The 112,622-nt window shown below is 41.4% G+C and overlaps 10 protein-coding genes across 23 annotated transcripts; 3 read left to right on the forward strand and 7 right to left on the reverse strand.

Moving 5' to 3' along the window:
* Positions 1–4,620: 4,620 nt before the first annotated feature.
* gpm6bb (glycoprotein M6Bb) lies at positions 4,621–26,949 on the forward strand. Of its 2 annotated transcripts, none has more exons than XM_037239199.1 (7): positions 4,621–4,772; positions 19,820–20,006; positions 20,397–20,553; positions 21,146–21,314; positions 21,392–21,465; positions 21,549–21,614; positions 24,554–26,949. In XM_037239199.1, exons 1-7 carry the CDS (start codon positions 4,769–4,771, stop codon positions 24,701–24,703), a joined length of 807 nt encoding a protein of 268 aa, XP_037095094.1. In that variant the 5' UTR covers positions 4,621–4,768; the 3' UTR covers positions 24,704–26,949. The 2 variants fall into 2 exon arrangements, with proteins under 2 accessions (XP_037095094.1, XP_037095095.1); XM_037239200.1 differs by lacking the exon at positions 24,554–26,949 and adding an exon at positions 22,362–24,118.
* A 41-nt stretch (positions 26,950–26,990) lies between these two features.
* ofd1 (OFD1 centriole and centriolar satellite protein) lies at positions 26,991–33,006 on the reverse strand. Of its 2 annotated transcripts, none has more exons than XM_037239182.1 (22): positions 32,723–33,006; positions 32,442–32,630; positions 32,293–32,361; positions 32,200–32,221; positions 31,958–32,065; positions 31,756–31,892; positions 31,507–31,680; positions 31,319–31,425; positions 31,128–31,247; positions 30,954–31,027; positions 30,787–30,878; positions 30,527–30,716; positions 30,328–30,458; positions 30,144–30,255; positions 29,445–30,074; positions 29,120–29,267; positions 28,935–29,026; positions 28,322–28,462; positions 28,095–28,255; positions 27,845–28,009; positions 27,361–27,425; positions 26,991–27,199 (listed from the first exon to the last, which is right to left on the reverse strand). In XM_037239182.1, exons 1-22 carry the CDS (start codon positions 32,813–32,815, stop codon positions 27,154–27,156), a joined length of 3,066 nt encoding a protein of 1,021 aa, XP_037095077.1. In that variant the 5' UTR covers positions 32,816–33,006; the 3' UTR covers positions 26,991–27,153. The 2 variants fall into 2 exon arrangements, with proteins under 2 accessions (XP_037095077.1, XP_037095076.1); XM_037239181.1 differs by having other exon boundaries at positions 29,120–29,270.
* Positions 33,007–33,185: 179 nt separating this feature from the next.
* On the forward strand, positions 33,186–34,372 carry trappc2 (trafficking protein particle complex 2). Of its 3 annotated transcripts, none has more exons than XM_037239205.1 (5): positions 33,186–33,280; positions 33,406–33,576; positions 33,654–33,798; positions 33,893–33,978; positions 34,051–34,372. In XM_037239205.1, exons 2-5 carry the CDS (start codon positions 33,484–33,486, stop codon positions 34,147–34,149), a joined length of 423 nt encoding a protein of 140 aa, XP_037095100.1. In that variant the 5' UTR covers positions 33,186–33,280; positions 33,406–33,483; the 3' UTR covers positions 34,150–34,372. The 3 variants fall into 3 exon arrangements, with proteins under 3 accessions (XP_037095100.1, XP_037095101.1, XP_037095102.1); XM_037239206.1 differs by having other exon boundaries at positions 33,411–33,576; XM_037239207.1 differs by having other exon boundaries at positions 33,214–33,280; positions 33,466–33,576.
* A 664-nt stretch (positions 34,373–35,036) lies between these two features.
* Positions 35,037–36,854, reverse strand: rab9a (RAB9A, member RAS oncogene family). 3 transcript variants are annotated; one of them, XM_037239201.1, is made up of 2 exons: positions 36,734–36,854; positions 35,037–36,309 (listed from the first exon to the last, which is right to left on the reverse strand). In XM_037239201.1, the coding sequence occupies exon 2, from the start codon at positions 36,269–36,271 to the stop codon at positions 35,663–35,665; it is 609 nt and encodes a 202-aa protein (XP_037095096.1). In that variant the 5' UTR covers positions 36,272–36,309; positions 36,734–36,854; the 3' UTR covers positions 35,037–35,662. The 3 variants fall into 3 exon arrangements, with proteins under 3 accessions (XP_037095096.1, XP_037095097.1, XP_037095098.1); XM_037239202.1 differs by having other exon boundaries at positions 35,037–36,312; positions 36,734–36,851; XM_037239203.1 differs by having other exon boundaries at positions 35,037–36,290; positions 36,734–36,850.
* A 722-nt stretch (positions 36,855–37,576) lies between these two features.
* egfl6 (EGF-like-domain, multiple 6) lies at positions 37,577–44,603 on the reverse strand. Of its 3 annotated transcripts, none has more exons than XM_037239197.1 (13): positions 44,278–44,603; positions 42,813–42,919; positions 42,071–42,163; positions 41,861–41,980; positions 41,664–41,783; positions 40,943–41,077; positions 40,747–40,869; positions 40,385–40,447; positions 39,738–39,980; positions 38,703–38,771; positions 38,523–38,618; positions 38,083–38,345; positions 37,577–38,004 (listed from the first exon to the last, which is right to left on the reverse strand). In XM_037239197.1, exons 1-13 carry the CDS (start codon positions 44,349–44,351, stop codon positions 37,897–37,899), a joined length of 1,614 nt encoding a protein of 537 aa, XP_037095092.1. In that variant the 5' UTR covers positions 44,352–44,603; the 3' UTR covers positions 37,577–37,896. The 3 variants fall into 3 exon arrangements, with proteins under 3 accessions (XP_037095092.1, XP_037095091.1, XP_037095093.1); XM_037239196.1 differs by having other exon boundaries at positions 38,703–38,774; positions 44,278–44,602; XM_037239198.1 differs by lacking the exon at positions 40,385–40,447 and having other exon boundaries at positions 38,703–38,774.
* LOC119115042 (rho GTPase-activating protein 6-like) lies at positions 42,868–107,570 on the forward strand. 4 transcript variants are annotated; one of them, XM_037239188.1, is made up of 16 exons: positions 42,868–42,948; positions 81,364–81,431; positions 85,094–85,191; positions 94,975–95,068; positions 101,808–101,967; positions 102,033–102,104; positions 103,043–103,305; positions 103,409–103,607; positions 103,726–103,781; positions 103,852–104,002; positions 104,075–104,223; positions 105,155–105,334; positions 105,672–105,769; positions 105,842–106,047; positions 106,277–106,354; positions 106,568–107,570. In XM_037239188.1, the coding sequence occupies exons 4-16, from the start codon at positions 95,033–95,035 to the stop codon at positions 107,056–107,058; spliced, it is 2,139 nt and encodes a 712-aa protein (XP_037095083.1). In that variant the 5' UTR covers positions 42,868–42,948; positions 81,364–81,431; positions 85,094–85,191; positions 94,975–95,032; the 3' UTR covers positions 107,059–107,570. The 4 variants fall into 4 exon arrangements, with proteins under 4 accessions (XP_037095083.1, XP_037095084.1, XP_037095081.1 ...); XM_037239189.1 differs by lacking the exon at positions 42,868–42,948 and adding an exon at positions 73,958–74,028; XM_037239186.1 differs by lacking the exons at positions 42,868–42,948; positions 81,364–81,431; positions 85,094–85,191 and having other exon boundaries at positions 94,802–95,068.
* On the reverse strand, positions 51,904–52,985 carry tmsb4x (thymosin beta 4 X-linked). The gene is made up of 3 exons (XM_037239208.1): positions 52,842–52,985; positions 52,354–52,464; positions 51,904–52,257 (listed from the first exon to the last, which is right to left on the reverse strand). Exons 1-3 carry the CDS (start codon positions 52,945–52,947, stop codon positions 52,232–52,234), a joined length of 243 nt encoding a protein of 80 aa, XP_037095103.1. The 5' UTR covers positions 52,948–52,985; the 3' UTR covers positions 51,904–52,231.
* On the reverse strand, positions 53,718–57,960 carry LOC119115039 (toll-like receptor 8). The gene is made up of 2 exons (XM_037239183.1): positions 57,800–57,960; positions 53,718–56,962 (listed from the first exon to the last, which is right to left on the reverse strand). The coding sequence occupies exons 1-2, from the start codon at positions 57,800–57,802 to the stop codon at positions 53,909–53,911; spliced, it is 3,057 nt and encodes a 1,018-aa protein (XP_037095078.1). The 5' UTR covers positions 57,803–57,960; the 3' UTR covers positions 53,718–53,908.
* tlr7 (toll-like receptor 7) lies at positions 58,269–62,493 on the reverse strand. The gene is made up of 2 exons (XM_037239180.1): positions 62,346–62,493; positions 58,269–61,568 (listed from the first exon to the last, which is right to left on the reverse strand). Exons 1-2 carry the CDS (start codon positions 62,358–62,360, stop codon positions 58,434–58,436), a joined length of 3,150 nt encoding a protein of 1,049 aa, XP_037095075.1. The 5' UTR covers positions 62,361–62,493; the 3' UTR covers positions 58,269–58,433.
* On the reverse strand, positions 63,182–88,419 carry frmpd4 (FERM and PDZ domain containing 4). Of its 3 annotated transcripts, none has more exons than XM_037239177.1 (16): positions 88,339–88,419; positions 75,259–75,375; positions 71,588–71,748; positions 71,334–71,436; positions 70,555–70,600; positions 69,935–70,039; positions 69,279–69,386; positions 68,850–69,101; positions 68,608–68,744; positions 68,318–68,444; positions 68,066–68,155; positions 67,776–67,958; positions 67,576–67,708; positions 66,414–67,361; positions 64,722–65,888; positions 63,182–64,605 (listed from the first exon to the last, which is right to left on the reverse strand). In XM_037239177.1, the coding sequence occupies exons 1-16, from the start codon at positions 88,380–88,382 to the stop codon at positions 63,461–63,463; spliced, it is 4,866 nt and encodes a 1,621-aa protein (XP_037095072.1). In that variant the 5' UTR covers positions 88,383–88,419; the 3' UTR covers positions 63,182–63,460. The 3 variants fall into 3 exon arrangements, with proteins under 3 accessions (XP_037095072.1, XP_037095073.1, XP_037095074.1); XM_037239178.1 differs by lacking the exon at positions 88,339–88,419 and adding an exon at positions 83,948–84,373; XM_037239179.1 differs by lacking the exons at positions 75,259–75,375; positions 88,339–88,419 and adding an exon at positions 74,914–75,173.
* Positions 107,571–112,622: the final 5,052 nt, after the last annotated feature.

Consider the following 112,622-nt stretch of genomic DNA (forward strand, 5'->3'; position numbering starts at 1 on the left):
ATTTCTATATTGCGAATTTCACTTATTGCGGGGTTAGTCTGAAAACAGCACATTTGTTCAATCTGGTGAGAAACAGCCCCACATGCCCTGAATTCAAAAACATTGATTTCACAGATGTATTCTCGATTCAATATAAAAATCATTCCGGACCAAAAAAAGCAAAGTATAACTAGATTTGAATGTCCACATCCAGTCTGCCTGTGTTATGTCCCGGCTGACGACTTGGATCTCTAATTCGCGAATCAATGTGTGTGATGAAGTGTCCCCTGGCTGATATCTTTCGGATGAAGCCTTTGGAGGGGAAGAAAAAGCACACTGAGTATTAAATAGAACACTATTTAATAACACACAGCCAAATACACCGCGACTTAATAATACATCAGACATCCAGTAATGTTCTACAGGGCAGTAACGAGATGCAGGGGGAGAAATTTGGGCCAAAATAGTCCATTGTGACGGATCCCAAATGAGCCCATAAAAGCGTCATCGGGCTATTGCTTAAACAATTGCATGTAGTAATGAATGGCGCTATTACCGAGCCAGCGGTAGGACAAACGGCCATTATGTCACAATATAACAGTGCAATTTCCCGCGAGGCCGAGCGGCTGCAGGCGGAGAGCAGAAATAGTGACGGCGACATAAAAAGGATATTGTTGCAAGAGTAGAGAATAAGGCTTATTCTGTGACATTTATTTATTGTAATGCACCAAAAAAGAGAATATAATGTATCTTATTTACTCTTAAAATGTGTTCATGTTCTGAACTTATGTCCCATGTGCAGTCTTCATGTATGACCCCAGCTAATGTGATTTACAAGTCGTGTTTCTTACAACCCCATTGGAGGGTCAGCAAAGCTTTAAATGAATAAAGTATGAGATGCTCTCTAATTAGTATCGACAGTGCGCGTTAGGCAGACACAGCGGTGACATCGTGTCGTCTGGGAGTCATCAAGAATTGAGGCACGGAACTTTTTTAAAAAACAAATTAGAAACTGTATTAAATTTGCTTATTTGATATTTGGATGAACGGACACATACTGTATATCTCAAGATTTTTGTTTTTACAATGATAGTAATGTTCATATTTGATTGACACTGTCAGAAAGGTATGTTTTAATATTAAATTCTCTTTATAGTAATGAAACCTCTGGTTTGACTTTCAGGAGCACTTAGACCTACTACGCTACTGTATTTGAAGATTGGTCGTTATGGTGGGGCTTCATGTAAAAACTTTGAGAACCACTGACTAATGCATAGATTGAGAACCATACAGACAATGCAGTTCATGCATTTTGTGTAAAAAAAAACATTTTTTGCCTTCCTTATATCAGTGACTTTATATTAACTATTGTCCTTTAGAAATAAAGTTTTGTGGACTGTCAAGACATTCTAAGAAAAATTAAAGCAATGACGTTGGCGCTTCTTTTCAGACAATTCTCCAATCAGCCGCATGCACAGAAAGTAAAAAAGTCCCCAAAAAGCACAAAGATGCATTGCCCACCGAGCACACGCCATCTTTTCTCAAGTCACAGGAGCCAACATCTGCTGGTGGGCGATACCATTCAAATAACATGAGTCGCCTGTCAGCCAATGACTTGATAATTTCCCTCAGGTAAACTCAAGCGCACTACTCCTTTAATCTGTCAGGGAACATACGTAACAGGAGTCCTCTGGAGAAATTTTCTTTCACGCAGCAGGGAAAAAAAATTGGCGCTTGTTAATTGAAAATGTTGATTTATGTTGACATGCGTGAGTTTGTGTGTGCACCATCTCCGCTTGAGTCTTCGAAACATGGAAAATTACAGGCAGTGAAAGTCGAAAATATTGTTGCTCTTCATATTACACCGAAGTCATACTTTGAATTTTACTTTCATCGTGTACAACTTGCAATCCCGAAGTTATTTATTATTCTTTTCAAGTTATTTTGCACATAAAATGACATTTTATTATATTATTTTTCAGTGACAAAATAATATGATAGTAAAAATATCAAAAATATTATTATTATAGCAAGAAATATTCAATAATGTAATTGTAGTTATTTAAATTTATTTTTAATGGTATGCTCAATAGATGTTTTTACAACACTAAAAAATAAATACAGTGAATAGTATATAAATGCACTGCAATTAATCTAGATATAATTATTTGATATACAAATAAAGTACAATTATTTACTTTGTATGCTTGATTAGATGCTCAGCTAGCACTCAAGCATTAAACAACTTGTTTCTGACTTCAGTTCAGTTGGTGCCGCATGAAGCCACTAGGTTGCAGCATAATACAAAGCATTGGCGCTACGGTCCTTTCCAATGTTATGTTGGATTTATAAGGGTCATTTGAAGGAAATGTCACTCCATCAGGTCGTATCTAATTCAGACAGGAGATTTAAAAAAACAAAAAACAAAAAAAAGCTAGACGAGGCAAATTTTCCCCTCATGCCATCAAAGAATCAGTGTTTTCCATCTCCAGTTTCATGGCTGCTGACTTGCTGTGTTTTTTAACAGTGGAAAACATTGCTCACGCCGCTCATGATGCATCCCTGTGTGGTGACCCACTTGTGCGCTGGCCTCACGAGGACGCGCATACTTGCTCCTTTGTTTTTGTGATGACTCGTCCAAATGTGACCCCTCCCAAAAACTCTCTCTCTTTGACCGCCACGGGGACACACAGGCCCGTGTTGAGTCAATTCGACTTTTATGACAACATTCTAATGCACAAAATCAAATATTGCTGGAAAACATTTTCCTTGAACTCATGTTCCGCTTCGAAGGTTCAAGCAGCCACTAAAAACAAGTGTTGCTTGGCCGTTGTGCCGATCACGTTGTGATGAAACATCCCGTGGAGCGTTGCCCACTTGGCCCCCAGTGAAAGGGCCGGATCGGCTCGGGGGCCGCCGGGTCCTCCTTGGTTACCGGAAGCCGGCGCACTGAAGTGATGGGGACCGCTTTCTGTGAGGCAAACAATCGTTCAGTCTGCTCCGAGCTCATGTCCAACATGACAAATATTCTTGTGAGTCAATAGCATTTGAGAAAAGAGGTCACTTGAGGATAGTTACTTTCTTGTTTTATATTTCATTGTATTGTGGTTGCTGTTATGGTTCATTACTATACTTGTCGACCTGTCTACATATTAGCAGGTGTAGTTTTCTTTTTTTTTTTTTTTAATTGCTATTTGTTCTCTCACTTCTCTATGTCCCCTCTCAAATGGAATATTGGAAGTTGTTCCTGCTGATTTTGCCCTTTTCAAAACCACAATTTAGCAGTTGTTGTTTTGCATTGCTCTCTTTCTTTGCCTGCTAAGTACCATATTGCATTGTTGGTATGAGAAGACTTTAAGTTGGAACAACTTTCAATTACAAATTATTGACATTTTTTGGCAACAATGTTAGTCAATAGAGCAAACAAGTTGTTTTCTCCAAAACAATTTGCTGAGTTGTTTTTTCCCCCTATCTTTAGATTAGGGATTGTCGGGAATAGTACAAGGCACTGCGGTTGTGTAAACTGATATTTCTTTGTTGTGAAATGTGGGAAAGCAAATATTCACAACAGCAGAACTTAAAATATTTACTTGAAACTCCCCAACTTAAAATTTGATTAGTTGGTTTGTAATTTTGAGTTCACCCAACATTTTTTTCCAGTGTCAATGGTTGTGGTTGCTGTTGTAGTCCTTTAATGCAGTTTACATGTTAAGTGATTTCCACTGATGAAAAACTGGAAACAAATTCTCAACTGCACTTAGATGTCACGTTATTGTGATCACCAAAAACACATGGACAACAAGCTTTCCTTTGACTTCACAAGGCTTAGGGGATGCAGTTAATAATGACTCATCATCTTGAGACCTTCTGTAGAACGTCAGCCACCACCCTCGAGGGCAGACTTAGCAATAGGCAAACAGACAATTGCTAAGGCCTCCAAGCATTTTATTCAAGTTTTCTTTGAGTGAAAGCAAGTCTTTATTCTTTAGTCTTACATCAAAGATACTCTTTCTTCACTCTTCTGGAGGGGAGAATAAGGAAACTACCAAAGGTTTCACAAATTTTTCTTTAATGATGACAAAAAATGTGCGAAAGCGACCACTGCAAAAGTCAGACGTTCTTGCCATGCAATAGCGCTACTATGTAAAATGTGTGAATAATCAGTGTTAGATAGCAAAGTATATTAAAATGTTCTTATCAATTGGAGTAAATGTGTGGAGTTGATGAGCTAGTCTATAATAATCGGGTCATTCGAAGTGGCTGGGTAGAGAGACGTTTGGGCTTCCTTGCTGAAGTTGCCCTCTGGAAAATGGAATGATGGATGTCTCATGATGCTACAAGTGTGTGTTTTTGGATGTTGTCAAAATGCTCCCCTCCTCATTGTCCATGCACCCTCAAAGCAAGCTCATATATTTTATTGTTTGCTTGCATTGTTCTTTGTATGCTTGTAGAAGTTCATATTAATTTTGTCACAGTATCTACTAATACGAATTAAAAAAAAAAAAACTTGTTTTGCGTGTGTGAAATGACTTCGGCATCTTATGGCATCAGTGAGTGAATCTTCAAGAAGATTTCAAAGGTTTTTTCATGGAAGTCTATTTCTTCTCTCTATCCTCATCCTAGACCCCTCCCACCCTTGTTGACGACGTCATCGGGGCTGTCTCCAAAGTGTTTGCGAGCGTCCAGTTAGGGCGCATCTCAGGATTCGCGAGAAGCGGTGCACCCAAAACAGCTCGACGGCTTGCATCTGACGGTTACGCCCTCGGACTCACGGGGAAGACCTTTAAACATGGGTGAGTGCATTTCACTTTTTATTCATCCACTCAAAATAACGCGCAGGCTTTGCTTTATGTGGCTGTGCAAACTTTTTTTTCCCGTGCGTAATAGTCCGTTCAAACTTTGAACCAAATTAAAAAAAAATGTAGTTGCGGTGTGTTTTGGAATATGTGTTGTCTCCGAAGTGGGATTGAGTCGAGGAAAGCGATTAGAGAGATTAAGTGTTGCCTGATCGCGCCTGTATGTGCCTTCACTCACTTGCGTTATTGTCTCACAATAGATGCACGCCTTTGCCTATCAGTGATTGATCAGCAAGCAGATTCAATCACTCAGTGCTTGATAGTCTTGCATTGTTCTAGTAAAATAGCTGGAAGTAAATCAAACAATCGCAGGGAATTGGTGCCTCCAGAACACTGTCACATGTTTTGAATGGTTTTAACAGAGTCGCCCCCCCCCCCACACACACACACACGCTCCCACCCAACACATCAGCACTTTGCTGTCCACTCAATATTTATGTCCAGTTTACTCAAAACAATAATGGGATAACACTGTTCAATGTTGTTGGTGTTTTTTTATTTTTTATAATAGGAAATAATTCCTCCACAATGCATTGACATTATGCTGGATATGCTCCCAAAAAATCCTATCAGCTCCAAATGGAATAGAATTTGCTTGGCCCCCACCCCTTAGCACAGTTAAGTAGAAATCAGTTGATGTTGTGTAATCCTAATAAGTGATAACCAAAAAAATCTCAAGATCTTCTTAAGTGTAATTCTTTTTTTGTGTCAGATTTTCCTGGAAAAGCAATGGAAATCAATTTCACTGCTGCTGTCATAAACTGCTGTTTTTCTTCTTAGCTGCCATTCAAGTATAAAAAGAAGTTAAAAGGAAAATGACAAAAAAATGATACATGTTCTGCTCCTAAAACAAGCACATAACTTTGTCTGGAAATGTGCAGATAATGGGAAACACCAAAGATGAGCTCACCAATAGCATCTGTGATGCAATAATGGTGGAGCAACACACGTAGACAGTTAATCCGACCATACTTACTGGCATACATTCTTTATGGCCTGGATTTTACTGCCTCTAGGGGTTCAAGGTGCACACACCAAGAAGAGCAGCACAATGACCAAGGAACTGAAACAAATAGTCAAAAAATGTTGTTTTGCCCACAATATTATTGTTATTTTTTTAATAATAACAAACTGTCTCAGTTTCAGGACATTTTACCACAAAATGGCCGCGGGCATGCAATCTCGTGACACCCCTCCCCGTATTTGTTATGAGGCGTTTGTGAGAATATGTATCAGTGCTCATTAATTCGCTGGGAGGCTCCCACAGTGGCGTCTTTGTGCTCCTAATTTGGAGGCGCTCCTTTGTGCGTCGCCTCCGTTCATGAACACCCAAGTTTGTTGAATCGCCCGAGAGTCTCGCAGCAACATGGCCTTTGAACGGAATCCTCTAACCCTCCTCTTTCTTCTTCATTCTCACACGGTAACCACCATCTTGTTTTGTGGTTAACACAGCGAGAGAACATCATGAGCTTAAAACTATAAATGCAAGACTTGGTTGCTTGGAGTTGAGATGTGAGGATGTTAAGTTTTCACCCGCAAGCCGTAAGGGCATTTCCTCGTGTGGTCACATGTTGCCACCATTTTGTCATATTACGACCCATTGCAAGCATATTTTGTTATTTGTTTATATGTGCCCTGTGATTGACTAGCCACCAGTCCACACACACTTAAAAATGCTTTTTTTTTTTTTTTTAACCCACTTGTTGAATAGCTGTGAATTTTGAGAAGACGGTTACTTTCACACAAAATTAGGTTCATTATTTTGACCCAGCAGATTGGATTGAAGATTGGATTTGGGCGGGCTGAAGCTGGTCGCCAATTTTGGGCAGTTTTGTGTACTGAAGTTGAAACAAATGTTGGAGGTGGCTTGATGAGTCAGTTGGCAACATTGACTTTGGACTCAGGGTCAGGGTTCAAATCCAGGTCAGGGGACATCTAGCATCTATGAACCAAGTTAATTACTGCTGGGGTTTTTTTCTAATGAGGAAAACCAAGGTGCCTATTTGAGGAGGGTGTCTATTTTTGGTTCTTGTTGACAAATCCAATGAGTCATTGTTCATCATAATGTCATGTTTGTATTTTTATATATATTATATTTAGTTTTATAAAGCTTTGTTTTGTGAAGATTCCCTTTTGTGTCACATTTAAGACCTAAATAATCAAACATAGCACACCAGACTCGTCGTAAAATTCACACTTTTCATCCTTTACGGAAACTTTTCCCGAATCGTAGACACGCTTTCGGTGAAGGTTGTCCAAATCGGGTCCAGATTTTAGGACACGACATTAAATATGAAGTGAGTGCTTCTCGGCTGACGTTCGGTAATGCCTGGGTGATGACAGATGTTTTCCAGATGCCTCTTGACAGCGCAGAGGCATGAACGTGGTGTCAGATGTTACAAAGTTCACTTTGAGATAACTCACACACGCACAAGCGCTTTGTTATGATTTTGTGTCTTCGAAGATGAGTCTCCTGTCTCAGATTTCCACATTCCTGTCTCATCTCTCTGGGTATGTCTGGAAAGTGTCACATCAGCACACACACGGTGGTGGATCGTGTGTGCCGTGACCCAGCATCCTGAATCGGAGCAGAGGAAAGTTTTTTGGGTTTTTTTTGCTGCACGGTTAGCAATTACAAAGGCAGCAAGGTGGACTAGTGGTTAGCACTTAAGACTTGAGACTTTGGCTTGTTAGGGTCTTGAATACCCTAGGCATAAATGTGAATATGAAAAGTTGTTTATCTCCCCTAACGTCCCCCTTGAGATGCGACAGCCAAATGATGCCTCAAATGCGCTAACCTCCGATGACCCATCAATCAACCCTAAACAACATTACGTATTCCGTTTGTTGTCATTAATTGCAGAAATGATGCTCAGTAATGAGGTAGCCGTCACACTTGCATCATTTCTGGGCTTGTTTCCATTTGCCAGCCAAAATACAGTTGACTGCATTCAATTTTCATACGTAATCTTTTTTTTTTTTCCTGCTTTCTCTCTCACCATTGTCACCTCCCATGAGAAATGAGAACAAATTACCAATATCAGCAAGAAAAACAATGACTAATCTCCCAAAATAAAAAAAACGTCATCATTAACATCCTCATTGACTAGCTGACGTTTCGACACATGATGACGTTTTCAACTCCAAAGTTTTGACTTTGTGTTCTTTCCTGCAGCAAGTGTGCCGCGCTGCTTGCATGTTAATGTTGTGGAAAGTTCTGACCTGTTAAAGACAAAGCAAGCCCATTGACTATTGTGACTTGTGAAGTGATCAGAGTAGAAGGTCCAGACTGGGGATGCCTGTGCTCAAGCATGTGCAGTGAGTGACCTTGACCCCGACTTGGAAGCCTGGTGACTGTGCGTTAGTGTTTTGTCCGGATTTGCCCACACGATCCTATACTGGGCCAGTGACACAATTCTCATCTTTTTGGCTCGAAACACCACCACAATGGATTTGAAGTGAAACGAACAAAATGTGCTTTTTAATTTCAGGCCTCTACTGCAGCTGTCTTCACTTCCTGCTTGCTCTTGAGGGCCTTTTGCTTCCATTTGTGTCTTCAGCAAGTGAAATGCATGCTGATTGACTTAGCCATTGCATAACTTCACACTTTTGCCATAAAAAAATGGATTGCTTTTGCTTTGTCCATCTGGCACATTCTGATCATTCTGAATTTTGATTGTTTGACTTTCAATGTTCCATCATTCAGAATTTACTCCTTCATTGATTTACAGCAGCATAAAACACAATCTAACCTTTATTTTGCCAAATAAACGTAACCTCCTGCCACGCACGTGCACGATAAGACTTTTAATTTGGTCTTTTTCGACACATCCGCCATATATTGGCAGCTTGCACGTCTGCTGTTTGCCAGTGGCGTCGAGGTCTGCATCGGTGTTTTTGTTCATAGTCAGATGATTGTTCTGGAAGGCCCATGGGGACACAATGGAAGCACGCGGCCAGTGAGCATTCATTCAACAGGCGTGCAAGCTCAACTTTTTTCAAGTATGCAAGGAAACATTAATACAGAAGTAATTATGTATTTTTTGCTGGTAGCCTGAAGTGTTGAGGCGAGTCGAGTGGTCGCCTAGACACTTTAAGTCTAGAGAGGTCGGTCAGGATCTGGGCCAGGGGATTAAAGCTGCAGGGGTGTTTGGGGGGGGTTAACCAGTGGGGGTTGAAGACCAAAGCTGATACCTTAAGTCTTTTAGAAAAGCAGGATAAAAGTGATCAATGATAGAATACAGTATCATGAAGTGAATTTTTTATTGGCATAACATTGATGTGACGCAAACAGTGCTTAATTCCATAGCGTGGCTGTGACAAGTCAAGGAATTTGCTAATTTGACATAGTGGCTGAGCCATGTAATTGCAACTGTGCTCTCAATCATATGATGCACTGTGGTCGAAACAAAGCGAAACATTATGTAAAACATTCTTCTCTATTATATCACCACACTTATTTACATGGTTGGCAGAGCTGCGATCTTAGCAAAAGTCACTTTATTAGGCACTCTTGCGTAATCTAATGCAGAGTTTATGTATTATCCAAACCTTGACACATAGTGACACCTTGACCTACGATCTTAATTCGTTCAGTGACCATGCTCGTAACTCAAAACGTGTATCTCAAATCATCTTTACACATTAAAATGAATTGTAATGTCATAAATCCGTTCCAGCCCCCCCCCTAAATTTTGATATTCAAAACAAAAAATCATCCAAGCAACAGCAGATACCTTAAATAATCTTTAGTTGGGTTACTCATAAATTTTGTTAACCCTGTACACATTAAATGCACAAGTGAGCCTTCAACAGCTGCATGTGAATCTTCCTTTCAGCACCACCAGTAGAAATGAGTTGTGTCGAAGAAGAATCCCTTCCAGCTAATTCTCCTGCAAGTTCATTTGCGTTTGTGTGTGAGAGAGAGCAGAATTCATTAGTGCGCTCCTCCTCGGTGGGACCCTGCAAGGATCGAGCTGTTGGCCGAGTGCCCGCTCGAGTGTATTCAAGTCGCCACAGATCGGCCTTTGTGCTCACCGCCGCTGCTAAACAACCGTAAGACAAAAGCATGTTGGGAGTGCCCCCCCCCTCCCCGGGTGCACCCAATGAAAATCGCACAGAGCTTTGTAGGAAAGCCCAGCGGCAGATTGTAGCTGGCGTGAATGTAAAATTAAAGCTCTGGTGTGTTTTGCATATCGAGATGTTGCAATGGTGCTGGCTTTGTCAAATTTAGGATGCAGTACAAATAAGGAGGATTAACTCAGTGTCTTACACAACATATTTTGTAGGCTTGTTGATGAAAATTTGCCCGAATAACTCACTCAGATTTTTTATTTATTTATTTATTTATATTTATTCAAATGTCCTTAGAAACAAAATTTGGTAGGCATATCAATCATGAGTAGACCCACAAAAAAAAAAATCCATGTCTAAAAACACATTGTAATTCTGTCATTTGACAGTCATAAAAAATGAATTTAGCCTATTCTAGCAATTCAATTCTCCAATCCAGTTTGCGTGTGGGCGGAGCATGGCGCCAAAGTTCGATGACATCCTGATGTTGTGCACTCAAGGCTGCCAAGTTAAAGGCCACTGCACACACCTGCTTTCTCTCTCACTTGTTTCCATGCGAGAGCTCTCATTGTCTGCTTACAATCCTCCGGAGGAAAGCACGATAGGCCCACAGGAAGCGTCTCTGCCAAGCTGTCCAAAGTCTGCAAAAGTTGAGCTTTTGTGCAGTGACAGATGCGGAGGAGGGAGTCAAAGCCGATTGCATGAACAGTTGCGTTTTTAGACTGCAAACGAATAATGCTGTATTTTTAAATATGACGCTGGAGTTATGCAAAAAGGGAACGTTTGGCAGTGCTCCCATCTGGTTTAGCTGACGAAGAGGAATGGCAGTAAACAACAGCTTTTTTTGGAAGGGGTGTTCTCAAATTTGTGACCTCCTAAACCACACACACAGACCCATCGCGGGATATGTGTGCACGTTATGAATGTCTCCAAAGTCCTCAATGTCTCCAAAGTCATTTGAATCGTTTGACTCCCTTTGTATGGGAAAATACATCGGCAACATCTGGAAAGTGTAGAGCTACTTTTTATGACTGTTCTTAACGTGGAGAATATGTGCGAGTGATTGAACACGATATGGACATGGAGGTCACGCCACTCAATCAATCTATCGGACTGCTTAGTTTTTGACTCAGAATTGATTTCATGATACGAGTGAATTGGAATTATAAGGAAAATACTATTTGGGGACATGTAGTGCTTTGTTTAAAATGATCAATTTTGGGGAAAAAGTGAATGTATCAAAAGTACTGGTGGTATCGGGGCTCGGTATCGGTGCCATCAAATGATAACATTGAACATTGCTCATAATGCGAAGACAAAATGGCATTATTTAAAGAGACTCATTGCAGTATTGTAATTTGAGGTACAGCTGTCACTGTTTATATTGCTCGTTCACTTTGGTGGCTTGCGCGCACAGTGAGAGTTGAAAGTCAGCATTACACGAGTGGATGGAGTCCCAAATGGCTTTCGCTTTGCACACTGGATGCTTTTGGATAGATGGCTGCTTGTCAGCGCTTAAAGCAATAAGGCCATGGATTGACCCACTCTCACAGGAGGTCAGTGAAGTGTACACAGCCAGAAGCGTCCGCTGGCCACTTGTTAGGATTCCCTTTGCCCTTGTCTGAGTCCGGCTCGATGTGTTAGCGTCATATTCAGGTTATGTTTTTTTTCCTACTCTGATCCAGAACCAGGATGCCGGCTTTGTGCACCTCAAGGCCAAGTAATTGAATTAAATAGGTCTGCTGAGCCACTTTGCTGTGACAGGTTGTGGGCAGTGGAGGCTTGTGGGGGCAGGGGGCTGTCCAGGAGGGTTTGAAACAGGGCCAAGTGTTGGGTCAGGGGTGAGAGGTTGGCGGCGTGAGGCTGAGGACAATAGCGGAAAGAGATCCCAAGAGGGAGGGCTCCCTCCGTTCATGGGAAACACCTCTTGACACCCCACACCCACTGTCGTTTCCATTATGTCGAGTGTGTGTGTGTATTTGTGTCTGTGTGTGTGTCAAGGCGAGCAGCTGGACTGTGAGAATGAGTTGAGGAAATGCTCATATGGAGTGAATGATGTTGCCTGGTTTCCTATGGCAACAACAATCAAAATTTTTGTCCCAGCATGTGTTTTAAAGAGGCAAAATATTTTTCAATAGTCCACAAAGAACAATTTCCTCTTGTGACATCAAATGCCCCCATCCCAGAATGAAAAATGGTCGATTCCAGTCATCCTATTTGTAATGTCTTTCGACATAAAACTGGGAAACTGCACTTATTGTTCTTTCCTCATAAGAAAAAAAATAATATATTTCAATTTTATTGTTCAAATCACAATGAAAGCGCTCCGCCGCGCATTAATAAAAAAAAAAAATGGTATGGTCATATTCTCAATGAGCCAAGTGGAATTCAATCTAGCAAACAGGTAGCAAACAAATATGATGATTCTACATTTTTTTATGTATATTGGAAGGATTAATTTTCTTTTATTTCCTCAGTTAGTTAATAGTTTTCGCCCATCATCATACTTAAACCTTGTCGTTGAAGCAGGAATTAGCCACGTCCGTCACACCAAGCTGTAGCTATCCACCAAACGCAAATACCACAATTCTTTTCCCACTCTTGCTAACAGTTTTGGCATGGATAAGCATATTGACATTACAAATGCGGTCCAATTCTCATACGTCTGCTCCAAAAGAGGCCCGCATCATCTGTGAGCGTGGACTCAGCATGTGTCTTGTAGAGTTTGGCAAGTTGTTTGTGGTCATAATCAGTTAGGGTTGAATGACGGTTCACGGCGCACAACCATGTAAGGCATAACAGATATCAACCCGCTATGTCAACACATTGTTCAACCATGAAGGGGGGAAAATATCTTTCGTTGCTTGCATGACTTTTCTCACAATGGCGGACTTTAGATCACTTAACTGAGCTGATCGGACAAGATGAATCACTCAAGGCTGCTGATTGGCCGCTGCTGCTGAGAGCTAAATATAAAGATGCTTATGGCAATGGCGTCGGTGCATGCAAGGGATTAACCGCACAGAATTGGATTTACAGGCGAGTAAACATATCGTGTAAAGGCAAACTTACAAAAAGGTTTTAACATTTTTAAATGTAAGTTAAAATAAATGTATTATTTATGATTTTTAATTAAAATGTGTACAAAAACATCTAGAAAACAATAATGAAATCTTACTATCAATTTAAATGAAATCAAAAGTATGTCACGTTAATATAGATCAATAAAGATATGTTAATTTTTTTATTGTTTTAATGATTGTCCTCTATAATTAGAGCAAAAAATATACACAAATGGAGCCCAAAACAAATGTGTTTATGAGAAACTTGTTTTCCCATTATGCTACTTTTTAGTGGTGTGCGTGCGTGCGAGTTTCTGGCATCACATTTTTCTGTAATGTAAGATCAATATGAACTGGAAACGAAGCAAGCTTATTATCCTCCATTATCCTAAGTGGAAAATGGAGGTATATATTTTCACTGTAACTTTTTTTTGTCAGCTTTTGAAAGATGAGCTCTCTGTAGCCTGGAAGCATCATTTCATATTTGCACATTTAAAAAAAGACAACTATTCAAGAAAAATGCAATGTTTTTCTTTTAAATGAGACGAAGAACATCCTTAAATTGTCAGTTTGAGTCTCTGCGACATCTTTCCAAGCGTGCCTACAGTAATACGAAGCATCTGTCTCACACTTTTCTTGCCACGTGCCGCCAGCCAAAACCACAGCGCCTGCGGATGAGCCACATATTCCGTTTTTTTTTCTTTTCTTTTTGGAAGAACGACTGAAGGAAAACATGACTGGAGAGCGTTCCCAGACCTAATAAGAAGCTAACACAAACATGCAATTAGAATAGTGCTGAGTCAGGCGCTGTTGTTGGCCATTGTTTGGTCAAAAGCCCGTTATAACAGCAGGAAAGGGTTTGAAATTTGAGGAGGAAACTGCTACTTAAGTGTTGCAAAATGTTCCTCTTATGGGTTGATATTCCTCTTTATGAGTACTTTGGTACCTCAAACACGTGCGCCTACGCGCGTGGCAACCTGATCAGCTAAAGTGAATTTAAAGATTTGATACATTACGCATCACTCAATCGTTGATTTAAAAAAAAAAAAAGCTTCACTAAAATGAGGCATTTAAAAAAAGTTAAATTATTACAACCCTGCCATGTCTACAGTAAAGTAACTAGAGTCTAGCCTCTGTGCTATGTGAGCTTCCGAAACAACACGAGTCCACTGATGATTTACTGTCATGCGCTGTAAGCGTAAAATGCGGTGCAAAAGGGCCTTTGAAGGCATCCGAGCGGAAAAAGATGCTTTTTTCCCCACCGAGCCCCAAAGAGGCACGAGTCTTCATATAAATCAACCCCTTGTGGTTTTCTTCTTTTTACTCTTATTTCCTCCCTCTCAGTCTGATAAAATGTCACTTTTTTGAGACAGCAAGCGAACCCCTTCAACTCAATCGACATCGGTTTGTTGCTCATCCGGAACTACTGGATAGATAACCCTCTGTTTTTGTTTCTGTTTTTCACATATCGAACTTGTCTGCCAGAAGTGGGTCAGTAAAATCGCTGTAATGAGTTTGTGGCCTGCGCTTTTTGTTTAAGCAATCAATGAGTTTGACTGGAGGCAGACAGTGAGTGTTGTTTAGAACTGTGTCACTTCACCACACGGTATTTACCAGTGGGCCACACCCTCCATGCTTCATAGTTTCGACGCTTTTGTAACGACTTGCCGAATGCCACCAAATCGGCTGCCTGAGAAGTGATCTTTTGTGGACCGACTGTGGAGCATTCACTGTCGTCGAGCTCGTTGTGTGAAAGTCCACAATGAGGGCCGTGTCTTGGTTTCACAATTTGGTCATCACCCTCATTCAGATGAGGTCCAGAGTGAGCCACTCTCACACTTGCTAGGATTACTTATAACAAACTTTGTCTGTGTATGCCTTGCTACATTCTAAATTTTCAAAAGTTACAAAATATTTTTTTTCTAAAGAAACCAATGGAAGTTGACATGTAATTTAGATCATAAAACCTTTATTAACTTTATTCACTGCCAGATAAATACATAAACAAATAACTAAAAAAAAAATAAAAAAAATAAATAAAAAGAATAAATAAATAAATAACTGAGGGTGAATGGGGAATGCAGCCATAAGATGCTCACTGAGCTCAAGTCACAGCATTGTTTTTTTTACCCCCCAAATGGTATGCTAATGCACAACAGCAAATATTTGTTTACGAAAAACAACTCTAGGCCATAAATATAAAACAATCCAATAGAAACCCATTGAGCACAGCGGTAATTGAGTGTATCGTAACCATGAAAACTTATGTATGGTATCCATGTAAACCGAGGACGTCGTGTAAATACCTTAAATAATCCCATTTGAAATGCTTTTTCCATGTTTGCAGGGGATGGAGCTGATTAATGCCGCTCCTAATACTTCATTTGTGTTCGGTTTTAACTTGTGGTGCAATTAGAATGGCTATTACAAAATAAAGATCCAATAAATGTCCTAATGTGATCATAAAAAGAGTTCCAACGAAGCATCTCGTCTTTACAAGCATGATGTCAGCTCGCCTGGTGTTCAACAGAGCCGCCCATGAAAAAAAAGAAGTCTCAAGATTAGTGCGGCCATTTGTTGTTGTGTTGTGGGATCCCTGCTAAGTTCGCTTCCCTGACCCCTGAGGCTCCCCCTTTTTCTCCCAAATCTGGTATCCGTGAGAAGACCCCAATCCAGCCCCCCCTTCACCCCACTCCCCACTGAAAAGCCTTTCTCTCATTAGCATGCCCCCGGGGGCCTCTCTACGCGTCGTTGCCAAGATCCTCTTTCCCCCTGTCGCCCCGGTCATCCCTTGCCATCGGCCCTCGCCCATCTGTATTTTTAACAAGCTGCTTTGTGTGCGCGCGCCGTCTAACCACCGCCACTTCTTTGTGCTCCTCTTCAACTTCTTCGCTGTTTTACCCAAAATATGACGATTCCAGTAGACACTCACCTCTTTGACCTCACATGGGAAACGCAAAGCTTCTTGACAACTCAAATTTGAGGTCCTACTTGGGGTTCACCCTCATCCATCAGGAATCTATCGGCATTGATATTCATGGTGCTACTTTGGTCTCTGAAAGAGTCTGGGAACAGCATACTTGCTTCACACGTTGAACAATTAAGTGATGGTCAAGTTAGGGCCAGAACAGTATTTGGACGAACATTGTAGGATTTTGGATGGCATTGAGGTTTAGACGATTGACTTTCGGGTTCAATTCCCACTATGGTGGGAATGTGAGTATAAATGGTTGTCTGTCTCATTGGTCCCTGGGATTGACTGGCGAGACCGGTCTCGGTTGAAAACTGCCTTTCACCCAAAGTCAGCTGGGATAGGTTCCAATTCTTCCAACCCTGAATAGAATAAGTTGTATTAAAATGAATGGATGGACCGATAGATGTCAGACAATATTGCAACTGGTCAGTTTATTAGGCACGCAAATATGTTTTATATTCAAATATTTATATTCCAAATATTAAAAAACAACGCCGGGTATGCTGCAGTGCAATGAACTGCGACCACAATAATAAACATATGTCACATTAAAATCTCCGACAGAACATTGCTACCATCGGTTTATTTGTAGATTTATCCGTTTTTATTGTGACGGTTCAACTGTGGATGGATGAGGAGCAGTCGGCGGGTATCATCGGACAACTGCTGCTTGCCGTCTCAGCAAAGTAAACACAGAGGCCACTTTTGATAAATTTCCCCCTCACTCCGATCGGCCTTGTCTCGGGAGGGAGGCCATTAGCGGCATCATGACTCTTTTAAGTGGAGCGAGGGTGGAAAATAAGACTCATAGATATGTTCGTGTTTTGGCAGCGCTGCCTTCAGAGTGCCAGCAAACAATGGTTAGCTGTAAACAGACACATCTGTTAGCAATGAGGGTTACACATCAGATAAAAGGCGGACGGGGCTTTTTTAGTGATACCGGCCTGCGGAGGCTCGACGATGATATACGACGTGTGAATCCAAATATGTTTCACATGACAGCCTAATAAAACGGAAAAATTAATATACAAATGAAATATTCAATACTGTAGGTTTTGAGCAAGCTTGTGGTAGTGATGTAGTAAATAAGAACGTTGTTCTCTCCAAACTTGTACTGTGGTCCTTGAATGTTATTTTGGATGTTAAATGAAAAATGTTTTCAGCTTTAAAATGGCGCAATGGGTGGAGATCCACTTTTCACAACTGACATCATGTTCTTTTTTTAAGTGTTAGGATATCCTTTGGCAGTCAGAACTTTGTGTCAGCCTCTGAGTCACACATATGGTGTTCCACAGGGTTCAATTTTGGGCCCCCTGCTGTTTTCAATGTGAACTAATGGTTAGCATGTTTGTTCTGTGTTCGAAGCTCAATCGTATGGGTTTTCTCCTCTCTGTTAAGAAATAAAATGAAGGACTCTAAATTGTGCCTCAGCAGGACCATAATTATGATTGACTGGTTACCAGTTCAGGGTGTACTCCACCAATCATTAAGTCAGGTTGGAGATACATACACACACACCCTAATGAAGACAATCACTATAGAAAATAGATGACTAGATTGTGTTATAATTCCGAGGGTGCCCTGTATTTACGCTTTCCAGCTGTTGGAAGGTTTTCAGCTTTGTGGTGATGACAGGCCGTGGTCATGTTGTGGTTGGTGGTGATAGATGGATGGATGTAGGGGGGGGGGGTTACGGGGGCGGGGTGGCGCCAGCTGCAGGATAGTTAATGCGCGATGTCTCGGTGATGACGTATAAAGCAAAGATGCTCTTCTGACCATCATCCATCTCAGGAGACACTTTTTTTTTTACAAGTAGTCTTGATGACCCTCGAGGCCAAGCGCTGCATTTTCGATTCTGGTTGGAACCCAGTGGTTGGCCGGAAAAAGCCTTGCCGCGGTTCTCATTGGAGCTCTGAATGAACTGGATGTGATGGAGAGACGCACACAGACACGTCTTTGTTTTCAAACTTCTTGGCCTCTGCCTCTGTTTTTTTTTTTTTTTTTTTCCTTTTCTCTCACACAATGACACTCACAAGTATCTCTCTCCTTGTGATGCAAGCGTGACAAATGAGAGCTTAACACAAACAAGTTGTCTGGCCCTCCCCCTCATCCTCCCGTCGCCTTCACAATCCTAACCGGAGCAGGAGAGCTGTGTGGCGGTGAGATCCGAACCATGTGAAAGTCATCAAAGGGAACAAAGTTGCCAACGTGATTTTTATTATGGCCGATGGGATTTGTTAGCTGTCAAACTCGATAAGAAATTTTATGTCAAAACATATAATGCATAGGCAGCATGTGACGTTTAGGACATTCAACCCCATCGTGTTGGAAATGTGAAGCTAATTTTCCCAAAGTAAATATAATTAAATAACAAAACAAAACGTTATTAACTCTACAATTCGAGATTCCCGTTGTTCTATTCCATAGAATACTGGTTGATAGAAGCTTTTAACCGCAACTGTAAGAAACATTCAAGACATTTGTCTGAACTTACGGGGCCCATTTTGTACAGCCAAAAGCTGTTTAGTGCGTTTTTTTCCATACATCCATATTATTAAAATATAACTTTGTCAAATCCACGCAGCTGCATAAGCCATCTGCAGTTGACTCTGGGGCAAAGAACGGTATTTGCTTACTGACTGCTTGTAAAGATGTTCTAAACAGAGAAGAGAAGCGCAGTCAGGGGCCCGACTGGCTGATGTTTTAAACATGTGTCACACACCGATCGTCGAGCAGGCAACATATGGAAAGACACATTTAATCTTACTTCATCACCCACTAATGAGCACTCGAAGAATTTGACCTAAAAAAGGCACATGTACCTAATTTTGTGACCAGGGGTCATGTGAGTCTGTTTGGGACAATCAGCAGGAATTTATTATAAATATAGACAATGATTGAGTCCATGTCATTCTGATTCACGCATCGCTTCCCCCTTTAAAAGGACTTGAATCACTTTGCAGCTGGACTCAATATCCTGTGCGGAGACACAGCACCTATATGTGTCCATCAGAAATATCAAAGTCAGGAAGTGTGCTAAAGTGGCTATCATGGCAAGTTGCATCAGGAGATGGATGACTCCACATATGCTCGTATTTCCATTTCCTGACAGGACTTAATTACTAACTGGCACGTTGAATGAATTTGAATTTCTTCTCAGAATTAAAGTTCTGACTCTTCCTTCCAAAGAAAATCCTCCACCTTGAGCTCTTGACCAAAGAAAGCAAATGTTTAGCCCTGCTTGTATTTCCTGTCAGATAGTTTGCTCCAGCAAAACAGAAAAGCCCGGAACGTTTTGTCCCACATCTATTCAGACCTTCGCCTGCGATTCCCAGCCCGGGACAAATATTTTAGCATCACCCCGAACTACACAAACAGTCCGGATGAGCGGTCGAGTTAAAGTGCCAGTGGTTGTAGATCTGTTTAAACCTACTCAGCCAGTCAGCTCCCGAGCAGCAAAGCCTGATGGAAAAAGCAAGAATAAAATCTGGGAATTAACAGCAGAAGGAAGCAGAAACATTCATGCCCAGATTCTAAAATTGTGGGGAGAAGAAGCAAACATTGTTGTGCGGCACATCAACCATGTCATCTTGAAGCATCTTTACCGCATTTGGATGCACGCACGCTTTCAAACATAAGCAGGACGTCCAAGACGACAACATCCTGTCACGCACACACACTCGCGGGAGAAGGAAAACACGTTGCGTGCGGTTGGTTGGTTTGCGGCTTCGTGCGACCACCCGAGAGGAAGGCGGCCCCGTGTGGGTCACTTCATCATCTGCCATCGATTTCCACGACACGCGTGTTTCTATGACAACCCGCACAAATGAATGAATCAGTTTTAAATCCCGTGTTTCAATCTTATTTGTTTTCAGGTTGCTTCGAGTGCTGCATCAAATGTTTAGGCGGTGTGCCGTACGCGTCGCTGGTGGCGACCATCTTGTGCTTCTCCGGCGTGGCCCTCTTCTGCGGCTGCGGTCACGTGGCACTCACGGGAACCGTCAGCATCCTGGAAAGTCACTTCTCCACGGTGGCCAGTGATCACGCCATGCTCACCGACGTGTAAGTGTGGCATCTCGATAAGATGGAATTTTAGAGAAAATGTGATTATGTTTGACCCCACAGTTTGTGATGTGATCTTTCTCTGCTGGTATCACAGGAGGCCAAATGTATGAAAAGCAAACCACTTTAATGACTTCATTGTGGTTATTTTTAGTCCACTGTGTTTTCCAAATGCTGGGCCAGAGCTGTCCTAATATGGACCTTGTTACAAAAGCGTCCATTAGCCTCGGTAATAAAGGAGGAATGACAGGAGCTGAGCATGTTTGGTGTATGCGTCGATTTAGAAGCCTCTGTTGACTTTCAAAGTTCCTCCGGAGACATCGTCATCAAGTGTCTCTCTACGCTTGGACTGAGAGTGAGCAGCCGCTCTGCGTTTTGGTCTGGTTTCAGAATACAGCTGATGCAGTACGTCATCTACGGCATCGCCTCTTTCTTCTTCCTGTACGGCATCATCCTGCTTGCTGAGGGCTTCTACACCACCGGCGCCGTCAAGGAGCTGCACAGCGAGTTCAAGACCACCCTCTGCGGGCGATGCATCAGCGGAATGGTATTTTTGTAAACAGCCCATCGGCATGTCACAGTTGATTGTTGGAAGTTATTAAGTGCGCGAAGGAAAGATGAATTGTGAGAAAGTCAAGCACACCACATAGTCGCTCCCAAAGGAGGGGCTTCCTCGCGTATTTTTGGAGATGCAAGAGAACAAAATGAAGCAAAATGCCGCAAAAGAGTTACAACCTTACACATTTATTTATGTATGTGTTATTTATTTTACATTCTTGTTTTGGTATTAATACACACACTTGTGAAAACATCAATTTGTTTTTGTAATACTACTAATCATTTTCAGAAAAAGAATAAAAGAAGAATGGAAATGTATTTGTTCTAATTCTTCTTTATTCTAGTTCTTAATAATAATCATAATAATTAATTCAATGAATTTGAATTAATTCTATTTTGTTAGAAAGAAAGAATTCTGACTTTTCTTCAAAAATCATGAAAAATATTTATAAAGTAATGATTAATTAATTTTAATACATTTTAAGAACTCAACAAAGTGCTGCACATATACAAATTGTAAATAAGTAAATAAATAGATGGATGTGATGGATACATTTCTGATACTGTCTGTGTGTCCTCAGTTTGTGTTCATCACCTACATTCTGGGCGTGGCTTGGCTGGGCGTATTCGGCTTCTCCGCCGTGCCCGTCTTCCTCTTTTACAACATGTGGTCCACGTGCGCCACCATGAAATCGGCCGCATCCAACCTCACCGACATCGACTCCATCTGCGTGGACGTCCGTCAGTACGGTAAGACATGGCGAACTTCTTGGCAGCTACGGGAGCAGACTTTTGTCAAAGTTTCAAAGTAACCCATGAGCTTTCAGGAATCATCCCATGGAGTGCAACACCGGGGAAGGCCTGTGGATCCACGCTAGGTGACATCTGCAACACCAGCGAGGTGAGACAAAATCCTCCACGTATGTGCCGTGGCCCTAATGTAGAGAAAACAGATGTGACACCATTTTTTTTTTTCTTTTTCAGTTCTACCTGTCATATCACTTGTACATCGTAGCCTGTGCTGGAGCTGGAGCCACTGTGATCGCTCTGGTAAGAAAGCCTTAACACAAAATATGTCAATGTTGTGATTCTCTCGCATTCCATTTTAGCAATCCATCTGCAAAGATGCTAGCACTGTGTTCTCATGAGAATTTAGTCGAAAATTGTACAAAAATGTCAACAATGACTATGAACCTAAACAAACGCTTTTAAAGTGCCGATAGGATTACAGGGTTAGTGTATGTTATAAAAAAAAAAAATACAAAAGCTCTATTGGGTATCAGCCCTCACCCCAAAACTGAATTCATCTTTTACATTAGTATAGTGGAACCTCTGAAGTTGCATTTTTTTTCATCTTACTTCAAATTGAGGAGGTGCGTTAAGAGAAAATACATAAAATAAGAAGGAAGACTTCATACGCATTGCCAATCAATATTAAAGTCTCTGTCACTTCATGAATCAATAAAAATCTATTGCACATGAAACATTAGTACAATTTGGACCTAAAGAAAATAAACAGTACTTTTTAAAGATTAAATAAAAATGGATCAAGAAGTTAAACACAACTGAACTGCACTTGGGCAGTGATTCTGTCTTGTTTGCATTCGTACTAAATTCTCATGAGGTCTGACTTCACTTTGCAATGTCTGAAAGGATGTATGTACAGCTTTTGTGTGTCTAGACACAAGTGTGATGTATTTGCATTGCGAGCTGACTTTTTTTTTTTTTTTTTTTAACAAAGCGGTCCGAGTACGCCCGCATGTTCTCTCACAACCTTCTCTTGTTCTCTTCCACCAGCTGATCTACATGATGGCTACCACTTATAACTATGCCGTTTTGAAGTTTAAGAGTCGAGAAGACTGCTGCACTAAGTTTTAATTTCATTTTTCTTGTTGTTGTTTTTAACAACAGCGCGGCACGGCGCTCGCCGCAAAACCAACTAAAAACAATAGACAGAAAACCTCTCGTAGAACAAAGTGTAAATTGTTGACTGTGCGCTTTTTTTTTTTTTTTTTTAGCGAGGACGCCTAATGACACTTGGAGTGTTTAGACTAGTTTGTCTCACGCACTTCTAGATAATGTCACATGACTTTCTCGCAGTACGCATGCCTAAAAAAACCACACCAGTGTTATTTATATTCTTCAATTCACATGCTCGCAGAGAAGACAGCATTTAGTCATCAGTATTCACTTGACGTCATTGGATCTGCTTAAATGCATCACATTAGACAAATGCAAATAATTGTCAAGTTTACATTTAAAGAAATTTCGAGGCCGCTTTTATTGGTCATAAACCCACTCATGACTTGTCAAGTCTTTCATATTTTACGTCAAGCCTATAACGAAGGCTCATATCTCGTTGAAGTTACGTTTTCATGATGTGTTAGAGCCACACTGAAAATAAAATAATTATTGAACATATGAGGAAACAATTTTTAATCATTTAGCATTGTAATATTACAACTTTATTTTCATTAATTAGTTCTTTTTTTCTTATAAATGACTTTTATTTTTTAATTTTTTGGTTATGTTATAACTTTATTCTTGTTCTTTTACTTTTTACTCTTCTCTTTTTTCACAGCTTCATGACAATGACTATTCTTGTAACATTGTATCAAATTTTTTTCAAAACGTTTATTTTCCTAGCACAAAATAGTCTGTAAAGTTTGACATTTTTTTGCTAAATCAAAAATAAAATAAAAAATAAAAAATCACACTTCTCTTAACCTTTCAACTTAATTCTCAAAAGTCTTTTGTTAGTTTCAGCGTGGCTCTAAAACTACTTCTCATTAGTATGATTATGATTTTCAAAAAAAAAAGCATAAATGTGTTATTTTTTTTACATTAGAGCAGATGCTGGTTTTGCCTTCACTATAAAATGTTGTCCTTCATTTCTTCTCGAAAGTGCCATTGAAGAGCCTTTTTTATCTTAACACTGAGCTTAAAAGTCTGTTTATAGTCACTTACAATTTTCATATATTTAATTACATCTTGTTTTTTCCTTTGAAGACTGTAGCCTTTACATTCTTTATAAAATAAACACATTTTGTTTAAAAAAAAATTACCTCGTTTATTTCTTAAGTCCTGATGAAAATGTGTTGAAACGACATAAATTTAGATTATTTGCGCACGCTCTGTACTAACCTCCAAAAGCTTGCATCCTCTGGCTTTCTTTTTCTACTCACCCACATGCTGTTAAGGTGTCATTTCTGTAGTATTTTAATAATTAATACGAATCACCATCAGACAATAATAGACCCTTTTGACGTCAAACCAATTTGAAACGTCACTATTATTCAAAGGCGGACATAATGAATGAAATGTAAAGTGAGATTAAGTGGTGAAAATCGGTGATATTTCCACATTTCTTTGGTCATTGTGTCAACCTATGAAATAAAATACAGATCAGAAAAGTGCTCGAAATCTTTCGTTTGAGATATCGCACATCATCAGGCCATCAGTAGTATTTAGCTGCAAATTAAGTTACAAAAAAAACTTTCAGAAAATTCCCTTGTAGCTTTAATCTTTCCCCCAGTTACCAATAATAATAATAATAAAAAATAAAAAAAACGATAAATCTCACTTTAGCTTTCATATTAGTTTAGGTCTCATCACATTGGCAAATACAAGAATCAAAACGCTCAGAAGTGATTCGACACCACAACTACAAAGGGTCTATTGCCTTCCCTATGTTGTTTGTGTAACGTATGTAGACCCCGACATACTCGTGGTTCCTTTTATAATCCCCCCCCCCCCCCCCCCCAAATAAATTAGGGCCGACATGCTGGGTGTTCGTGTTGTTTCTTTCTTTCATTTGCAGTTATAATGACTGTCAATAATTCATGACTTTTCGCTATTAGCTGTCTCTTCCTCTCACGAATAGCGGGTGTCCACTGCACTGTAGTTTAAGACTCCTTTTGACAAGCTTTTTGCTTTGCCTCTTCTCTTTGCCCTGCTCACCGGCCACCCACCTCACCCTTCTGTTCCAGATCCACTTCCTCATGATTCTCTCCGCAAACTGGGCCTACCTTAAGGACGCCAGTCAAATGCATGCCTACCAAGACATCAAAATGAAAGAGGAGCAGGAGCTGCAGGACATCACGTCACGCTCCAAGGAATGCCTTCATTCCTACACATAAGGCCATTGCACACACGCACACACACGTTCATGCAAAGGGCACACAAGGCCATTCTGAACCCGTCGGGCTACAATAACCACCTGTGCCGTACTAACAGACTAACACGCTGCAGCTTCTGCACTAACTCCACATGCAGTATTTTGCTTCTTTTACATGCCCGTTTGGTTGTCTTGATCGCCTTTGGCTGTCATTTTTTTTAACCACTATTTGCAAGGTGAATCCACATTATTATTACGGTTACACATATGGTAACCACAGTGTGACAAGAGGCAATACATTGACAAGTATTGAATTATTCCCAAGTTTATTAAGGCTGTAAAATCTGCTCATGACACGCACAAAAACATGACTGTGAATTTATTTCAACAGATTTAAAAATTGGATAAACGTGCATGAAGGCAGTCTTATGTGCTGCAGTATTAACTTCCTGGCCTATATTAACTCTACCTCAGGGGTCTGCTGGAGCTGGATGAACAATGAAAAAATGTAAAGCATGTACTGTACAACTATAATTTTGTATATGTGAATGCTCACTAAGCCACAACATTAGGTATACGTGTTAAATCCAATTCAAAGGGAGACCTTTACTATACTCCAGACTATTTAATGGTGCATCGCAATAAATAAGAATATCGTAGAAATTAATTTACTACATACGCAGTGAAATATTTCATGATTGAATGATATCATTTGAATGATAATAGTTTATAGCTAATGAACCCCCCCCCCCCCGCCTCTCCAATGAATATGTCAAGAAATTGGAAAGCCCCTCCTGAAAAGTATTTTTTGCATTTTTAATGAATCTGTAAAAATGTTTTTTTTTATGGTTTCACAATGTTTTCCACTTTGGCATGAAAAGGGCTTCAAATTCACACTTTTAGAGAACTGACGCTGACTCAAACCAAAAATATGCTTCCTAAAATGAGCTCACTTGAACAATTCCTTACAGGGTCTTTTCATCATAGAAAAAAAACATCAACAGTTTTTCATTATTTTTCTCATGCTGTTGCGCTTCCTCTAAAGCTCTCAGTTTGAAAAGCATTAATGTGATACAATTTAAAAACTATATTATAAAATAGCCGTTACAATAATGTTTGAAGGACATTGTTACATTCTGCGTGTTTCTATTATTGTCAAGCTGAGAACTTTTTTTTCATCTTTTGTGTCACTTTACAGCAAGCGTATCCTTGTAAAGGGTTTCACCGTCGCTTTCTCAAGACTTAATAGAACTTTTAGCTTGACCTAATGCTTGCCAAATAGTGAGTCCACCACTTTGCTAGCCATAAATGGAAGTAGCTCCTTGTTAACTGTATATATTACTTTTTACAATAAAATAAATGGGTGTGCCTTTTTGGAAGTGCTAGTAGCCTAGTTGATTGGAGGAAAACCTATGAGGTAGTTTAAATTTGACAAATTGTGAGTACTTGTGTATTAAGGATTTTTAATATTTTATAATAATACAGTAATCGTATTATGTTTGAATAGAATGTTCCATACAGTTCTTGTGTTGTTTCATATTACATAGTGTGGCTGTACCTAATATTGTGGACAGTGAGTAGAACTTCATAGCCTAAATTACACTCTGTATTATAGCATGCCAATATAAGCCATAACAACAATTACTGACTAACTACAAATAAGTATTTGAGCCCTCAAACTTACTGTTTTAGCTCATTATTTTGACCTGTAGTGACTCAACAGTGTGATCAAACCAGAAGTGTGCTTGGGCTGAACAAGTTTGGATTATCTAAAGAACTTGAAGGTGTAAACTGTGTAAAATTTTTAAAAACATTTTTTTCATCATTTTTCTATAATTGCATTGGAATTTGATGTGTTATAATTACTGTTGTGTAATCATTTTATTCTATTAGTTGCTGCGCTAACTTTTTTTGTTGCATGAAGATTGAATGCAGAGTTGAGACACGATGAGGTTTGCTGATTTTGTGAAAGTAGGCAGTGTTTGCCTGTTCTTGTTTTGTTTAATGATTCGCTCAGTAATTGTAGATGCTTTTAGGTTACTTTAGCTGACTGTATGTAAATCTTATTAGTAAACATTTTCTACAAATCTTTTCTATGAATGTTGAAGGGCTTACCCCCAGTGAATTGTAACTTTAAACAAGCTTCGACATTTTTGCAATGGCTATTAGCCAAAGTGTGACTTGCAAGTGTCTCCTTTTGAATCAACCAAAAACATGAAGAAGAAGAAAAAAAAAAGCTACCTATCAATCATTTGGAGGACAAACAAATCAACATCACGTTTTGCTGAAGAGATAAAACCCACACACAATTGGCCTGTTATTTTTTTTTTTAATGAAAATAAAAAAAAGTGAAAGCAAAATCTCTATTAATCTTTCACTTTACAACAAATACAAGGAATGTGTTGGTGTTCATGCATTTCTTCATCCACAATGTATCAAAAGTGTAAAAACATTCACCAGCAAATTAGCAGTTCACCAAAAATCCTCATCTTCATCCTTGTGCGAGTATGCTGCAATGCTGTGGAAACAAAGACGAGCTCATTAAGTGCGACTCTACTTGAGCGGGGATATAAAAAGTAAAATAGGAGATGAGAGAGCAGAAAATAAATGAAATGTCATTCGGGGATGGATTGTGGAGGCTTATGTATGTATTATTAAAATGGATCAGTGAAGCCATACCTATTATCTTTCTCCTCAGACAAACTCTTGACCTCTGGGCTCACGTGTTCTTCACCTCCAGAGCTCTGACAAAAAAAAAAAAAAATCAATAAAAGTCAAGATGACTACAGTGGATTTTTTTCTTTTAAAATAATTAAATAATAATAGACCTTATCCCCAAAAAGATTTTTTTTAATTTTTACTTCCACGTTAAAGCTAAAGCACAATACAAATTGCAATAGAACAATATTTATAGCCATATTTTTTATATCATCTATGAAAAATGACCAATATTACTTCCGCTCACTGAGTCACTTAGTTGTGAAACTCTTCTTTATGATTTGTCACTACACTGTCTGTCTCTATACTGCCCCCTGGTGGCAAAGGCACACACACCAGAAGGAGTGGTACAAATGTCAATTGACATTGAATCATGAAATCATAATGCACAAACGGTTTAATTGCTTCTATTTAATTTTGTTACCAGTGCATGGGTGGGATTTACCTTGTCTTGTTTCTTTTCTCTGGCTTCCAAAACCATCTTCATGTATTTCTCCAAGGGGTTTTCATTTGGGACTTCTGCTTCCTGCCTCTTGTCCCCATCTGCCTTGACTTCCTTCTCCTCCACCACCTCCTGTTGTTGTTGTTGTTGTTTTTGTTGTTGTAAGAGCTAAGCAAGCACACAAGAAACCAACAAAAGGGATGAGTGGTTTAGACAAAAACAAACAAAAGTAAAGGACTAGTCAGTTAGTTACAGTTTCTTTCTCTAGTCTTTCCACTTCCTGCTGTTCTCTCTCTCTGGCCTCCTCTTGCTCCCTTCGCCTCACTTCTTGCCTTTCTTTTCTTTCTCGTTCCCATCGCTGTTCCTTATCCTCTTTATCCTCAATCTCAGGGGCTGTTGAGATTTGGGAAGATTCTGGGGGAAAAAAAGAAAAGGTATTATAATACCTTACAGGACTTGTCAACTGTTCTTGTCACTCACCCACTCGGCCCCGTGAGTCAGTCGCGGCTACCGGGAGGTCCCTCGGGGACTGTGGGCGGGGGACGGTGGGGCCACCAGGGGCCTCGGAGGAAGAGAGAGGGACGGCAGTGTCCAAGAGAAGCTCTGGAATGTAGCCGGGTTCTAGAGGGAGACACGGACAAAGGGATCTTTTATGCTTTGCCCACCGCCCCTCCTAAACAGGGCCACAGAAGCAGCGAAGAATACATAATCGGAGGCCCTTCATCTTGGCCACTGTGTGAGGTTCTGGTCTCACACAGAAACTCATTAAAATGGTCTGCACATGAGCCAAAACCTCCAGACAAGACATGTCGCCTATTGCGGAAAGTCACAGAAAATCTACATTGCAAATATTTTTATTGCAAATCATATAAAATATTTTTTTAAAAGTATTAGTATATAACATATTTAATTTATTAAAGCAAGGAAAAGTGTGGATTTTTTTTTTAAATAATTAATTTTGTGGATATACTGTAAAATGAAACATGTCCAACTCCAAACTGCCAGCAGCAAATTAGTCAGAGTTCTTTTATGCTGTGTGCGTAAAATGTCAACAAAATTCGGAGTGGTAAGAAGAAGCACCACTTAAGGCTACCTGGTGAAATGCCAGTGAGATCCTCAATGTTTATCATCTCAGGCTGCGGGGAGGAATGTGAGCTGGAGGAGACGTGTTGTTGATTTGGAACACTGAAAGGAAAGTAGTAATTCACTGTCAGATGCATGCGTGTCACTGTTGTTGTTGGGGGAAAAAAAATAACAGCAAGCAGCGCCAGACGGTACCTGTGACGATTTCGGACCGTGCTCTGGAGCTGAGGGCTGCGAGGGGGGCTCAGCTCGGGGGAGAATTCACCTGAGCTGGACGCCTCGTCTTGGGGGGCCGAGGGGAGGCGGCTGTCCTGTGAGTCCTGGAGCAACGCCGCCGAAGCGACTTCTGGCAAAAGCGAAGAATTAAATAATGAAAGCTTTATGGGTAAGACGTACATTCGCTGGGCACACTACAGTATGGAATTTTTTAAATTTCATCTTTTTAAATTTTTTTAAAGCTTTTAAGAATTTCAATTTCACATAGTGTGTTGTGCTGAACATGACTATCGACTTTCTGTACCAGCTGCATCTGAAGGAAGCGTTCTCCTGGTGAGAAAGGACACATGTGAGAATGAGCGTTGCTCTTTAGGGGGGTCATCACGTCTCGTAGACTGAAGTTCAGCTGACGAAAGGCTGCTTATGCCGTAAGACTTGTTAAGCTGGTCTTGATAGAAGGTCACTCGGTGTTGAGGAGCTGGAAAGGCGTTTCCGGCATCAGAGGCTGCTGGGGAGGGGGTTCGTGCTTTTTTGGGGGAAAGTGGTCGAATGAAGCTCTTTGACAGGTGGGAGGTGTAAGGGTGAGAGAGGTCAGAATTTTGTGTCAGCTGAGGCGAGTCAGCCCGACTTGAAGGGGTTGAGGGGCGCCTTCGTGAGACGCTGGAGCGCGCTGCCCTCTGCTGGTACTTTCGGCATTTTGCCTCCAAGCTTTCAGACTCCTTCTCCAGCTCTCGCATGCGAGCGTTGCATTCGGCCAGCATCTCCAAGTCGGAGTTGGAGTCGGCGTGCGCGAGCTGGCCAACATCGCCGACGTAAGCCGCTCGGGACCACGGCGCCGCTCGGTCCACGTGGATGTCGGGGAGGGCCAGCTTGTCCATCACAGAGCGGTCCACCAGGGAAGGCTTGGGGTTGAGGAGCACTTCGTTTTCAAGAGCTGTGGAAAAAAGTATTTGACCCAGTTTTGTATTCTGAGCCAAAGCAAGCTTCCCGCGCTACCAGATACCTTGTTGGGTTTGGCGAAGCTGCATTTTGAGGTCGTCAACATGAGCGGTCGTCCACTGCAGCTTCTCCTCACATTCCATCAGCTGCACCTTCAGCTGACCGCATCGCTCCACCTACCGCAATCCAGCAGAGGGTTACTCCGTACATCGATACTCAGCGCACTGTGAGGCGAGAAGGTGAGTCACCTCCAACTGGAGCTGTTTCTGCAGCACGTGCTTCTGGTTGGCAAACTCCTCCTCATTCAGTTTGCGAGCGCTCTGAAGATTGCGCAGCTCCACCTGCAAGGCCAGCTCCTCGTCGGAGGGCTTGCCCAAATCTGAAAGCGGGGTGAACATCCGGCGCTCAACATAAACGAGGACACTATTGAAATATTCTGCCGCTCACCTGCATGGAGATGCCGGTTCTCCTCCTGGGCTTCCTCCAGTTGTTTCTTCAGTAGCTTCACTTGCCCCTGCAAGTGTGCGTTGTCTTCTTTCAAACTGGGGAAGTCGTTCATACTCTCCAGCCTTTCTCTCAGCAGTTCGTTCTGCTGACGGAGCAGATGAGTTTGCTGCTGCGCAGTGTCGAGCTCCCCCTTGAGGACCAGAGATTTTTTTTCAACGGACGTCATGCGACTCATTCGGTAACTCCGACATTTTTATCACCTGCAACTGTTTCATCTCTGAGCTAGCTTTATTGTACTCCTCCAATTTGGCTTTGATTGCAGCCGTATCTTGTTCAATGCGAATGCTTTCCTCTAAGAAAAAAAAAAAGAGGCATTAAACATGAGCTTAATGCTGAAGAACAACATTGGGTTGGTTTCAAGATTCACCTTTGTTTCGCTTCTCACTGGTTGTTAGTTGCTCTGTTCTCTTATTGTAATCCTCCTTTAGCTCCATCTTATAACTAAGGTCACATGCACAATACAATGTCAAATGGAAAGTTCTGGAGTTGGAATAAGCACACTTGAAACAAGTGGGATGACCCAAAAGACAACTTCAGATACCTGGAAAGTTCATTCTTCAGTTTTTGGTCATACATGTCTTCCATGGTCTTCACTGCTAGTTCTCGTCTCCTCAGCAGCTCTTCGCCAGCCTTAACCTTCTCTTGGTGTATTTGACAAGTCCTGCATTCAGAATTTTTGTCAATATCATCGTCAACAATCCATCTATTTATTTTCATGATTTCGAAACCTACTCCTCAAAAGACTCCATTCGCAATTTCAGTTCATTTTCTCTGTTACGCAGCGTGTCGATTTCCTTCAGCACCATTTGCCTCTGCATGTACACATTTTTTTCCTCGATCTGAGACGATAAAAAGTATCCACGACGGCATCGGTTAAAGTCAATCACACAAAAAAAACCTCAGTGCTGCTTGTTATTCACCTCCTGTTGTTTTTGAAGGCGCTCAATGGCGTGTTTCTCCCTGGTGCTCAACGCTTTCGTCTTCATCTCGTAGGTTCTCTCCAGTTCTTGTTTGAGCTTGTCAAACTCTTTCTGGAACTGCACTTTTTCCTCCATCTTGACCTTGGCGAGTTCAACCTCTTTAAAATGCTGCAACTACAGAGAATACCGACAGCATTAAAGCCGCATTGAAATAAGATATTTGAGGCTTGAGGAATTTGTTTCAGTTACCTTTGTTGTCATTTCAGTCTGCAACTGGGATTCTAACTCTCTCTTATAGGAAGCCAGCTTAGACTGAAATGAAAACCACCTTTCGCCGCTGTAATTCACATTCTCATATTCCTTGTCGATCATTTTCATCTTCTCAACTGGAACGTAATGTAAGGGCACATCATGCATGTGTATTGAAAATTGAAAAATGAAATAATCATACCCAGAGACTGTTCATAACTTGCTGAGCTTGTTGTCTGAGTGTCGGCATCGCGGCGAAGGCTCGTAGTCTGATGGTCAGTGATGTGAGACACAAGGTTGATTAAAAAGCCTGTTCGGAAAACAGGACATGTGTCACAAAGATAATTGACATTTACTGAAAGAAAATAATACATCTTTCAATATTGAAGATGAGTATGGGAACTATAAGAGGAAATATATTATTTTATGTACGATATAGCTCACCTGTATTATCGATGGTCTGAGACTGTAAGAAAAGAAGACACATTCAAACTGATGCGTAACATTTCAACAATTTCAGCTTTTACTGTTTATTACCAAGGATTTGTAAAGTGGTGAGTCAGGGCTGATTTGAAGATGCCGAAGGAGATCTCCTTTCTTGAGCACCTAAAACAATTCAACAAAAAATATTATTATACATAAAATAATAAGATTCCCTTTACGGGCTGTAAACACTTCAGTGTTACCTTCTCTTTGGACAGGCCACTCTCAGGGCAGAATACAGATAGTGAGTACTCATAGCCTGAGCTGTGAAGATAGTCAGCCACCATGTTGTTGCAAGCTGAGACCAAAAGTGAATCTGGTCGCAGTGATGGTCCTGCTCCACTTAACGGTGCTGGTTTTAATTCGTGGATGAGTTGGTTGCGCAGCTGAGTCTTATACACACACCGTAAAAATAAGAAAGAAGAATTAGGCAATTGAAAGGAAATCGTTTATTTGGCTACAGACTAAAATACTGATGACTTACCTTAAGTGTATCCAGTACTCCCTTATCCCTAAGCGTTTTATAAAGCCTCTTCCTCAGCTCGTCTGGGGATAAAGCATCTTCCTTTGCTGACATTTTTTGTATGATTCGAGGTCCTGAAATTCAAGGAATCAAAAGAAGATCGACGACCTCTTAGCGCATTCCTAGATGATGTCAGCCAATGTCAACGATAATATGACATTGTGAGAAATCATTTCAAATTTGTTGTTGTTTTTGAGTGGTTTAGGTTGCGCTTGGAAACTGAAGCGCATCCTCATGACGCAGGAGGCGTGCCCTGAGATTTAAATCCGCCAACGGACATCCTGCATTGTTCAACAGTTATGACACAGTAATACATTTGTTGCAAAATGATTTATGGCATCAACTACATATTTTGAGTTATAATTGTATGATTAGTGTTGTTTTCAACCACCACTAAAATAATTGATCAAAAAACATTACATAGGTATAATTTTTGCAAACAGACCATGTGACGTGACGTCATCTACATGCGCCAGCCGTCGCTGCATACCGGAAGTTTCAAAAGTAGGTAAACAAACGGTGAGTTTTTCATTTTTATGATATTACCTTTCAATTTAACTCACACATACTATGTTGGTACTGCCTTTCGTATACGTATTCATAAACCAGCAATCGTTTGTATATGACTGTCGTTATTGTGCTAGAAAAGACGGTAATCTTGGACTGTTTCATTGCTGTTTCGCTTGGTGTGATTCTACTGCAAGGGACAGGCCGTCAAAATAATGTCTGGCAGTTTTTACTTTGTCATGGTTGGTCATCATGACAACCCGGTGTTTGAGATGGAGTTCTTACCATCAGGGAAACCTGACTGCAAGGTAAGGTGTCCCTAATAATATTAGTATATGTCGCCACGATGCGTACAATTTCAGTGGGTTTCTTTTTTTGACCATAGGATGACCACCGTCACTTAAACCAGTTTATTGCACACGCAGCCCTGGATTTGGTGGATGAAAACATGTGGCAGTCTAACAATATGTATTTAAAAACGGTAGACAAGTTCAACGAGTGGTTTGTGTCCGCCTTTGTCACTGCAGGACATATCCTTTACTATGTTGTTGTGTTTTTCCTCTCCACTGCATGCAGATTGTTAATTGATTATGGTCGAATTTTCTTTAATTACTCTTGCCATACATATAAGATTCATCATGCTTCACGATGTGAGACAGGAAGATGGAATCAAGAACTTTTTTAATGATGTCTACGATTTATACATTAAGGTTAGTCGTCTGTTATCGAATGGCTCTCAATAGAGTTTGTGAGTTATTAATGTGGATTTTTCTGTATTTCAGTTTGCAATGAATCCATTCTATGAGACCAATGCACCTATCCGCTCTACAGCTTTTGAGAGGAAAGTACAGTTTCTTGGAAAGAAACATCTTCTTAATTAACGGTGTAATTTTGCTGTCTGCGTTGTGTCTTGTGAATAGTCACATGGACTGTACACACATTTCCTCTATAAAGCATTTTTGTAATATTATGTACATAGGTGCTCTGCATTAATTGTACTCATACAAATCGGGTGAAAGTTGGCCCGTATAATATCAAAAGCAGGAAGCAGCCTGTGTGTAAAGGAGTGCCATTAAAGGCGGAACACCGGTGTGACACCTGTAACTCATTTCTTCCACTTTGTTTTGTTGAAAGTAATCCTGTAGTCCTATAAACAGGAATCAAAAACCGGTTCTTTTGAGAACCAGTTCCCTTTAATTTGCTTCTTTATTATTGCCTGATGATAATTATTCAGTTAAGTATTTTTGTTCTTAACTGAGCGGCCACTCCACCCTAAACTGATCTCCCAGTGTTAGAAACCTGAAGTTACCAGGGCAAACAAATGCCTAACTCACAAGTAAATGTTTAGTTAAAAAAAATCTGGAGTGCAGTCTTCTCGAAAGTTTCTTCAAAACTGGCAGTAGTTTGAAGAGTTAATTTTGTTAATTTTTAAAACAGAAAAGTCCAACTGTTTAATCTTTGCTATCAGCCTAAAGTGGAGCCCTGTGTCTGTTACTGATGAGTCCACCAATAGTCATTCTTATCTTGTGAGTCGATAAAACCTTTGAAGAAAATCTGCCTTTAGATATTTCCAGCCCCCATCATCACAGTGCTACTTAAGTCAAGCCTTTCATATCTTGGTCATGCCTCAAGGACTAAGTTGAATATGAAAACCGTGGAGGGGAATAAGTTCTTGGTAGCTTTGCTTCCTCTCAAATGTTTGAAATTTGTAGAATAACATCACCTTTAAATTCAATCCACATATTTCTGCAATTCAAGAGTCAAAGAATTCAGTTCATCCCAGATGCTTTATTTGTTGGTTGGCATATGAATAATGAACAACAAATGCAAGTATTAGCATTTTATTTCAGTTTTGAAAAAAAAGCAAAAAAAAAGACCTTCAACTGTAAAGCATAAAAAAATCAACAGACTCAATGTCCCCCAAACCAAAAATCAAAGGTGCTCTTCAGCAATAGCCACAATTGCATCACTACTTTCCTCTTAATTTCTTGTACGAGTGAATAAAAAAAATGCAAGTTTCCACTTTTAATGCTTATTAGGGAGCATTTGTACTCTGAGAACTTAGTAATAATCAATTCACAAGGCAAAAACGTGCAAATGTGTCAAAAATCACTTGATTTGTTAGTAACATATGTGAGGAATAAGAAATAATGCAAATCTAAATATTAACACGATCTTCACATAATTGCACTCATCTACAGATTGGCATGTTTTTAGGTACCCACACAAAGCTAATAGGAAATGCAGTTAATTCATTCTTAAAACGTGACCTTTGAACTCAGTGCTTTCGTAATTATATGTAGTAAGACACACTTAGTGCTTCCCCTTTTCAACTGACCTCATCTGTAAGCAAATCCTGATTATTTACGAAGGTTGCGGTGAGCAACTTAGATGTTATGAGCAGCAGGTGGCGGCAGAACGAGGCTTTCTGTGGAGCTTGATCGTGTCCGTTGGGATGAGGTGGTCCGCTCGCTCGTCCATCGCCAAAACCCTACGCACCGCCTCCTCGAAGGCCACCGCTACATTCGTGGCATCCTTGGCGCTGGTCTCATAATAGGGGTGGTCACCATTCTCCTGGCACCACCGCCGGGCCTCCTCGGTGGACACTTGTCTCTCGCTCACGTCTAGTTTGTTGCCCAGCACCACGAAAGGGAACTTCTCCGGCTCCTTGACGTCAGCGTAGTAGATGAACTCTTTCTTCCAGTTGCCCAGATTGAGGAAGCTCTGGTTGTCATCGACGCTGAAGGTGAGCAAGCAGCAGTCGGAGCCTCTGTAAAAAGGAGTCCTCAGGCTACGAAAGCGCTCCTGGCCGGCGGTGTCCCAGATCTGCAAGGTGACCTGGTGGCCATCCACCTCCAGGTCCTTGTTGAGGAACTCCACGCCGATGGTGTGGAAAAGGTGCGCGTCAAACTTGTTGGTGACGTAGCGGTTCATGATGGAGCTCTTTCCCACGCCGCCGTCGCCCAGGAGGATAACTTTCAGGAGAGACGTTTTGGTTGACATGGCTGCTCGTGGCAAATCACTGCGATGAAAGGGATGACCTGCTTCGAAGATGCAACATGTCACTGCTTTAATGAACAAACATAATGCTATAGTATTTCTCCAGGCAAACTACATTCTGGTCTGGTCGCCAGTCGATCACATCAAACACATGAAGACAGACACCCATGCTGTCTACACCTAAGTTGGGTGAGTAATAATACACAATTAGTGACTCACGTATAAAAAAAAAAAACATACAAATGGATACCACACCTTTCCAATGCTAAACCTGCCATTTATGAGCAGTGTTTTATAAACTACATTGCTGGAAACTAGATTTTTACTGAAATACACATCTGGTTCTTTCTGTGGCTGAGTAAATCCAATAAATGTCATTGGGTACTAAATACACAAAATAATTTTGATACAAGCAAACGAATCTTAAATACAATCACGAGATGTGATAGCCGGTTGCAGACTCACCACTGATTGATTTAAGCTTCCTCCACTGGTCCAGATCATGTGGTGCAGACCCTGCTACTCAGTCACATGCTCGTTTGTTCAGTCTCGGTATGGACGGCCATGTAAGCTCCACTTGCACTGCCTGCAAAACAGCGGTTGACTGGTAAATGGTTGGCAGGAGACAGCGACTTCAGCTGGGCAGCTCGCAATGGACCTTTTAAAAACCTGCTAGGTAGAAATGCTCCCAATATGTAATTGCCTCATACATTGCCATAGCTGTGACGTGATGTGTGATGTCGTGCGTACGTCGTATGTCGATGACATACTGCGGTAGAGGAGAATAATCCACAAGCTATTTGACAAATAATAAACAACAAATAATACCGAAAGACATCCGCACAGCTGGGGTTAAGAAGACAGACGAGTTTACTTCATTGCAAAAACGCTACATTGCAGTTCGATCTATTTAGCTTCCGCGCCCGTTTGAACGTGAAAAGAAAGAAATATGTGCAATGTATGTGTATTCCATCTTGCCTTCTTTTTCGTGGCCCGAGATAATCAACGTCAAGTCGTTTCCTGGTCACTCCGAAGGCTCGATGCTACCGCCGCTAGCCTATTGGGATGCTAACGACAGCGATCCTGCAAGCAATGGACAGCCCCGGTCACGTGACGGAATAAACCAATCAGCGAGCTCGGCTGATTAACACGCGAAAATAAAAAAAAATAATTTGGACGTAGATCATGTGCAAAACTACCTTAACCTGACTGGAGTGCAAAGTTGCATAATTTAAACAGTTGTTTGCAAAGTTGCATAATTTAAACAGTTGTTTGTATTCAGGGTGCAGCCACAATAAGAGACAGGGATAGAAAACAAGAAATTTAATGTAAAACTACAGAGAAATGTGAAAGCAGAATTTACAGCAGTAATGCACAATTTTTTTTAATCATAGAAACTAGCCTGTCTTCAAAAATCTATTTGTAACATCGCGTTTCAAATGACTTTTTTTTTTTTTTTCATTTAAAGCAATCTATTATACATAATGACTGAACATGACCAAGTGTTGGCCTTTCAATGTTTTGAGATGTTTATAAAAATCAGGCCATGACATTTCAACTAATATGCAATCACTGATTCTAAGAACGGTTTTGAAACATTGTTGATATGACTTTGACACAGGTGATTCTTAAAAGATCTGAGATTCATCTTCTTGACACGGCCCTGAGGTCAAGACTACATTGTCAAGCCCGATCTCCCCTCCAACGCCTCTTCCGCGCTGAGCTTCAAAGATGATCTGTAAGACATTCATTGATGACATCAGTAGTGTTACCTTCTGATCCATATTATTACGCAACATCGCCAAATGACTCACTGATTGTGGTGCTTCTTCTTTCCAGGCCACAGTGAGGAGCTCCATCTGCCATTCCTGATTCCTGCTGCGGCTCTGCTCCCAAACCGGGTAAGCGTTGTTATCCAACAGCACTTTGAGCGTTCCCACGTTGTGACCCACGACACGGTAGTTGAATGTCAGACAGAAGCTGCCTTGCGTTGCGCGATCACTGAGCAGCAACTTGAGCTTGGCCATGTTCTCCTGCTTGCCTAGCAGACCGCTCATTGACATGTAGTACTCAGCACCTGAAGAAAATTTGTGATTGTGATTTACTAATGAACGAAATTGCCATAGTTGCCGTTTTTTAATTTTTTTCACATAAACTGTATTAACCAGCACCAATTATATTATGTAATATGTTAAAACTCCCTTCCATCTAATAGACTAGTAATCTCCATCTACTATTTTTGAAAATTCATTACCTCTGCCATGGTATGCTACGCTCCAGTCCATGTCATCAGTCTTGTCTTGGACCCACTCACATGCTCCCTGGTCAAAATTGCAGTCCATGATAAACTCTAGTATAAAGAAAGAAAAGCTTGATTATGTTCCCAGTTATCAGATAAAAACTCATTATGCAGTGGAAGTGTCATTTCTCATACCTTCCTGAAGTGGCGCTGTTTCAAACGGTTTCACCTCTTTGGCTGGACCAAAAACCGATTCAAAGTCCTCTGCTGCGACATCGAGAGATAAATAACAACTGTGTATTGTGGTCTACATACAAAATCGATTAACAACTTTTTTTATGTGACTTGAACATTTCCAAAAGCCATACATTGTATTTCAACCAGCAAGTTTGGACTTGCCCTGCTGTCATCATGTCTTGAGTGGGGAGGAACTCTGACTTTTGGATACAGCCCCCCAAGCGTTTAAGAGCAGGCGGCTTTCGACATTCAGTCAAGTGACAGCTGGACTTATTGAACCCGAACACCCTTAAGTGGTCTAGTGTAGTGAAAGATCTCCAGTGCTGATGACAGACCTTCCTGCAAGGAGTCAGTCTGTTTGCACAACAGCTGTTTTGGGGAAAGCGGAATAAAAGGCTTCTTAACCTTCTCCCAGGGTATGGGAAGTTGATCCAGGATGACTTGTGTTGTATCTCTCAGGTCTTACTTGCCAAGAGTATTAAAAAAAAAAAATCTCCGGTAGGTGATGGATGCCTTGAGGCCCGTCTCTCGCTAGGTAACGTCTTTCACAGACCCTGGCGTTTCCCCAAAGATGACGGGTGAAACGCGACCTAAATACATCCGTCCCAATTTTCTTGAACCTATACTTGTTCAAAGACCTTAGGCCCAGCATTTATAATTTTAGTAATCTGAATGATTAGGGGTGTGCCATTTAAGGCTCCTTTCGATTCGATTCAGGGCAGTATGACTCAAATATTTAACGATTATCACAATATTGTGGTGGTAGCTTGAATTTCTGAACGCACTTTTTAAATTCCCTTTAGCTTGTTGCTTTAGGTGCCACCTCAAGCTAAACAACTTTCGCATTTAATAATCATGGACCCCAATGGCATCGTAGCCCATGTGATCTCATGAAATCACAAGAAATGCAACAATGAAGGCCCATGTGACGAAATATGAGCAGAAAACAAGCAGACATCCAGTTAGCATTTACACAGAACTGAAGCCACTTACTAAAAACATCTCCTCTCGGATTGAGCTGGTTGTCTTCCTCTTCTTCTTCCTCTTCTTCAGAAAACTTGTCCACTGGTGTCCCCACAGTTGATTCACCAGTGTGTAGCTCTCCATCATAGTCAAAAGACTGCGGGTGGATTTTCTCAGGTGGGGTCACAACTGGTTCAGGGATGATGTTTTTGATGTCCTCGTTCTCAAGTTTACCTCCCAGATTTCCGGTTTGTTCTTCGTAGTCTGGTATAGCTATAGGCAAGAGGAACTAAATTAGCCATGTGGGATTTCAAACATGTGGGAGGGCTTTCAGTATTTCACCAGATGGTATGCATCGGAATACCTTGCGCACCACAAATGACAACAAAAAGTCAAGACTGCATACATTAACAATCACTAACATGCAGTTCAAACTTCAGATTATGAAATAAATTATCATTCATTACCTGGTTACGAAAGAGTTCAATCACGGCAATATTTGTACAAATGTCATGCAGCAGTTTACAAGCCTGATGCCTGCTGTGAGATAACCACGAGGAAAGTCGAGATGACTTCTCGGAAGGAGTTGCGGAAAAGCAGGCGATTAATTCATTAATGGAGTTGCCGGGCAGGGAGGTTGCAATGAAAGCAGCGTCTCGGATTCCGCACAGTCTCACCATTGAGGACATGATCTGCGCTGCCTCTCTTTCCATTCCATGACCTCTGATAAAACGGCTTGACTATAAAAAAATGAAAGCACCTTCATTCACGGCAAACAATCTCTGGCTTTCTTCGTCTACCATCTGTAAAACTTTACTAGCTCTGAAGTGCAGGAAATCAGACTGGAACTGACCGCTGATGTATTAATACTCAAACTAAAAATATGCAGCCGTAAAAATGCCTGTCGGTTCTGCGGAGTGTCAGGGAAAGAAAAGCATCTGTTGTTGGACACCGGGTGAAGATTTAGGACATCTCAAATGGAACCTCCGAGACGAGTCGGTTTGTAATTCGGTATCGTGTATCGTATCCGGGATCTCACCGGAGCATTCGAAGCCATTGCCTCGGAAGCCTGACTTGCACCGGCACTTGTACGATCCTTGAGTGTTCAGACAGACAGCTTGATGGCTGCACTTGTTGGTGCTGGATGCACACTCATCCAGATCTGGAAATCACAAGAATTTTTACTTTTCCGACCGCAGATCCTTTTCCTGAATATTATCTTTGATTCACCTTACCGACACAATCGTATTTGCCATCGAGATATTTCAAATCGAATCCATCCCGGCACTTGCAGAAGTAGCTGCCGAATGTGTTCACACATTGCCTGTTATATGGACAAAGGTTGCTTCCGGTAGCGCATTCATCGACATCTAAAGGGAAATCAAACACAAAATGCAGAATCACTCGACCAATCAGAGTATCAACTGGTTAAAAGTTGTTTCCTTCTTTTGATGTTCATGTGGATGCACTATTTTGCCTTCAGGTGAGGCTTTATTTCTATTTTATGAGTGCGTCAAGAGTTTATGCCTTATAAATGTCAGGAATGGTAACTTGGCTGAAATGAAAACATGTACAACATTTTTTTTCCCCAGTTTTTGTTGGCTCGAAGTAGGCTCTGAAATGTCTCCAACTCCTTTATCTGTGCCCAAGCCAAGTTGGCTCTATTTTAACTCAGAAAGCGTAGTGGAACTACAAACCTTAATTGCCTCCCTCTGATTTACCAGCCAAGCACGCAATAGCCACAAATTAGAAATTTTATAGAGTTGTCCCCTACGCATAAAACTCCCTCATACATTGGAATCAAGCCAAAGCCAATTCCTTCCCCCCTTTGTATCCCGAGTTTCCTCTTCTTGTCTTACATCCTACTTTGATCTGTCTTTGGTTGCACCATATGTTAGACATTTTTTTTTTTTTTAACAACAGTTTCTTTGCAAGTGTTTTTTTTTTTCTCCTCACCTACGCAAGTCCTCTCATCTGGTGCCAATCGCAGTCCCACCGAGGGGCAGAGGCAGCGAATCTCCCCATCAACTTCCTCACAGCCATACTGACAATGAGCGAGTGAGCAGGTCCTGGAATCTAACATGCACAGTCAGCAAAAAAAAAAAAATCATAAAAACCTAACACATGATGTGCAAAGACCTGGTGGGACTCACTTCCGCAAGATCCATCAGGCAATAAAGTGTACCCGTTGAGGCAGTAACACTTGTAACTGCCGTGGGTGTTCATGCAACGATGTTCACACGGGCGAGGGATCAAGCCACATTCGTTTAAATCTTCAAAAGAGAAAGAAATCATATTTTTCATGTCTCCAACTGGAAGCAGTGCTTTACAATCCAATCTTTTGAGGCGGAATGCATATTCACCCTGATTGCATGTTTTTCCCGTGTATCCCGGGTAGCACTTGCATTTATTGGGCCCGACGCAGTCGCCGTGCTTGCAGCCCGGCTCGCACTGGGCTGGAAAAACGTTTAGCGTGAAGAAGCAGACAAATATTAATCGTTGGAAGGTGAGGAAAAGATGGATTATTGTCAAACCACAAATATTAGGCTTCCAGTGTGGTTTAAGAAACTCCACTTCACGTTTTTTTACGACAACAATGGACTTTAAGGAGCATGGAATATTCTTAATACAGACTACAGAGGCTAGCCAGGCGGAATTTTGCAGGAGTTTTGTGTAATCACGCAATGACGAGGCTTCCCATGGTTAGATAATTAGCTGCTTGACAATGTCAGTGGTAGCATCTGGAGTGCGTATAAAATACTTGAAAACAGATGGCTCCACTTCCCCCATTCTGTTTCGGTGCCATTCAGCTCAAACAGTGACTCGCGAAAAAAAAAAAAAAAGTGATACCTTTTCCAGGTTGTCCCAAAAAAGATTTTGTTGGTTTGACGTGGTTGAGGTTTAGTTCTTCCACACCAAATTCCAAATCCTTTTTGGGACCTTCCTTGTTCACTGAGGCACGGTGTTCATAAAATAGTCTTTACCCAGACAGTCCGACAAAGTTGAAAGCATCCAGTTTTTCAAAATTTATAGATAAAACACAGAATTTGATTCTTGGACCAATCCCTGATTATGATTAGAAGGGTTTGACTTGACCTTTCTTACCCTCACACTGGCCTCTGCGATTTTTCTTCCAACCATAGCAACACTCCAGCTTCCTGCCGTAGCGACACACACCTGGTTGGCTTCCAGTGGAAACTTGTCTCAGCTGCCTTTATGGAGGAGCAAAGAGAGGTTCAAGGTAAGATGTGTAATCTTATTGTCAAAAACATAATTTATGGACACTTTGCTTTTGCTGCTTAGATGTTCTCTTGACATTGAAACACGTGTAGCTTGGTAGTCCATGTAAGCATGTCCAACACATCCACAGTCCAACTAAGTTGCCATTTTTGAGGTTAATTATAGCAGTGGTGTGAAAACACAACATCTGCCTACATGTTCCCTTCGGTGATAAAAGTAGGATTCCCCATGGAGCAACAATCAGTTGACAGGATGTCGGTTATAGAAGGTGTAAATCACCCTAATCAGACTCTTCCTGCTTCCTGCACCTTGACGCTTTATGCAACATCTCATTACCCTCGGCCAAGCACAAAGCGTACGGTTGCGGTTCGTATGTTCGGACATGACGGGCAAAACTAGATTTGGGGTTTTCCTTAAATGTCATTTTATTCAGCAAAGGTATCGGTACTTGGTATCGGTACCGGTGATAACGCAATAGTTGAATTCTTGTACTGGTATTGGTCTGAGAAAAAAAAAGAGTGGCGTTGAACATCTCTAGAGTTCTTTTTATTTATTTTTTTAAACTTTTTTAATTTACAGCCACTTACTGGTTCTTTGTCCAGTCACATTTTCCCAGGAACTTATCCTCGCAACAGTTAAGCACTGACTCTGCATTATTGCAAAACTTGAAATGGTATTTCGGATACAAAATGTCCTGGCCATCCTTTTATCCTCCAGGATCTGAGAAGTTGGCACTTACATTTCAAACAGATAGACAAACAAACCCGAGTCAAGTGCGCCACGGATTTTATGATCTTGGCGCAAGTCTACGTTCCATTCAGTGATATTCAAGTGTACTCTGTTTTTTTCAGCCGGCATCTTCCTCCACTCCTGTGCATGTCAGGCATCACATTTAAAATAACGAGAGATTGCATTACACTTGTATATTTATACCCCGTAGTAAATGAAGTCCTTTTACACAGAGATTAAACATCTCAGGAATGCATAGTAGGATGAGTCGCTGGGAAGTTTTGACACCAAATAGACTCAGTTTGGCAGTGGCAGGCAGCAAACCCCTTGAAAGTGGTCTCGGCTCCGGTGGGACTTGAGGAATCCGAGACAGGAGTTAAATTAACCAAAATAGCCCAAGGGAGAGTGACAGGTGCCCTTTAACTTCCTTTGCCCCATTTAACCAACTGTTGGAGTGCAAACATGCAATTATAATTAAAAAAAATGTCAAGCGGGTGTAAAGATTTAAAACAGGCTGGGTTTCGTGGTATTGTTAAATCAAATATATGCTGTTAAAAAACAACCATTTAACTCACAAATGCTCAAAATGCTTACAACTCACCTTCGTGCTTCTGCATCTCGAGATGAGATGTGGAGCAGGAGCAAAAGTGCACTGACGACAGTGATTGGAGTCATCGCTGGGAGTTCTCGGACTGGCTTTTGTGTTGCGGTTCTCTCTATAGCTCCTGTGCAAGAGCAGATCTCACACTTTTCTATTTGCACAATCTACGCTGTGTTGCATTTACTTCCACAACAAAGGCACCTCCAGGAAAGGAAAAAGGTATTTCTCTTCAAAGCTGCAGCACTACTCAGTGTCCCATTATTTGCTCTTTCCTCTCTGGAAATATAGAAGTGGGGAGCGCTAGGGTGGTTGTGAAGTAGGGGTGGGTGGGTAAGTGGGGTGGGGATTATGTCTGCTCACTGAAACCCAATACACATACCACATGGAATTCCTACTGCAGGTCTGCAAAGAGAATGAAAACAACTCAAATTGATCCAGTTTTTGTCTTACCTGTGATAACTTTAACATGCATTAGCCTGACCTGTATAGGCGTCACGTGATAATCAATAAATTGTCACCACTCACACTTAGGCCTCTCATAAATTATAAACTCTCATACGTCAACATCTGCTCCCCTCAAACCTCAATGATGAATGGCTTTATGATTTAATGGTAATTTGGTAACCATGCAGCTTCATTGATCATAGTTGTTGTAAACCACATAATCATGTAAACTAGGGCACTGAAACTGATTCAGAGCCATCAACATCTGTTAGACTTGCATTGAAGCCCTGGTTAAAAAAAAAAGAACAAAAAAAGTCGTACGTCTCCATGGGCTTCTGTCAGCCTTGACCATAAATTGACCACAAGAGGGCGCTCCAAACCGGTATTGGTGATTACTAAAGCATTAAAAGACATCTGGACCCCTAATTTCATGTTGCCAAAGTTCACTTCGAGTATAGCTTGGTGTGGTACAGCTGTCAAGACCATCAAAAACGTACTATCTCTGACCGCTGATATTTCACTTAGTTTTAATGGGGAACATTAAAATGGGATTTGATAGTTTGACAATATGCACCATGTGTTCATTTTAATGCACTTCTTTCTTCAGTATAGTTTCAAATGTGACCATTTTGGAAACTTAGCTGATGAAGCAAAAAGGTTCCCATTTATGCGTATCCAACCTGTTTGCTTATTATATTGTTGCTTTGAGAACGTTTATTGCACAGTTAACTGTTAAACCAGTAGGGGGAGCCCTGCCCCAATATGCATGAAAGCATCCAGTCGTTGGCTGAACAAAAGGTTGCAGCTCTTTGTGGCAATCGTTGGCAAATATGAAATTGAATGAGTGGCTTAATAGGTCTGGTAGAGCTTTTGTACTGATTCTGTTGTAAATATTCTACAAGGCTGTGATAATCAGTTGATATGCTGTAGTGATATATTTCATCATTCATAGTTTTATTTTTTTTGACAGAAAGCTTGTCACATTCAGTGCAGTTCTTTGTGTATCGTAACTGTCCAGTGAAAAACAGGTCTTTCCCATCATAACAACAAAAAAGTGGTGATACTTTCTCAATAGACACCATCGATTTGCTTCAGATAATTTGCTTTATTGCAAACATAGGCGGCCATTGATTGTGTTGTTTCCCGTCACTATTTCAAAAGTGTTCGGTAGGAAAACCTCTAATGCATCTGCTATATAATGCAACTCTGTGGATTTAAAAATGCATGTTGCAAATAATTATGTAGGCCTTGTTAACCCAAACATTGCATCGTGGCCACTCCGCAAGAACTCATTCCGACAAACGCAGTAAGTTAAATAGATGCCAAGCTTTCAAACAATAAGTTCTAATTTGATAACGCAGTGAAAGGCGATATCGGACTCCCCATTCCTCAGTCAACGTGGAGACACGCTCATCCACTCAGAGTCATCAGGAGCAAAGCTTTTACTATAAAAGGAGACGTATGACAGTTGATGGGTGACTTTGTAATACGCATACGCAACCACATCCTGCCCTCAGCGGGCGATGACACGCACGGTCTGCAAGACGGACTGAAATAAGTATGTGCTAATAAAACACACTTTGAGCTTATGTACTTTCAGCGTACAATAGTTTTTATTTCCTTCTAAGTGGGAAAAGTTACATTTTGATTCATTTGTTAGTTTGTTAGTTGGCTATTTGGAAACATTACAATTAAAGTTATTTCCAATTGCAAAGTCCACCAAATGGGGCAGTGACCTACCAGAAATGGTGAAAAGGACATTCTACGTGTTAAATTCTGTTTAATATAAGGGGCAGGTTTAGAATTGTTCCAGCCGAAAAGAGGTATTCGCTCTACTGAGTGCCTTTCTTGTTCATGTGAAGAAGTCTGTTGCGCAATAGTGAATTTGACACTACTATGATTGATGTATGTATCTCCAAAGGACTGTCAAATGATGAGGGATCAAATTTGATGAAGCTGTAAAAAATCCTATCTGGGTTGGAATCTTGTGGAATTCCTTTGTGAAGATTGCATGTTCTTCTTGTGCGTGTGTAGGTTTTCATTTTGTGTGTGTTGGGGGGGGGGGGGGGGCATTCATGAAGAAGCCAGACAGACGCCCTGTTATTTTTATATTTTTTTCATTGGATTTCCTGGTTCAAAACATGATTGTGGTTTATTATTTCTGTCTCAGACAATGCTAAGCGGTAACATGACTTCACTTTTTTTTTAACTTGTTATAGTGATGTTGGTGTCAAGCGTAATGCTGACCTATCACCTCACTACAGAACAGCATGAACCGTTCACTTCCCTTTTTGTGCTTCCTGCCGCATCACGCACGGCGCATTGGAATTTCAAAATCCGAATGCCCCGACGGTCACCCAAAAATATGCCTCACAAGTTGCACAGAAATAATAATTTAATCAAATTTCATGAGACTTAGTTGAGTTTATTTCAGCAATAGAAAACAATTCACTCTTGCATGTGCATCTAGACCAAAATACTTGTCGACTGGGATTGCGCAAACAACGATAGATTCACTGTGACAATCAAAGTGTCTCGGAAGCAGCATTTAACCCGTTCACGTAATGTTGGAATCAATGTGGCTACATTGTTTGGTTTTAACTTTGTGCCCATCAACTTAAGCCTCCTGAAAATGAAAAGAAAAACTTCATTTCCTGTTTCTAGCTGGGGCTGAGTTTGTTGTTATTGCTAAACTGGGTAGTATTATCTTTTTAAAGTTCACATTTTTAATAAAGATCTTATAATGGACCGCCATTCCATTCTGGTGCACTAATGCAACTAATTTTGCAGCGTATTTATCGTTACATAGAGGGCCATGCAGATGGTAGTCACAGTCAAGAAACTTTGAACCCAACTATATTGTGACGCTTGCTTTGCACAAGCAAGAAAAAAAAAACCCCGAAATATTTCTTCAAGTATTTGCCATGCACTGCGCCCTTCTCGTTAAGACATGTAGAATGCAGACATGTAGAATGCAGACATTCTTCACCAGGTCTGCTTGCACACGTCAGAAAAAAAAATCTTGCTTTAACTGAGATTAACTGAGAAATAGGTGCGCATTATGACATCATTTGCAAAATAAAAATCCCTTTAACTGAAATTCAAGCTCATCACCACCACTCTTAATTCACCAGCTGTACTTGACGTTTCATTTACCGCTTTAAAAGTCACTTCCTGTTTCGCAACATGGCTGTGTGCAAGTGCAACAGGGTGAATGACTGAGTTGTCTCGATTTCCAAAACAAGCTTGCACCATGACAGGGTTGTACTTATAGAAAGCTGAAAGACAGAAACAAAACAAAAGTTAACAAAAATCTTCAGTTTGATCAAATGTGACATTTTCTGGCTGAGACTAAAACAGATTCATTATATTTCTATTCATTTGAATGGAAACAAATGACTTGGTTCTTATACATTATGGTTCACAAACAGATTTTCAGAATGAAGTTCTATTACTACATTTGTGCATCATAACTAGAATGTTATCATTCGTACTTTTCATAAATCACTTCAAGACTGCTTTCAGGTGCAATAAAATCATTGAGGTCACACACGTGTCCAGCAAGCAACCTATCACCATTTTCTACAAAAGCCTTTCTTCCCTTAGGAGGAATCACATGATTAAATCACTCTTGCAATCTTTGTCTTCCGCCTTTTGCACACACTCAGCTCACTTCCCCTTGTCTTTCTGGCGCGTTCAGTGCCATTGTTTCATGCTCAAGCTTGAGTTTGCTGGAGTCTGACTTTGCACTGTGCATACTAGATGTGCATGGAGACATTAGTGGGGGGTTTGCTTGCCACGTTCACAGCTGGAAAGCTACTCTGCACACCAGGCTGATGCCTCTCTCTCCCTCTTTGTGCTGAGAGGTTGCATGCACATGTCACTTTGAATCACACTACACTACATTGCCGCCGGGACACATCTGCCTAATTCATACTCAGATTGCAAAAAAAAACAAAAAACCTGCAAGAGCAAGTCAAAGAAGCTGCGCTTGTTAGCCTCTCTCCAGTTATGTGTTGCAAAATAATTTATTCTAATAGTTTTGGGGGTTTGAATCTTGGTGCTTTGCATGTTCTTTCTGTGCCCCTTTTCTTCAGCTTCCTTCCACATTCCAACAACATTCATGTTAGGTTAACTGTTGACGTGAGTGTGGATGATTATTTTTCCTATTCTGAACGTGACCAGTGATTGGCTTGCAAGCATCCAGGATTTACCCCTCACCCAAAGTCTTCTGAATACGTTTACCCACACGAAATGTGAATAAATTAAATAAATGATACATTGAAGTATTGAGTAAATAAAATGTGTCACATTTGACAACTAAGGCAAAAAAGTTTATGGTGGAATTATTCTGGGCCCCTTGTCAAACGACGCTAGCGGCGAGTCTGCCAGAGGCTAAATAGCAATAAAGCCAGGGAAAAAAAATAAAACACATGTGTAGACGCTTACGAGACTGATCCCTGCAAATGGGGTCTGCGGAGCTCTCATGTGATGCAGGGTTAGGTTGTTAAAATGTTTTTAGTGTATCATTTACCATTGTATCATTTCCTAAATAATGTGTGGCCCTGATGATTGCATTCCGCTTCGGTTTGTTCCTCTTTTACCATATTCGCTTTCTGGTTGTTTTTTTTTACTACTTTCTTTGAGCTTCCTTTTTTTTTGCACCACCATGCTTCACCTAATAGCTGCTTGTCAAAAATGCTTCACTTATGCTTCTCAAAAAGAATTGTCATTGTATTCTGAAGATATGCTAGCTAGAGTGGCATACACAGGAAGCCGTCTAACTTGTTTGTTTTCCGCCTTTGGTCACATGATGTGACACATAGCGGGTATCATCTTCATTGTTTTAGTTCTAATCCATTGTTGTGTAGTGTAGAGTGTTAGATTTTAAAAAGTGGCTCTGTATGTCTGTTTGCAGCTTTTTGGGGGGGAAATATATGATTATTTATTCATTATTTTATTCATCTATGTACCGTAATTTTCGGACTATAAGTCGCGGTTTTTTTCATAGTTTGGGTGGGGGGGCGACTTATACTCAGGAGCGACTTATATACATATATATGTTTTTTTTCACTTTTTTGGGCATTTTATGGCTGGTGCGACTTATACTCCGGTGCGACTTATAGTCCGAAAATTACGGTATACAATTTTAATTGGGAGCCTGACAAAATTTGATAAAAAGAATATTCGAGTGCTTGCTTGGCGGTTCATGGGAACAAGAATGATTTTGGCAATGTCATGTGGAATTTGCAAAGAATGTGGCATAATTTTGGGGGCGTGGTTTAGCCAGAGGCATAAAGATCCAGTGTGTCCGCTTGACAGCACAGGTTATCATATATAGTATGTAAAGAATTTGTACATTTTTTTAGATTTTATTTTTTATTTTTTTCGAAATCGTGACATATTTTCTGCAAATAAATGGAAAAAGATAATCCAGTAATGCAGCAATTGCCAGTATTTGACTTAAGTGGAGGAAGGCCTATGGAAAAACGATCCCAGCCTCCATTTGTACTATATACAAAGCCAATGTTTTGCTGGACACAGTGTGTTTGGATTGCATTTACTTTTAAGAAAAGCAGCTTCTAAGCCATTTAAAGACTTTTTATTTTTTATTTTACAAGTTGGAATGATTCAGGGCTTCGGAATTTTCCTCCCTTACTTAGCTAGTTCTAATGTTTCACATAACTCAGAGAGTCCCTTAGCTGACGTCCTTGCTATGCACTTTGTGACTACAAAAGCCACCAATGCAAGTAGGAGTTTTTTTGTCCATTATGTTAAACAGATAGGAACAAAAATCTTGAATTAAACCAGATATAAAGCACAAGGAATGTTTTGGTCACGCAAAGCCATTGGAGTGAGTGGATTGGAGCGCTTCACACCCTCAACTTTTGTGTCCGCCGATAACACAATAGCGGCAGATTTTTCCCACCAAGGGTTTGATAATGAAGACAAAGATGAATTGTTCTTTTTGTGGCGCAGCGTTAAAAAGCGACAGCATAGCTCAGTTTTGGATTTCAGTCACAGTTTTGCAATATGCCGCAAATCTGGTTCGTCTTTCGTGCATAAATAATTGAATTGGATGTGTCAAATTGAATGCAGTTCAAAATTTTTCTGGCCACCATGTGAAATCCAGCTGTATAATATATATATATATCTTGGTGTCCTTATTGTGCTATTTTTTTGGAGTCATTTCCTTTGTATGTGTTTGTCTGACTTCCTGTTCCGTTCTGACTGCCAGCCCCTCGCTTGCCATTCAAACAGCCTTCAAAAGTACAAAACAATTTTGATGAGCTCTGTTGTTGCTCCAGCTTCCTTGTTCTAATTTTATTCCACAAATTAAATTGAATTGGGGAATTTTGTTGTCTGTGCAATTCAGAAAATTGCCTCATAATTTTTTTTAAGAAACAGTTTATTAAACTACTATTGGTGGTATAAAACTATTATTGTATGTTTGATGATTTGGACCCGCACCCCTAACATGCCTTAACTCGAACATACATGAGCTGTACTTGCGCAAAACCAAAAAACCCCGGAGGGAAAGTTTCTTGCAATCACCTGCCCTGCAAACCACAAAACCACACCAATGTGTTGGGTCTTCATAGAACTTTTATTCCTATTTTTATGATGGCAGTACAGCTTCTAATCGACGTGCTGTCTTATGCAAATTAGCCGAGTAGTCAGTTTGGTGAGCACTGCTGTCCAGTTTGTTGTCAGTCCATATTTATACATTGCCATTAAGCTTTGTACTCAAAGAAAAGCTTTGGTGACAACTTTGATCTTATGATATAAAGCTATGTGCCAATATGACTACAGGAAAAGTGACAATTTTAACTAGAAATTTAAAAATACATTTGCGCTCATACCATCACAATTCTGACTTTAGCTGCAGTCCTCACGGGAACAAAGAATGAAAATCTGTGTTCCTCCAAAACAGCCCAAGGCACAGCTGTTAAGAGGCCTGTTATAGTTACATCATCAAATGCATGCACATGATGCAGCTGTAACTTTGCCTCGAATAAATGTACCCTCCCCCACAAAACATTGCAGAATAGTTGAAAATTTACTTCAAAGCTTTTCATCAAATTATGAGACCATTATCTTGTATCAAATCTGCTAATGAACCATTTCCCTCTCATTTGCCTTGGAAGCATAAACCAAAAATTCAAATCAAATCCAGACACATCCTTTATATATATTTTTTAATCTGCATATTTAATAAACAGGTATTCCAGATTTACAAAAAACTGATTTCTGTGGGAGCATTTCCAGGCATTGCAGAATGGTGACGTGTAAACCAATCATCATAAGGTGTGGTTCTCTTCTTCCTACCCAAAGGAGATGCCTCCACAGAAAAAATGGAAAAAAAGAAATGTGGACCCGTGTGAATAAGCCATTCCTTCACTGTGCCCAAAGGTGATTACAGCCAAATGACGTGATGGCGTTGGGCCAGTCATTGCAGATAGAGTTCAGCCGAAGGGCTTGTGGAATGTACAGCACATTGGGTCGCTCTTTACGCCGACTTCTCCTGCTCGATGACTGCAAAAAAAAGGAGGAAAAAAAACCCCATTGACTCAACAATTGATGTGTAAACGAGATTTTAGTCTAATGGGGGGGGGGGGGGGAGTCACGCACCCTCTTTGGTCGGCAGCGGGTTCTTCTCTATGGTCTCGGTCTTTTTCAGTTTGGTCTTGTCAAAGGTTGTGACTTCCGTGATATCTGGTTTGTCACACATGGTGGCGTTTACTTGGGGAAAAAGAGAAGTTTCATTATCTAACAATCAAGATCTGGACAATCTAAGGAAGCAAATCATGTGACTTGAAGACCTCGAGTTGAAACGTATAGATGCGGAACCAACGCCCTTTATGGCCGCTACATAGCAAAAGCACGCTCTTAAAGCCCCTCCAAACTATACCGACAAACGCACATCTCAAAACACGCATATGCTTCATCTTCTGCATAACTAACGGCGACTTCGAGCAAGCTTAACATTAGATCAAAGACGCATTTATGAAACGGATGTACACAACGGATGCAACGCCATACAGCCAAAATGGAAAGCACAGAATTGAAGTAGAACGGACCCGCTTAAGGTTAAGGTTAAGAAAAAGATGCGAACTCACCAGCTGTTGCGCGAGGCAGGAGACAACACGTCAAATAGTGATAGGAGAAGTGCCCCTTACTTCCGCTAGTTTCGTTTAAATACGATGCAGTATGTAAATGAACCATGACGTCACGACACGGCTCGTCTTAAAAAAACAAAATGCAGTTATGATTTAATTCTGGAGTCAATAGTCTCTCTAAACCCAAATGTACTCTCTATACCGTTTATTTACGTATTTATTATTTATTTTACAGCAGCAGTCAAACATTTTTTTTTTTTTTAATTCTCAGCTGGGCATTTGTATCCTCCTTTTGTCGGAATTGAATCAAAGATTGTGTTCTCTGCATTTGCATGAAAAGAAATGATGTTATTTCACGTCTAAATAGTCAAGCGAATAGCGTTTGAGGTTGCCAAACATTCTCCAAATGAAAAGCGTAACATTAGCGACGCTGTGTGGTCGAATGGCGTAATGGCGGCGTATTATTAGTACATTTCATAGATTTTTAATTCAGGTACTATACCCCAAATATATTATTTAAATGTATCCACTTAAAGTGGCTGACAATTACCCTACATTTGTATCGGTTGGTATTTACAGTGTACATTTATTGAGTACATTCTATAATATATTTTTTAAAAGTAGGATTATTTTACAATTTTTTTAACGCTTGTTTTTTTTAATATAAAATATGTAGTTAGGGTATAAGTTACCCATACTTTTATAATTCATTTTCTTTCTAAAATAATCAGATACATTTTACATGAATTTAATGGGTTGTATATATTCCACTCCAAAATCCGTTTTTTTTTTTTTTACCTACCTACTTATAATTTCCCATCAGTCATCCTTTTTTTCACCCAGTTCTTATGCAGGTATCAAGTAAAGGAGACAGACTTGACGTGCAGGTATTTTTATTTATTTTGTAGCTATAATTCTGGTTTGAAAGGGTTAAAAAAAGGAAGAACAATTAGAACATTATCAAGATAATTGCAAGGCATCAATAGTGTCTTCACAAAGCTGCCAACAAGTCATATACCATTTCCTCGCTGTCATTGGAAAAAAAATGGCGCTCGAGAAGGACCGCATCACATATTGGTAAAGTACATGGAGTAGGTCTTGTTGTACATGACCTGATTGTCCACCCTGATGACGTTGCGCAAGTTTTGCCAAAACCATGGCTCCGCGGCCGCTGTTTTAGGCCACTCCACCACACTTTTGCCACACAATCTCCTACGGAGCCGCAGGAAGTGGGAATGCTGCAGCACGGGCTCCAGCATCAGCAGCACGATCACGTCCTGGTTCTCGTCTAGCAGCCGTTGATGGGCCAGGTAAATGGCCAGCCGGAAGACCCCGGTCTTAACATAACCCTCCGTCAGGACAAACATGGTTTTGCGGCTCTGTCGGATGCTCTGAAGGAGATTATCCACCAGGGGCACTCCAGGAATCCAGTCCCTTTGCTCCAGACACAGAGGAAGATGCTTTTCGCCTTCCTCTTCCAGCTTCACCCTCAAGTTCGTCATCACCCACTCGGAGACTTGGGGATCTTTTGTGTCGTAAGTCACGAAAGCGTCATAAAGATTGTGGACCGACTTCAGGGAGTGGTAGCCCATCAGTTTAGCTTTCGTGTAGTGTAGAATGTAGAAAGCGTCCCAGTAAAATAAGTGCGCACTCGTCACTACAAACATGAATCCAATGATGAAAGAACTTGAAAGCAACCAGAGAAAAAAAGCAGGACTGCCATTCACACACTGGTTGATGTCAAAATAAATGAGCGCGCGACCCTTCTGGTTTTCCGGCGCTTCGCATCTCACATCGGTTGTTAGTCGGGGGATGCGCACACCACTGGTTTCAATCCACAGAATGAAGTCTAACAAGCGACAGGTGCACTGAAACGGGTTATCTGCCAAGTATAAGTTTAGTATCGGCGAGTCGGGGCCCCTTTGGAAGGTCGATTGATTAATGAGGCTCAGTTTGTTGGCTCTCAGAGAGAGAGTCATGAGGCTTTTGGCGCCTTTCAGAAAGCCATCATTCAACTGGAAAATGTTATTGTGACTCAGGTCCAGGCTGGTCAACGTGAACTGAACACTGCAGTCCATACCTGTAACATCCGATATGGCATTGAAGCTCAGGTCCAGACTTTGAAGCTGAACAAAATGACTTAGCTTGTCCCATCTGAAGCCTGTCAACAAATTGTGACTTATACGTAACGTGGTCAGGTTTTGGGGTAAAAATCCATAAACACAATCGGGAAGTTGGATGATGTGATTTTCGGATATGTCCAATATGGTCAAATTGATTAGATTTCTGAAAAGTGTAACGTAGGAGTAATCCCCTTCTTTCCATAGATGCCCGAGACGGTTGCTCCGAAACTGTAGTTCCGATAACGATTTACTATCCATTTCTTTTGTCGTCAACGTGGAAATGTAATTTTGACTCATATTCAATACTCTCAGGACAGGCAAATTTCGTAAAAAGTGTAGATTATGTGCTATACCGTAGGCTTGAAAGTAGTGAGAATTGAAACTTAAGTCCAGTACTTCTAAGTTTTTCAGTTCGCTGAAGGCATGGTCGAAAGCCAGATCGATCTTGTTGTATGACAAGTCCAGATACTTCAGCGTCGGGATGAAGGAGAACTCGGTGCCGTTAAGCGCCGCCGAGAATCCGTTGGCTGAAAGGTTAAGACACGAGATGTTGCCGTAGCCTTCAAATTGCCGCGGGGAGATGAAGAACAAATTATTTGAGCTGAGGCTCAGTACTCGGCCAGAATCGTAGCACTCTTGTTTGATTAACTTGTGCGTTATCTCAAAGAGTTGCGGCTGGCGCTCCCTGATCTTTGAAACGGAATGGAGTCCCATACTTGAATGTTCCTCACTTCTCACCTTCGTCGGATATAATCGGTTTTCAGCAAGGTTTATCATTTTCAGGTTTGTCAATTTTCTAAATATGCTGGAATTGGAGTGAATGATAAAGTTGGTCTGCAGGTTCAGCGCAGACAGGTTTTTCAGCTCGAACAGAGGTTCAAGTGACTCTGCTCTGAGTTCCTGGAATACTAAACCTTCTAAATGCAAAATTTGGAGTGACACTAAACTTGAGAAATACTTGGAAAGACGTACTGTCTGGGGATAGTCCTGCAGTGCAAAGTTGAAAGACATATCTATTTTTTCGAGTTTAGGGAGGTATTGAAAGAACGTAGCCTCCCCGGTGATTACTCTTAGCAAGAAATTAAATGAAATGAACAGTTGTCTAAGTTGTGTCAGATTCTTGAACCAGGATGGCTTGATGATGGTCAGTGAGTTTCCCGCCAGACTCAAAATTTCCAGCTGGGTGAGGTTTTCAAAAGCGACCGCGTGGATGTAGAGGGACCCGTTTTGACAGGGAGCACAGGGATAAGGAGCGTTTTGACATCTCGGACAGTTCCCTGCCAAGTTGAGCTCTTTTAATTGATTCATGCCACGGAAGTCATATTGCGATATGCGCTGGATTTGATTGGATGACAGGTCTAGCTTGAACAGTGATGAAGGCAGTCCTTTGGGAACTTCCGTTAGGTTGTTGAAGGACAGGTCCAAATTCTGCAGTTTGGTCATTGCTGCAAAAGTGCCTTCCGTGATGTTCAAATTGGTCCCGCAAATGTTCCAGTAGTAGCAATTCTTGGCTAGCAATAGCTTGGTCACATTTGTCAGTCCGATAAGGCTGCTGTTATCCAAAGACAAAATCTTGTTACTGTTTAGCTCGAGATCAACCAAACCAATTGGCAATGTGACGGGCACTGCCTTCAGGTGGTTGCCATTCAGCTGTAGCACACGCAGGTTGCTCAAATTTCTGAACGTATTGTCATCAATCGTCACAAATTGCTTCTTGTTTGCCTTGCTCAGGTTGATGTGAGTGAGATTCGTCAGAGTGGCAAAGGAAGAAGAAGGAACATGACTGATTAGATTCTCCGCTAAGTTCAGCGCTGTTGCGTTACTTGTTATGCCAGTCGGTATTTTTTGCAGTCTCTGCCCGTTGCAGTTAAATATGACTTCTGAGTTATTCAGAGCCATGACATCACAAGGGAACTGGGGTAACATCCATTCTGGTTTGCTCGCCACAGGCCCAAAACAAGCACAGAGCAGCAGCAACTGCATCCAAGTTGGGGCAGTCTGTAGATGAACAACAAAATTAAGTCAACAAAAAGAGCTTGAACGACTTCCTGACCTTAGATTTCACCATATAACGAATACCTGTATGAATAGTACCAAATTTATCCAGCAGACGCCAGTGGTGTCCGCCATTTTGTTGTGTTTTGCCTTTACTAACCTTCACGAGGGCTTAACAAATAGTTAAATGAAAAAAATTGAAGAGTTGTAAAGTTCAAATTACAAATTAAATCTAAAACTATATATTTCCAACCTTTTAAATTGCAGTTATGCACGTCTAAACATTTTAAGTGAAAAGAACAGTACTTCCCCTTGAACTACAGTGGCATTTAGCAAGTGTGGCATAAATAAAACACACACAGTCGAACTTCCAAAACCATACGCAATCCGTTGAGAAAATATGTATATTTTTCTCCACAAGATTTTATTCAAGATTTTATGTTATGGTATAACTGAAAATAATACTTCGACTTGACCATGCAGCTGATAATACATTGATGATACATTTTTAACAATAAAATGAACAGGAGAGCATAGAAAGTAGTGACAGCTGTACACTGATGTGATTGTCGCATTGCTATATGAGAAGCACTTTGTTTACAGCTGCAGCAATTGTAAAATGCTCTATCAATAAAATTTGAATCGCACTCTATTTTAGTCAACACAGGAACTGATGCATGTGCCCCCCCCCCCCCCCCCCCCCAAGATGAGATTTATTACAAAAAGGTCCAAGATTGCTAGAAGAACAAAAACAATTCCAATTTCTGCCCTTGTATAGCTTGGAGGAGACATTTAAAACTTGAAAATGTAATTAAATACATTTCGATTAGTTAAACTCACCATTGCAAATGCTTCACCGATCTCTTTGAATTTCCAAATGCTTTAAAGTGGTGTAAAATCTGGAGTCGCATAGAAAAAAACAGTGCTCCAACTATTTTTGGTATTTATTGAATAACCCGCATAGACGTCAAGCTTCAGACAGTTTCCTGCATTGAGCACAGAAAAAGAATTGCAGAAGTGCATTTGTTTCTCACTTCCCTGTTTCATAAAATGTTGACTAAATGAGAAGTCATTTATGCCTGCAAAGAAGCACTCATATGGCTTTATTTGTATCTTAATGTTCATAGAATGGTCACAGTAAATTATGCATCCTTGGCGGGTACATAGGAGTACTTAAGAATGCTACATGTGCCAAAACGTTTATCAGTGTAACAAATAATTGTAAATGTTCAAATGGTAAATGCAGTTATACCTCACTTATTCACACACCAATGAGAATTGTAAAGTGAAATAATTTATTCCACGCTCAAACTGTCACAATTATAATCTTTATTAAATAAATTGGAAGTTGTAAGCAAGATTTGAACATTTTGAAGTGTAGTTTTAAGAGAAGTCAACCACTGAAGAGTAAATTGTTTAACTGACACACAATAGAGAAATAGCAGGAAGGTCATACTGGTCATACTGGTTTGTTTTAGAGCGTCTCTTTGAAGAGATTGTTGTATTGCTTGTGGCCTTCAGTGGCCAAAACGCTTCTCACGCTGAACCAGAAGTACGGCTGAGCCTGAGGGTTTGTTGGCCACTCGAGAACGGAGCGTTTGTACAACCGTTTACGTAATCTAAGGTACTTGGAATTACAAGGCACTTGCTCCAAGAGGATCAAGACAATAACATCATTTTTTTCATCCATTAACCTTTGCTGGGCCATGTAAAAAGCAGTTTTGAAGTTCCCGCTTTTGATGTATTTATTGGTGAGAATAAAAACGGTCCTCTTGCTTGTTTGGATGCTCTGCGAGAGGTTGTCAATCAGAGGGTAGCCAGGAATCCAGTCTCTCTCCTCGATACACAAAGTCAACCTGCGATCTCCTCGCTCCTCCAGATGGACACACATTTCCTTTGTAAGCCATTCGAACACGGCAGGATCTTCTTTGTCGTAACACACAAAGGCATCAAAGAGAGCATTCTGAGAGTAAAGGCGGCTGTAGCCCTTCAGCTTAGCCCGGCAGAAATGGTAGATGTACCAGACGTCCCACAGGAAGAGATGACTGGAGATGCACAGGATGAGGAAGCTCAGTACCAGGGAAGCATTGAGCATGTAGAGAATGATCGCCAAGTCATTGTGTTGGCAGGCCAGCGGGTCAAACGAGATCACGGGCTGACCTCGTTGTTTCTCCGGAGCGGCGCAGGTCACGTCCGTGGCCAGTTTAGGGATGGGCACTTTGGTGCTGTTGAGCCACGTGACAAAAGAAGTGACATTGCAAGTGCACACAAAATCATTGTTGTGCAAAAGTAGCTCATCCATCTGATTGACGACGTCCTCCGGAAAACTCGATTGTTCGATGTGTCGAATGTTGTTAGAGCTAATGTCTAAATATTTCAGGTTATGAGCGTCCTTGAGGAAATTTGGGGTGAGGGTCAAAATTCGGTTTTTCCTTAAGATGAGCCTTTGGAGAGATCTGGTACAATTTGAGAGCATGTTCGGAACAGTCGATAAACTGTTTCCGCTGAGATCTAAAACTTTCAGCTCTTGTATAAGTTGTAATTTTCCCCAAAGAAACGATTTCAGTCGGTTGTTTTTGATGTAGAGCTCCGAAAGCTTTTCCGGCAGACTGCTGAACACTTGATACGGGATAAAATTGAGATTGTTTTGAGAAATGTCCAGTGCCCTCAGGTTAAGCAGTTTCTTGAAGTAATTGACAAATCTGATGTCTCCGTCTCTCCACAATATATCGAGTCGGTTATCTCTGAACTCGAGAATTTCCAAAGAATCACTCTCCATCTCAGTGTTTGTCGAAATCCAAATCTTGTTGTGGTTCATGCGTAGCTCTGTCAGTTTTTTGAGATTCTTTGTGAAGTTCAGCATGTGAGTAAGGCCCTCAGATTCAAAATAATGGTTGTTGTAGCTAATATCAAGGACATGGAGATTTTTCAGCTCTTGAAAGGCGGTGGAGTAGCGCAGGTCCAGACGATTAAACGTGAAGTCTAAATATCGTAGATGAGTCAGGTAGGTAAATTCCGAACCATTCAGACTTTGGCTCATTGCGTTTCCAGAGAGATTAAGGCACCGAAGCTCGGACAGATTTAAAAAGCCCGCATGCAAGAAAAAAATGTTATTCCTGCTTATATCCAACATTTTGCCGTACTTAATGCATTCCTTTTTGGCAAATGACACAGGAGGTCCAAATTCTTTATCTTTATTTTCGCACCTGCGTGCTTCTTCATCATATCGGAAGTACTGCATTTCTTGCACTTGCTTTTTTTGGTCGGCTAACATTTGAGGCCAGAGTAACGGCCTCACCTTTCTTCCGACGGCCTTTTGCTCTTCGGATGAGGCCGATATTTTGTTGTCGGAGAGGCTGACCATTTTGTAGCTGGGCAAGCCCATTAGGATACTAAGGTTGGTATTTTTAATAAAGTTTGTACCGAGGTCTACGACTTCTAAATGCTGTAGAGACTTTAATGGAGCAATGCCCTCCGGTTCCAGCTGCTGGAACACAAAGCCTTTTATACGAAGGATTCTAAGGGACTTTAGTTGGGAAAAATGTTGACTCAAAGTTAGAGTTTGGGGATATTGCTCGAGTATATAGTTAAACGAAAGGTCCAATTCCTCTAGACTGCCTAGAAAATGTGGGAAGTCTGTAATTTCTATCTCTTTCCCTAAATTGTTTGAAGATAGATCAAGGACTCTCAGGTGTCTTGTGGCATTGAACCATTCGGGCATCACGAATCTCAAAGAGTTACTGTGCAGTTTGAGAACCTGGAGTTTCGTCAACATTTTAAAAGCTGACTTGCTTATTTGGAGCGGGGACTCATTTGGGCAAGGGGTACACGGGAAGGGAACATTGTAACATCGGGGACAGTTTCCGCTTAAGTCGAGGAGCTCTAAGTTTGTTAGGTTTTGGAAATCCTCTTCTGCGACCGCTTCGATTTTATTGTTGTACAGATACAACTTCTTCAGACTTGTAGGCAGATGATGCGGAATAAAAGATAAGTTGTTTGATTTCAGAGATAACAGAGTTAAATTGTGAAGCTGCAAAAAGGTGCCATCTTCAATATAATAGGAATCATTGCACGGATTTCGGTAGTAGCAGTTTTGACCCAGATAAAGTGTCTCAACATTTTTGATGGTGGAGAAATTTGCTTTAAAAATCTGATAGATGTGATTGACTTCTAAGCTCAACAGGACGAGATCCGAAGGCAGTCCTTCAGGGATATTTCCAAGTTGGTTTCCATCTAGATATAGCGCTCGTAGTTTCCGTAGGCTGGTGAACGTATTTTCTTTTATCGTCAAACTCTTGGTGCAGATGTTGTCTTTGGATCCGATTTTAATGGGCATGCAGTTGCACCTCATGTCAAGCTCAGTCAGGTTGTCCAAGCCGCGAAAGGAGGTAGAGTTCAACTCGGGTATGTGGTTGATGGTGAGCGTCAGATTGGTGGTGTCGCTTGGAATGCCCGGCGGGATGTGTTTGAGGTTTCTTGCGCCGCAATCCACCAACACCACGCTCCCGTTGTCAAACTCACTCACATCGCATTTCAGAGTTTTGGGGTAGTAGGTGATAGCTGCCCGTTTGGAAGGACAGCAGAAAAGTCCGAGGAGTGCTATGCACATCTGTAAGGAAGCACACAATGTCTTCAGAGAAATCTGTGACTAATAGCAGTGGTAGCTGGTCAATAGGAGCTAAGTCACCTTTAAAAGGTTCAAAGTGGAAAAATGAAATTATCTGTATGTATTTGTAGATAGGTAGAATAAATAATATAGGTAGCAATGAGTAGAATTCATATATCTCGGAATGAGAGAGAACATCAACAATAGATTCATACATATGTTTGTCCGTCCGTCCGTCAGCCCATCCGCCCGCCCGCCCGTCTGTCTGTCCGTCTATCTGTCTGCCCGTTCATCCGCATATTAACCCCCGGTGAAAGCTACTCCAATGGTTACAGCCTATTAGAGATTTTCTTTTGAATGCATTATACATTATAAGATAGCATATTAATAAACACGTACTAAGAAAGTACATTTTTAAAATGTATTTGAATAATTAGCATTTTTCTTTCGATACATGTTTTATGCCCAAATAGTCATACAATTTGGAATTGCTGTAGAGTAAATAAAGGTTTTGTAACGGTGGCCATAATGTTGTCATTGTTCATCACCAATATTTAGTTGAATACTGTGAGGAACCAAAACATTATAAACAGCTTTTCTTATGACTACGGTCCAAGACACTTAGTGTCAGCCAAAACTAAACATTATTATTTGATGAAGGCAGAACTTTTCTTTGTTGACTTTTCAGTATATAACCTTTAACAACAATTTACCTGACCTTGCCACTACTTCTTAATCGGAATATTTGACATGGCAAAATTAAGAATAAACGCTACTTACCAGCTGAAAGAACATGATGCACACAAGAGATTCCAATGTAAAAGTGGCTGAGAGATGAAAGTTGCAGGTGCTTAAACACCAAGTGTACGCAGGAATCACTTCCCTATATGATCACACGCACACATTTTTCACATTGAGCCTTTAACATGACTTAATTGACTGACATATATATGTATATATATCATAGTTGACAACTAAATATATGTTTATATGAGGCTTTTTTTTTTTACTGCAAAATATTAAAAATACCCATCCAGGTCAGGCCCCTCCCGTTCCCCTTCCGCTTCCCCTCACCCAGACATGTTAACATTATGCAATGCTGCTCTGACACTTAACTCTGAACACTCATGCTGAAGTAGCCCACCATCATCATCACTAATTCAAAAGGCACCACCAGCACTCAAGCTAGAGTAAATGCTAAAAGCATGAATTATTTTGCATACTTATGCAATGACACATGTGTGTGTGTGAGTAATGCAAATCAACAAACTCATCATTCTCTCGGCTTATGTTGTTCTGGTTCGACGGCTCAGAGACAAGAACACATTAGAAATGTGCCTGTGCAAAATAATGCAGAATTAATAAATTGGAAATTGTGCTTTGGCCATACATAAAAGTAAACATTGTAGACTTGTTTGAGGTATTTTAAAGTTTTAATGAAGTTGACCAAAACATGACAGGGAAAGTGTACACAGTGTACATGTACAGTAATCACCCAGCAAATGAAAAAGTGCATTATTTTAATTTAATCGCTTCATGTGCAATGATTTGTCCACAGCTGTGCGTAATATTTCCCCACCATAGTAGATATATATTTATATAGATATATTTTTTTAACTTTTTTACAAAACAACATACTATGAGAAGTCTTTAATACAACCATTATAGAATTTAGAATTTTTCTTATAATATACTATTAAATACTCAAGTGGAGGTCTGTATGCATCGTCTTAGAAGGCTTACATCTTTTTAAAATTTCGTGTTTCAAATATTTCTACATTGTTTAATAAAATATAGTGTACACAAGGCATTTATTTTCTCTCACAGCAGTTCACATTTGTAGTTACACCCACGTCTCGTTACGTTATGGCTTTCAAATCAAGAATCGGGGTACGTTATTTGTAGCACAGTGTTGTCATTAAGTGGATTAGTGCGTCTATGATGGCAGCCATGTTGGCCGAGTGCTGCGTCAGCGCTTTCACGCTCGGGTCTTCGGGGGAGCTGACCAAAGACGCCTCGGCAGCTTTCAGCAGACACACGTAGTTGATGAGCACCTCGTCCACCTTGGCTGCCAACCGGCGCCGCTCGGTGTCGCTGCGCAGGCCTTCCTCGAGGGACATGCAGGCCTGCGTGAGGCAGCAGAGTGTGTGGAAACTGTGCGTCAGCGTGAGCAGCAACTCCTCTGGGCTGCCGTACTCTGCGGCCATCTGAGCGCAGGCGCCGCTCAGCACTTTAGCTTGCGTGATGAGCAGCTGAGAGAAGGTCTCCGTGTCCGTCTGGCCGGGCTCCGCGTTCTTACCTTTAGTCACGCGGCCGGAACGCAGCAGGCTAAGCATCTCTAAAGCGTCCGTCCGCGCGAGAGCAAACCCCGTTCGAAGGCTGTAGGTTTTTCCCTTCATTGAATTGACATGAGCCAACCTCTCCTCCAGGCTCATTTTTACCACACTACTCTGCTCAGCCTTCTTCTGGTCGATCGAGGCGACAGAGAACCTGAGCCTGTTATCGGCGCTCTTCTGTTTCCAGGTGAAGCAGCAACTGACCGGCCTACGACATCTCAGTGCACCTGCGTCCAGCCGCGCTGCTGCTACTGCTGACTGTGGCAGTCGTCCACATGCTGAATTTAGGGTGACCGAACCATGTGACAAGCTTTTGGTGACATTTTTGGCGTACAGTATGCGCTGAGCTTTCGAGCGGTGTTGAGACTCCAATTTCTGACCGGCGCTCTTCCCCGTGAACGTGGCTTTGGTCCTCTCTAACAATGCCTCAAAGCTCCTGGAGCCCGGCATTATGGTGCTCCAGCTTCTCCTACGCATGGGAACCCTGCGTGGCTTCCTGAGGCTGTCTTTGAGAAGGTCACATGAGGATCCGCTCGAGGGAGAAGGCAGGGCACATGGGCTAGACTCAGGTCTCTCCCAGTTTAGCCCAGTGGGCTCCGTGCAGCTTGCTAATAACGATGGTGACATGACTGTGGTGGTGTTACTGGTCTCATGACAGAGCGCTAAAGATGTCTCTTCTCCGAGCGTTCTCTGCTGTGCGCAGGCTACACTAGGGGGAGGAGGAAAACAGAGAACCGTTAAGCATCCAAATGACAATTTCAATATTTGATTTCTCGAACGTGCGTGAGTGAGTCAGTGGCTTGACATTACGTAGTTTTACCTGTGGTTTCTTTTATCTTTGATAATCTGTGACCACTGTCCCGGCTGTTTCCAAACCCAGAGTCGGCACTGGTCGTTGCCTGGCTCTTCCTTAGTTGCGTGGGTTCTTTATTTGGTCCCGGCGAAGCATAAGCCTTTTCCTCAGCAGAAGTTCCATAACTCAACCCCTTCAGCGAGGAGTCGGACAGTACATGCGTGTTGTCGGTGACGCAAAGGGGAGAATCCATCGGAGTGACACAGCTGCTGCTCCCCGTGCTACATCCGGCATCTATAGAGGAGCATTGTGAACTTTGGAGACTATGAGCCCCCTCACTCTGCAAAGACGACATGCGCTTGCTCAAATGGTATTCGTATAGCCGTGTGACGTCTTGCTCCGATGACGTCTTCTTCATTTGCTGCTCACCGTCCCGTGAAGTATCAACGCCCTCTGGTCCTTTGGAGGGAGAGCGGAGTTGGCTGTTTAACGGTTGGCTTCTTTCATCTGAGTCCTGTTTCCCTCCCTTTACTGTCAACCTCTCTGTGTGGGAGGCCTGTGACTCATTCACATATTCTGGAGAGAGAGTATCGTCCATTTTGTTTCCCGGCGCTCTGTGCAGCCATTTTTGATGGCGCTCTTTGAGGGGAGTTCGCCCCAGATCAAGCTGATTGACATAATAGGAATCCCTCACCGTGAAGGTGTTGTACTTCCCAACAAGATGCAGCGGCTCTTCCTTAGCTAGCTCTTGGGAAGTCACGTGGGATCTCTCCAAAGGGTCGCAGGTGTCTCGGTGGGTTCGGTTCTCCAAATCCGTTTGCTTTCCTCTGTGCCTGCTCATAATCGAGTCGATATGTATCTTAGTGAAGTATTCACTGACTGATTTCATTTCCATTGTTTCTGGCTCCATTTCACCACCGTCAGAGTGGAAAAGCTGTGAGGAGGCATTAGTCGCGGATTTCAGTTCCTCACCCTGATGCTCCTGTATGGTCCCGGCAACACTTTCACCAAGTCCCTCTGTCTTTTCATCATTGGTGGCGTGGTAACCATCCGTCACTGCTACATGCATCCTCAAGTGGTGGTCCGAGTGTCTCTGGGCGGTGGCTAGTTCCGAACTTTCCGTCATCTCGGATGAGTTTGTCTCATTGCCAGAATCTGATGACTCTGGACTAAACGCTCGTGATATTTCTACACCTGTATGCCACACAAAGACAAAAACATGATTAGAACATTCTTTGTAGACATCTCGGGAAACAGAATGAGTGAAATGCAAAGATGGTAATTGAGAGAATGGATGAAGATTTCATTTTTGATAGCACAAAAAAAAGCATTTGTAAAACTGCTAGTGCCATCTGAAATGGATTTTTAGATTTTTTTGTTTCAGTGCCCTGACAATTTACTTTGAATGATAAATCTTACAAAAGACTCTAACCAAAGTAGCTAAAAAGCTCACCAGGTATTTATTTACCATTATTTTGGTACAGTATTAACAAACATCTAATGTATGGGTAAAACGGTTGCCAAATATAAACAAATCACATGAACAATTAGGTAATGAAAATGAATATGATGCACAAATGACTGAAGAAACTCACACAAATGGAAATATATAACAAAATGAGCTTTATTGGGAAAAAAATGAACAGCAACAAATGAAAAGTGAATGGCTGGAGTATTTGTGATGTTAATGAATGAATGTTACAATAGTAAAAGGGGAACCTGTGCTGCTCTCAGACTGCGCGGGTTCCTCGGATGCAGCGAGGGCCGCCAGTGCTTGCAAGGTGGACACAACTGCTTCGTCCAGTGGCTCCCCCTGGTTCTGAGCTCTGTGGCCGGGCACTGAATCTATGAGGGACACTGGGACGTCATTTCGACCCCCCTGGGCTTGACTCCCAGCCTCCTGCTGCTCTTCCTCATCTGAGCTGTCCCTAAAGCCGGGAGGAGGAGCAGCAATGGCCAGGTTGAGCGAGTGCAACAGTACATCGTTATCCTCCTCGTCGTTACCCTCCGGTGGCGGCGGGAGCGAGGTCAAGTCAATGATGTCATCACTGGACCCTGAGAGGGACAGCAATGTAGGCTTGTCAATGTCACTCATCACCAAGTCCTCTTCGCAGCTGATGTCATCCTCGTCTTCCGCGTCATCCGTTGTTTCTGCGTAGCAAATATCGTGCAGCAGCGGCTCCTCAAACATTTTGGTGGAATACTGATATCCATCGCCGTCTTCTAGGGCATCCATCATCTTGTAGTCCTCCTCAAGTCGCCTGTACATCGGGCTGTGATTGTCCATAATCTCAAAAGTGTCATCCATCAGTCTCTGATAGCCCAGATTTTGGGGGTTTATTAAGGGAGGATCTCCAAAAATGAAAGACACCTTTGCATTCCTACAGGGTTCTTGGCCTTTGGTTCTTGGGACATTAAGGTATGTTTGGGTGGATGGTACCCTGCAGAACTCCGCCCTTTCAACCATATGTGTGGAATGCTGCGCCTGGTGGATCTCTGCCATGTAGGAGGGTTGCCCTTCACATCTGCTGCGGTCCAGATATTCACACTCCTGGTCTGAGAAGTCCTGGCTGCACCTCTGGTTGTTTCTATCTTCGTATCCCTTTTGGGGTGTGCTATATGTACACTCGATGGCCTGGTAGTTCTGCTTGATCCTTCCTGCGTGGCCTGCACATAGAAGCACAAAAGAAAAAAAAAAAACTCAATGAAAGACTGATATCAGAATTGTCAAATCTGGGTCCAGAAAGTAAAAACCCTGCCACAGTTTGGCTTGCGCCGGGAGCTAGCTTAAATCAACTGTGGCTAAAGCTAAACTGCGGTAGTGATTCATTTTTCTGGGCCTGGATTTGACACCTGACTGAAACGGCCTTTGTGGACATACTTCTATCCAAACTGTCTGTGTTCTTGGCCACATTGAAGATGGAACGGCGAGAATCCACCAGTAATCGGTAGTATCCAGCAGTCAGACAGGCCAAATTCATCGCATCAACAGACTCCATTAAGAGCGTGATCGGCTGTGAAAGAGGCAGAAAAGTAAATTAATCACAGAGATCATTTTTTAACATCGAAACTGATTCCAACCTTAACATCCAGAACATGTAGCTCCACTCGAACTTTATTTTCATCTTCCGCGTACATCTCGATGCGATTGACGTGGCTGAAATCAGCCAGGAGTGCCACCAGGTTTGTTTTGGTGTTAATCACATGGCTAATGCCATATCTGGGCCCAACCAGCAAGGTCACTTCAGTGTGCTTCTCGCCTTGCTGTGAATAGAATCAGCACAACTATCACTTCCCCATATAGAGTGCACTGAGTAGTCCATGCCACATATCGTTAAAAGGAGTTTGGCATAAAGAAGAGTTTCACTTACAATAAGTGTCGACTTAAACACCCGACCTCCATAAAGCCTCAAGTCACTGAGATACTTCAGATAATGGACCTTTGCCTGCAAGGCGGTCAGCTGGAATATTCAACATTAGATACAGTCAGAAATGATTCATGGCAGAATTTCTCAGCGACTTCTAGTGTATCTTAGTCAGGTTAAGGATTTCTTTTCGGTCCAGAGAGTAAAGGGGAAAAATGGAGAAGAAAGAAGTACTATGAATGTGTCTTTTGCCGTTACCTTTTTACCAGGTGGAACTAGATTCTGGTTGGTTTTGAGGATGTGAGTGAGTGCTTTTTTGATGTTTTTCTCTTTCATGCTGGTCAGCACTGCGGGAGGCAGGAACAAGGCCAGTCCCCACTCCTTCCTGTGGATGTACAATTCATAAACATTACAAAAGGTCAATCAATCGTGGGAAGAATTTTCCTGTTCTACTCAAAATACGTTTGGATTAGAAACAGAAAGTAAATAATTCAACGGCTCTGACTCTCCCTTACCATGTCAAGCTATTTGAAATCTTTTCTACTTACTCAATATACTTTAGGGAGACTTTCTGGGACTGCTTGGTATTGATGGTTAGAATATACATTTGCAGGGCAGCCAGACGGAGGGCGGTGTCATATTTCAGCTCTGACCCAAATCGCTCCAGTACCACATCATTACAGCTCTTGAGATGTAACAGAGAAAGAGAGAGGACAAGAGGTTACGTTACTGACTGACTGCTCACAACTAGTTCAATAAACATGCATGTAATCTCTCGTTTCTTCCTCACCTGGACATAGAGGTACTCAAACGCTATTGCATCTCTCCGAAGCAGCTCTAAAGGGTCCTTTGGGACAAAAGTGATGCGGAAAAAACACTTCATCTTGTGTGACCCTGGCCTCTTCGTCACCTGAGTTAGCATTTCTTGCTCATGAAGGAGCATCAGTTTGCTGGCCGATCCTTCGGCTCGATGTTCCAGGATCAGAGAGAAGTGTTCGATGCTTTTAATGGACAGCTTCTCTTGTAGTGTCAAGATGACATCCTGTTCAAACATGAATGCAAAAGCAATTTCAAAGTAAAGCAGGTAACGAGGGTTAGTCCAATTTAAAGTGAGAATCTGACGACAGATATAACCCGAAAGGCCACAGTGAGCAGTTCTGTTGAAGCAATATAAAGTCGGTTCAGATCATATAATTATATTCCAGAGTGGCCACCTTACCTTAATAGATGTGTTGCTGTCAAATTTAAATGATTTAGTCTGGCCATTCTCCAGGTAGACCTTGAGAACATTTGGCATAAAAAGAAGTGAGTTGTCCTTCACAGTTTCCTGAGAAAGGAATGTAAACAAAAATAACTCAGCAGAGGAAAACACAGAAGAATAGAGACATTATTTTAGTTTTTTTTCTAAGCCGTGTGGAGACACGGGTCAAAAAGATGCTTATTTTCACATAAGATCTTACAAAATATTTGAGTCTCCTTTTTAGGGTTTCTCTCAGTTCGTAATGATAGTCAAACAATTTGTTTCCACAAATGTAACATTTTACATTTTGTCAGCTGAACATCTCATTGTTGTTCTTTGATACGCTTTCTGATTTAACACTACAGAGTCACACTTTGTTGTCTTAGCTGTCTGAAGCCCAAGGGTTCATTACAACAATGTATCAGCCTTTTTTCCCAAATCCGTTCCCACACTATAGTTGCTCTCTCTTTGTGACACATTTTACAAACCAGTCAAATGCTTTGCGGGGTAGCATGTGCCTCCATCTGTCACTCACGCCTACATGCTTTCTATTCTCGAGTGATGAAGAGGAAGTATTGGCTTATCTGCTCTGTGTCAGCTTTAACACAAAAACGTTGAGCGCACGTGAGACTTACGGGAACCTGGCCGTTGATGATGACTTCTTCCGCAAAGCGGACTTTAACGGGATTTGTCTTTAATTTGGCCTTTTTGGCTGCGCTGATGAATGCCGACTTGGGTGACTTTGGGAGGGAAAGAAGAAAACAGGACAGTCAAGCCCTTCTAAAATGAATCCGATGTACTTTTCCCCCTCATCTTAACCCACAGTCCAAATGTATCCTCCTTTGAAGCCTAATAACCTTGGTCACCATCAAGAGTGTCATTGAGGCTGCAAAGAAGCGTCTGGTAAATGGAAGTCATTACAAACCGGAATTGAAGAGCTGCTTGGTTCTCTCGAGTATTATGAAACTCAACACAAAGCCTTTCCTTTCTGCTATTCAAATCTCGCTATAAATTTAATTGCTCATTGAATCCGAGAAATTGTTTCATCCAATAAGGCATCTTTGATTAATGCCAGATTACTGGTGAGAATTATAATATTCCAAATCTGCATTGTGGTGACTAAGAGTTGACTTGTTATTGACTTCATCTGAGGCATGGAAAAGACTCCCAATGAATACATTGGCAGTACATTTGGCTAACGATATATTTTCACATTAGAAGCTAACAAATGAACATCTAACTGGAAGATACTTACTGGGTAGGGTTGAACAACAGTCAACAAAATGGACTCCTTGCAGCTCCTGTAAAATAAAGCATATCACAGCCTTATGCTTTGTGGAAAAAGGACCTGTCATCTAACCAAATATTGCCAAATTTTAGATGTTCCTCCCAAAACCAAATTCTTTAGTTTCAATCATCATGGCCAGTCGACGTTCATAGTATTTTGAAACCATATTTGGAATATAAATAATACATTTAAAAAAAAAATACAGATTAGAAATATAATTATGTTAAAAATAAAATATAATGATAAAAAATAAATACCGTAATTTTCGGACTATAAGTCGCACCGGAGTATAAGTCGCACCAGCCATAAAATGCCCAAAAAAGTGAAAAAAAACATATATATGTATATAAGTCACTCCTGAGTATAAGTCGCCCCCCCACCCAAACTATGAAAAAAAACGCGACTTATAGTCCGAAAATTACGGTAATACATTAGAAAGAATAAAAGACATTTTTTAAATGTTCAAATTCCAAATTGTACGACGTAAAATTCACTCTACTGTAATTCAAACTACATATAAACATATAAATATTGCATGGTCTTCTTCTAAGACCATTTGACATCTAATTGCATAAATATAGCTTTTACAGACTATTTACAGGCACAATAGCCACCATCTTACTCATGCACAGTGCATTGCAAGCTGATTTGAACATTTTGATAGTTGGCATGAAAATGCATGAGAACTGCCAGACTGTGTTAGTCAGATGAGTAAAAGTTTTTTTTTTTTTTTTGTGTCGCCCTACCTGACAAGGTCAATAACCCTCTCCCTGGGTGCGGAACTGACTGGTTCATCATTGATCATGATGATCTCGTCCCCTGGGATGAGCTTGCCCTCTGACGGACCCCCTGTTCACATTCAAGAAAACAGTCTTGTTACAATTGATGAATCATTTAAGTAAGCCTGCCCTAGATTTGTCATTTCTACTTGTATGGAGTATTTCCTAAGGTGCCGATGATTGGATGAGTGACCGTCGTAGTAAAAGCTGAGTCATTTCACCTGGGGTGACTGAGCGGACCACCACGGGTTTCTCACTGCCTGCCACAAAACCAAAGCCAAGCACCGGGTCTCGTCTCATCTCCACTTTCCGGGGTGCTGGTGGCACAAATTTGTCTCCATCTAGGCGAACCTCTTCCAGGGAGCTGCTCTGGCTGAATTGGCTGTGAGAATAAGACAAGGATTCATGGCATTATGTTCGTTTGTTTTACTGTGAACGAGTTATGTCCCCGTGAGAATGGATTCATTTAAAATGAAAGCGAAAACACCAGGTTATCATGTAATGTCATCTCTCGTGGGAATGTGACAGCCCTTGCATCTTCTACGACAATCTCGGCATCAACGCAGTGCAAAGCATTTTTTATTTTCCGCCCTTCACCCTCCAAAGACTTTCTCAGCGCAGAATCAAAAGCACAATCTTGCTAGCATCCGTCCATCCATTTTCTCAACGGCTTAATCCCATCTTGCTAGCAATGTTGGTTAATTAAAGCCTTGGGCTGAGGCAGACAGTGTGTAATTCGCATTTATTCTTGACACGTGTGCTATTCCACAATAATGACTAACAATTAACTGGTGACGAAAGAAAGACACAGCAAAATCTGTCAGTTGCCAAATTCAAGAAAAGAGGGAAAAGCGCTGCAGAATGTTGAGGAGTCAATTCATTCTTATGTATGTCTTGAAAATATAGCTTTTGAAACTTTTGGACAGACAAAGGAGTCTTTTATGTGTGGATTCTACTCTGTTAGGCAAGCATTGATATTATAGTCAAAAGGTTCAGAAGTGTATCATTTACTGTCTGCTTTTAATAACAAGTCAGACCCATTCAACACCATTTACAATGTAATCTCCATTCAGGAGGGGACATTTTGTTTTATGTGATGGCCTGGGGCTAAAATGTAGTTTTCTGGTATCACACTTCTCGGAAATGTTTACAATTTTTTTTTAATTAGAACCTTATTATCTTCCAGTAGCACAGTGTGGCCATGAAAGAGCACAGCTTTTATTTGAGCCCCAACATGTATTATAGAGGGCTTCTTGAAATGTCCTTTTCCCTCTTTGTAAATATTATTTATTGGCTAAATAAATCCACCAATTTTAGGGCTTTTTTCACGTCTGACATTTTTACCAAGAATGGACCCACAAAAAAACTATCCTGAAGACAAGTAAAGTCTCCCATTCGGGTTTGATGGGGTTATTTGAGGGTCATTTCGGCCACTTCCAAAAACAAACCTTGACATTTTGTCTCATTGTGACGACACTTAAAACTTGATGGCTGGTGCGACGTTGCATGACGCACCACAAAACTCCCGATGCACAAGGTCAGAGCAAGATCAATCACCTCATACTGTTTATGTGATGAAAGTCCAGTCCTGAAATAATTCACAGCCTTCGCCCGACTGGCAGAAATGTATAGACGCAATAACTCTACTCTGACGTTGTGATTAACTTCCACCTCCGTGCATCGAGTCCATCCGGCGTGCCTTTTCATTTTCACTTGTCCGTGATAGGCTTGAGGCTGTGAAGGCCTGCTCATCCCTGTAATTTTTTAATATTCTTCACTTGCTAAAAGAGCTTGACATCAGTCATTGTTTTTTTTTTTTTTAATCCTCCTCAAGTGAGGAGCTCAACAGATTGCCAAAAGCATATGGATTTGGATAGTCCCTTCCCCGGTGCCGGCCACCTGCTTAACATGGCTTCATTCCCATTATGTAGCTAGTTATAAACATTAGCAGCTACATAGCTCCTTGATGATTTTTAGAAAGACACCGAGAAAAACATGCACAGACATCATTGCATTTGGATTTCATTTTGTATAATGCAGCGTGCCCCAAAATTCAGACAACCGCGGCATCATGCCGACAACAGTTGTTGTTCCAATTTACATTTTGGAAAGGACAGAGCAGTGTTTCTCTTTTGTTCTCTGTTCGCACCTGCTTCTTGTTTTTTTTTTTTTAAACCGTGTTAGCAAATGACTCATGATCCTTTGCTTTTTGTTTGAAATCTCATCCTCCATTTGTCAACATTTAAAAACGAAATACGGTGTTGTTGCTAGTCACGAGTGGCAACACAATAATGTGTGTGACATTTTGCATCACTGCTCATTAACACACAGAATTCAACTGCATCTCACTTGTGGATATTTAGAGGAAATCAAATCCCCCAAAATATTTACAGTAATATATCCTATGCTCCCACACAATAGTTAGTATCCTATGCTACCAAACAAGAAACTGAACGAACAATATCAACATTTCATTTTACGTCATTTGCTTAAAAAGAACTGCATGATTCAACAATCAATTAATATTATTACTAATTACTACTTCCACCACTGTCACTTTTTTCTTTTTCAGATTTTTTTGCATCTTGTGCTCTCAACATCTTTCATCTTGGATATCTGCCTCAAGCTCATAGCTGGCAACACCAGCAGCATTCTTAAACAGGTAAGGTGAGGGAGGGGTAGAGAGATGGTAGAGGGTAAGGGAGGGGGGGAGAGGCAGGTGACGCTGTCCTGGCACGCTTTGCATATCTAAAACCACTTACTGCCGTTATTACGGAACTGTAAATTGTCTTTCAACATTTTGTGTCTCCCTTCAACATTGTCTCCTTAAATGGCAACAGCGCTATTTTTTGTCAGACTCCCACTTAAATTACCCGCAGCTTAGAAAAACCTTACACGGCTCACCGCGAAAGGTTGAGGATTGAATAGTTTTGAGAATATACACTAATTTTATCGTGAATCCTTTAAAAAAAAAAAAAAAATTGATGCTTAGCAGACATGACATTCAGCAGTACTCCATCAAAACCATCTTTTGTCAAATCAACACTCTTTCAAAATCACTCCCTTGACTGCATCACATCCTTTTAATACCGTGTCACACTGTTAATATTAAATGCCCACTGGTTTATTTATATGTGCCGCTGTCACGCAGACACGTTCCTTTAAGGAATGCTACCGACTTGCATTGTGCCCGCCGGCTTCTGTGACGGACACACAAACGGACGTTTGATTATTCATGAGTCTCCCGAAAATTTGGATGAGCCACGTCTGACGCCGGAACAGCCTCCGTGAATCTGCCTGATGCAGATGCACTCTCTGACTGCATCCGGCACTCTCACTTCTTATATAACACCTCTTCACATCACGCACGCCGGGCTACAACCCATGTGTGACTTGGCTTCACCTCCTCGTTGGCGCATCACGTAAATACTCAGGACAGAGAGGAGAATTAAAGATAAAAAATGTCAATCGGTTTATCTGTAAAGTCCAGTCTAACATTTCACCATTATTAAAACACATATACAACACAGACTTAGCATCTCTTTACCTTCACGTGGCAGTTCATTAAGCCGGAATCCTCTGACGAATGAGCCAAGTAGCTGTTTGAAAATCGAATTGCCGCACAGGTAAATTTAGTTTATTAAAAAAAAAAGAAGTCCTGCATACAGAAGGCTGCGTGCAGAGTGTGGTGGGTGTGTGAGAGGAAGAGTGTGGTGTGCAGGGGACAGAGAGAAAGAAAGAAAGAGAGAGAGTGCACAGCAGGGTAAGGAAAAGCGAATCAGTATTCCGAATGCACAGATGGAGATGCCGTGGAGGCGGTGACTCTGCTGGAATAATCATAGCTTTGCCAAGTGGTCTGAAACATCTGGGGGGGCTCTTTTAAAACACTCACTTGATGTAGCAGTCACGCCCCTCTCTATTGCTGCCCATGTCCCAGCCATTGGGGGGTCCCTGCGAGGTACTCCACGTCCCCGAAGGGGGCGGCCAGCCTGACGACTTGGTCCTGTGGCTGCAGACGATAGAAGGGAAGAGGCATCAAGTCGAGAGCGCCAAAAGACAAGAGTCGTGGCCCTAAGGGGGAATTTTGACTCAGACAAGACGAAGTTTGAAGAATGGTTTTTCCTTTGAGACTTTCAGACAGGACATTTCTTATCTATCCATCCGTACATTTTTTTATAGCACTTATCCTGTTCAAGGCAGTCTGGATCCTATCCCGGGGGACTTAGGGAGAACGACAGGTTAAAGACTGGACTAAGCATTACAGTCATAAGGAGGACACACACTGGCGGAGCTAGGATTTTTTTCATTTGGGGGGGAGATATCTCAAGGGGTCCGCAAAACAAACAAAAAAACCCCCAAAATGTTAAAAAAGAAATGCTGATTAAGAGTCACTATATCCCCCCTTCAGGGGATGGGTGGAGATGTGAAAAAGCAAATTATTGGAAAAATTGAAAAATACCCTAAAGACTGGTCTGGCTCCCCCACTTAATCTGTCTGTTTACATGACAACAGTGTCATGGAGACTGAAAATTAGTGATGTGCGGCTCACTTCGGAAATATCAATACCTCCATTAGCACATCTTGGTTGGTACTGCAGTCATTTGAGGTAATGGACTGCATCTTGAAAAATAACTATTTAGACTTTGGCTAAATGACACAGGGTGTTGGGGACCTGTTTTTGTTCCGCCTAGGGAGGTGCGTGATGCGTAAGCGTTAGCAGCACATCACGCACGCTGCTTAGTCAGTCACTCAGTCAGTCAGTCTGACTCTATTCCATCGCATTATGCCAGAGCTTGTTCAGCTCCACAAACAACCGAGATGCGGTTTGTGGAAAAACACTGAAGAGTTGTGGCAACACAACAAACCTTTTGAAACGCTTAAATCACGACGCAGAATATGAGACATTTTTTTATGAGGCGGACTGTCTCATGTTCTCTATGAACCAAAACAACATTAGATTTATTCATTAACCTCAAAATATGTGATTAAATATGCATAAAATACTTCAACTAGGACGCGATTGCATGTCCTTATATGTCCCTTGAAGCGTGAGTTGAAATGGGCTCAAAGGGGGCTTGATATTATCAGCAACAAAATGCAAACCTACAAATATAAATATATATATATATTCTGCATTTCAATATCGGAATTATAAATGAGCTGTAGGCTTTGGCGGGTGATAAAAGGCTAAAGTGATCAGCGATCCCAACGTGATCAACTGGACAATGTTGAGTATGAAAGTACAAACCAAATTAATTACATAAGCATATCTCACGCTTGTACTTGTGACAGGCATGAAATTGGCTTTTATTTCTCCAAAGTCAGCACATTCTAAAAGACAAATTTCCCCCTAAAGAACTTTTAATCAGATGCACTCAAAAGCAAATGCGAAACTCAAATGGATTCTGTGAAGTTTATCAGAGAATAAAAGCAGCCTTTGTCCACAAATAGAGTTGACCTGATCCGAGGCCACGCGTTGCAGCGGGTCTCTGTCTCGTCATTTCGTGTCACCAAGGTGAATTGTCCTCGGTGACTACTTGCAGATAAAAAAGTAAGAAGCACTTCCAGGAATATTTTCGAGTCTTAATGCGAGGAAATATTCAAGGGCTTGCGTGAATAAATGTTCTCTCAATTCAATTAGGACATCTTTGAGTGCACTGTGATGATGCCATCGCATTGAGAAGCTAGCTTCAAATGGGTAAAACATTTTTTTCTATTGTTTTTATCCTTCATACATATTCACGAGAATCCAATTTGCATTTGGTAGTGAGTGGGTGGGTGGGGGTCATAAGGTGATTGCAGAAGACTGAGGTAAACAGCATTTTGCCCAAGGATATCTCAGGTGGTCTGCAAACAATTATTATTATTACAATTATTATTATTTACAAATGCAAAAAATCTTTCAGAAAACTCAAACAAAGATCATAATTTACCGCCAGGGTACTGGTGAAGATCTGTAAAAAAAATCTATTATCTGGCCTAGCACCTGGTATATTTTGGTAGGGGGGTTGTGCCACGTGATCTTTTCAAAGTCTTGACCTTAACTAGATTATGGTTAATGTAATTTTCACTCACCTAAGGCCATTACTACTACATACTGTATTTCTTGATTTGAAATTGTGCAATTTTGCATCTTTTGTGTTTTCACACCGATAATTGAATCATTTTCTTCTTGATCTCTTCCTTGCGTCTTTGTATCTGCACATTGAGAGCAGTGGCACTAAGTTATGTCACTTCAAAAGCTCGTTTTCCGTGTAACAGGGCTCTTTGCATCCATTATTCAAAGCCTGCTTCCATAGTTATTGTAGCAGCCATAATAAGTTGTGTGCAGCGCTCTCGCGTCTGCATGGGTGGCTTTGTTAATGCGGCCTGTGTCCGAGAGCATGCCCTGCTCGCATGTGTACACGTGCCGGCGCCATGAGATGTGAAGAATATCATGCCCTCTCCTCAGCAGCACAGCAGTGTTTTGCCATAAAATGAAACAAGCCGACTAGCTATCGAAAATATTGTTTTCTTTTCCTCTGGCGCACACTCTTCATGTCAGGCAACGTGTTTGCTTCCCCAAAGCAGCAGCGGGCTGTGTGAATTTCCAGTTGCATGGATTTATATTTGACACACAGAGCATTTGCTTGGAAAAGGCCTTGCGGTGTATATTTAGAACACGTTTACTGCATCCAAAATGATGTGTGTGCACAAGAGAGCAAGCTGTTGGAGTAGCAAAAGTGAAGGGCTTTTGTAACGTTCATATTTGCTCAGTAAAATACCTGAAATATATTACAAAATCATTTTAGCCTGAAGGATTGTGGCTATTGATAGATATATAATTTACAAGTTAAAAAAAAAATGTTGCTATTGAAGCTAACACAAACAACCAGTTGATTCAGTACTCACAGTTTCAGATGATTTGCCCTCAAGATTTTCGCCCCGAATAACAAACCGTCCCTTTAAATCCATTTTTTCCTTCGCATTAACCGAAGCGTCATAGATCCCGTGATCTTTGATTTCTCGTTTCTTTTCCCAAGCCCTATGCTTTTGAGTTGCACGACTCAGGTTTGCAGAGACGCTAAATAGAGTTCACCCTCCGGTAGACGGTGAAAATGATCTTCCTCCCCATCGCATGAATAAATGATGGCTGTGCAGTCGCATCGGACTAGTAGTCGAAAGCCATGTGGGTGAACCATGCTGCACAATTCATGAACAAGTTACCCAAGCGTCACAATGAAGACATATGCATGCCTCAAGGATATTTTTGATGTCAACCTAACAATTTCAAATGCTTGCTTTCATTTGCATGTCACCATATTAACTTAAAGCTGACCCACAATACATAAAAAAAAATGACTTCTTCCAAAATATGAAAGTTAAAGGAAGCAGTTGATTCATTTCAAATTTGAATAGCAGATCACCATCAAATCCGGTCAATTAAAGATTTAACTTGCCGTATCTTAATTAGAATGTCATCCAAAGTTATCTGTAAGTACAATTTGGAGGAAATTACTTTGTTATACTTTGTGGGAGACGCGGGCGCGGATCACTTTCCAGCCCTTCATAAAATGTGCATGACCAACGTGATCCTTGCTTTATCACTGTAGTTCACTTTCTCTTTCATCTCTTTTGAATAACATGAAGACTTCTAGTGTGTTATGAAACGCTGTAATCCTGTTCATGAGCATGGTGATTATGCATTATAGAAAAGCCAAATGCCAAGAAAATCACATCCCAACGCACACACTCAAAACGACGTTTGAATAATTCACGTTGATTATCCCCGTTAGGTTTAGTTGTATGCAATCAAATCAAGGCAACACCTGCAAGCACCCGCCTTCTTGTTTTGATAAAATCATTAATGAAGTGTAACTCCTGACCAACCTTTACGGAAGGATCTTACCCATAATCTCTTATAGATAGATAGAAATAGAACAACAAATGGCAAGTAAATTACTGTTACTCAACAAAACAATAATTTCCGATATTAATATTGGACAACATCCAATAATTATTTTCCTGGCCCATAATTTATGCCATAAAACACTATAATGTCAAAGATAGACTATTTCAAGGGTGGCAGTGCCCCTGTTGCCCCCCCTAGCTCTGCCTGTGTACATAAGCATGACAGATGGTGTGTCCAATGTGTACAAAGTCAGCTGGGATGGACTTGAAGTACCTCGCATGATAAGGCCCCCCGAGAAAATCCATGGATGCTTTTCTCCAAATGGACTGAACACATCCATGTATCGTATGAGCGACATGAATAGATGCAGAGCCAGACCCCTAATGCGATTTTGTTCGCTTGCGAAAGCTGTGGAAAGACAGCAGATGAGCGGAGCGCCTCCCGCAAACAGGCCCGTGGAGAAGTGGCTTAGACAGAAAGGAACCTCGCCGATTAAAGGCTTTATTCCTCTATGACTATTTCTTTTTAGTTTTAGAGAGCAAAAACATGTTTTGTTTTTTTTAAAAAAAAACTAACCCTCCCTTGAGTTTTTCTGTTTCTCCCACTACCTTGAAGCTAATCCACCCCGGTCAGGATGAGCGCTTGTTCGAAGCAGCTTCATTGTGCTTTTCTATATAGTCCAGTCCAACCGAGGGATTGAGTGGTATTGACTGTGTTAAATGTTTGGCTCGAGCTGAAGAAAAAGCCTTAAACCTGCATTCTTTGCTATTTCCAGCAGGAGGTGAGCACAGTCGTGCTCACACTGGATTCTTTATTCACCTCAAGGCTCCATAGCAGCAGTCAATCAAGTGACCCTCTCCTTCTATGCAACCTTCAATCCGATGATGGCTTAATTTAATGATCACTACGTGAGTCGAGGCTGCACGACGTTTCTTCTTTTGACCAAGAACTGACCGCAATTTTTTGCAGTGTATGGATTGGTCACTAATGTTTTAGTTAGACATCAGAAGGAGGCCACTGTGGCATAGCAACAAGCCGCATCAATATTTGTAAACACATTCGATGGCACTGGTATAAAATCGTGCTCTATAACGTTCACTTGAGTGTGCCGCCGCTGTTTCTCTATTTTACCAGATGAACACCGTGTTTGTCTTTTATTAGCCCTGCTATTGTTGCCACGGGCAACCAGGGTATCCTCAGCAGCTCTGTATCGAAAGAGGTTGTGTGTGTGTTTTTGTTCGCTAATCTCCTCTGGGTGGGAATAAAACTGCATCAGGGAGCATCCCACCCACGATGAGCCCCGGATATTTAACTGTGAGTAAGTGAGCTTCCCAAATCCCACCACCTCATTTGGAGTCAGCAAAGAGAAGAAATGATGAGTAAATTAATAAAGTACTCTGTGACAAATTGATTAATAAAGCACTAAAGTCCCCAAAAATAAATTATATTACAGAATTTATTGATGCGAAGGTTTAACGAGTCCCTAATGTGCTAAATTGTCATTGAAATAAATGTGATATTTCATTCGTAATACGATATATTCATTCATAATTTTCATCTTCAAGTCTTGAAAAAAAATAATAAAAGCAATGCATCCAGTAACATGTCATGCATGTCTAACTGCACATGACATAAGACAGCAAGATGAATGAATGAATAAAACAAATGGTTGTTCCTCTTTTAGCCGCCGTGCCTCAGTTGAAAGCCGGGTGTGTCATCCACTTAACCCTCAATTTGACCCTTCCTTTTTCTGTTGACGGGGGGGGAGTACTTCCCTGATCCACGGGGGTAATGACTCTAAAGAGCCTGGTTAAACCCCATTGCTAACCAAAACAGCAACACCTAATGCAGTGCAGTCTTTCAGAGGAAAGATGTCAAATGAGTTGCTCAAATCCTGAATGAACATTAAAAAAACGGAACTTAAAACATTGCTTGTTTACTTCATAAAACCTTTATGAAGACCTCTGCGCTTTGTGTTTTTTTTTGTCTCCGTTACTCTGCATTCCTCCCTAATGGTCCTCCACTTGACATAAATTGTCAACATTATTTCCTATTATGCAAAAAATGCATGAAAATAACTGCATTTTCAAAATATTGTCTTCCTAGGTGACAGCGTGGCTCTGCAAACAACTTCTTGTTCTCTCTCATCATGTGTCATCAGGCATCTTCAAAGAGTGAGTAGTTTGACTATTATTTCTGTTTTGCAGTTTTATTTGACAGTGGTGATCTCTTAACACAGGTGACATATTCCTTAAAAGACTCCTAGGTGATCTGTTAAAGAAAAATAGCTGTAACTGGCCCCATACATCATATTTGTTACATAAGAAACCACAGCTTCAGAGGAAAAACTACCAATAAGCGACAGGCGATGACTTAAAAGGCGTCTGCTAACGCACATTTTTGTTTTGTGCTAACGTCTTCCCTTGTTACTCAAGATTAGCACCTTAGTATGGAGTGTTACCATAACACTTTTAAAATAATATATTTTCTGTAACAATTTGGTGATTAATGTTTCCAGAACTCGAAGGTCACAGATAGATAAAAACAAAGCTGTGGAGGGGAATTTGCAAGGAGAAGATTATGTTGTTTTATTCTTATCAGTGAAAATGGATGGATGGAAATTTTACCCCGTCGATGATCACCCAGCCCCAAGCCACGTCACTGTAATCATCCCCCCCCCGTGATGTCACGGATGCAGCAGTGCGCCTCACTGTGTGCTCTTCACTGGCTTTGACGCTGAGCTCAAAAGGACAAAACAGACTAAACGATTGCCTAAGACCTCATCCATCAGCCAGCTGGCTCCCGTTTCTGATCTCCTCCTCCTTTGAGATTGCGCTCTGAACGACAGAGCCTTTAGCTCTCGTGGATGCTGACGAACATTTAGACGAGTCAATAAGTGTCCACGTTAGCGATTTACAGTCTGCAAATGGTGCGGGGAATGGATCACACGCACACATGTTGCGGAAAGAAGACATGTCAACGTGTTTCTAATGATGCGGCCTAACAGACTTGATTTATATCAGGTTAGGAAAAGCAAGCAGTCCCAGTGATTAAGTGACGTGTGATACTATAGAAACACATTCCTAAGCATCTTTTTTTGTTCAGCAACCAAGTCATCCACGGCAATTAATCCAAAAGATCATTCAACAGAAAATCCAAACTGTTTTCGATGTAGATATCCGGAATAAATGCAGACATTGCCTATTAAATGCTCCATCAACCTGAGCTAAACAGCTTTCTGCTGACTTAAATTCTAGTTGGCAGCTCAAGCGGGGTTGGGAGTAAACAAAAAAAAAAAAATGCCGCTTTTGCAGGGAAGGCTGCTTTGTGGCGCTTATGAACACTTACAGTCTGCAGTGACGTCAGGGCGCCACTGGGAGACGCCGTGCCACGAAAGAGCATCGCATAGGAAGAACCAGGAGAAAAAAAGTCTCACATACTAGTATCGGGACACATCTATTTAAATAAGATTGTATTGTAGAGTATGTTAAGTACGTACAAATTATTTCTCTGACAAATTATTATCGTGAATCACCAACAGACTGAGCTAAAAGAATAGGACAATTTGAACCAAATTAAATCAGTGGTGTTTCTAATGGTGGCAAATCCCATAGGAAGATTAATCTACAATCCATTGGGGACGATTAAAAGCATTTTATAGAAGCGTATACTTTTTAAAATGTATTCATTTACCATTGTTGCTTTTGTCTTATTGCCAGTGACATCCGTTTTGTTGACATCACAGAGAAGAAGTGTAAAAAATACTAATAAGCTCTTTGCAAGCACTTTGACACTTTGAAGCAAAGAATTTTTAAATCCCACCCACATCCTACACTGTGGACTCACAACAGTCCCAATTTATCGTGGGTCATGTGACAAGCATCCCTAATTAGAACTCCTCGGGCGGAATTATTTCAGCAATGTCTAATTATTCATTTAGGTAAGGCAATTGGGAACCGATTCTTATTTGCAATGGAAGCAAGATAAAAGCAACTCCAAATGCGACGGCAAACTGGACATTCCGTTAAGTACAAGCCTTTGGAATTGGCTTTTGATCAAAAGCTTTTAACCTTCCTGTTTATTTTTAGGTGAGTGTTGTTGACTCTTTAGATATGAGGAAGTTCATGCGGTTTGTTTCCGGGACTAATAATGGGCCACGTCGATACTTTTTAAGTATGCTATCACATGTAGTAGTTGAAAAGATCAAACAGATTCTTATTAGGTGACCAAATGTTTATTATTATCTAATTTGGGGCTACTTGATTTTTATTTTTTTTTCAATAGTTTTCCTGTAATGTTTTGTTTGCTTTTAGAATTGCATTGTAGAGCAAATGCCACCAGGCCAAACCTTTCCAAATCTCTCTTCTCTCACAATATATTTTTTGCCACTTCCTTTCCAATTGCAAGACACTTAAAGTCAATTTTGGGTCAGGACATGAATAATAACATTCATCATATTGGGCTTAACTTGCATGCCGACCATTTGCACAACCTGAACTGCACCATCACTTGCATCCGCTCCTTTCTACTCGTCAACCACATCATCACTTTTCCACCTGAACAGCCTGCAATTTTGTTTTTTCCCCAAGTGTTAGCTCAATGTCTAAAATGACGCCGGCGTTCACACATAGCACCTAGTGACATGCGCAGGCACAGGCAGCATCAGCAGCAGCAGCAGCAGCAGACTCACCCTGACAGCTTTGGCATCTTCACAAAGCTGAACACATCCATGTCAAGGCAACAAATGTGCCAACTGCTTCACTCGTGCTCCATTGTTCGAACACCGTCTTTGACAGCGGAGGAATAAATAATTCACGAACCAAAAAAAAAAAAAAAAGTGGAGCTTCCACAAGTCAGGTGGAGAGATTATTTGTGTTGTCTGGGCTTCTGCATGGCTGAGTGATTGCCTTGTCCTCGCCTCGCAAATCCACTACAGCGCATGGAAAAGGATCTGGCAGTGTGTGTGGAGCTTCCCCCCGCTGGTTACATCCTTCAAAGCATGCCTGCGTTAAGCCACCTTCATTTAATTTCCATCGCGGCGGAATTATGTGTGGGAGCTGCGCAGGAACAACAGCGTTGGAGGGAAGCAGGGAGAGCGAGAGAGAGAGAGAGAGCGAGAGAGAGAACGAGGATGGAGAGATGGCAGGGCGGGAACGAGGGAGGTTGAGAGATGTAGGAATGTGAAAGGGTGTGCATAGGAGCCACGAGAATTCCATCTAAAGGATGCAGCCGAAGTCCCCCAAAGGCTGGTGTCATCAACAGCTGTGGAGCCATGAAGGGAGGGAGGGGGCAGCATACAATATATTGTTGCTGGAAAAAGCAACAGCTGGAGAGCAAGCATGGACCTAATGTATCTTCATTAGATAAGCAACAAACAAATCACCCCCTACTTCTGCAACTGAGCTCACAGCTGCACATGCTAACTCAAGTCTGAATTTATGATTTTGACCTTTTGAAATTGTTAAAGCTTCCTCTCTGTCGTCACGGGGCTCCAAATACTTTTGTATCATTTTTGTGGTCACAAAGAGGTGATAGATAATATTAAGTAAAGTGCCTCAAGCTTTTTAAAGTGGTATACCCGAAAGACGTGACTGTCAAGGAAAAAACAGACTGCCCTGCCGGCTGGAGCAATATTATAATAATAGAGTGTGGATATTTGATTAGCAATGACTGCACTTCTGCATTTCAGCAACAAAGACTCTTCACGCTTCGCTTTTTCAGCCACAAGTACATTTGTCATGATATTGGGTCAACAGCCAGCCAGAAAGTTTTCTCTTTCTTTACCAAATGGTTAAGCATGTGCAATGTCCAATGAAAGCTGTCCTCTGTCTTTAAGAGATCCTTGAGGAGCAACTGAATACAGAGGAAACCCAAGCGAGTCAAAGTAAGGTGTTACAAAAGGCCCATCCAAGAATCGAAGCTTCATGTTTTGAGGTAAGTGCCACCGTTTGACAGTTGCCAATTGTTTGAAGCACCCCGTGACAAGTATGAAGTCATAGCTCTCAATCGGACCGTTTTGTGTGGGCACTTCACTCAGTAGCATTTTACTTTTTGTTGCGGGCAATTTACTCAAGAGTTTTAAACTGCCACTTCTGAAATTGAATCCATGCGCAGCTTTAGGCGTTTGACTAGAGAGGTTCTATTGCATTTTCATTTAACATTTATTCATGATCTCTATAATATGGTTGACTTGACTTTCTAATTTGTAATTGGGCTCGGAGGCAAAAGCCAGACAAGCGCACATATTTTTGTTGTTCACCATGGAGTTGTTAGCGGTGCAAAATTGTAACTACCGTAATTTTCGGACTATAAGTCGCGGTTTTTTTTCATAGTTTGGGTGGGGGGGCGACTTATACTCAGGAGCGACTTATATACATATATATGGGTTTTTTTCACTTTTTTGGGCATTTTATGGCTGATGCGACTTATACTCCGGTGCGACTTATAGTCCGAAAATTACGGTATTGCAGAGAGTCTGACGTATGAAGAGGAAGAAAGAATGCTAATGCTAAATGCCATCAAACAAATCACTGAGTATAAGGAGAAAAAGAAAACCTTCTTTAAATCTTGACACCATTTGAAGAATCACTGCAGGTGTGTTATCTCAAAGAAAAAAAAAAGCATCTTCATAAATCAAACTCATCGGATGGGGCACCGCCACCAAAGTCTGCCAAGAGACAATTAGCCTTGTCTGTGATCCAAGTGGGCCTGATATTTCTTCATGTGCCTCCGACCATGTTTGGATGAAAGAAATAACTCGACTAAAAAGAAAACACTCTGCCAGAAAGTGCTAACATCCAATATCTGTCTACTGAGAGCATCTGCGCCTCTGCGAGCAGCTAATTAATGCTGGCAATATATTTGGCCGTGTAAAAATGGAGTTTCATACTGTGGACAGGTATAAAGAAATGTAGCATAGATACAACACTTTCTCTTCATAAGGTATCATAATCTCCATAAGCAAAGTAGTAAAGTTCTATTCTCAACCAAAATTCATTTGGCACTAGCTCACAACCGTTCTAGTGGTAATGTCGTTTATTAATCGAGCTTCTTAAGTCTGTTCTTCTAGCTGTGTAATTACTGCAAATCTAAGCCGGGTGCTTGGAAGAATAATAAGTATGAATCAATAAATATGTCACATTGTAATGGATGACTAACCAGAAATAACTACCAAACAAAGAATGGCGGATGCTAGCAGGCGATTTTTCAACCACATTTCGTAGCTGCCTTCTTCGAGTCAAGCGGCAACCCTTCCTCTCTTAAAATGCCACAACTTATAAGTCGTTGCTGCGACTGATGCGCCCAATAAAGAATGTTGTCTCTATGACTCAGGGTCAGTCTCACTTTTTTTTTTTCTAGCTAGCATCACAAAGGCAAGGTTAATGAAAAAGTTAACCAACCAAGCATACTTTTTAAAAAATCCGATGTCCCAGATTGTTGGAGGGAATTGTTGAGAGACAAAAAAAAGCAATATAGCGTATTTGCGAGAGCAGAGGTTGACCTCAGCGAATGAAGAGATGAGGCCTGATTTGATTTAAATATAGCAACAGTGTCCTTTGGCGCTAGCTTTTGAGAGACTCAGCGTATTCTGGACAGTTGTGTTTGCCCATTCGGGCTTGCCGGCCCCGAGCCATCGTAAGTGGCGGCGGATATTAAGGTCAGACGGCAGCGTGATCTAAGGAGAATATGGCCGAAGCTTTAAACATCCAATCCCCCTGCCCCGCTCATCCCGTACTCTCCCCTCTTGAGTTACTTTCGAATCCGCTGAACTCAGTCGTTTGGGACCACTTGGCCACTTAAAAAAAACAACAGTGCTTAAATTTTGCAAGACCCTGCCTTTGGATAACCTAAAAGCTGAAAAAAGAGTGCAGCTGTTTTGAATGCCTTGCAGTGCTTAGTTGAATCCTATCCAACATAATTTACGAGTGTATCCTCCTTAAATGAGGTAAACCCCCTCAAAAAGATATTTGTCCCACTCGGGGAAATTCCAGAATTGACAATTCCTGGCCAAATTTGTTTTGAAAGTGACCCAAAGTAAATCTCTACTTTATTACGGTTTTGTACTGTTCGTACTTCTCCAACGAAATTGCCGTAAAAGAGGATAATTTGCGATTTTCCCAAAGCTATCTGCCACTGTAGCAGCAGAAGTATTCCACTTCACTCATGCGATGATAATTTTTGCTGATGTATTCAGTGAATTAAACGGCTTTTAGAAGTGAGATTAAAGATGGCAGTGATGAAGGGTTTCCCGGATGAGTAGTAATTTTCTTTGCACCTGCTATTAAATTCATCGTAATACTTGTTTGAACGTGGGTCACTGGTGGGACAAGTCTGATCCTTTTTTTTTAATGTTTCGATTTTTAATCCAAACAAATAATAATTGACTCACTGCAATACACATTTGATATGTTATGTATGCGAAGCACGGATGTAGTAGCCTCGGGCCTCGAGCGGCGATTTGACTAAAGAAGTCTGTTCCTCCTCTTTATCTCCACAGCCCCGAATTTGAACTCCCCACTGCCTCTACCGTCACATATCTGAAGCCAAAAAGGCTGCATATGACACATTAATCACCGAGTAATGATGTTGATAACATCAGTCACGATACAATCACGAGGCGATAATCCATATTTTAGAGGAAAACGTTCCGCAATCAGGTTATCTCTGTAAGTGAAGAAAAGAATCACACTTGAAACATCCATTTCATATATGTATAATAGGGCTGCACAATATATCTAAGAAATATCTATATCGCGATATCGGCCCAAGCAATATGCATATCGCAGACATGAAATAAATTCCTTTTGGAATTGTATGCTTTAACTTAAATTTGACCAGTCAGACGCAAACTATTACGTGCATTCAATAGTTGAACATTGGCTAAGAACACATTGAGTTTCATTCTTTTACCACATGAAAGAAAAATTTAATCTCATTAGGTACATATTAAATATCACAAAACTATCAGCATCGCTATATTCAACATCCATATCTTGCAACCAGCATCTAGCGTGAGCCAGTGATCATCCCCGACTGAGTTATATCACGAGACAACACAAGGGCCACCGGGGGACTACTCACTGAATGACAGTGAAGATGCCGAGCTCGTTGTCGTCCGGGTTCATTGCGGCTGACAGGTTCTCGGCGCGGGCACTCCTTCCCAGCGTTTCCCGTCAAGGCATTTAGTCCCCCCCCCCTTCCTCGCACTGAAACGCTCTCGGCCGCGCTCCCCCGACTCTGCAAAGTTTGCCACCCTCTTGCTTTGATTTGGACTTTTCCTTTCTTGTCTGACTGAGCCCCGATCCCTTGTGATTGCGCACTGCGGCCCCGTCCAAGTGACTGGCCCCGTGCCCCCGGGGAGGAGAGCGAGCTTGTCGCTTCTGCCTGGCTAATGAAATAACATCACATTCCAGGCCAGTGCATCAGAAAACAGAGGGATCAATGGCGAACAGCTGGACTCCGATGGGGCGTCGCCTCAATGAGCACGTTGTTTGGGCAAAATTCACCGACGCTCCACTAGGCCGCCGACAGAGAGATGACGCAGTAGTGGCGGAATCACCTCAAAGGCGTTATTTACATTATCACTGCACACCAATTTGCAATAGCTGACATAAAAATCTGATCCCGGTATGGGGCTTTTAAAGATGGCATGTGTTACAGGCAGGAGAGCTTAAAATTAAGCTGAAAACATAATCCAACTCTATCATTATCTGCCTGCCAACTGTCAACCTTAAACGAGCCAAGCCTAAATCCTATATAAACCACCAAACTGGATCTTAACCTAAATGTGGCATCATTTTTTTTTTTCCATCCGTAGTTGCTCGTTTTAACTCTCCGTTTAGAGGCATTCTCTTCATGGCGTTTTTAACATCATGACTGTTTACGCTCCGTGCAGTCAGCCATGCACGATTGGCGTACACAGTCTTCCATTAGTTATGAACAAAGGCACGTGTCTTTGCCTCTGCAAGCAAATGGATGTGCTTGCGTAACACAACCCCTGCCTGTACACGTAGAAAGCCTTTCAGTGCTGAAAGTTCAGCTCGCAACTTGGACTCCATGAAGGCTGACATTTTCTTTTGTCTGTTTGCATGCTTGTGCAGAAATAATAGGACCACACTGAACAGAAAATAAATATGGGAAGGAAGTCGTCAATATTGGGATGGAGGTGGTGGGGGTCATTACCAAAAGAAATGAGCCGAAATAGTGTGCTATGAGAATTGTAATTTTCTCAGTATAGGTGTAACGTGAAATATTACATTGTTAAATTTTTACCAGATGTCATTGTAGAACAATCTTAATTTTGTGTGGGAAACAAGGCCACGTTTTACAAGACAAATCATATTTTAAGAGCTGAGTCCAAGTATCGCAGAAAATCATTCAGAAAACATTTTAATTTGACATAATAATGTTGAAAAATAGATATAAAAAAATCATCATTCTATGGGAATACATTCATAATTTTTTTTAAATTTAAATTTGATCAGAATATAGTCCTAATTTTGTCTAGAAAACAAAGATCAGTTTCCCCAGAATACAATCATGTTATTAGAATTATTAATTTCCAGTAAAGTCATAATATTTCCCAAAATAGAATAACAAACGTAAGATTGTACAAAAAAAAATCTTTAATTTTCCGGAAGTAGAATATCAATCAACTTGTGATGATAGAAAAGATGCAATCACAATAAGAAAATCATAATGTTCGGAGAATAAATTCCTAATATTGGAAGAATAAACACCTTGCTCGTATCAAATATGATTACATTCCAACCGTTTTCACAGTTCCCGTGTTATCTACGCAGTAGCCTTGCGTAAGCATATGGTCAACGTGTAAAGCAGACAAAAGCAGAGATTTTCCTGGGAGCAAAATCCAGCACATGAATCCATCCAATCACGGGGGGCCGACTCCCGCCCCAGGGCCACAACACACTGCATCAGTGGCCTGCTTTTCTGTGACACGCAGGTCACAGCATTTGGAGAAAGAACAGAGGCTGCGTACTCGTACTCGTGCCAATCGTAAATGACTAAGAACCACATTTAGCATGTTGTCTCTGGGTCATGAAGGCGACAATTGAAGATGAGGATAATGAGGCCCGTGCTGCTCGTTTTGTACCGGTGGCTGCCGGCTCTTTTTTTTTTTTTTTTGTCACGACAATGTCATGCTGCAAGCCCTCTTGGCAAAATTCTCAAATGTCTTGAAGGATAGCCTCGTTATGAAATTCAATGGAAGTAATCTTCAGAGATTTCAGTACATTCAAGCGCTGCTTAAGTGTGTTTTGCTTTTTTTTTATTTTTTATTATTTTTTGGGCTTTTTGTGTATTGTGAAGGTTCCTCTATTCAAATTCAGTAAGATGGTTTAAGAATGCATGACAGCGCAATTAATTCCAATTGTGTGTCGTTGGAGGGTGAAGTGCTACACAAATGTATTTTTAGCCCATCAGCAAAGATTTGCGCAGCTAAGAGACTTTTACTTTTTCACTCTTATTATTTTATGATGCACAGCGAGCAGCAGATGCACCGATTTGCATAAAATGATGAGAGTGGCTCAAAGCACATTGCAAGAAAAACTGTAGCTCATAAACAAAGTGTTTCTGATTGGCCCTCACTAAAAGCTTGCGGTGGAGTTTGGAAAAGCTGGGATGTGATTTGCATTGTTTGGCGACTGCACCGGTATCCTCCGCTTTTTTTTTTTTTTGCAAACAAACCAGAATGCCAAATAGGTCATTAATCATCGCTAATTAGTCAATAATCAATAAACAGCCAGGAACAATGACTTACAGTGCTTGCACTTTAAATCAAAGGCTAGCATTAAGTTGGGGACGATCTTATACAATCTCATCCATCTTGATAATTTTTTTTGTACACCGACTATGCCTAAGTGGCATTAAAACGACCCCGGGATACGCTGCTCGATCCGTAGACAGGAAGTGCACAGGAGTCGGTCATTTTTCGTCAATGAGATCACAGGATATCACGTTCCTCGAATCGGTGTCAGCAAGGCTGCACAAGCCCCTCCCCCTTGCTGCTGCCCCCTAGGAAGATAGGATTCACAGCATCCAGCCATTAGCTGAAATGTGGGAGAAAAAAATCAATGTGCCCGCGTGAAGCTCGCGAAGGTCATCGGGCCAACGCTCGAATTCCGCGCGCCGCTTCGGGCCGGGCTCGGAGCCTGCCGGTCTAGCTTCATTTCTAATGTCACGGATTTGAATCGTTATTAGCATGACCATATGCAGGGTAACTTTTTGTTGATCAAAAGGGAAAGTCGTCGTTAATCAGTCGATGAATATCAACAAAATAGGTCAGTTTCCACACACTAGCCTCTTTTTTAAAACAAAATTGGCACACCCGAGTCATTATTTATTGGCGTTTGACACCAAGCCCAGTGAAACGGGAGATTTCGGCAACTTTCATATCGCGACATGGCATCCCGCAAATAGATCTACGGTCACAACAGGCATTGTGAAAAGGACAATATGTATGGATGGGACATGTTATGAACTACCATATCAACCATTTTACTCATTCTATTTTGATTTGGCATATTTTACAAGATAGACTATAATCTGACCCCCTAATATGAATCATCCAGCGTACCTCTGCATCTCCAGTTTGTCGTCCACCATGCCACTTTGCTCATTTGCATCCCCATTAACATCCATGTCTCCTCGCTCTTCCAGATACTAACAACAAGAAGGCAAACCGCTTTCTGTTGTGTTGCTTGGTGTGCACAGGGAGGGGTAGAGGTAGAGGCCTCCTTGAAGCATTGATAGCCCGGAGTAAATTCTATCAACAGCAAGGGGATATGGAGAAAAACGAGAAATCAATACTTTGCGGCAGCTCGCGTTTGAAGCTGCGAGAAACGCAAGACGGCACAGCACCGACGCATACGCTGCTGCTGCTGCAAAAGTGGTTTAATCAAGTGTTTGTCTGACAACGAGATTGCATTTTCCTCCCTCCATTACTCAGACCCATTACTGGACGTGTGCAATTCGAAGAGATGGCAGGAGAAGAAATGATGTCAAATAGATGCACTCAACGGAATACGCTAATGCATCGTTTTTAGTTAGAACTGCTCAAGGACATCACGATTCTTTCTGGAGCCCAAACAGTTCCATCTGCTGGAAATGCGGCGTCAATGTCAGTGATGACGCATTGGGTTGTGTGGATATTTTTGAGAAGGTCAAAAATGGATGCAAATGCAACATTTCGCTAGTCGTTGGCTTCTATTCTTTGTCCGGTGCTTTGTGAGGACATTTTGCTTGTTAGTAGTGGTTCATAGCACTTTGATGCCATGCTTGGCTGCTCCACTCAAATCTGTGTTTAGCTCCTGAGCGCAACCAAGTGGCCAACAGCTAACACTGCAAGCTCAAATGTGGTCACCTACAACCAATTTGAACAAAGATTGGATATTTATTTTTAGGGAGATTTTCTTGAAAGAGCAACTGGTTAACTTTATAATTTCTGTTATCAATCTTCTGCTTTTACTTACTGGAACTGCGCAAGTGTTCCTCAACTGGTCTCATATTTTCCCATGACCCACTTTAATAGAAGTCATTTCCCCTTTAAATAACTTTCAAAAGTGCATGAATATCATCTTTTTGACTGCACTACCCAATTAATGTACTGACTGTATTGACTTTCACGATAGTGTATTAGCGCCATCTTGTGGTCGTAACTCTTTAAACCAGTTTTAAAAGAAAGGCGATGACTCATAAAAAAAGAACAAGAATTCTCAAGAGCATGTCAAACACAATCACCCAGACAAAACAACCTTATTATGAACAACTATAAAAACATAGTCAAGTTGTTTTCATTTTTCTTCTACTGCTTAATCTTTGGCATTTGTAGTTGCCAAGTTAAAAAAAAAATAAACGAGAGGAAGGAGACAGCCTCCTACGTACAGAAAAAGCTGGCTGCCAAAAATGCCACATTATCCTTCATAATATTGCAGTCCAACTATAATTAAAAGCAGAAAATGGCATTATATTAATCTGGTCATTAAATGGATGATTTTGTTTTGTAAAAAATGTCCTTTCTTTGCATTCCTAATAGCAGCAGTCAAATCTGCACTTATCCCACTTGATAAGTGCCACAGTAGGAAGTGCAGTGAGAATCGTCCTCAACATGGCCACCGCCAAATAAGTGGATCAAACACAAAGCCGCCGACCTCTTATCGCCACTTCCCCTGTCTGTTTGGTGGACCCGCGTATCTGATGGACGCTTATCGAGGCCTTACAGCGCCGGTTCACATGTCACGTTATCACACAGGTCCTTTCCCCGAGGCTCCCACAGGAAGACCGTGTTCCCTGGGCACCGCATGCCAGGGATCTGGAGCGCCCTACAAACTACAGGGACTGTGGGGGGAGAGGAGGAAAAAAAGAAATGCAGCGCAGCCCAAAGAGGAGTGGGAATGTATACCAGTGGAAGTCTGTCTAACATTCCTGTCATGCTGAGTGGCTAATAACACTCAAGGCAAGTTGAGGCCTAATTAGGAGAAAGTCAACCCGAGAAATCCACATACAGTACGGCTGATGAAGTGGGCCACTTAGAAAACCATCGGGTTCGTTTCATGAAAGACTGTTTATAATTTAAATAAACAGAAAGACCCCAATCTGAGCCTTGCATTTGGAACCAACTTTCCTAGAGGAAAAAAATTGAGATTAGAAAGTCCCGATACCAGGTATCGGTATCGCACTCTATTTTAAGGTATCGGGTCCCCTGGTGGCTGCCGATACCAGCCACCGATACTTAAAGGGAAGGTCAACCCCTAAATTTTCTTTGTGCACCATCAGCCAGAAAAAGCTTTTTATTCTTCACTTAATAATATGAATGCCCACTTTAGTGTAATAAGAAGTTAACCACTGAAAAAGATAAAAACAACCAAAATCTCATCTGTTGATAACAAGGAAAGGAGCATACCGTCTTTATTTTCTCACATTTTATGTGAAAAACCACAAAACAAAATAAAAAACAGGAGAAGACCTAACTAATGCTAAGATGCTAATCATTTTATGCTTGTTGAACTGACGTTTTGAATTCTTCGTTTTGTGCGTATTGCTCCCCCAAAATATGTGCAAAAGTCCCCAATTGTCGAGCTTGTAAATTTTCACTGCCGAACTACTTTGTACAACTCACTTTTTGCATTTTATCTTTAAAAACCTCCGTCTCGTTTTTGATGAACACTTAGGCCTACTATGCCACTGTAGTTTCGTATTAGTCACGATGCTGGTAAGTTGGAGAGCAAAGTATTTTTCCAAGGTGACACTTGGCGTCAAAACTTTGAAAACCACTGCACTACTGTATAAGGACAACTGATCAATAGTACACACACAGTAAGGAAGTATTCGGAATACTCGTGTCGTCGCTGGTGCCAGCCTTTGCAATTTGTCATTGCATTTTGTCAGGGGAAGTAACTGGGATGAAATGATGGATGAGTTTTGTTTATCTGCAAATCTTTAAGGGGGGGGGAAAAAGTTCCGCCTCAGGTCCTGAGTCAGACTCTGGGTGTGTGTGTGTGAGTGCATGTGAAGAGGAGGGGGACTCTTTCATAATCCCATGCAGGGTGATGAGTTGTAGATCCACTCTTCGGGCTCCGTTTGGACTTGTGGCCGCGGGATGAAGCCTACGTCTTGTGTACTCTTGCTGCCCTGGTGATTGTTTAAGACCAACATGGCCGCTCAGGGACTCCTAAGCAGCGTTTTCTCCTGCTCCCTCAGTCCCAGGACCATCTCCAAACGTGGACTGAGGCAGACCAGGAGCTTGGACCCGGCACTGATGAGGCACTATGGAACTGAGAGCACGTCCTACCAGGTCAGACACATCACTCAAGTAATAACATTTCACTTTTTTTTGTTATACTGATGGAATTTTGTTTCTGCTCATGTTGTGCTTATGAAAAACAGGTTGAAAAAGAATGACTGATTGCAAATTCCAGTCATGATGGAAAGTCCCCCAGGGAGCACAGCTTTTTGTAATCTTAAGAGAGGAGGAGTAAAATACAATTGGGGTTTTATTGGATAGTTAAACATGAGTTAAATTGGGGTATTACAGCGGCAGAGTGGATAATAGCGCAAGAGAATTTCTGTACTTATGTGTTGACACTAGGCAAAGAGAATGAAAGCAGCGGTGTATGGAGCAACTTTACATGCAAATTCATGGAAGGGAATGAAGAGTTTGATACACATATTGAAGCGAGCAGGAACAAGAATACAAATATTTTTAAACAAACCTAAACATGTATTGATGAATAATCTCTATAAAAGCGCATGAGAATTAGAGAAACAGCAACAATACTAACTATCAGCAGTGGAGTGAAAACAAACATTTCACCTGAATCTTTTTTTTTTTTTAGAACATACATTGGTATTTGTATTTTATTTTTCCTCTAGCTTGCTTGAGATTGTTTGTTGCAATATTGCTAAAAACAAATACCAATGTGTGTTTAAATTTTTTTTTTTCCCCCTTATTTTCTAAAACTATGTCCGACGCTATATAAAATTAATGCCATGAATTTAAACTCAGCAGTGGAGTATCAACTCAAATTAATGGAGACTAAACAGGAGTGAATATGAACAGCAGCAAAAATAGTCAGCATATCGTATCAATAAATATGGTGATCATTTAAAAAAAATACAAGAATAATCAATATATGCAGATAGTAATAACTCTCAATAGTGAATGAAAGTTTAGAAAACGATGCACGTTCCATGAAAACAAAAGTTGGAATTTGCAGGCATTGCGACATTGCTGCATTTTCACAATCGAGCAGACCTCGCTTACGTCAGCAAATGCGGATTCAAACCATGTGTGTGAGTGTTTGTCAAAAAGGGGTGTGACAGCATGGAAATACGCTGACACATTTTGCAACTATTTCGCTGGATGCGACTCAAAATGGCCTTCTCATGTTGGAATAATTTGGGACCCAAAAAAAAGGTTAACCCTTTGATGGGCCTTTTTGTTTGTACACACACACACAAAAAGGAAGGGAGTTCTCCACATTAATTAGCAACAAACAACTTATGTTCAAAGTTAAGTCCAATGATGTTATAGTATCAGAAAAATAAATCGCCTTTTCTTACCCTGTAATTTTTTTCTCCAAAACAAAAATGAAAAAAAAAAACATACTTTGATTTATGATCCAGGGCGATGGCTGCAAGCGCCTCTTTTCATTAGTGCTAAATCTGCTGTGGCAGTAACGCGCGTATAATTTAAGACTGTTTGTTCTGTACGGCCAGTCCTCATGGTAACACTGTTTATTTTGTGCAATGGAACCTTGACATTATAAATAGGCTTGTAATGAAAACCAGATATCTGGACCATCTTATAATCGTCAGCGAGAGCGTCGGAGCGCTTATGTAATTCTGATGAAATGGATTAATACTACAGAAAATAACTTTGACACGTCTTCAATGACGCTTTGCTTTTCACCTTGTTTTCTATTTCGCTTCATAAGGGTTAAGTTCGAGCCTATCCATGGGGAAGGCACGCCGGACTGACTCGTTGCCAGACAATTCCAAGACAAACAAACGTTCACACACACAATTTAGAGTCTTCAATTAATCAAGATGCACATTTTTAGAATCCCTAGTACCTAGAAAACGCACGCAAGCACAGGGAGAACATCCACACTCCACACCGGGATTTGAACTTCAGAACTTAGAGGCAGACACGCTAACCACTAGCACACCATGCTGCGCACAAAGTTTTTAAAAAAATGAGCGCAGCTGACTTAGCATGTCAAACTTTTTGGTGACTTTCCCACAATGCTCATTCCGAAACGGAGACTGCAATGGGTGACAGCGCGTGAGATCTCAGCATACCTCATGAGAGCCTAGCAAAAGAGCAAAAGATCAACTCTGCATTTATTTTTTTCTTTGGGCTTTTTGCCACATGTATTCTCAAAAAGAAAGACACGCCTCAGAATGAGAATAGAAGAAAATAGACCTAGAACGCAAGCTTCATTTCAAACTCTAAAGTTGGTGTGAATGTGGATGCGAATGCTTGTTTGTCCCTATGAGTGTCTGGCGACCAGTCCAGGGTGTGACCCGCCTCTGTCCCAAAGTCAGCTTGGAAACATTCCAGCTCACCCCGTGACCTTAGTAAGGACGAGCGCTATGGAAAATGAAGTTATGTTACTTAAAAGATGGCCGGTACCCTTCTGAAAGATGATGATTAGGATAACTGACTCCGGAACTGAATCATTTAATTTTTATGGGAAGATTTTTCAAACAACTCCTTTTCTTGAACTAAAAAAAGAACATTGCACGCATGTTAATACTAAACGGTCTTGTGCTCACTAGGTGGTGGTGGTGGGGGGTTCAGTAGCCTGAGTGAACGTTAGAACAAAGACGAGTCATCTGGTTTACATAAATACCGTCAAATAGTGAGCCGGCACGTCTTGATCCGTGGCTTTGCTTTCCTACGGGCCCATATTTCTTCCCACAGCACAGTGCCCTTTTTTTGCATGGCATGGAATTAAGCCTCTGCATCGCTATGGCAACTACTCCTCAGTCAGAAGAGCTGCCGGCTGGACGGATGCATGTAAGCACAGAGGTCATAATCAGTTCATTCAAATCTCACGTTTGTTCCCGAGATCTTATTATCTGCAGCGTGTCAAGTCACAGGCCATTAAAGTGACAGTGAGGAACCATATCCTGATCAAAGTGTCTGCTTGGAAAGTAAGGGCATAACAGGGTTAACCTGACAGTAGGTGAGGTGTATTACCTCACCTGTCATGGATTTATTAGGATTTCACTGTACTCTTACATTTTGCTCTCTGACTGAGATCAAATGGCTCCCCTTACAAAGGGGTGCACAGTTATTGTAAATATAGTAGGGATGTATAGTTGTAGTGAATGTGGGGGACAAAAAAAAATAATCATACACTATATACACTCAAGTACCCGCTCAGGCTTTTTTTTTTTAATTTATAGAAGATAATGTTTCGTTAAAACATAGCCATTTTTTTGATAAAAGATGTGTGCATTTAATTGTATTTATTAATATTTATTTTATTTATTAATATTAATTTAATTAATGTTATGTTAACGTTGTGTACTTCACCATAGCAACGTTAGTGGAGGCTCATAGGAATTGATGCGTTTGCGTCCCCGTCAATCTGGCGTAAAGTTCACAGTGCACGGTGTAAAGTTCACCCGAACGACGTAAAATCATAAACACGTTCGCAAGATAAAATTTAATCGTGACGTAAAGTTCTCTTATGTAATAAAACACCGAGCTCTATAACGCCTTCGTCTCCATTTAGATTATTATTATCGCTCTTTTGATAAAGTACTTCCGCGATGGAGCTCTCAAATTGGTCAGTGAACGCGCCACGCTTTCCGCTCCTGTCAAGAGTTTGGACCATGTCTGCGAACATGAAGACTCTGCTACTTATTCTCCCGGGCAATTTAGTTGAGGATCAAGCAATTTGGGAATGTTTCTTGCAATCGTTGCACGTTTGAGTGTTCGAAATGGGTGAACCTCGTTTGAAGCGAAGCGTTACCTTTCACGTAAGTGTGATTCCCATTGTCTTATCAAATTTGCGCTTGCAAACCTTTTTTTCCTCCATGCACTTTTCAATATGTGATGTCAGTGTACATGTTTAATTTTCTTCAGATGATCTTAATGCGATACTACATTGTGTTACTGAGCTCCCTAGTGAATAATATTATTTGAGGAAATTGCTGCTTTTCTTTAAAAAAAAAAAATCACCTATTTAATCCTAATATTATTTTGGCGGAATAATTAAAGCCACTGCAAATTTTTATGTTTTTATGCGGGGAAAAGGAAATCAAGTCAAGTTCCATTGAATGGCTTCCTGAGCACAGGGACCCACTCACCACTGAATGGGGCCAAGCGCGTTTCTTGTGTATTATCGCATGTTTCAATCTTTCCATATTGTATGAACTACCTCCAAGCTTTCCTGTCATTGTGTTCCAAGAAAAGGCCAACACAAGCTTTGCATCTCAACAAAGCCTTTTAATTGGGTTCAAGTGCTGTCTTCTAGGTAAGGAAAGGTGCAGCAGCTTAGTGGTCAACTGGAATACAAACACCGTTGCTGTCACGACAACGTCTCAGTGAAAACGCAGATCAATGTGTTTAAACTCATCAGTCATGAGAGTTGGAAGGAGTCAAGCTGTCATGAGTGTTTTATTTTGGCTTGCAAAGCAAATGTCCAAAGAGAAAAATCCAACTAGCCTTAACGTCCCATGTCCAAAAAACATAAATATGTATTCTAAACTTCACACACCACAGAGAAGAGTGTTGTTACCAACCATGACAAAGTTGAGGGAGTAAAATTATCTATGGTAAGAACATAAAATGAGGCCTCGTGAAAAATCAAGCCGTACTCTCTGCTCTCAAATTCTGTGGCCATCCCCAACGCTGAGAACATGCCTGACTCGACGACCAATCAAAAACTACAACCCCAAATAATGGAGGCCAAGCATCGTACATGGTGTGAGAAATGTTTTTAGGCCATAAATATAAAATAGTCCAAAACGTAAGTGCTTAGCATGCCTTCTTGTGCCACGTGTTGACATCTTACGTCGCTGCACAAAGTAGTCCATTGTGCACAGTTTGTAGCCTTAAACGGATGTTTTTCAACATGAACAGGCAAACAAAGAAATTTACTTATTCTCGTTTCGATGGATTGATGGCGTCCCATCCCCGCACCCCCTCAAATATGATACGGTCAAGTCATCTGACTTTTTCCTCCATATTGTATATCGAGTTAACCCTTTTGACTGACGATTTATGTTGTGTTTTCATGACAAGATTTGAGGTAGTGCCAGGGGTTGACTGACTGATAACAGGACAGACATGTCATTTTGTTTTTCTAATGTGCGTCACTGATTGTGTAGTGGTGCACTTGCCTGAATTTGTGCCTGACTCCAGGCAGTGCGGGTTCAATTGTGCCTCACTGATGGTAAAATAATTTGGTTTGCGGGCAGAAAAATAAGCTTCCCTGTCACATTAATCACACGTTATCTGCTCATAAAATAATTCCACCTAAGTTTTGTGTAATTAAGGTGTAGAGGTCGACTTCAACGTTTCAAAGTAGGAGTTCATCGAGAAGTCGAATCTTCAAGACGTTATTGAGCTTGAATAAAAATAAAAAAAATAGATGAGCACCTGTGGGAAACTTTCTTGCTATTGCATCACAGGTACTTCCATGCGGGAACTCTGATGTCAAATTGAGTCACAGAAGGGACTTGTGCAACACTCGTCTGCCAAAACATTAGACAGACGTGAACAATCTAATGAGATCCAATACAATTTGACTGGGGGAAGTGTTCATTTAACAATTAATCGGTTATTGGAATTTTATTCTGCTGATATCGGAACCAGCATTGTTTGGAACAAAAAATTGGTTGGTACTAGTTTTTACTGTATACTCGTTGTCATACCCTCACATGTAGGAACACAAATAAATATGTAAAAAACAAATCTGTGGTTGAATGCGATTGTTGTAGAATCTTTGGCAACTGTGTCATGATCGTATTCCCAGCAGGTTATGTTGTCGATCCCCCGCTACTGTAGCGTGAACCTAATTCTCATTTAATGGAAGCCAGCCACTTTAATGTAAGCCTTATCCTGATAATGAGCAGCTAAGCCTCTTTGGAACACGGCTCATATGATTATCTTGACTCGCGCCGGATGGATCGAGGCGTCTGTAATCTGCGGCGCACGGTGATGCTCGACAAGTTTCTGGATTGCGCATCAGATTATTGGAGTTGTCGTGAGCGCCGAATCACAACGTTTGCCTTTTTAAGCGTTAATTGTGCTCATGACTTTGAATGTGTTTTTTTTTTAGGAGGTGTGTGTGCTTCCGTGAACACATCTCAGTTTGCATAAGATATCAGTCTCTGGTGTGTGACGCAGGGAAATGATTAATACCGTCGTCACGTTCATGGTCAGTCACATCCTTTTCAAGCTTTTCATAGTGTGTGATAGGTAATTAGAATTTAGCGCGTGAAGAATTCTTGAAGGTTAAGCAAGTGCTGGTTGCGATAAAAAAAATTCAATGACAAATGTGTTATGATTTTGCCTTTTATACACCAAATGAAATATTGAGGTTGTTGAATTGTAGTTTTCTTTTAAAGGATTTTCAGATAAAAGACGATCATGTTTACTTGGTTCTTGAACTCATTCACTGCCGACCCAGTTAATATGGATTTTTGACGTCTATGAATGAGTTATGTGGCATTTAGCATTTTCCGCCATTTCATATTTACAAGTGCTATCCCTCAGTTTCTGCTTTACTGGCTGAATTAGGGCCACTGACTTGTAATTGCTTGGTGTCCCAATACTTAGGGCCATATTCAACTATGATATTGCTCCAGTGGATTAATTAACATCATTAGTAAAGGCTCGGCCCCCAGCTACACATCGTCTATTGGAGAACAAAGTGCTGTCACGCCACTCTACTATGCCGGCATCCAGTTAAGCTAAAATTATCCCCGTACAAATGGTATAATTGAGTCTTCGGGAAATTAATTTCACTTCCTTTTAGTGTCTTTTAATTTCTGCACGCGTGTGTCCTCAGGGAAACTTCACATGGAACAGCGTGTCGGGACGCTCCGTGGGTCTGAAGCCCGTCCCGCTGCAAAGCCTCTCCGAGCTGGAGAGAGTTCGTCTGCAGGACGTTGCCTTCAGGCGACTCCTTTGCGATCGGAACTTGGGCTGCCAAGTCACCATTCCTAAATGTATATTTCTATTACTGTTACACTTGTTGTTTTGTCTGTTAAAGCAACTGACACTTCTTTTTTAGATGGCCACAAATACAAAAAGTCGCTCAGGCGTAAGCTGGATTCACTTTCCAAGGAGAAGAGTAAAGACAGAGGTAATGTGTTAAGTGCTTTTTTAGGTACACCCTCACAGGTACCACTTTTGTACCCTTGACACTTGATTCCTCCATGCTCTTGAGTCGGTGCCAATTGGCAAAAGGCTTATGTGGCAGTGTTGCACAACATCTCGCCACTGATCTGCTATAAGATTATTCACCTCTCTCACTCAGGCTTTTGTGAAGCAAGGTTAAGGTTAAGATACCCGATTGGGCCCTGAATGGATCTTAGACGTCTATAGCCGTCAATGGCAGTGAATGAGTTGGGTTTCCATAGATCTCAAAGTTTGCTGAGTCAAAGTGCAGTTATATCCCAACTACAGTAGTTATTTTTATTTTTATTACATCATGACGTTGAAGCATGTTCCCCACTGAGGAATGTCATTTACTGAAGCCCCTCCTCCACCCTTCCACTTAACCATACTCAGCCTCTGACACTTGAAAAGAATCTCACCAAATGTACTCAAGTTCATGAAAGATAAACGAAAATAGTCTGAAATGGCGGCTCATTGGTTGCAGTATAAAGCCACGCCCGCCTCTTCCTTTTTTACCCTTTGTTTACAAAAGCCCTAAGTGCTCTCAAACTGAATTTTGAATGTGTGCCAACCTCGGCCCAGCCTTGTTTAATACACTTTGTAATGTCAAGACTTAATACAATCTAAAGGATTAGCCCCACTTCGAAATGAACAAAAATGTTGCACTAACGAACATCATTTATCTATTTTTATTTTTATTTTTACATTCCTGGATCAAGGTTTTCCTTTTTTGGGTTAAACTAAAATAAATGTTTTTTTTGTCACCAAATTTTCAAAATCTATAAAGTAGTGCTTTTGGTGATTGATTGGTACCAATCAGCGTTATTAAAAAATGTATATATATTTAATTGAGGAATAATAAAAATGATCCAATGAAAAGCTAAGGTCCTGTCTGTCCCGCAGAGGCAACACCGCAAGCCTTCAGCATCCCGTTGGCGCAGGTCATCTGCAACGACCGCACGCAAAAGCAGCGCCACGACGCGCCGCAGGAGCAGCACTGCGACCCCACCGAATTAGTGCTGTCCTTCCTCCACTTCACCTCCACCTTCAAGAGGGCCAACAAGGATCTGTCGAGCAGCAACTCATCCCTCAGCTCCAATTCAGAAAGTCCCAATATGTCGCCGTTTGCTCGAGCGGCTGACCCGGCTCCGAGGACGTGCAGGAGGGTACGATCAAAGCTCACAGTCATCCAGTATGACCTCAAATAGCAGCCTCTAGTCTCATATTATTTATTAAAAAAAAGTGTTTGTCACCCATCCACTTTTAAAGGGCGGCGTGTCAGTGGACTGCATCACCGACCTGGACGATAACCAGTCGCAGCTCTTGGAGGCCCTCCAGTTGTCTCTGCCAGTGGAGACGACGAGCAAAAACAGGAAGAAGAGGCACGACAAAAAACTGAGCCTAAACCCCTTGTACCCCCAAGTGCCCAAAGTGGTGGAACTCTGCTGCCAGCACCTGGAAAACCACGGTACTCGTATTGTGAAACAAGTTCCCCAGAATCATGGGGTCATTACTTAAAGTTGTATTTTTTTTTCACAAATTTATGCTCATGATTCATGTCTGAGAATACTATCATCTCCACGTAGGTTTACAGACTGTGGGAATCTTCCGTGTGGGAAGTTCCAAGAAAAGGGTGAGGCAGGTAAGAAGTCAGTAATTAGCTACCACTGCATCAGCAGCGTCAATGTATAAATTGGTTTTCTTTCCTCCAGATGCGTGAAGAGCTGGATCAGGGATGGGAGCTCCATTTGGACGAGCAGCACAGCGTTCACGACGTGGCGGCCTTGCTTAAAGAATTTCTCCGCGACATGCCTGACCCACTATTGACTCGGGAGCTCTACACGGCGTTCATCAACACAACGTGTGAGGCGCAAACACAAATAGGCGTGAACAATAGCAGATGTCAGTCAATGACGTCTTCTCTTCTACCGACAGTGTTGGAGCGGGCCGAGCAACAGAAGGCCATCCAGCTCTTGATGTTCTTGCTTCCTCCTTGTAACTGTGACACGCTGCATCGCCTCCTCTCCTTGCTGTCCGCCGTGGCTGCGCATGCTGATGACATGCTGGACGAGGAGGGACACAAGGTACACAAGACACCCCTTCTTTCACTTACCGTATTTTCCGGACTATAAGGCGCACCGGACTATAAGGCGCACCTTCAATGAATGGCCCATTTTAAAACTGTGTCCTTATATAAGGCGCACCGGACTATAAGGCGCACCATTAATGCATCATGTCAGATTTTTAATCCAAATCAAATCATTCTCCATTTTATCTCTTTTATTTCAACTTCAGATGCAACAAATTACTTTATAATCACAAAATAATGATCCATAGTCTTTTTGATTCATGATTCATAGTCTTCAGCGGGCCACTTATGATTGAGTTCATGACACAATGCTTCGGGCCAGTTTAAATTTAGGAATTTGGTCCATATATAAGGCGCACCGGACTATAAGGCGCACTGTTGAGAAAATTTTAGGTTTTTAGGTGCGCCTTATAGTCCGGAGAATACGGTATGTGAAGAAACAGATTCTTCAAAAAAAAAAAATTATCCGCTCATTCCAAATATAACTTTTTTTTTTTTCACTTAATGAAGGCATATGCCTTTTTGAATTGATTGCCCTGCTGAACCTTGTGGGAAGGCGAGTGCGCCTTTAATCATCATGTTACTTTAAATCTGTGCTTCTGCTTGTTAGCCTAAATGAAGGTCAACGTCACATCTACTGATTACAAGGAAATGAATAGTGGCGGAGCGGTGCCGAGTTGTTACATTGTTTGTAATTAACCTCAGCGTAAGATGTCACACGGAGATGTGCGCGTGAATTAAGGATTGTGGTTAATTAATCTTTCTGGATGGAGAAAACGTTTTGTATTAAGAGAGTAGGTCGAAGTTGCCTTGTCATTGATCATAACTAGCAATTAGACACTATTATTCACGATGCCTGTTTATGTTTCATAGTGCAATAATCATCCTTAATAACGATGTAGCAATCCTGTCATGGATATTTTCAGAAACCGGGAAACAAGATGACCTCGTTAAATTTAGCCACCATCCTGGGGCCCAACCTCTTGCACAAGCAAAAAAACTCCGACAAGGAGTTTGCTGTCCAGAGTTTAGCCCGTGCCGAGGAAAGCAACGCCATCATCAGCGTGCTCCAAACCATGATCAATTCGTGTGACTCTCTATTTCTGGTAAGGCACACTTACTATAAACTGTTTACCATCAAGCCAGTGGAATTTTTTAATGGAGCGCAGGCGCCTAATAAAATGTAAACATTAACTTTACAAGTTTTTACAAATGTACTTTTATGGTCACTGATATACAAAGTAGAACTTCGGTGAAGACTCGGAGGCTCTTCCGTGGTGTCAAGTTGAATTTTGTGAAAATAAGAAATACAAGATGTGTACAGTGCTAGTCTAAAACCAATAACACGCTATCTCAATTGTCTTGTCTGCTCGACTGATGAATTGCTCATTGAAGTGAACAATTTATATGACATGATAACAACGATATTGCCCTCACTGTCAGGTTCCTGCTGAGCTACAGAATGAGGTGCTGCTGAGTCTCCTAGAAACCGATCCTGATGTTGTGGACTACTTGCTGCGGCGGAAGGATACTCGATACTCGTGGGTATCGACTAGGCTCAGATTGTCTCTTATGATGAGCTAATCAATCACATATAATGTCTGTTTGTTTAGTGATTCAAGCCTGAGGGCAGTGCGCGAGTCCTCCCTGATGGAGAGGTGCTCATCCAATGAGTCCCTGTCCAGCGGCGAGGCGTCCCCTTACGACAACAGCTCCCCCGTCCTATCCGATCGACTCCTGCTCCTGGAGGACGACCAGACGCTCTCGGAAAGCGGCAACGAATGCGCGTCTCGAAACTCGCCAGCTACCTTTACCACAGGTAAAGTCGAATTCAGGTGTGCGTGTTTGTGAAAGCATGAGGCTCTGACAGCGTTTTTATAACTGAGATGAATGGCATTGCATCATCTAAAATGACTCTGGTCCCAACATGCTGTGAAGTAAACTATAATTATACTCTCGTGTAGAATAATTAGAGGTCCACTCAAAGTATTTATTTTTCACTTAAGCACAGTGATTATTCCCACTCTCTCTTTTGTCTGTGTGCTTAGAAGAGGCCTTGGAGGATCACTTCTGGGACACCTGGCATCCACTTTTCAGCAAGAACGTTATTGACCTTGACATCAATGGTAATATGTTTTCATCGAAGCAGTGCACCGCAGCTCATTTAACAAACACAGCGAGAACTCAAAATGTGTGTACAGTCCTAAAAAAAAAAAACATGTTGCGCAAAGCTTTACTTTTCTCACGTCGCACGACACGTAAATAACTCGTGTTGCATTTGTTAATCAACAAAGTGCAAGGAATACGCAACCTTCAAATGTCCGTCTGTTTTCTCTCAGGCTCCCTCGGAGACATGTCTGAATGGAAGTCATTTGGATCGTCAGAGGGGCTGAGCGGTCGCCAAGGTAACAACAAGCTGCCCGTCAGCCCGACAACAACCTCATTGGATGCTTCGGGAGTCAGGCCACACCTCCCGGCGGCTCGCGGCAGCAGCGGCGACGGCCCTCGCGACCAGACGGGATCCAAGCAACCATTACCTTCATTACACCAAGCACCCATCAGCCAATCCGGAGCCATCGGCTCGAACGACCTGGCAGACAGGGCGAGACGCCCCGTCGATGCCATCCTTGCCGATGGAAGAGATTATTTGTTTCAACCTCTCGGTGAGATGCGTGTCTCTCATTCCGCGCCCTCCATCACTCTGCCTCGCCAACCCCAGAGCGGAAGCACTAGAACTGCGCCTGAACGGGCCTCCGGTAAAGCGAACGGCCATATTTGGCAGATCCTATCGACAAACAATGGAGATGCGCTGCCCGAAACGCTGGTGTGACAAAATCATGAAGACTTTTTTTTTTGGCCCATCATAATCAGCCGCTGAGATGATGCTAGTAGCAAATTCTCACTGGTAGTTCAAATCGTTTCACTGATTGTTCTATATACTATGTATATATGCGATGCTAAGATATATAAATGTCCATGCATTAATCGTCAATTTATATATGACACGTGTTTTCTTTTCTAAATAGTCTTGACAATCAAATGCATTTCAGCCTTTAAAACATGTATAAATGTATTTTCTATTTAATAACTTAAATTTCAGCCAGATTCAAATGCTGAATATAAACACAGTCGTAGATATGTTCATAATTTGCCATAAGAAATGATATTCACCCGCATAAGATACTGCAAAGAATTTTGTCGAAAGCCTACTAAAAGCCTTTTTTTTTTTCTATGTTAATAATTGCACTGCAATTTTTCTGGAACTACTGTAAATGTATTAAACCTAATGTTTTTAATCACACATTTTTCTTTACATGCATTAAACACCATATCCACAATCCACCACATTCTCCAAGTGTGTATTCACTGCATTTGTTTTAATTAGCTACATCTTTTTAATCTCCCCGAGTTGCTGTTACAGGTAAAGCCTACACGTTTTCAAATGCTTTGTTTGACATCATCATAGTGTCGCACCGTAAATGACTTTATATAAGATTATTGCAAATAAGAGGATTCATTTGACTAGATTTGCTCATTATATTAAGAAGCCAGCGTGAATAGAAATGATGCATTTGATTAAATTCTATTTTTTTTTTTTTTTCTTGTAGGTGTCAGAGTCACTGTGACAGTTTCCTTACTGACCACATGGAGGCAGCATTAGACCAGAGGTAAAAGCACCAAGCAATTGTTGCTTCATAGCATTTCAAATCTACTGCACTTTGATACTGCTAAAGCCAATAACTACTTTTGCAGCCTGGTAATGTTTGACATTTCCAAAAGAAAGCTTCACGCCAAGTGAAAAGGTGACACACTGAATACAATGTTATGAGAAGATTTTTTATTGATCTTACTTAGTCTATTTTGACGGAAAAAAAAGAGACATGGGAGACTGTTTATTTGGGTTATTACTGTGGCTCAGGGCTTTTTCCGAGCTCCTGCGGCTCACTTTGATGCCGCTCGCTAATCTAATAGGCTGAGGTGCCTCTGTCACCTTATGTGAGCAACCTCCTCCTAAGATGTGATGTTTCATTTCACAAAATGTATCTGGTGGCAGCGCCTTGATGGACATCAAGAAGATGATCCTTTTGGCCCGAGAGCTGCCACTGTTCCCGGCAGGCGTGCCATCCTCTGGCTGGCCGGCTGGCATCGGGAGCAGCTGGAAGCGAGAAGTCCAAGGTCACCTCTCCAGCAAAATGAGAATGAAGGCGGGTGGCTGACGGTCCAATCAGGAAGAGAGTCACCCCGCAATGTTGTCTCAAGGTCAAGCGTGACAAAAATCTCCTCAGAGTTCCACTAGAGCCATGGTATGTATACTAAGTTTTAGAACCTCATGACTCATCGCCCTTTCATTTTTGTCGTAATTGCTCCATTCTTCTGTCAAGTACAAAATGACCTTGGAAATATCAAAAATTCTTCCACGCGTTTGACGGACTGTACTTTGCAACATCATGCAACTGCGATTCACATTTTAAATCAACGCAAAACCGGTTGCCAAGACCCGCCACTCGTGAAATTTTTGTGTAAGTGGAGGCTTGCACGGTTGAATTAATCCCGCCTCAATTGATTGGTGCCTGTTGTAATGGAGAAGCAACAAAGGGCAGGACAGACCAAGCGAGGCCGAAGCAGAGCGAGACCAAGCTGTCCTGGAGAAATATTACATTTCAGCCATCCATTCATTTGTAAACTGCTTAGCCCGCACGGTGTAGAAAGAAGTCACAAAATAATAATTCCAAAGTGCATTATAATCAATACGAGAGGATTGCTCCTCTATCATTCGTGATAGCCGTGACAAATTTGCAGTAATACAGCATTGTATAGTGAGCCTCGGATTCTTATTTATTATAGTGTGAACGGCACATCCCAAAGTGTAACTCTTTAGTTCAATATGGTTTAATATTTCATGATTGCCACGCCGGCTTTATTAATGTCTAATGGAAGACCCTTTTGATCCCGATGGGTTACGCCGACCTCATTGAATGCCATCATCATCACGTTTATGTGCGAGGAGCACACATGGTTTTGTTGTTACAAACACACAACAGCTTTTTGTCAGCTTTGTGCTCTGAGTCTTTTTTTTTTCTTCCCTCGACGCACATATAAACGCGTGCAGATGTGCAATGTGGATTCAGGGGATGCGTCGAGGGGCAGGCAGCAGATCAATGTGGCTCGATTGCAATGTGTCACTTCTTTGGCAGGCTGCATAGTGAATGATTCACTTCTTGAAATTGTATTAGCAGCACTATGCGGCACACTCAAAAAACAGAATGTGTTACTTTGAGTTATTTCTCCCGTATATCATAACATGTGACTTTATAAGACAGCTTTCCAGATTCTGTTCCGTATTTTTGTCATGTGGTGGACAATTAGCATGTAGCATAGAATTGGGTATGTCTCTATTATGAAATGTAGCTCAAATTCTCCCTCTGCGACTATAACAGTATGTTATATTATTAATGTTTAGTTACCTTAGTGAGTTTCCTCCGAGTCAGGCAACATGTTTAATTCATGTTGAGTTTTGTTTTTACCACAACATCCAACTTCTTTAATTATAAAACCCGCACAAGCATGCGAAGACGATGCCGAGGATTCTAACCCAGAACCTCAGAATTGTGGGGTAATAGTGCTCACCACTTCTCCACTAATGTAATAGATTACGCTAATCATAATGCATTTAATATAAAGACGGAAAAAAAGCCTTTGCCGCTTCTGGGGCTCAAGCCCCAATAGGATGAAAGTTGTGAACCAAAGTGCCTGCAGTTAATAATGAGGGCTCCTTTGGAAATGATTACAGATGAGTGCATTCCCGTGGAAAGAACGGAAAGAAAAAAAAAGCAAAAGCTGCTCCGGTTGTTGTTTAGGACAAGATGACGGATGAACTTAAATTACACTCCCGCCTCTTCTATTCCTCCCGGCATTAAGGAATTTAGTGAATCAGCAAAAAACCCCGACAAAGCCACCTGCGCATTTTAAAGTGAGCACAAGTTCGGGCAGATTGAGTGAACATATGTTGTGTGTGTGTCTGAATATGCATCAAAGCCCGAGTGGGCCAAGTAAGAAGCTCGGCTCAAAACTCCCATCTGAATGAACTAACATTAATACGTGTTGATTTCATGACAGAATCCTGCAGTGAAGGCAAAGAAACTGCTCGTTCATCATCTTTCTTAATGCTTGGACGAACACCAAGACAAAACTGTGAAAAAGTCCCTCCGATCTCCAAAACGACTTTCCTCCCTCGGATCTTTCGCAAAAAGAACAACCCATTGTTCTCACAGAGCTGGAACGGGACCGTACTGATCGTTCCGAATAGGCATTCGCTATTGATTGTTATCACTGGAAGGCTCAGATGTTGTTTCTGGAAAATAAAAAAATGGTGTCTTTGAGCACATCGGTTCACTTCAACTTCACTGGTACCTTGCCAACCCGCAGACCTTCGCAAACATTCTCATTGGCTAGAAAGAACTGTTTTTACAACAAAGCTGAGAAATGCAAGGTTCTGCTGACCCTTTTGCTAATCTAGTCTGTCTTTGAATGCAGTTGCTAGCTAAACATGCTAACATTATGCTACATAGCCATACTTAGAGCAGCAGCTATGCTTTCTTCGTAAATTTATCCAGCTATTCCATTGAGGCCCATTTCGTTTCTATTTTCGAGAGACGGTAACGATTTAAAAAAATAAAATAAAAGTGAGTGAGCTTTACAAGAACGCTATTGCCCTCTCCTGTCCTCTGTTTCACTTTTACTCTGCAATCTCTGTGCTTTAACTTCCTCATGGTGGATTTAACCTTCAAAAGCATATTGAATCATCTTTTGACGGTGTCTATCTGAAATGTATTTTTGTGGTTTCACAAAAATTGCATAATATTATCGAACCAGGGATTGCAGACGGTGAACGCCTTGGTTAAATCTGAACGCTTGACAGACTTGGCAGCACTTATTCAAGGTTATGGGATATCGCAAATGTCAAGTACTGCCTATTAAAAATATAAGCAAAAAATAAAGTGAAGTCAATACTTTTGTACTGCTTAGTAATATCTTTCCAAATTCTCCATCCACCTCATTCAGCGGGTCACGTAAAATCATTTCTCCACGAGTCGTAACGGTCCGCCTTCTACCGTGACCTGCGGCAGGTCATCTCTGGCGCCAACCGTCTCGCTCCGCCCGCCCACGCTGTGCCAAAAGCCCTGAGTCAGCACAGCTCACCCCCAGCCAGCACGGGCGTACGCGCTGCAATCTCGATCCAGGGAAAAAGCCCTCATCACGTCGGCCGTATCTCCGGGCAGCCATTATGCTACCTGATGGATGGCTGAGAGTGAAAGATACGCCTCAGTACTCTCTTTGGAGCAATGTGTCCGCACAACAATAGAGGTATTTAGATTAAAGAAGATGGACGGATTTAATCACGATCCATAGGTGATTCAATGTTGGCTTCCTCGCTCTTGGCTTTGTTTGTGAAAACATTCCCTTTGATTAAACACTCATGAGGTCTTTAGCAGGCAGAACAGTCGACTAGGGATTAGCACGTCTGCCTCGCACTTCTGATATTAGCACAGTTGACTAGTTGTTAACATGTCGGCCAAATAATCACAAAATACTGATTCAAATCTCTTGCGTCTTACTGAGAAATAGTTTTATGACCATTTATGAAGAAGAGGCATAATAACTTGATTGATGATGAAACATAATTTGACCTTCAAATGGGTTGGTGACCCCCGTCTCTAAATTTCCATTGGTACGAATGTTTGTTTCCCAATATATGTGCCCTGCAATTGACCGGCGACCAGACCAGGATGTTCTTCACCTTTTGCCCATAGCCGACCGGGGAGAGGCTCCCGCTCACCCGAGACCCTAAATTCCATCAAAAATGCTGACGCTGTTCCTGCGCAGCATCATTGCGCTGACCATGCAGAGATCCAAAATCCTCCACCCTGATTGATAATAACTAAGAACTTCGGTGCTGTTGAGATTACCGAGTGGGTGTGCTGTGCTGTATTCCCCTTTCGCAACTGGATAAGTGGAGGGGAAAAAAAAGTTCAGATAAGCGTACGCCTCAAGTGGCAGGCAAGAACACTACAGAAAGAACATATGAGGCTAGAAGTGTGCTTCTTCACTTTCATGGCTGCGCAATGCGTTACGCAGCCGTGTCCAAAACTAACATGGATCCAGACGAATCCGTAGGAGGGGACTTTAGTAACCACATAGCCCATAATATTTTCACGAGATGATGATCTCAAATATAATCGAGTGGACAGACTGCTGTCAATTTCAAAACATTTTTTCACCACTGGAAATGATGACAATCAACACTTTTTTTGTTTTTTTATTCTGTGTGCTTTTGTTATAAATATGTCTTTTCTTTAAGGATAAATATAGTATTCCTCTGTACTATTTTCTTTC

This window comes from Syngnathus acus, chromosome 21, assembly GCF_901709675.1.
Source record: "Syngnathus acus chromosome 21, fSynAcu1.2, whole genome shotgun sequence".
NCBI lineage: Eukaryota > Metazoa > Chordata > Actinopteri > Syngnathiformes > Syngnathidae > Syngnathus > Syngnathus acus.

What these genes read in the sequence shown, in the direction of transcription:
- LOC119115042 (XM_037239186.1), top strand. Translation starts at nt 94,928, where the DNA reads ATGGCCGCTCAGGGACTCCTAAGCAGCGTTTTCTCCTGCTCCCTCAGT. An exon ending in GGAGAAGAGTAAAGACAGAG is followed by an intron (nt 102,105 to 103,042) that starts GTAATGTGTTAA and finishes TCTGTCCCGCAG; the next exon opens with AGGCAACACCGCAAGCCTTC. An exon ending in CGTGTGACTCTCTATTTCTG is followed by an intron (nt 105,335 to 105,671) that starts GTAAGGCACACT and finishes CCTCACTGTCAG; the next exon opens with GTTCCTGCTGAGCTACAGAA.
- frmpd4 (XM_037239177.1), bottom strand. Translation starts at nt 88,382, where the DNA reads ATGAACCCGGACGACAACGAGCTCGGCATCTTCACTGTCATTCA. An exon ending in GGTCCGCTCAGTCACCCCAG is followed by an intron (nt 71,437 to 71,587) that starts GTGAAATGACTC and finishes GAATGTGAACAG; the next exon opens with GGGGTCCGTCAGAGGGCAAG. An exon ending in TTGAGTACCTCTATGTCCAG is followed by an intron (nt 68,745 to 68,849) that starts GTGAGGAAGAAA and finishes TTACATCTCAAG; the next exon opens with AGCTGTAATGATGTGGTACT.
- tmsb4x (XM_037239208.1), bottom strand. Translation starts at nt 52,947, where the DNA reads ATGGTTCATTTACATACTGCATCGTATTTAAACGAAACTAGCGGAAGT. An exon ending in CCTGCCTCGCGCAACAGCTG is followed by an intron (nt 52,465 to 52,841) that starts GTGAGTTCGCAT and finishes TTTTTCCCCAAG; the next exon opens with TAAACGCCACCATGTGTGAC. An exon ending in CCCGCTGCCGACCAAAGAGG is followed by an intron (nt 52,258 to 52,353) that starts GTGCGTGACTCC and finishes TTTTTTTTGCAG; the next exon opens with TCATCGAGCAGGAGAAGTCG.
- egfl6 (XM_037239196.1), bottom strand. Translation starts at nt 44,351, where the DNA reads ATGACTCCAATCACTGTCGTCAGTGCACTTTTGCTCCTGCTCCACATC. An exon ending in TCGCAGAGGCCAGTGTGAGG is followed by an intron (nt 42,164 to 42,812) that starts GTAAGAAAGGTC and finishes ACGTTTTTCCAG; the next exon opens with CCCAGTGCGAGCCGGGCTGC. An exon ending in AACAGCGCCACTTCAGGAAG is followed by an intron (nt 38,619 to 38,702) that starts GTATGAGAAATG and finishes TCTTTATACTAG; the next exon opens with AGTTTATCATGGACTGCAAT.
- trappc2 (XM_037239205.1), top strand. Translation starts at nt 33,484, where the DNA reads ATGTCTGGCAGTTTTTACTTTGTCATGGTTGGTCATCATGACAACCCG. An exon ending in CGCCTTTGTCACTGCAGGAC is followed by an intron (nt 33,799 to 33,892) that starts ATATCCTTTACT and finishes CTCTTGCCATAC; the next exon opens with ATATAAGATTCATCATGCTT. An exon ending in TCTACGATTTATACATTAAG is followed by an intron (nt 33,979 to 34,050) that starts GTTAGTCGTCTG and finishes TCTGTATTTCAG; the next exon opens with TTTGCAATGAATCCATTCTA.
- ofd1 (XM_037239181.1), bottom strand. Translation starts at nt 32,815, where the DNA reads ATGTCAGCAAAGGAAGATGCTTTATCCCCAGACGAGCTGAGGAAGAGG. An exon ending in CAGTGAGAAGCGAAACAAAG is followed by an intron (nt 30,879 to 30,953) that starts GTGAATCTTGAA and finishes TTTTTTTCTTAG; the next exon opens with AGGAAAGCATTCGCATTGAA. An exon ending in GCTTCGCCAAACCCAACAAG is followed by an intron (nt 30,075 to 30,143) that starts GTATCTGGTAGC and finishes TTTTTTCCACAG; the next exon opens with CTCTTGAAAACGAAGTGCTC.
- rab9a (XM_037239201.1), bottom strand. Translation starts at nt 36,271, where the DNA reads ATGTCAACCAAAACGTCTCTCCTGAAAGTTATCCTCCTGGGCGACGGC.
- gpm6bb (XM_037239199.1), top strand. An exon ending in CACGCCATGCTCACCGACGT is followed by an intron (nt 20,007 to 20,396) that starts GTAAGTGTGGCA and finishes GTCTGGTTTCAG; the next exon opens with AATACAGCTGATGCAGTACG. An exon ending in ACATCTGCAACACCAGCGAG is followed by an intron (nt 21,466 to 21,548) that starts GTGAGACAAAAT and finishes TTTCTTTTTCAG; the next exon opens with TTCTACCTGTCATATCACTT.